The following is a 133,406-nucleotide window of genomic DNA, read 5'->3' as shown; positions in this document are numbered from 1 at the left end:
GAGTCTTATAGAGAGTATGTGACCAATGACTCTACTACAAAATAATAAAACAAGCTAGTCCCATTAATGATATAAATAAGCCCTGTAAGTGAGTAATTGATTATGCTGAGTCCATAATTATTTATTTATCTAACATTCTTCCACTTGGACTGCATAAACATTATCATATATAATCCAAACTCATTTACTATAGAATCTCCCGAACCATAATACCATTTCATCTAAATATATAGCATGCCGACAGGACATAACAATATACTAGACTAGGCAGTAGGGATTCTCTTAGTAAATCTCCCAAAATATGATACCGTTTCAACTAAGTACTTTGCATGCAATAAACTCAGTTTAGGTAGTAGAGATTTGCTTAACCATGTGCAATCCCTGCAACACACAATTCCATTTCATCTGAGCACATTGTGTATTGACAGGATACAACAATATACCCAAACTAGATAGTAGGGACTCATCATGGCATTTGTGGATCAACATACACATATACATAGACTAAAAGTCTCAACAGGCCTGTAAATATAAAGAGCAATAATATGTGTAATAAATCATCTGATAAATAAATAATGATCCACATACATCAATGTATCAAAATACTCAAAGAAATAAATAATATTTAACATGGATATTACCGCAAAAAATATAACAAACTCCCACTAACCCACAACAGTTTCAACCGCCTAACAATCCCATACGGGATACATGCTCCTCAAATATGTATATTGGTAACGCCTTGGTCAGTGGATCTATCACCATGCTGTAAGTAAGCGTGTGAACAACAGTAATGAGACCTTCTTCAACTTTCTACTTAACCATAAAATACTTTACATCAATGTACCTTACACCCGGGGTACCTTTTAAATTATTGGAGAAAAACATCACTGCAGTATTGTCACAATACATCATAATAGGCCTCTTAATGAAGTCAACTACTCCCAAATCACGAATAGAGTTCTGAAACCAAACTGCATGACGAGTAGCCTCATAACACATCACATACTCTGCCTCCATAGTTGAGGATGCTGTCACTGACTGCTTGGCACTCCTCCAAGACACAGCACCATATACTCAATGGTATATTTCTTATCATCCACACAGCCTTTATAATCTGCATCACTATATCCAACTACATCAAGGGAGTTGGTACGTCGATATGTCAACATATGATCTTTAGTGCCCTGTAGATACCTAAAAAATCTTATTAACTGCTTAGTAATGAATAGGACCAGGATTGCTCATAAATCTAACAAGCACACCCCACAGCAAAAGCTATATCAGGCCATGCACAAACTTGAACATACATTAAACTACCCACTGTTGAAGAATAGCGAGCATTTTTTATTGCCATCCTCTCTCTATCATTCTTGGGACATTGATCCTTAGAAAACCTTTTACCTTTCGTGACCGGTACACTTCTAAGAGAACAATTATGCATATCAAGCCTCTTAAGTATTCTATCAATATAGGCTGTCTGAGACAACTACAACACATAATTAGTTCTATCTCGAACAATCTTGATCCCCAAAACAAAAGAAGCTTCATCAAGATCTTTCATATCAAAATGGTTGCACAAAATCTGTTTTGTCTTAGCTAATAGGTCAGTGTCATTGGTAGCCAAGAGTATGTTATCAACATACAATACCAGAAATATAAAACTGCTTCCACTAACCTTCATATATATGCACCTATCAACAACATTCTCCTTAATGCCATTTTTTATGATAACCTCATCAAACTTAAAATACCAATGTCTCGAAGCCTGTTTAAGACCATAAATAGACTTCTTAAGCTTACAAATCAAATTATCATTCCTTTTTTGCTGGAAGCCAACTAATTGAACCATATATACATCCTCATACAAATCACCATTCAGAAACAGTTCTGACATCCATCTGGTGTAACTCCAGGTCATAATGGATTCTAAAAGAATCTTTTGTGTATAATTAATTTCTTCCTTCTGGCTAAACCCTTTAGCTACAAGTCTAACCTTATACCTTTCAACTTGACCAGTGAAGTCCTTTTTAGTCTTAAAGATCCATTTGCACCCTATAGGCTTTCTACCTTTTGGTAACTCAACCAAATTCCAAACTCCATTTGATGCCATGGATTTCATTTCATCTTCCATTGCATCCAACCAAAAATTTGAGTGTGAACTACTTATGGCTTCCTCATAAGTGACTGGATCTGAATTATCACTTATGTCAAAATCATGCTCCTGCAAGTAAACCTCATAGTGTCAGGACCCGTCCAAAATTTCTCACCGGAATCCTAGACCATTATACAAATAAATATGAAATTAATACAATGACCGACAAAGAAGTAATACAGGATGGAGAGGAAAAAGGAAAGGAGATGCTCCTTGGACTTTCGGCAATGAACTGAGACGTTGGGCTCGCCCCGGACGATCAACGTCTCCCAACCTAGACCTAGGGGAACGGAATTTAAAAACGTGAGATGCTAATCATCTTAGTCAGTGACCCTATCTACTATATAATTATAATACCATGATAATTAAGTAGATAAATAATAATTAATTGGAAATAATATTTTCTCTCAAAACCCTTATGATTCTCTCGGTTGGAAAAGTTCCCCTTTTAAAACATTTTCACAAAACCCTTTATTCATAATCCCCAAAAACCAAGGAATCAATTTATTCAACTAAATATCAAATAAAATATAATAAATCAAGCATTCCAAATTTATAATTAAAAAGAAATTAATTTATTGAATAATTAAGTAAAGGGAAAATTAAATCAATTTAAAATCTCCATTCAAATAAATACCAAAAATAGTATTAATTATATTCTCAATTCCAATACAATTTCAAAATATTTATTTTTAAATTTCAGTTCTGAAAATCACTTGATGCACCCCTTATATACCAGTGGCGCCAACATTACCCAGCGTCCCAAGGTACCGCCAGACAGGAGGTTATAGAGAGAAACCGGCATACGATCGCGTGGCGTCCCACTGCGCCGCTGCAAACAGGCCTCCCGGCCATGGAGGGGCGGCCTACCCTCATCCGATGGCAAACACAGGACAACCCCATAAATCACCTGCGCGCTACTCACACCCACCCGCGCGCTAATCACATCCGTGTGCACACTAACCATATCACATATAAACAGAACACCAGTACGTGTATTGTCAGGACCCGTCTAGAATTCCTTCCCCGGAACCCTAGACAGCCTTGATCTCAGGGAAACCCTATCGAACTCTCCAACGGAAAATCCGGCAGAGCCTCCCCTAAGGGATTTACTTACCACAAATTACCTGCACTGAAAACACACTTCTACAAACATCCCCTTATTCCTCCCACAAACTACAAATTGATTCCACAAATTTCAGCACTTCAAAATAAAACAACAGTAATCCAGTGCAAAATAAATACAACAAGAGTGAAGAAATATTACAACTACAATAAAAGAATAAACGGGTACTGCCGAACTAAAACAGCGAGGAAGATCAAATCCGCTCCGAATGAACACCGACATCCTGGTACCTAGAGGAACGAAATTTAAGAGTGTGAGATGCTAATCATCTCAGTGAGTGACCCTACTACTATACAATATAATACTACGGTAGTAGGTATATAAATAATAATTATTTGGAAATAATATTTTCTCTCAAAACCCTTACAATTCTCTCAGTTGGAAAGGTTCCCCTTTTAAAACATTTTCACAAAACCCTTTATTCATATTCCCCGAAAACCAAAACATCAAATCAATATCAGAAATAGTAATAAATAATTTTTAATTCCCATACAGTTTTAAAACATTTTATTTTGAAAACACAGTTCCAAAAATCAGTTGATGCACCCACTATATACCAGTGGCGCCAACAGTACCCAGCATCCCAAGGTACCGCCAGACAGGAGGTTATAGAGAGAAACCGGCATAAGGTCGCGTAGCGTCCCACTGCGCCGCTGCAAACAGGCGTCCCGGCCATGGAGGGGTGGCCTACCCTCATCCGATGGCAACCACAGGACAACCTTATAATATCAACCGCGCGCTACTCACACCCACCTGCGCGCTAATCACATCACCTGCGCGCTAATCACACCCACCTGCGAGCTAATCACAACCGTGTGCACACTAACCATATCACATATAAATAGAACACCAGTACGTGCACGGTGCATCCAAAAATTCATAAAATCCACATGTTTAAATTATATAACAAATTTCACATTTTTCATAACATAGCGGGCATAGTCCATCCGCTTGAACCCGGAAATTCTCCGTAATTTCTTTATAATCAACACCATAAATTCCATGATTTTCAAATCCACCAACTACTAAAATCCACCAATTCAAATATCCACATTTTCTCAATAGCATAAATAATTCTCGAAATATAATAATCAAATCTCATAATATTCCATGGGCATATTTTATAAAAATTGAAATCACCAACATAACCAAATATTTTCTCTGAAATATTTGAAAGTCAAATCGTGCCCAATTTACCATTAAAACCACACCAATTTCAAAATCCTCAAAACCATAAAATAATTTCACATGGCATAAATTGGTGAAATGCACATTTCTTAAATCCGATAAATTCACAATTAATTCCACAATAAATCAAATAAATATTTGGCACATAGAAATTAAATTCCAAATATTTAAATCACACATAATATATTCACCAATTAAATTCCCAAAATTAAATTGAAGGTGGGTCACTCACCTGGAGCACGCAATTAACCCATGATCCAGTACGGGATCAATTCTACGACTCACCGGTGCTCCTAGAACAAAATTCACAGACAGTCAAATAAATTAATATTTTATTCGGGTAAATAATACCCGGTACCCGGGGGGTCAAAACACAAACGATACCTAGAATTTACGAGTTATATACCGAATCGAAGCTCGAGTGATGCTGATCACAGATTCGGTCTCAATTTCCAAGGATCGTACCCGACAGGGTCGGAATTTCGTCGGGAAGCTTTTCGGGTTTCGACTCCGCAATTCTCCCAAACCGTCGCGAATTGGCGGAAACGGAAGCCGGATTCGGGTTCAGGAGGTCGAACACAGTGGACTGGAGCTGGCTGGAAAACTGGGTACTCGCCGGAACAGTATTTTCAGGCGAGCCGCCGCGGTCATCGGCAACCGTCTCCGACGGCGGCGCGTGCGGTGGCCGTTGGTCGTGAAATTTTTCAGACTTGTAGATCTCGAGGAGAGCAACCCAACGGGACCGGCGGTGAGCAAAACGGAGGTCGGACGGCGGAGAAATCACCGATTGAAGATTTCCGGCCCCTCGCCGGAAAACGCTCCGATCCCGGCGCGTCGGTAGTCCGATGGCCGTGATTTTTGGTGGGTCGGCCGGACTTGAGGAGAGGATGAAGGATAGCTGGCACGTGTGGCCAAAAAATGGCCGGAAAAGGGTCGATTTGCGGTGGCCGGTGGTGGAGGGGAAAAACTCGCAGCCGAACTTCGGAGCTCCGATCCGGGCGCATCCGGTGGCCGTTCGCCGTGAAATTTGGAGGTTTTGCCGGAAATGAGGAGGGCAACGATGCTGGCCGGTGTGTGTACAGTAACTCGGCCTGAACAGTGCAAAAATTCCGGTGGCCGGCGGGTCCTCTCTCTCTCTCTTTCTCTCTCTTCCCTGAGACTTTTAACAAATAAAAACCCCTGTGTGATACTGTTCATGCCACGTGGACCAATCAGAAGCTGACACGTGGTGTTTCACTGTTCACCGACCCAAAAACATTAAAATAATACGGTATCCGGTAAACTTCAAACGTCCATAACTTTTTAACCGGATGTCCGTTTTGAGCGTGCCGCTAGTCTGTGAACTCGTATCGACGAGCACTTTACAACCATACAAGAGTCAACACAAAATTATATCTCAAGAAAAAGTCAACTCCTGGCACCTTTTGGACAGTTTGAACCTCAACTTGTTTTGCCCATAACTTTCAAACCGTAGCTCCGTTTTCGACGTGCTACCAGTCTACGAACTCGGGGCATCGTGAGCTTCGCCATGGTACCCTGGTCAACTCGAAATTCCCCCCGAGTCAAAAAGTCAATTTTGACCCCCTTTGGGTCAACGGTCAACCTCGGTCAACGTGCACGGATTCCGGTGCGATTCGGGACGGGGTGTTACATGTATGGTGCATCTAAAAACCATAAATCAATACATCTCAAAATTTTATTCCATCCAATTAAACCCGTAAATTCTCCACAATTTCCTTATAATCAACGTCATAAATTCCATGATTTTCAAATCCACCAACTCCCAAATCCACCAATTTAAATATTCAAATTTTTCCAATAGCATAAATATTTTTGAAATATAATAAACCAATTATTGAAGGGCAGGATATTCCAGTTATTGCAGATATTGATATGCCTTTGAGAAGGTCACAAAGGACTAGGAGGTCAACTATTCCTGATGACTATGTGTAACACCCCGTCCCGAAGTATAATTGAATTCCACAATTCTCAATACCATAAAATAATTTTCACATGGCATAAATTTATATAATGCATATTTTCTTTAATCAAAATAAATCCACCAATAATTTCCACAATAAATCAATTAATATCAAAATCACAATGCCTTTATATATATCAAATTTCCATAAAAATCCAAATTTTCATAATTTTTCAAAAATCAAAATATGATTTAATTTACTCAAATATGGGCATCAAAATTTCCACATATAAATCCACTAAATATTTGACACATAGAATATAAATTTCAAATATTCAATTCACACAACATATTCACAAATTTAATTCCCGAAATTAATTTGAAGGTGGGTCACTCACCTGGAGCACGCAATTAACCTAAGATCCTCCATGGGATCAATTCCATGACTCACCTGTGCTCCTATAACACAATTCACACACAGTCAAATAAATTAATATTTTATTTGGATAAATAATATCCGATACCCGAGGGGTCCAATACAAACGTTAACCAAAATATGCAAATTATATGTCTATGGAAAGCTTACGAGATGAGGAACGTGAAATCAACCTTCGTCGGACCCATATTGACCGGCGGTGGCCGGAATTTGGTCGGAAAGATTCGGCAGAGATTAAACTTGAGGAATCTCTCAAACGGTGGGGATTTTGGGCAATCTAACCCCGGAAATGGACTCAGAAGGGTCGAAAATGGTGGAATAGAGGTATGGATCGAGCTGGGTTGGCCGGAAACGGTGAGAATCGCCTGAAAAATTCAACCCGCCGCCGCCGACTTCACCGGTCCGATTTGGGAGCGTCGTCGGCTGGCCGGCAGCCAAATTTGGCTGGTGAGCTCGTCGGCGTGTGGTCTTGGACGGTGGCCGGCGCGTGTAGCAAGGTGGTGGCCGGTGAGAACAAAAACGGTGAGGCCGAGAGGGAGAAAGTAAAGGAAAGGAAGAAGGAGAAGGAAGAAGAAGAAGAAGAAGAAAGAAAAGAGAAATTTCCCCCCGTGTCCCCACCCCTTTTTCCCCACGTGGGGAGAAGAAAAGAAAAAGAAAAAGAAAAAAAATAATTAAATAAAATTAAATAATTAAATAATATTAAAAATAATATTATTATATAAAATAACAATAATAAAATAATATGGTATTAAGCATGGTTGACATGTGGCATCTCAACATGGTGACACATGGTCACATTTATTAAGTCACACGTGACACATCGTTACACGTTTTAAAAATAATATTAAAATAATACAGTATTTGAAAAACTCTATAGGTCCATAACTTTCAAACTACATGTCCAAATCGGACGTGCCACTAGTCTACGGACTCGTATCGATGAGTACTTCACAACCATGCATGAGTCAAAGCTCAACTTTGCATGAATAAAAAGTCAACTTTGGCACCCTTGGACAATTTGGATCCCAACTTGTTTTGCTCATATCTTTCAAACCGTAGCTCCGTTTTCGACGTGCTACTAGTCTACGAACTCGTGCCAACGTGTACTTCGTAATAGTACCTCAGTCAACCTAGAATTCCATCCGAGTCAAAAAGTCAATTTTTGACCCCTTGGTCAACGGTCAAAGTCAACGGTCAACCTCGGTCAAAGTTGGAAAATTTCCGTTGTACTTTGGGACGGGGTGTTACAATCTTCCCCCCTTACAAAAATTTCATCCTCAAAATTTCTTACGTCGCTGAAACGCATAGGAATATTGATTGCGGATTTGTGCCTCGAGCTTCCACGTCGCTTTCTCGACTAGATTAATTCATCACGAGACTTTTGATCTGAGAAAATAGTCTTATTGACTCATATGCATTCTTCATGACTTAAAATCTGCACTGTCACTCCTTACATGATAGGTCTTCGATGTCCTTTCGTAGCAACAGTACGTGAATTACACTACATACCCATGACTGCTTTCCCGAAAATACTAACTTGCATACCACAAAACCAATTCTTCCAATAACCCTGTAGAACTGATGTAACAAGAACTTGGCTTTCTCTATCAACCAAAGCGTACGACTCTCTTCTACCGAGATAATCTCAAAAACTTAATCTCGGACTTTGAACTCAACATCTTTTCCATGCGCGTCGGCTTAACTCATTTGTCGATTCTTGAACGGTCTTCAACTCTCTTGGATGACCTTCACCTTATTCATAGTCACCCGTAGGTGTTTGCATCCAATTCACGTTGGTCATCGTATGGTGCTTCTCCTCACCCACTTCACTCCAATACTGCGGAGTTCGGCGCTGCCTTCCATATAGGATCTCATTTTTGAACTCAACGATATCCTACTTTGGATTCTCAATTGGCGATACTTAACCTTTAAGTCGTTCTTGGAAAAACCATAACATAAAACAAATAATAAAATATATTTTTCAAATATACCACTAACATAAAATATACACAATTTATCAACCCAAATTAAATTTCCAAACTTTTTCAAAAATCAAAATATAATTTACGAAATTTACTAATTAAATCAATGAAATAATAATAATACAAAAATTAGTTTAAAATACCTTAACTTGCATAGGCAGTTGTTAAAACTCCACATTGGAACAATAATAAAAACATGAATAAATGCATCAAATCATATCTTAAAATCCATAGCATAAAATGAAATGTGCACGCTTGTAATAGAGGTACGTACGACACCTTCTAACATGCTACGTGATCCATGATTCCAGTTGTCGCCGACACTCTGCTACCAATACAAACCAGGGTGGTTTTTGTTCTCACCGGCCACCATCTTGCTACACGCGCCGGCCACCATCCAAGACCACACGCCGGCGAGCTCACCAGCCAAATTTGGCTGCCGGCCGGCCGGCGACTCGCCCAGATCGGGCCGGTGAAGTCGGCGGCGGCGGGTTGAATTTTTCCGGCGATTCTCGCCGTTTTCGGCCAACCCAGCTCGATCCATACCTCTATTCCACCATTTTCGACCCTTCTGAGTCCATTTCCAGGGTTAGATTGCCCAAAATCCCCACCGTTTGAGAGATTCCTCAAGTTTAATCTCGGCCGAATCTTTCCGACCAAATTCTGGCCACCGCCGGTCAAAATGGGTCCGACGAAGGTTGGTTTCACGTTTCTTAACTCGTAAGCTTTCCATAGATATATGATTTGCGTATTTTGGTTAATGTTTGTATTGGACCCCCCGGGTACCGAGTATTATTTACCTGAATAAAATATTAATTTATTTGACTGTGTGTGAATTGTGTTCTAGGAGCACGGGTGAGTCATGGAATTGATCCCATGGAGGATCTTAGGTTAATTGCGTGCTCCAGGTGAGTGACCCACCTTCAAATTAATTTCGGGAATTAAATTTGTGAATATGTTGTGTGAATTGAATATTTGAAATTTATATTCTATGTGTCAAATATTTAGTGGATTTATATGTGGAAATTTTGATGCCCATATTTAAGTAAATTAAATCATATTTTGATTTTTGACAAATTATGGAAATTTGGATTTTTATGGAAATTTGATATATATAAAGGCATTGTGATTTTGATATTAATTGATTTATTGTGGAAATTATTGGTGGATTTATTTTGATTAAAGAAAATATGCATTATATAAATTTATGCCATGTGAAAATTATTTTATGGTATTGAGAATTGTGGAATTCAATTATACTTCGGGACGGGGTGTTACACATAGTCATCAGGAATAGTTGACCTCCTAGTCCTTTGTGACCTTCTCAAAGGCATATCAATATCTGCAATAACTGGAATATCCTGCCCTTCAATAATTGGTTTATCCTGACCAACTACTGGTTCACCAACTACTAGATTAATAATATCTCTATCAGGAACAACAACACTGGGAATAAATACATGTTATTTTTTAAATTGAGACTCCCTTGGACCATTACTATCATCAAAGCTAAAATTATCTTCAAAATAAACAGTCCTGTCTGATTCCACAATTCTGGTGGTGTGAGATGGATGAAAGAATCTTAAACCCCTAGATCCAATACAATGACTAACAAAATATCCACTGATAGTTTTAGAATCCAACTTCTTAATTTGGGGATTATAAATCTTTACGTCAACTTTGCAACTCCATACTCGAAAATGGTGCAAATTAGGCTTTCTTCCTAACCACAACTCAAAAGGAGTTTTAGGAACTGATTTACTTGGAACTTGATTTAAAATAAACGGATAAGCTCAACATGTTCATAATGAGAAAAATTATCAATGAAGGTAATAAAATACCTATAACCACCCAAAGCAATTGGTGTGAAAGGTCTACATATATCAGTATGGATTAACTCCAAAACATCGCCACACCTTACTATCTTATCTTTTCTAACCTTGGAAGTTAACTTCCCTTTCACACATTCAACACAAGTCGACAGATCGGAGAAATTAATATTAGGAAGTATTCCATCCTTCACTAACCTTTCCATCCTATACCTAGAAATATGTCCCAAACGCTTATGCCACAATATTGAGGAATTATCATTAACTCTTGAACATTTAAAAAGCAATAATAGAATTAACAGAGTATTGAGACCATTATTAAATAAATCAAATCTATATAAATTGCCACATAGAGATTCAAAACCAACAACTTTACCATTCTTATACATATCAACTTTGTTATTACAAAACAAAAACTAAAAGCTTGATTATCCAAAAGTGAAATAGATATAAGTTCCTCCTAATTAAGAGTACATAGGAAACTTTTGGTAATTCTAAAACATATCTAGTGGCAAGCTTCAACTTGATTGTTCGCATGATATCCACCTTCACTTTTGAGCTATCTCCCATATAAACATACTATTTAAGATTGGTTGGCCCTCTTTAACTTATTATCCCTTTCAATGAATTAGTAACATGAATTGTTGATTCAGTATCTAACATACACCAAGAATTCATAGGCATATCAATAATATCGGTCTTAATAATTAAAATATTATCTTTTTTCTCTTACTTTCCCTTTAAATTCCAACACTCTATCTTTTAGTGTCCAACTTTATTGTAGTAACCACACCTTTGATTGAAATACTCTTTCCTTTCTCCTATCTGATAAGCACCATCATACTTAGTATTCTTCAAAATGTCCAAATAATGATGCTTCTCATTCATATCAAACTTAATAAATTTCTTTCCTATCTTTTCAAGAAGTTACTTTGCAGTGTCAACCTTAGGAATGATACTATATATAGCTTCATTCTTGTAATTCTCCATCATCATCATGAAGCACTTATTAGAATGCCTCAAATTCTCATAAAGTTTCCTAATTGCTACACTACTCTTATCAGTTGGAATTTTAGGTGGATCTATTTCCAAAACCAAATCCAATTTCATAAAGGTCAAATTCATAATTAAAATCTTTTTCCACTTCTGATAAATTGTCCCATCTAATTTCATCATGGCAGTCATATGCAGATCATTTAGGATGCTACTAACTGTGAAAATAGTAAACACAACAAAGCATTTAATATATATAAAACAATAACTATTTTCCAGCCCCTCGTCATAAAACATAAAATCAATATTGCTAGAGTTTTTGTAGCACTAAAGTTACCCTTTCGTGGGTCAGGGACAGTCAACCAAATAACCACTATCAAATGCATTAAACTAAATCACCGACAGGGTAAATTAGAACCTGCGATTCATGGTATTTAATCAACTTTCACTGCAATTTCAGGAGTCAAACAAAACAACTAAAATTACCGACAAGGTAGCCTAGTTATCCGTATAGACCCTGGTTAATAAGTGGAAGAAAATCAATATATTGGCAATTTTATGAAATAGGCAAATATAAAACATCTTATTCACTATGCCAACATATATTATATTGGTATACAAAATACATACAAAATAAGTCTCATGTGAGTACATAAAATTCCACACTACTATATCAACTAGTCACAAGCCTCTTTAGGGCAAGCTAACACAATCCAAATTTTCAAACATAGATATTTAAATTTAATTCAAAAAATTTGGAATGAAATAAATAAACAAATAAATAAATAACAATGTTTATTTATTATTATTATTATTATTATTATTTTTAATAATAATGTACAATAGATAAATAAATAAAGAAATAAACAAAAAAAAATTTCTTTTTTATATTTCGGCTGCTGACGTCAGCAAGGGGTGCTGACGTCAGCGTCTTCTTGCCTCAGCCGGGTCGGGGATGACCCGGTTTTTTGTTACGGGTCGAACGACCCGCTTGACAAACCCGGCTGGAAAACCGGCCTTCCGGCCACCAAAAACAGTGATTCTGGCGGCGTTTGAGTCCTCTTTTCTGTGGTAACGATATCCACAAATCGATTTCAATTTTTTCTTAACAAAAATCAATGCCCAAGAAGCTTGTTTTTTCGGCCATGCAAGTTTCATAAATAATCAATTTTACAAGATTTTGTACCAAATTAGTTGGTCTAAACCACTCTATTCAAACCGAAGAACACAATAAAACATAGCCCAGGTCTCAATATCATCAATAACAAAAAAATTGCATTATTCGGATTTAAGGTTTTATTTATTTATTTATTTCAGGTCTCAATATCATCAATAACAAAAAAATTGCATTATTCGGATTTAATGTTTTATTTATTTATTTATTTATTTTTAAGATCCAATTTCGAAGGGTTTCACTCCAAATTAACTCAAAACATTTATTCCATTCTATCCAGAAAAGAAATACTACAAAACCCAGGTCATCAAATCGTGCAAAACATAATTTTCCCAGAACTTTGCAAACCAATTTACAGTATGAACGGAGCCGATACTTCACAATTTTTTTATTTATTTAATTTATTCGAAATAGCAATTGAGCATGTATACGTTTCTCTATCAATAAGATTATAGCTTCACATATCAAGATTATATATTCACAGATCCATGCACGAAGGAAGGAAAAATATATATATATATATATATATATCTGAATCATACAGAAAATAAATACGTATACAGTAATATTTCAAACATAGTCAACAGACAAATCACACCCAAATTTATTATGCATATTAACCGATGTTTTGATACCAGTTATTAGATTTTACGGATCTAAATATATATAATAAATTTTATTAAAATATAAATTATTAACCTCTTAATGTAGCAATTGATAAATTAAATATTTAATTCTACAAAATAGAAAACAATGTAAAATGGTACCTATGGACATACTATTCTCAAACAACTCTCAACTCTCATATATCTGAAAACCTTAATATCAAAAATACTATATGATATATATTTATTTGATTGTCCTAGATCTTTTATAATCTCTACAAATCAGACTTATCCATTAATTTTAACACACACTAAAATAATAATAATTTAATAATATAATAATAATAGAAAAAATATGGATAAGTCAATGTACTTATAAAGAGTTGGTTCTCCAGTATAATGGACTAACTGGAGTCTTATAGAGAGTATATGACTAAGGATCCTATTATAAAATAATAAAACAAATCAGTTTTATTAATGATATAAATAGATCCTGTAAATGAGTAATTGATTATGATAAATCCATAATTATTTATTTATCTAACATATAGATGGCTAACGATGGTAAATTTGAACAACACAACTACTGCGGAAGGAAAATGTATTCATATATATTGACCGGTCCATTTCAATGTATGATTTAATCATTATAGAAACAAGGCTTGGCTTTTAGCGACTAATGAAGTTGCAGAACCTATATATATGTGTGAATAATATAAAACCGAGTGCCAAAATTGTCGTATAGTATTATTCCCTAGGCAAGGAAATCAATTTTCAACCGAGATAATAACTACAACAGAGATGCCACTCGAGACAATGGAAATCACTAATTTGCACTGAAAAATGATTTTACATTTTCGATTCTCCACATAACGTTGTTTTATTTCTAGGTAGTTGGGCATAAGATCCTTTGTCACATTTGCAGGAGACAACCACCACAGTTCAAATCAATTAATATTAGTATCAGCCCTCCCACCATGTTGTTAAATTATTCTCCTCAACAATAATTACATATCTTGGCAATGGGTGTTGTTGTCACCTCTTTTCTTGGAATGTTAGTTTCAATATACGTATTCAGATTCACAGGCATAAAATTGAAGATATGGATCAGAGAGAGAAAGATTACTGTTTCGTTATATTATCCTTTCTTACAATAACATTTCAACGAATCACCAAATGTCGCATCATCAAGTTATATGTATATATATTTAAAAATTATAAATAAATAAAAACAGAAGATGACTGTCTTAACAGACTCGAAACTCTGTTTTACATAAACAGAAGAACCTAAAATTTACATAACAGAGGAACACCTGAACAGTTATGCAATATACATATATATATATATATATATTATATGTGGAAAAAGAAAGAAACAATCATCTATCGTCTGTATCCATATGTTTAGCGTAAATTTTCATGCTGTTTTAAATTTTATTAAACAATAAATATGTACAAAGATTTTTAGTTTACAGAATATTGATGATCACATACTGATTCATAGTATAAAATCTAAGAACTCATAATTCTCACCATTTTGTTAGCTTCTTTCTATCTCCGCACTCATTAATCAATAAGCCCAGAAATTTCATAGACCTGAGAGACAATATTACATGTGACACACTAAACTAAACTTAGGACATGTTCAATCATCTTAACCCTCCTTGGGACATTGAAGGCTCAGACAAAATCTTAATTTAAGGATTGTTTACCTTTCTTCTTGCCAGTAATTAAGGGATTAAAAATGAGATCAGAATCCAAAACCTGACTCGTAAATTATTATTCTTTTATTCAAAGTGCTCTTCACGAAAGTCAATTATTAGTTTTATAGGCATCGACACAGTTGCATCTTGCTTATATGCATAATTCATATACGTACGTTATGGCCTATTGAAAATTAATACAGACGGCTGCAAATGTATGGAATATTAGGAGGATAAAGAAGATTAGAAGGAAGATAAATAACGTATAAATATATATATATATATATATATGATGTTTTTATCTTACGGATCTTCACAAAAACAACAGTTTTTTAAAAAACTGTCATTAATACTATCACACAAACATGATTATTGATGACGATTTTTTTTTTAAATTATCATTTTGGCAGACGTCTTCATAATAAAAACATACGGACGTCCGTACCATAGAATATTTATATATATATATATATATATATATAGAGAGAGAGAGAGAGAGAGAGAGAGAGTTCTTGTTTTATGATGGAATCCTAAATTTTCTTGTCAAATACATAGAAAGGGAGGAGAGTTTCTATTTGCATTGTAAAACAGACTGGATACAGTTTCATTATAAATTTATGCTTTTATCATTTTCAAATAATGCACTTTATACATTTTAATTTTTGTATCAAATCTCTTTAACTCATGTTCTACAATAAATTAGGATTGTATACAAAATGGTTATACAAATCATAAGAGCTTAAAAACTTAAGAGTAAAATGCAACTCTTGACATTTTTCTTTTTACGATGATTGTTTTGTTTTGTAATTTTTACTTTTTTTCATTTTACGATGATTGTTTTGTTTTGTAATTTTTACTTTTATTTTTATATTTATTTATTTATCTTTTTTTTTTATCGTTTATTAAAGAACATGTGACTAGAATAACATTTTTCTTGGTTACTAACCTTCGTGTTTTGCTGGATCATGTTTTATTGAACTTCACTTCTATTATTGGTTCAAAATGAGACACTTCGCAATTGTTTAAAGATATATAACCAAACATTTTTAAGTTTGTCCAAAAATTTACGACTGAACAAACCAAATATTAATTTTTAAGAAACATTTGTAAATATAGGACTGAACAAATTTAAATATATTCAAAAGTACATAACTAAATAATTCAAAGATTTTCAAAATCTCATAACCGAACAATTTGGAGGAGTTCTTATAACTATTTGTTCTGCCCAAAAATGCTCTAATTGGAAAGAAAATTCCATGGAGTTCCATTACAGTTTCACCTAAAACCTTTCTAATTCATTGTCTAAACGTGGTTATCAATTTATATCAAGTGATATTTGAGTTGTGAAGAATTTATGAAAAAAAATGATTGGTTGGAAAGTGTATGAATCTAAGATATTTTTGGTATTAAGAATATTGTATAAAATAATTTTATATTTTTTACTTATTTAATGATGGTTAATAAAAACTGAAAATGTATAAAGTTCTTTCAGAATTATAAAAAAAACTTCTTTATAAAAAAAAAAAGTCTTCGTCCTATCACGAAATTTTAATATAATTAAATCCAAAAATACTTATTTAGTAAATATTTAGTGGTTGATTGCATTATGGATTATTTTATTTGAATTTAAATCTACAAATCTAATAGGATACCTTCAACACTTGCCACATGGTATCCTACAACATACAATGCCCATGAATGGTTGGAGGCGATTTTAACGCAATTTCAAAGGTGTTCGAAGAACTTGGTGGCAGATCTTTCCAAAGTTCTTATATACTATATATATATATATAGAGATGCCAAATTCCGATCCTATGAGTGCAGTTGCAATGAAAATGCCATTAGTACTTACAGTATTCCCATCTAATAAGAGCCTGCCCCGCAGTAAGTACTAGTTAAGCTCTTTCTGGCTTTTTTTTTTTTTTTTTGGGGGGGGGGGGGGGGGGGGGGGGGTTGATTCAATAAGAAGATTAATGAAAATGAATGTATACTGTATATTAAATTTGAAGACAAACACGTCAAAAACCAAATAAATAAACTGAATGAAAATAAAAACAGCAAAAAAAAGGTTTTTTTATATGTCAGGGCCACCAGGAGACGAAAATAGAAACGATGTCGTATCAATTAGAGGGAACCGAGTCAACTCAGCGAGGTCAATGGTGGAGAGAAAAATCTTAACCGAACGTAACAAAAGGAGGGAAACCAACAACGGCTTATCTTGTTGGTTTGGTTGGGGGTGGCAAGCTGAAGACAGAGAGACAGACTCTCGGCTCTCCAACTGGGGAATGGAAATCGGAAAGCAAGGCCTCAGAAAACTGATTCTCAGGAAAGGAACAAACTACTACCACTACTCATGCCAATCTCCTTCGCAAGGAGACGAGGTCCAACTCCAAGGTATTATTATTATTATTAACTACATCAAAACCCAATATTGCAATTGATATTGTAATTGCAACGACTTTCTTCTTTAATCTCTCTATCTCGCTCTCTCTCTCTCTCTATATATATATATATATATATGGATATAGATATTAATACAATTAATGTTTCAGTACATTTCAGAGGGTGGGTTAAAGGAGGGGCTACTCTTGAATATGAATCCAGTACTCATCATCAGAACATTAGAAATATTACAAATTGGACTACGAGTAGTACAACTACTCCACTATGCTTCAAACTAGGCCAATGTAAGCACCACCACCACTACTACTACTGTAACTTAGTGAATAATATCTGTCTTAATCTTATTATTACTAATCAAGAATTCATCATTTATTTACTACTTAATTGAAGAAATGTATTTATTATTATTTTTCTAATTTGATCAGGTGAAGTAATCAAGGGATTGGATGAAGGGGTTGCCACAATGCAGAAAGGCGAGAGAGCAGTCTTCAGCATACCCCCCAACCTGGCATATGGTGAACTTGGTTCTCCACCCTTCATCCCACCCTCCTCTACTCTCTTTTTTGATATTGAACTGCTCTCCTGGACCACCATTAGGGACCTCACTGGCGATGGAGGACTTTTCAAGAAGATAACCAGGGATGGTCACGGCTGGGCTACTCCTAGGGATGCTGATCAGGTTTTAGGTACTTAAAATTTCCTACTCCCATCCTTCGCTTTTTGTAATTTTACTTTATAACTTTCCCATAGATATTTGTAAGTTAAAGTTAATATGTTGTTCAGGCAATACTGCAAGCCAAAATCTTACTTAATTGCTAATTGTGTGTACATGGGTAAAACTTTATAGCTAGGTTCTATCAAATTTTTGCTTCTTCTGTGGGAACACTAATACACTGACAACCGTATCTGTCATAGAACAACAACTTCTTTTTCAATTTTTTCAGTTAATTACGAGGCAAGGCTTGAGAATGGAACGCTCGTCACCAAATCTGAGGGTGCGGAGTTCCATATCGGTGATGGTAAGTAAAACTACTTGCTCTGCTCTCTAATCACTCTGATTTACTTTGGAACAATATCATAAACTTGCATGTCAACTTAAGGATAGTTAATATTATATTTCCTTTTAATGAGGACAGCTTGTATATGCCCGGCAATAAGCATAGCGGTGAAAACAATGAGAAGAGGGGAGGTAGCAGAACTTGCTGTGAAGTTCTTATGTAAGCTTTTTAGAGCTGTAAGAAAAACATGTCTTAATTACCTCTCTTCTCCACGCCTCCTACTGAGATTGTGAAGCACTTGTGTTGCACGTTTTCAGATGGCTTCAAAGAAGATGTCAACGGAACTACCAACACTGAAAGTTGCATTTCATCTGCATCGAATATGGCCATCCAACTTGAACTTATATCCTGGAAGAGTGTGATTGATATAACAGGAGATAGGAAGGTGGTTAAAAAGATCATAAAAGCCGGTGAAGGATTTGATTGTCCTAATGAAGGCTCCTTGGTAAAAGGTAGCTTCTCGTGTATATCCAGCTTCTATATTATTATCTAATTAACTTCTTAAGTTTTCTCACAGTGCAGAACCTGATCCTGTACTCTTTTTTAGTGATATATATTGGTAAACTTGATGATGGATCGGTAATGGAGAGGAAGGGATCTGAAGAAGAACCTTTTGTGTTTGTAAGTCTACAAGGTATTTGATTGTCATGGGGCCCTTGAGAATCCACCACAAGGATATGATTTTCTCGTTATACCTAACTTTGACTGCTTTATTCTAACCTTCACAGAACAAATAAATGAGGGTTTAGAAAGAGCAATCATAACAATGAAGAAAGGTGAGCAAGCCCTTGTGACTGTCGATGCAGAATATTTAGGTAGCTACGGTGCTTCAGGATTGGTTTCTGCATCTTCAGCACTACATTATGAAGTCCAATTGATCGACTTCACAAAGGTCAATATGCTCCGGAATCTTATAGCGTGTAACTTCTATATGCGATATCTTTGTTAACATAACTTTTCACATTGCATTCAAATGCAGGTACTTCTTGCACATGTTATGTCAAGATTCATAAATTTCTTTTTTCAGATTATGTTGCTTTAGGTCTGAAGATACATTGACTATTAAGCTTTGCTCACCAATAGATTGTTCCCGAATATCACGCTTACTTCCAGTTTGTATTGCCTAGTCATGCACTCATAATCTTACGTAGAAAGGAAAATGCTATGCAGGAGAAGAAACTAACATAAGTAGTTGAAATATTGCTTTTTTCTGTTGACCTAATATTTGTTAATTTCTTGTGTACAGGAGAAGCCATACTGGAAGATGGACACACATGAGAAAATGGAAGCTTGTGAGAGAAAGAAGCACAATGGAAATTTGCTATTTAAGGCTGGAAAATATTGGCGTGCTTCTAAAAAATATGAAAAAGAAAGTCATCTAATATGCATCTGAAGTTTGGATTGAGGTTCATAAATGTTCCAATTAGTATTACATTATATGAAAGATGAAATATGTGCTTAACTCCTGTTTGCAGGCTGCAAATTATGTGGACTTTGACCACTCTTTCACCAAAGATGAGAAGCGTGCAGCAGATTCGTTGCGTCTATCGTGCAATTTAAACAATGCGGCTTGTAAACTTAAACTGGGGGAGTATCATGAAGCTTCAAGGTTGTGTACAAAGGTTTTTTGCTTTCTGAACCTCTCTCCCTTTTGGACATAATAGTGCTGGCATTTTTCTTGCATCAAAAATGGAAAATCATAATGGTGCCTACACCTACAAGCCCTTTTCCACTCAAACTTTGCCCACCCATCATCCATGGGTTTGATCTGGAAGCCTCCTCCACTTGATAAAAGGAGAGAGATTTGCACAATTGGTTAGGAGGGTTGCTGATAACCGTGCTGCATGTTGAAGTATGGCTTTTTAAGTAAGCCATTGCCGCCTCATGCATACTTGTTCATAAACTTATCAAAAGAGCAATGACTGGTAATAGATGATTTGCTTGTCAAATAGATATTCTTTCGGGCTGTGATCTGTGGAGTAAGCTATGATGGAGGCGGCATATAGCTACATTGTCATATTCATACCAGTCCCCAGGCCAGGCAACTTTAGGATACACAATCTTACTGATATGTTAGTCTGGCTCGTGATAATCCTCTGTTCCGGAAATACATAATGCAGTTGCATCTTCTTTATTATGAATGCTATATCCGAAATGAGATGAACGGTTGGGATTGATGAGGGTTCTCTGATTATTCAATGGCGGTCAATTCCAATGGAATTTCAGTGTCATTTTAGAACTTACGTCCTTCCTCTTCATCCTTCCCTGTACCCACCAATACTGTGCTTCAAATCCTCTGATATGATATTAACATGAACCGGTTTAAATTTCTTTAATTTTTCTCCAGGAACTATTTCCATGAGTCCAAATATGTATAATTGACATTTCACATGAATTTACATATAGGCATACTGTATGACATACAAATACTTTTGCATCCGTGGCAGGTCTTAGAAATCGATCCATTCAATGTCAAAGCTCTGTACAGGAGATCACAAGCATATAAACAAGTTTCTGAATTTGAAAAGGCCGAGGCAGATATCAAGACCGCATTAACTATTGCTCCAAACAACAGGTAACCAATCAAGAAGAAGAAGAAAAACAAATGAGAAATCAGGCTGCGTTCTTCCTTTTTCGCTCGCATCTAGTTAATCTTTTTGAGTAGGTTTATAACTTGTAATATTCGGTGGAGGCTTCTTACATGCATGCAAGTTACCTAAAGGTTAAAATTTTTATTATTGTTATTTTGAATTATCAGAGATGTGAAGCTTGAGCACAAGGAGTTAAAAGATAAGCAAAGAGAATATACCCGATATCAATCGGAGATTTTCAGCACCATGTTTGCAAGGATATATGGGTAAGTAGCAAAAAACACTGTGAACGAGCAGTACCTGCCAATTAAGCTCTGTGGTGATCCTGCAGGTTATCAACTGTCAAATGATTGGTGTGATTCAGGCAGCTAGATGCACTGCACTGCTCTTACTACAATGCCGACCAACAAGTAGTCCGAGCAATTTGCCCTTTTTTATGTTTTTTTTGGGGGTAACTTGTAGGTAGATAGAATGTTTTTAGCCCAAGTGGTTTTGTGTGCAATCTGCATGGGCTTTTCCAATCTACTTTGTTACTGCAAAATGATATATATATACATACACACACATATAATAGGTATGGAGGAAGTCTAGTCTACCATTTGATAAATTGTGAGGTTGGGGATTGCTTTACACAAAACCTCAAGATTGGTCTCAAAGATATGCTTCTTCTACTGCAGCCAGAAAAAACTCAATGAAAACGCCACAAATAAATAAATAAAGAAAAATTTTGTGTTAGGTAGATGGTTCAGCTCGTAAATTTGCTCTTACATGTATTATACCAGGAACGAACTATTATCAGTACTCTTGCCCTCACCGTGCTCTTGGGGCTTGTCGGGTAGGAGGCGCCTCTAAGAAACAAACACGTTTTACTTTCTTTTCTTCTTCTTCATATTTTTTTTTTTTTTTGGGTTGTTTTTTTTTCAGTCTGATTATTTCACGGGTAGAAGAAGTATTATATAGTATGTGACTTGTGACAAACTATTGAATTACAACTGTCGCTTATTAATTTGGAAATCGAATAGTGAAGTAATTTGTTGACCTACATATGCATAAACATATATATATATATATATATATGTTCAACTCGCATATCATATTTAATAAAATGATGGTGTATTGAAACCGTGGGCAACCTTATCCAAAATTTTATGATGTCGGTTAGCATATTACTTGTGCTACACCTACTACACCAAAGAAAATAAAGATAGCGTTTCACCAAAAATAAAAAAATAATGATAGTGATGACCTCTGTATTGTTCACTTTAATATATTTTTGGTCATGCATTCGTCATGATGAATATAATATTATTATAAAATATTGATTAAAATTAAAATTTAATGGGTGTGTGTTTTAGGTCACCGGAGGCTTAAGGTTTACGATTCACTTTTTTTGTTCAATCTATTTTAACCATCTTTTTCAGTCAGAAATATTATAGAGTTGCCATAAACATATGCAATACATTTCCCTATCTCACCAACCCACCACCAACTCCAAATGGGTCCCTTGCGCCACTAACTTTTGTACTCAGTTAGATCCACCAAAAACCAATCCAGCCAAATTCACCCAATCCAACCCAACCCACCGCAACTTCTTTGAAGATTCAAGACCCCCACTTTCATCAACTAATAAAAACTTATATTTTTCTGTTTCTCTTGTTCTGGTATATAATTGTTAATTAGAAAAAGAAAAGAGTTTCAGTAGACCGTACTTAATTTTACACATATTAAGGAGGGTCCCAACTGACCTCGCCACCAATTACCTTAATAATTACAAATCATCTTAAAATCAATTAATGTTTCATATATTAATGAAATCTAATCCTTTTTATATATAGATGTGTATGTAGCGATACTTGACTGATTTGTCAATATCTATCTTCTTTGCATTTGTTTCATTTCCCTTCTAGGGAAAATGTAAAACAAAAGCTTATTAACTTCCTTTGCTGAAAATATTAGCTAGCTTGATAGGGAAGGGAACTTTCATTTTCCTAATTATATAGACGAGAAGATAGTACCAGTTTCTCTAGGTGGAGCGATTTTTCTTTCGCTGATGTTTATTGTCTAAATTACAAAAGATAGTAAGGTTTTTTCTTTTCTTTTTTTTTTTTTTTGTTTAATAATAATTATAGCGATAAGTTTTAATTTAAAAGGAGAAGCATATCTTAAACCCACAATTTTATAATTTTAAAGGTGTGGATGGAAAAGGTAGAACACCTCACTATGTGATCGTAAGATGATAAGTTAAAGTGATTAAAAACTAAAGTTACAAATTTACCATGAAAGTTGCAAATTTACCATATTCAAGGAGATTTAAAAAAAGAAAGGAACAAAAGTGCACGTTGGACTGTCCTGATTCCTCAATCGTGAGAGTGATCAGAGATTAGTCTTCTAGTTGTAATTCCTTCACCAACCTTTGATTCCTCAATGCAACTGGCTATCTCTAGTATCGGCTGCTTATTGAAAATAGAAGTCTTCTCCTCCCAATTCCAACCTCACCAACCACCAAACCACAGAACTTTTCAAACCCCGTGTGCTCCAGCCCAGCGTCTGAGACACGCGCTTCCATGATTGGTTTGCTCTCGCGTAAAAACTAAAAACAACGTCCTTATTTTGATATTTGGATGGTGGGTTGGAAGTTGGAATTGGATGCACCTTTTTCACTCTTTCACACACACATATATAAGTCCAAAAGAAATCGAATTGATCTGCAACTTTATTAGTTTATTTATTTAGTAGTTTTATTTAAACAACTAATAAATTAAAATACTGAATTACATACAGATCAACAGCATCCATCACCAACTCCCTCTCCATATATTATATATATGAACCTACCATATCCATATATATATATATATATATATATAAATCCCCCAAAAACAAAAACAAAAACAAAAAAAAAACAAAAAAAGAGAAAAACCCTCCTCCGTGGCCTGAATCGTAATCGATCTCCTCGGAATTAATTTAATTGATTGATTATTCTTCTATGGCTCTTCTTGATCTTCTACCCGTAATAACGACAATAATCTCAATCCCAGCTGGAATCATCATAGTAGTGATCCTTGCATACAGTGTGTACTGGCGGCTGAGATTCAAGCTCCCTCCAGGGCCCCGTCCATGGCCTATCGTGGGTAACCTCTACGACATAAAGCCAGTGAGGTTCCGATGCTTTGCGGAATGGGCTCAGGCCTACGGGCCCATCATTTCGGTATGGTTCGGATCGACGCTGAACGTCATCGTTTCCAACTCGGAGTTGGCAAAGGAAGTGCTCAAGGAACATGACCAGCAGCTTGCTGATAGGCATAGGAGTAGATCCGCCGCTAAGTTTAGCAGAGATGGGAAGGACCTCATTTGGGCTGACTATGGACCCCACTATGTTAAGGTCAGGAAGGTATGCACCCTCGAGCTTTTCACTCCTAAGAGGCTTGAGGCTCTTCGTCCCATTCGAGAAGATGAGGTTACCGCCATGGTTGAATCCATTTTCAACGACTGCACCAATCCTGGTACCTCCTATTACCCTCCCCCTCCCCATACCTACCCTGGCTCCACCTTCTATTTTTCTTTCATTTTCATTAATTACTTCTTTATTTTTTTGTTTTTCGTAATTTCCTTGATCATTCTTTTTTTTTTTTTTTTTTAATTTTATTTCTTTTCGTTTCCCCCTCTTTCTATATATAGTACAGTATCTTAAAACACACATGATTATCTATATATCATATATATCCTACACTTTAATGTTGACAGTTATATATGAGATGCTGCCAATGCCACATCAATTTATTAATCAAATGAATAAAAAGATGTAGTAGATCCAAAGTCGAAATGAGTCCGATGGATGTGATATTAAATGTATGATACTGTTGATTCGATTAGAAAATGGGGTGTATTTAATTTAAAATTTTAAAAATTTTAAAATTTTTTAAAAGTTTAGAGATATTCTATTTAGATTTTAAAAAAATTTATATAAATTTAATAATATTTAATTGAAATTTTAATAGATTTTATAAAAGTTTATTGAAATTTAGGTGTATTCAATTAGAATTTTGTAGAATTTTTTTAAAATCTGATAGTATTTAAAAGATCATTAATTTAAAAAAATTTTAAATTTTATTGGATTTGAAAAAATTTTAACAGTAAAATTGTGAAAAAAAATTTATCAATATAAAATCTAATTTTAAATCTAAAAATTTCATTGGATTATTATAAAATTTTTATAAAATCTATAAAATGAAGTTTTTGTATAAACACACAATCATGTTCGTAGAAAGAAATCATTAAAGAAATAATAAATAGCCGTGTAAGTTGGTAACTGGGGCCCACATAATGTGATGCGTAGAGCGGGGGTGGTGGGGGGATTAAATAACCAATTTAGGCGGGGGCGGGTGCACAGTGATTTTTTTTTTTTTTTTAAATAATGTTCTAGTGATGCTCAAAGGTCAGGCTTGCTGGCGTCGTTTTGGCAGGCATTAGGCAATGCCACCTGTGTGGTGTTGTTGTTGATGTTGTTGTTATACATACTAATAAAAAATAATTTGTAAAAAAGTACTACGTTAGAAGATGTTTAAAAAAATATAATAATAATAATAAGAGCGAGTGATGAGAGTGATTGAATGAATGAAAATTATACCAATTGATTGGATTGGATTGAATGCTCAGAAAACAGTGGAAAGAGCTTGGTGGTGAAGAAGTACTTAGGAGCAGTGGCATTCAACAACATAACACGACTGGCATTTGGGAAGAGGTTTGTGAATTCGGAGGGGATAATGGACGAGCAAGGAGTGGAATTCAAGGCAATTGTGGCCAATGGACTCAAGCTGGGGGCCTCCCTGGCCATGGCAGAGCACATCCCCTGGCTGCGCTGGATGTTCCCGCTCGAGGAAGAAGCTTTCGCCAAGCACGGTGCCAGAAGGGACCGTCTCACCAGGGCCATCATGGACGAGCACACTCGGGCCCGCAATGCCTCTGGTGGCGCCGCCAAGCACCACTTCGTCGACGCTTTGCTCACTCTCCAGGCCAAGTATGACCTCAGCGACGACACCATCATAGGCCTCCTCTGGGACATGATCACCGCCGGCATGGACACCACCGCCATCTCCGTCGAATGGGCCATGGCCGAGCTCATCAAGAACCCCAGGGTCCAACTCAAGGCCCAGGAGGAGCTCGACCGAGTCATCGGCTTCCAACGGCTCCTCACCGAGCCCGACTTCTCCAGCCTTCCCTACCTCCAGTGCGTTGCCAAGGAAGCCCTGCGCTTGCACCCACCCACCCCCCTCATGCTTCCCCACAAAGCCAACTCCAACGTCAAGGTCGGCGGCTACGACATCCCAAAGGGCTCCAACGTCCACGTTAACGTCTGGGCCGTTGCTCGTGACCCTGCTCTTTGGAAAGACCCGCTTCAGTTCCGACCCGAACGCTTCCTCGAGGAGGACGTTGACATGAAGGGTCATGATTTCAGGCTGCTCCCCTTTGGGGCCGGTCGTCGGGTGTGTCCCGGCGCCCAGCTCGGTATCAATCTCGTCACCTCCATGTTGGGCCATCTGCTCCACCATTTCTCTTGGAGCCCACCTAATGAGGTTAAGCCCGAGGAGATGGACATGTCCGAAAGCCCAGGACTCGTCACTTACATGAGGACCCCACTCCAGGCTGTCCCCACCCCGAGGCTCCCGTCGTCTCACTTGTACAAACGTTTGCCCTACCATGATATGTAATGTAATTTTTCTTTTCTTTTCTTCTCTTTCTCTTTTCGTTATAGACACAAAAATTCCATATCTGCCTTAGATTGTATGGGGCCGAGTTCTCTATGTTGATGTTTTGGGAAAACAAACATTAATAATAATAATATAAAAAACCAAAGCATTAATAGTGCATCACAACATCGACTAGTGTATATGTGTACGACTGTAAAGAAGCGTAAACTTTCTGTTATTCTTCATCAGACATAAGAAAGATCATCCATCGACAGTTATATCTACAGCACCGCCGACCGAATGAAGTTTCAAACCAATGGAAACTTTCCAGTCACCGATACTTCGCTTACCCAGCAAAAATCAACATCAACAAAACATTGTCAGAAATCAGCTCCGTTTTTGTTTTTAATCATCTATGACTATGATATTGAGTCTGCTATGGCATAAATGTAACATGATATGTAACACCAACTGGTATAATCAGTTGGGTGGATAGTATAATATCATTTACTATTATCAATCCAATGTTTTGATACAAGGAAATACTGGATTCCTACGACTACCATTAAAGATGAGAACCATACACAACAGACAGCCAGGGCAGGGAAGGGAAGAAGATCTACAACCCAAATCCATTTCAACCAAAGTTACTAACCGTTATATTTCACAAATATACACATAATTGGCTAATGACTTGCCAAAAGCAGTCTACTTTCTATTAGAGAGCACCATCGATCCACACTACATCTTATTAACATAAAAAAGTGATTACTCAGTTTAGGAGCTATCCTGTTCCATCTGACTCAAATAGAACTTTCCTTCTATGTTCTTATTTACTTCAACTCTGAACTTCTCTTCCTTGATACCCCTCTTCACTTTCAGCAGCAACTCAAACTTCACATAATCTTCAATCACCTGTAATCCACAAAAGCAATTTCCCTCAGTAATAAGTCAAGCTTCTGATAGGACCATTACAGAGGCTAACATGCTAAAGAGGCTTTGGGGTGGTGGGTGGAGGCACAGGAGAGAGTGAAAATAGAAACAGAACCGAATAAGTGAAAGAAACAACCTTGGCCTTAGCGAAAAGGATCTCTAAAAGCTTGTACGATGACAAAGAATTTGACTTCTGCTGGAGAGTCATAACAACATGATGCGCTGCATCTTGGACATCAGTACCATGAATTGGCACTGCTTGCCATCCTGTTCCATGGCCCAGTTAATCACTATTAGTCTATTAATGTGCTATCTCATAACAAATAAACCAAAAACAAACATAATTTGGTATATTTCCCAGGAGCAAGGCTTCCAAATGCTATTTCTAAACAAGCCACACCTAATTCAATGCATGGCATTGCAATTAGAGAAAATTTTTTTTTTTCTTTCTTTTTTTTTTTTTCTTTTTTTTTCAAGTAAGGTGCAAAGTGAGTACAGTATACGCTTTGTTCCCAGGAAAAAGGAATATGGGTTCGGATTTTAGAGACTTAGAAACTTTCACATAGCAGATGAAGCCAAAACTTCATGTTTCCGAATTTTGAAAAGAAACTGATTTGGCCACACATACAACATAAATTGATAGCAGTACACAGCAATGAGAATTAGCAGGTAAATGTATTTTCAGGATGCTACATCCATTACTATCAAAAGCAAATATAATGAATACACTAAAATTAAGAAGATAAGCATAAAATAAATGTTCGTAAGCATACTTCAACAAAAACATTTAAAAGGCATTCCTAATTATCATGCAATGCTGCAGAACAGGAATGGCCACTTCATAAATCATCAAAACAAATAATGTACAGTTGACGAACCCTGTACAGCCAAAGGCAAATTATGAAGAGCCTAATCCGTTGTATTCACCCTTTCAAGTTGACAGGAAAATATCTGCCTGAGTCATGAAGAAAAGTAGTTACTAATTGAAAAAAAGAAAGATTTCCTCAGTCCTCAAACATCCCTACACACTTAAAGGAGAAAAGACGAAAGGGAAGGGAGGTATAAGAAGAAGGAAAATAAATTCATAGATTATTCACAAACAAGATTTAGGCAAATTAGTTTAGTTAACTTGATAATAACCGGCCAAATATTGGGCCAAAGCTTACTAAATATGAGGGGGACAGTTAAAATTTTATAATCTATTAAGATTGAAAGGTTTTCCAAATTATATAAATTCCAAAATAAACATTCTAGTTTCAGTGCGGAAGTTTTTCTTCACCCAAACAAAGATACAAATTTTATACCAAAATAAATTCACAAGGTCAATTTACATGGGTGAGCTGCAGACCGATTAGTCTTCACAACACCATATGATCTCCCACATTGTTCAGGTTATGGATTTCATTCTATTTATACACAAACTTTCCACACAATATCCAAAGGGGGATACGTTGCTGAACACACAAACTTAGGAGAAAATAACATAGACACAGTTAGGACGAAAAAGGCAAAAAAAAAGAAGAAAAAAACAGAAAAAAAAAAAAAAAAAAGATGCAACTTAAACAACCCTTTTTTGTTATTTTAATAGTCGTCCAAATAAACTATCAATTGTGAAACAATGAAAAAGAAATACTTACACTAACAATACCATCTTAAGCAAACCAACTGACAGCATCTTTTTTGAAAACAAGCAAATGAATAAAAGAAAACAAGCGCTACTTCAAAATTTATCTTCCAAGCTCATGCATTCTTCTTCGTGGCATTCTACAAAGCCACAAAAAGTGAAACACTTTCATACAATTCAAAGAGGCAAATGGGCAAGGATTACCTTGCTTAAGGCCGGGGTCCGAAGGGGTAAAAGAAGAGACGTCATGGACATATTTGAACTCCTGCAACTGCTTGAAGCTCATCCAGGGCTTTACCCAAACTTTAGCTTCATATAGCTTCTTCTGACCGGCATCCATGGCTTCGAGAGTAAGATCGTAAATCTTCCCAGCAACAACCTGTTCTCTAGCCTTCACCACCCTCGCAAACTCAAGAAGGGCATTCTACACGTGATACCAAAATTGACAAAATAAATTTCCACAAAAGAAAATTGTATAAAAATTGAACCAATATTACTGAAAAGTAGGCACACAACAAAACCAATTCATATTTCATACACACATAATTAAATAGCAGGCAACAGCAGTTTAATAATCCATTTATGTATTTGAAATCCGCTTTTGGTGTTTATACTTACCTTAAAAAATAAATAAAGATCAAGTACGAACTATATGCGATAATGCTAAAGAGGAAAATGAGATTAAGGATAGATTTTTGATGAAATTTGAATATTAATAAAAAGGTATTTAATTGTATATATAAATATAAGAATAAAAAAAAAGGGAAAAGCTTAACCTTTTGGCTGTTGTGCTGTTGGACGGCGAAGCGAGCGAGGGCTTGGATTTCGGCGGTGTTGTGAGAACCCCTGCAGTCATGGATTCCACCGAGTTTCATCCTTATGGATGGATCTTCTCTACAAACACCTGAATCGTAGAGCCAGCAAACCACAATCGCGACGCTCAATAACATACGTTCTACCTTCATGCTTTCCCCACTTCTCCCTAATTCCCCCCTTATGCTTTTTTCCTTCTTGGTTTTGATCGCAGACAACAAATCACCAAACAAATCTCAACTTTCTTCTACAATTTTGATTTGAATGGTAGTTGCGGAATCATAGACTTTCACGCTACCCTTTTTCTGCTATGAATTTACATGTACAAAATTCTCTTTTTTATTTGTAATTTTTAATATACATAATGTCGAATTATTTTTCCTTTTTCCTTTTTTTTTTTTTTTAAATTATTATTTTTTAGCTGAACTACTTTCTAAACTTTATCTATAATTTCACTTTACTCCTTCAATATTTTTTTGTTTACTATTTTGGTTTCTAAACTTTAAATGCATTTTAACCTTTAAATTATTTTTTAGTCTATTTTCAACAGTTTCAAGTTGTATGTTAGTGCTTTTTTTTTTTCTTTTTTTTCTTTTTTTACTTTTGCTGAGTAAGTTGTATGGTGCACTTGACATTACAGAGAAGAGAACCTTACGGAGTTGTGTTTTATTTTATAATTTCATTATTTTCTTGTTTTAGTTCATCCATTACATGTCTAAAACTACTAAAAATTATATTACAAAATAGCTTTAAAGACCAAAACGTAAAAGGGAAATTTATATTTAAAAGCAAAGTGCAACTCAAGTACTAACATAATTAATAACCTTTTTTTATAATATTGACGATAAAACAATTTTTATCTTACCTTAATTCTACATTCATAAATTTTAACATATAATTTATCAGATATATATATATATATATATATATATATATATAAAAGTGTCCTTCCTCAATCGAACTATGTTTCCTCCAAAAAAAAAAAAAAAAAATCCAAACTGTGTTAAAAATAATGTGATAATCTATAATTAATATATATATATATATACACATAATGTTATAATAGATGTCATATTTGAGTTTTTTTTTTTTCCCGCAAAAAGAAATTGAGATGGAGTATACAAATGTGCAAGTACTTAAAAAAATAGATAAATAAATAAATAAAACATGTACGGTTGGGAATTAGAAAACGTGGCCAGAAACATGCGGTCGATCGAATCAGACGGAGCGAAACTTCCATACACCTCACCTGGATGTCGTACAAAGCCATGGAAAGCACCTGCTTTTTGTATTTTGTTTTTCTTCTTCTTTTTATTTCTCTAAAAATAAAGCTTTAAACTGTGTCTGTCTGCCTGGGTGCCAAGTTGGTATATTTTTCCAATCAAAAATCAAAGTTTCCATTTTTGTAATAAAATAAATCCTCACTTCCTTCCTGGGATGGGGATGGGCATGGAAATTGAGGAGCCAAACACGTGCATAAGGGGGTGTTGTAGAAGCAATTCAATTCCTCTTCATCTTCCTCCTTCCTCTTACACTCTTCTCTCCCCTGTTGCTCGTGGTGCGGAGAGTGTTGTCTATGAAGCCATCTTGGATGGGAAAAAAGTGGCTGTCAAGAAACCCATCTTGTCTACTTCTCAAGACCTTGATAAGTTTCACAAGCAGCTGCAATTGCTATGGTATGCTCTATGCTTCTCTTTCTCTCTCTCTCTTTCTATACATTATATGTTTCATATATTTATGCTTGTATTGTTGTATTCTTAATTCTACACTCCCCAAATTACTTTGAATGATTAATATTATATGTACATCTTAATGTAATTGAGCATTAATTTGTAAAATGGTTTTGTTCTGTTTTTCTTTTAATGTAATTGAGCACTAATTTGTAAAATGGTTTTGTTCTGTTTTTCTTTTAATGTAATTGAGCACTAATTTGTAAAATGGTTTTGTTCTGTTTATCTTTTCTTTGATGATATTGAAGTAATCTAGATCATCCTGGACTAGCGAAACTGGTTGCAGCCCATGCAAAGCCACCCAACTACATGTATTTCTTTGAATTCTACGATTCTCCAAATCTTTCCGAGAAATTACACGTGCAAGAATGGAGCCCTGGTATCGACCAGGTTCTCGCTATAGCTTTCCATTTGGGTATGTATGTAAGTATGTATGTATGTATGTATACATCTTATCTTTCTTTTCTTGCTAACACTTACCTTCATAGATTTGTATCACATTGAAATTCATTCTGCTTGCCTAATATACGCTCTCTTAAGTTAGTTACCATTTTTTCCTTGCGGTATGTTGATGCTGTGGCAAAAAAATTATGCATGGGAAATTAAGGAGAAAATATAATAATTTTGATGGTACATGAATAAGTTATATAACTGGTTCAATGGGATTGTATAATCAGCTTGTTTTGTGTTAATTTGTTTCCTTTTTTCCAGCCAAGGCTTTGCAGTATCTGCATAATCTTGGGATTTTGCACAGGGATGTGAAGCCAGCCAACATTCTTGTACATGTCTATCATAAGTATTCTGATCTCTTAATGACGTTTGAAGTTCCCTGATTAAATTGGTTTGAATTTCCTTTCGACCTTTCGATCTTCATTTGTAACTAAAGCAATCAATTTGCTCTGTTATGCAGCTTGACAAAGATCTTCATCCGCACCTAACAGACTTTGGTCTGGCAGAACACAAGGAAGACATCAGAAAAGTTTCTATTGAAACCTGGAGGTCATCTGGAAAGCCTACTGGTGGTTTTCATAAAAAAAATATGGTTGGCACGTTGATTTACATGGCTCCTGAAATACTAAAGAAGGAAGTGCATACAGAAAAGTCAGATGTCTACAGTTTTGGTGTATCAATCAAGTGAGAACTTAAGATCGTGCTAAACACATATGCTGTTTAAATATGCAAATAATGCAGACAGAATTAAAGAAATGGCTGTTTCTACTTTGATATCTATCATTAACATAGTTGGTTAAACCTGCTTTTTATACCAACTGATACTAGATTCTGTAATTTTAGGATCTGTTTTATGTAAATAGATGCTCATAAAATTTGAGTTTATGGAAGTTATGGCCTACATTTCCAAACATTAGTATCAAATACATGGTTTAAAATTTCAACAAAAGAAATATCTTACTTATCTAGATGCCTTAGATTATGTCAAAATAGATATTTTTATAAAGTTTGACTTTATGTTTTATTTATTTATTTATTTTTATTATTATTTTTGTTTTTTTGGTATTAGCAATGTCTAGCTCTACATGTAGTCTGATATATTACTTGGGTTTTTCTCAATGTCTGATGTTTCAGAGCTTATTTTATGTTTTATTGTAGGGCAAAATTATTGGATACATAATGGGCTACATTGGATGCATAACATGCTTGAGATATGCCATGTATGGATGTCTCCTAAGAGAAGAACCTAGAAGAACCTATCTTTAGAATTTAGATCTCTTTGCACTTGGCATAGCATAAACTCTTTCATAAAATCACTTAATCAGATGTTGTAATTTCTTGATGTTGGTGCATCAGTTTAAAAGTCTGTCAATTAATATACATTTCATTTACTTTAAAGAATTAAGTTAGAGATGCCATACATTTTTAGCTGAGGGGACACATCTCAAATTTATTGTTTTCAAAATTGCAAATTATATTGTTCATTTATTTTCTATTTTATTCTATAAACATAAACAGAATGATCCTCTTGCAGTGAGGTTCTTACCGGTGTTGTTCCATATACCGATCTTCGTGCTGAAGCCCAGGTTAACTATATTTGTCATTGTAAAACCCATCAGTTTATTGATATATATATATATATATATATATTATCCATCTATATCTTGCTGTTAGGCCCACACTGTGCTAGAGATGAGCTATACTGAGCAGCAACTTACAGCAGCTGTGGTGTCTGATGGATTGCGACCAGCCCTTGCTGATCCTAAGTCAGATGTGCCATCAACATTGTTGTCTCTGATACAAAGATGTTGGGATGCAACTTCTCAAAATAGACCCTCGTTCAGTGATATAATTGTGGAGCTTGGTTTGATTTTGGAACACAGAAAGAGGATGAAGGTCCCAAATTTGGGCATTCGTGAACCTTCTACTTCTCTTTGTGACCAGCCTACAGATGTCAACAACTTCCAAGCTTTTCAAGCGGGTATTAACTGGTATACTCAAGGAGAATGCTTCTCCAAGGAAGCCTCTCGTGAAGTCAAATCTAGTTTGACAAGTTGGCTTGAGTCATCTAATGATACATTGGCATACCAACCAGTATTATCTTGGGGATCCTTTGCTACATGCGGGAGAAGGGAGACCATGGAGGATACTCATTTTCTAATTCCCCATGTTTGCAATGAAAGAGATGTCCATGTTTTTGCTATATTTGATGGCCATAGAGGTACTTAATGATCATGTACTTTCAATAATAATAGGACTATGTTAATATGATCCTAATTTGCTGTGTATGGTAGTTAATTGCGGTGAAATTAATATGAAAAAGGTAGAGAGTTGATACTCATGTATGACTGATTAAGTTGCAAAATCATTCTTTTACCATATAAAACTGTTATAGTTGACGCATTTCCTTGCATTATAAATGCCTTGGGTCATTCCAGTTTATAATCTCTATCCAAGTTAGGAAGAAGTTTACAACTCTAGGTATCTAGGAAGAAGTTTACAACTCTAGGTATTTAGAATATAAGTTTTTAAAGGCTCCTAGAAGAGTCAGCATGCTTTCTTCCTTCTGTAGTTTCCTAAATAGTCCAGTCCTATTTCTTCAGTCTAGCAATAATAATCAATAATTGTGGCTTTAAACATGCAGGTGCAGCAGCTGCTGAGTTTTCAGCCCGTGCTTTGCCAGGATTTCTGCAAGCTTTAGGTTCTTTGACCAGGTTCCTTCTGGAAATTTCTTTTCAACCTCTTATTATCTTGTATTAATATTTGTATCATTCAATAAATTTGAATATAATTATTCATGTGAATGCAGTCCTGCTGATGCATTATCTAAAGCATTCATCAAGACTGATATTGCATTTAGAACTGAGCTAGAATCTTATCGTAAATCCAAGAGAGTGATGCAGAAAGATTGGCATCCTGGTTGCACTGCAGTTGCTTCTCTTATAGTTAGGAATAAGCTTTTTGTTGCTAATGCTGGTGATTGCAGAACAATCTTATGTAGGGCTGGTGACCCTGTTGTTCTAAGCAAGGTGAGCTGGAACTTCGTTAAATTAACTGTTCGACCTTTTGTGTTCTCTCCCCATTTTCCATAATACTCTATTTCCCTCAAAATAATTAACTTTGACATATTAGGATCATGTTGCCAGCTGTCTTGAGGAGAGAGAGCGGATTCTTAGTGCAGGGGGTCAAGTGAAATGGCAGGTTGATACATGGCGTGTCGGCGCTGCTGCTCTCCAGGTTTCTCTTAAGCTTTCTGCTCAGTTTGCTATGTTTTCATACAAAACATTATAACATTCTCCTGTCTTTCTGATATTGCATCTCGTAAGAACTGAGAATGAATAGCCACTGGTAATTTATTTACTAAAATTCTGTACCCATGCAGTTTTCCCTTCATGGGTAAAAGAATTAAATGAATTCTTTTTCAGGTGACTCGTTCTATTGGTGATGATGATCTTAAGCCTGCTGTAACAGCGGAACCTGAGATAACGGAAACTATTTTATCTGCAGAGGATGAATTTTTGGTAAGGAGCAAGGATCACTACCTCGGTGAATAGCAGTTACATGTAGCTATTAAATTGTAATGAATATGAGATTGCAGAGTAGATCTTCTCTCTTCTTTTTCTTTTTTACTTTTTTTTCTTGCTTTTTTTGGACAACGGCTTTTTATAATTTCCATCAACATAAAGTTGGGCAGGAAGAGCACTGTTCAATGGGCATTCCGTGAACTTACTTCTGAAAACTGCTAAAAAATATGATCTCGAAAGCAATCCACTCTCAATTTGTCTTTGCTATCCTTTCTTGAAATGTAATATCTCTTGTTTTTTGACAGGTAATGGCCAGTGATGGGTTATGGGATGTCATTAGCAATGCAGAGGTTGTAAACATAATCAGGGACACTGTCAAAGAGCCTGTGATGTGCTCCAAGAGACTGGCTACAGAAGCTGCAGAGCGTGGCAGCAAAGACAACATCACCGTAATTGTTATCTTCCTTCGTCCTGTATCTACGGCAGAGAGAATCTATTAGGCTAATTCCAGTTTTCTACCTCGGAGTGCAATTTGTCGGGTAGGAAATCAATGGTAGTGGTAGCAAGTAAACTGGAACTTTTTTCCTTAGTTTTGTTTTGTTATCTTAATTGCTTGTTAGATGCATTTTTTGTGCGTCTACTCTCTGTTGAATGATATGTGAGCAAAGCAAGGAACGTACTTGCTGTATTTCAGTTGAAACATTCTGTTTTTGTAGATGCTGTAAAACCTTGGCTTTATAGACCATCTGGCTCCAACCCCAATCAAATTTGGTCTTGCCAATATGAAATAACATATTTTTGCTATTTTTCCCCACGTATGAAGGAACATCTTACGCTTATTGTGACCTTGTCTGGGAAAAGGAAACAACTGATAATAAAGAATTCAAGGTGATGAATTGGTGATGTAATTAGCAAATTAAGGGCATCTTAACCGTGAAAACGGTGTCGCTAATCCCTCGGCTTATTGTAAGATTGAATCATGAGAGAGAAAACCTTAAATTTATTGCTTTAGTTTTCCATATTATAGAAAGCTTATTTGCAACTAGTGAGGTTATATCTGGAGTGGGTTATAGTAAGTAGGACAGGGGTAAACACAGTTGGAACTGTCAAGTTTAGAAACAAATTTCCAACTTGCATATAGAGATAGATATACTCCAATTTCCAGGTCACGGTGTTTGATACTTGCCATTACGTTCGTTAGAATTTCATAAAATAATGACTGCTTCATGGTGCCACTTACCATGTATAACACAGAAAGTGACAATATCAAGTCATTATTTCACAAAATAATCACTGCTCTGTAGCCAGTATGGACAGCACAAAAATGTATACCTCACCTTATATTTATATGTGTGTATATATATATATATATATAAATATATTCGTCCAGCGTTCCTCTTTAAACTCAGAGTTTGGCATGGAAGAAGAAAAGGCTACTGTTTTTTGTTTCCCTGTCAAACAGGTTCCATACAGTAGTGATCATGTTAAACTCAAAGAGAAGGGTAGACTGAGTTTGGAGTCTTCCAAAGTTGGTGTGAATAAGGCAACGAGGAGGCACTACTTATGCAAATATTGCAACAAAAAGTTTTCAAGCTTTCAAGCCTTAGGTGGGCATCAAAATGGCCACAAATATGAGAAAGCGCCGGCTAGACAAAGAAGAAGATCAACACTGGTGACGATGGGCATGTCGACTCGTACCAGTTTCTTAGAAGACAATATTATTGCTGATAGAAGGCGATCGCGCTTGTATCCAGCCATGGCCCTTGCTGATGGACCAACAGGGTCTGCAGGATCCAAAGCCACAGCCAAAGGCAAGGGCAAAGGCTGGTTAATGAAACCAGAGACTGCATTGCCTCTTCCCGTGCCTCAACTCAAAATAGGGGATCATCATACAATTCAAAGGGCTGGAAATGGGAGGTTTCAACGGCTAGTTGAAAAATCAGAGCCAGCAAGCTTCGTTTATAATGGTGCAAGTGGAAGTACTATAACTAGCATCCCAATCCCTAACGCATATAATAATTATTATGTCCCTCCTCGTGATGAAGCAAAAAACGGCAGCGGTCATATTCTTGGAAACCTAGACCTTGATTTATCTCTTAAGCTTTAATTGTTCAAAACTTAATAAATCTATTTGCATTAATTTGTTGTTTTCATCATCTTTGTCTTCGTTGTTGTTATTATATTTGATTTGAAGTTGTTCCATAAATTTTTGTGTTGATGAATTACTTTCTACTGTGATTACAAATACAATTTTTACATGCATCTAGTAGTAACATTCTATTTTAACTCTAGGTTCTATTCAATTATAATATGAAAAATCTAAATCACTTGTTCTCCTCCCATTAACTTTTAGAAATAAAAGGAATTAATTGAGAATTAGGTTTTTTTATGTAATACCATCTATCTTTTCTTGGTGAATTTTGTATACCATCTAGCATAACCAACGTAAATGAAAAAGAATTGTTGAAGGCTGCCCTAACTTAAGTCTACCGTGGTGTTAAAGAAGCCCTGTTCAACTTTTTGCAAATCTCTAATCTACAGTGAACTTAATATTATATTAAAATTATTATCACTATGCATTTCCAAACTATAGAGAAATTTACAAAATGAGTCCTAAAATCTTTTTTTTTTTTTCCTTTTCTTTTTCAAAATTTCATCTCCAAACTCTTAATTTTTTTTCAACACCGTTCATCCTTTTGTTCATTTCCTTGAATTTTATCCCGTCAAACACAGGTGTATTGTACATGAACCCATATTGAAGAGCATTTACACACATGTGTATTGTACATGAACCCATTTTGAAGAGCATTTGAAGTCTTTTCACATAACCATTCTTCTCAATAACTTGATCCACTCTTCGAAGAAAAACCAAAGAACCTTTCAAGCCAATACCCAAGAGTTTAAGGTTCATCTCTTTCATCTTCATCTCTTTTGGGTTCATTTCATCCAAAGAAATACTACAAACAATTGAACAACATCACAGTGCAAACTGGAAAATAAATACTACAAAAGAATACAAAACCAGCACCAAAACCCAACCAAATTAAAACTCGATCTTTAAACTGAATCTTTCTCTTCCTCCTCTCTAATAGGAACATCACTATCCCCACCCCACATCACACCCCAACAAAAAAAAAAAAAAAAAAAAAAAAAAAAAAAAAAAGAAAGAAAAAAAGCAGCTAGGTTCTAATAGAACTAATCCCTCCAAATACTATATAAAATTCAAAATAAAAACCAAACTAGATAAACAGTTTCTAACATGGAAATTGTGTTTGGGATTTAAAGATTCGTAATGGAATTTTGTAATCCAACAAATTTGGAAATAAGCTAATTAAACGGTAAATAGTCCTTCGTATAAAATTTTGGGTGAGTAATTTAGCTTCTCACAGCTGGCAAAGAAGAAATCGCAGATAAATTTGGAGTTGAATTCTTATCAGAAGCTGGTCTGATTATATCCCTCATTCCATCTTTCGGAGAAGAAGATGGTTTGCTGAAAGCTCCCAAAAGACTAGGAAATGTCCAACCCCAGCTTCGGCTTGACCTTGCACCAGTTAACCTCCGGCTTTGGCGGCGGTCTTTCGTTGAAGATGAAACGAAGAAGATGATGAAGAAGAAGACGAAGAGGTCACTATATAAACCCATCGAAAATCCCACCGCATTTGACATTCTCTTTCAAGCAATCTCCGGCGCCGACACGGTGAGCTAAAGAAGAGGAAGACGAGACTTTCGGCTCTGCCTTCCCCTTGAGATTCAACCGGGCGAAGAGTACAATCTCCGAATACGATCGAGATCCGGCTGCCACAGCCGACAGATCTAAATCTCGAAACTTTGTGTTCGAACGAAGAAGCTGAAGCGGTGGCTTGGCTATTTGGACTATTCTCAGCGTACGTCTTCAACAATTTATGGGTATTGGCTTGGAAGAGGCCTCTGGTTCTCCTTCAAAGAGTGGTTGAAGGTATTGAGAATGATGGTTTTGTGAGGACACCTTAAAATACCTCAAATGCGATGCATATGCACACGTACATTTAACAAGGAATAATGAAATGAAATTATTTTAGGAGCCGTTTGTAAATCTTAGTTTAAGGACCACCATACATGATAATAATAATCCTGTATATTATATTTATATGTTTCTCAATCCCCTATCATCAAAACCGGCATAAAACACTACTTGCCAAGTGCTGTGCTGGTGATCTTGTAGCCAGCGTCTGGTTTCTGCACATAAATCCTTCCTCTCACTCACTGTTGGTTTTTCTCTCTCTAAAATTGCATACATCGGTTAGAGTTTAGACGTCAAAGGCACATGAACTAAACATCCGTGCACTCTTTCGTATCAGTTTGCTTAAATTGAAATCAAAAGTAAAATTAAGGCACTTCATTGAGACTATTAAAATAGAAGGTACCATTTTGAAATTGGTAACAAAGCAGAGGATTCAACAGTAATGTCATTCCTCTATATATTTAAAGAGTAACTTCCTTATCAAAAGTCTCTGATTTAATTAATATTCTTGTATTTAAAACTAATCATTAAGATTCAGCACATAGGACATATTTTAAACATGTTTATGTCTCCTTTAATATATCGTTGAACACACATACAAATTCAAGCACGCGTTTATTTTTCCGAGAAAGCATGTTAATTTGATTACTAATGAAATATATTATTTTAATGTTGAATACTTAATTGAAATCTAAAGTAATTTATTCATCTTCTTCTTTTTCTTGTCTCTCTTTTCTCTCTTTTTTTTTTTTTTTTTTTTTGGGGGGGGGGGAATCTCTTTCTTTTTCTTTGAATCCGTATATATTAATTAAAATATATAACTAAAAATTGGAAACAAATTAATTGTATAGTATTTGTGGCATATTAGTCAAACATTTACCGAGCAGTAATAATTATTTGGTGGCAGTGCCTTAATTATCTTGGTTTCCTTTTCTTCGGTAATTTAATTTATATTGATAAGAGAAGAACAATATCATTCTATTTTTTTTCTCTTTTTCTTTTTTTTTTTTTGGGTCGAGAAACAATATCTTCCTAATTAACCAATATTTTTTTTTTTGGATAAACTAATTATTGAAAGCAATAAAATAATTAAGTAAATTGGTAGTTGTGTAGAAAAAAATATAAAAAAAGATATACAACTAAATTCATATTAGGTTCATCATGTTTTTAGCTTCAAATCTTTATTTATTAATTATTAATCACATCCACGTTAAAATTTAAAAATACATTTATAGTTCATCGCAAATTTATTTTTTTGGAATAAAATTTTAATATGTAACTAAACTTATATTGATTAAATTATTTATTTATTTTTAAAACTTAACATTTGAAATAGTCGAAAGAATTAATAGAATATAATGCTAAAATTATCAAGTTAACAACAAAATAATATAAATGCCTATATATATATATATATAAAATATATATATATATATATATATATGTAGGAGGAGGTTATGGTACGGTTCGTCCACATATGAACCTGCATCAAAATGGATGCTTTTAAAAAAATATCAACATACACAACAAAATCGATATTTATTTTTTAAAAAGTATTGATTTTGATGCGGATCCACATGCGAACAGAACGTACCGTAACATTTCTTTATATATATATATAAGAATTCTTTGGTTAGAATTCCCTAATTTTATAAGTAAAAAATAATTATGTAGTTAATCCTAAAAGCTACAACATTTCCTCTAAAGTTTTAGAATTGAATTTAAATATTAATTATCATTTTAACCATTGTTAAACCATTTTTAGCATATTTTCTAATCAAAGAATTTTTAATAAAATACTTACCCCGCATAAAAAAAGTTAACTCATAACTGCTTATATGAACATGAAGTGGGATAGCTTTTGTGGTTAAACACCCACATCTATACTCACCATAGGTTCTAATCATGGGTTAAATGGGGTTTCAAATAGATTTGTTTAGGTAATCAGACGAAAAGAAAAAAAAAAGAATACTTACATGGTAAAAATTTAATTGTTAAATAAAATGATAATTAATATTTAAATTCAAATTCTACCAAATATTCATTCTTTTTTTTTTTTTAATTAGAAAATCCTTAAAGAATTGTTAAACAATATATATATATATATATCATCTGGGGGGCCAATTACATTTGGCAGTCTTATTCTGCGTATGGAAGGGTATCTCAGATTTTTGCATCCTACATTATTAACATATATATATGCATGAAACATCAATCTAATATTTTAATAGCCTTCTATATATACATATATATGATTCACGTCAAAGTAAACAAAACCTTTCAGTTGCAGATATTTTGCATACGGTCGAGTTCTTTGCGGTTAGGGTTGCCTTAAATCCGTTTTTAGGAATGTAGTGATTTGAGTAGGTACACACTATTTCTTCATCACCAGTGCAGTGATAAGTATTTGGCTATTTATAGAACTACTGTCTCCTGGTTTATATATCCGTGCTGATGTTGCAACTATTATAAAAATCTATAATTATGTTAATTGTTTAATGACAACCATTGAATTTGCTTTGACTGATCTACTTTTAAAATTTTTCTAAGGATTTTAATTAGTACATAATACTGTCAGGCCTCCAAATTCATGCATCCAAAACTCTTGGGTGGGTTCCTATTTGTACCGATATAGACTAATGGATTTTGAAGGAAGTATATTTATAGCAAGTCAATCGCCTTTAATATGTACTCAGGCTGCAGGAACGTACTAACTCATAATTATATTCATCAACCACCACGGGATCACAATTAACTGGACATCATCATATTCATGACTATTTGACTACTAATTATTTTTGCATGCCCAACACCGATACCATCCTTTCTAATAACCAAATTATTAACCATCAACAAAATCCATATGATTATCATCAAAGTCTGGGGCTTCATTTGTCCCTTTAACTTCTACTTATTTGTCATTATATAAAGAATTCTACCCCCAATTAACACTATTCATATTGAACTCTATGTGTGTGTATATATATATATATGTATGTATATATGTAGCCTTGTGTTAAGATTAATGAGACTCGACAAAAAGCAAACGGAAATGGAATGTAAATATGTCTATTTAACCTCTGAATAACTCAGAGCTAATTTTACTTAATAATCTGGAAACAAATTAATTAATAAGCGGAGGGAATGAAGGGATTTATGGAATTTAGCAACAGAATAGTCAAGTTGCTGCATGGTGTTTTACGTATAATATACGTACTTATAGTAATTAAAAATAAAATGAAGTATCAAGGAAAGGTATCCATTGAATTGGGTCAATTAGCAAGTAAGTGGCTATAAATATTTGATATTTATCTTGGCAAGTCGAGAAAAATAATGAATTTAATATTTGCGGGATATCCTTCCATATGCAGAATATTACTTAGCATCCCTCCCCTCCACTCTTCACTCTCTCTCTCTCTCTCTCTCTATATATATATATATATATATCTAATCTTATATTATACTGATAAGATTGGAGAACCAAGTTGAAATGATTAACCCAACCCAGAGTCAGAAAAGACCTATGGATGAATTATCTGAATCCAATCAGTGGCTGGATCTGAAGCTGTCCAATGGCAATGAAACCAACCTCAACGTCAACCTGGAACTGCAACTCAGTTTAATGACCAATAAAAACAGCAAGATTAAGATGATGAAAAAGATGAAAACGAGAGGGTATAATTGCAAGCATTGCAACAAGAAGTTTCCAAACTCCCAAGCGCTGGGCGGCCATCAAAACGCCCACAAGCGGGAGAGAGCCATCCTCAAGATGGAAAAGGAATGGAACGATCTCAAGGAGGCAGCAGCAGCTTTTGGCTTTGGATACAATAACAATATTAACAACACATCATCCATCTTTTCCGATATACAACATGACTACTTATATCGGTCTGCATATCCATACCCTCATCATCATCCCACCATGATCAGTACCTGTACCAGCATGCATATGGCCGCATTGGTAGCCTCAGCCTCACCAAGGACTATCCCTAGTTATGACATCAATGGACAAGTCTCTTTGCAATATCCTCAACATTCTACTCCTTCTGCATCCACCAACACCAACCATTCTCACCATGTTCACTTAGCACTCTGACTCTCGTGTCGCATCCACATCCTCATTATTTCGTTTTCGCCAACCCACAAATAATGCTCCGGAAGTTTTGTGAATATTTTACTTCACTATTTATTTACTTGTAATTAAACGAACTTCGTCTTCATGTATTTACCAGCTTTTCTGTGCAGTAATTAATGCACGGATCGAATATATAAACCATCCTTTCTTAATATGTATGTCAAATACAAGATCAACATATTAACAATTTAATTTTCTTAATTGAATTTGCTTTTAAAAATTTTTTTAATTGTTATTATTATTAAATGTTTGTTTCCAAAATTTAATATTATTAAAAGAAAAGGGGAGTAGTTTGTTAATGGACCGAGTAAAAATTATTTAAGATCTATTTCAAAAGTATCAAAATTTGTGAAAATTTGAACTGATTTAGAAGAATAAAATTTTCTTATATAGTTTTTAAAAGAAGAAAACTGTAATTTTTTAAGAAAACATCATAATGTGGAAAAACATGATCAAAATAAATCCTCCAAAATTTAAAATTCCATCCAAACTATTTATGTATTTGATTAAAAAATAATTTTATTCCCAAATTTTTAAAATACAAATTAAATAATTATTTGTAAGTTCTAATATATTATAATATAAAACATATACTCTAAGAAAATTAATTTTTAGAAAAGTACTAATTTCCGAAAAACTAATCTTCAATTTCGAGTCTTTTCAAATAGGCCAGCGTCAGTAAAAATGGTCCTTAAATGGCTTTTTATTGAATAAAATTCGAAATTAGAATCCCCTCTGAATCCTTGTTGTCGGAGTGAGAAGGAAATTATAAAAAATGGAAATCAACCAATTAACCTCAGCTGGACAAGTAAGGTAAGGTATACAAATGCATTAAAATCCAAGCAACATAATAGAATTGTAACTAATCCTGATATATATTAGGATCAATCCAAAGCATTCAACATTAGCAGATAACAAAAAGAAGATACAAAATGGACCATCAAAAGAAAAGCATGCAACAAAACCCGACTGTGACTGTGACTGCCTATATGAAAGAGCAAGTAAAAGTAGTCCCTTACTAAGGGTTTAGCCGCCAAAACTAGCAGCACTAGCAGAATTGTTGGTTGATTTCCATTTTTTATAAAGGAATTTACAACCAGGGGATTTAATTTTTAATTTTTTTTAATTTAATTTATTTTAATAGAGTTATTTAATATTAATAATAGAAAGAAGCAGCATTCAAGCACCTGCCACTCTCGAAAGAGAAGAAAGCATCAAGGCATGCGTACTGTACCTGTTGATAAGAAAGGCGCTGTATGTCCCAACAGTCACGGTAACATCGCTGAGCTTGTCAATCCCAAATCCAGCCAATGCTCTTCCTTTTGAGTCCAGCATTCCTCTTCTCCATATTCATTCGCAGCCGGATATATATGCTACATCAATGACACTACCCCAACTTTCAAATTATAGTCCACCACCAGCTTTTCCACACCTTTATGAATCCCTAATACCATAAACGTGTAACTCTCGTTTTCCAAAACTTCGAGTATGGGATGCACTCCGCCGCTTGATCTGGAATATCAAGTGCCTATTGTCACGTTCCGCATAAAAATGGAAGAATCCTTGAGAATTCATGATAATTCAAAAGAAATCTATAGAGGGGTCCGGAAGATTCTAAAAGCTTGTAGGTAAGAGAATTCTAGAAAGTTATAGATGATTTAAGAGAAATCTAGAATGTTCTAGATGACTTAAAAAATCTCTGGAAGATTCTAGAACTCTATAGAACAATCTAAAACTTATATACCTTTCTAGAACATTTTAAGATTATATAATAAGATAGTTTTCTAGAATAGCCCATAGAAATGTATAGGAGAATTATCTAGAATCTTATGTAGGATAGTGCCATGTGTACAATATCTAGAATATTGTATTCTCGTACTACATGCCAAGTCCTCTATATAAAAGAAGTGAACTTTTATTTGTAAATAAAACCAAGAATCTATACATTCACTTGTAAATCTCTCTTCTAAGCAATATATTTTCATTTTTCCAAATTCTCTTCTGTGCTCTAGTCTTCTTTGTTTAGTTTTCACTTTTTGTGAGCAAAAGGCTTATTTAGTTGCAATAAACGGTTGGAATAGCAAGTAAGGTCGCAAGGTTTAAAGGGTAAACAAACAAGTTCGTGACACTATACCCACCCATAGCTGTAAGGTGCATAGCTATAAGGTTTTGATGTTGGGTTTCAGCTTAAAGGGTAAACAAACAAGTCCGTGATACTATGCCCACCCATAGAGGTGCATAGCTGTAAGGTTGTGCTGTTGGGTTTCTACCCATAGAGGTGCATAGCTGTAAGGTTGTGCTGTTGGGTTTCTCTGGGGTTGTCCAACCCCACTATCAGCCGCTGCATTCTACACTGGTGGATACGGGTGATCTCTATGATCCACGACCCCACCATCGATGCCATGTGAGTCCCCATTGTAAGTATCGAGGCCACGTTTGTCACCGGCATAACGATCGAGTGCTTGTTCACGTTGTAATATGCATACGATGCAACCTCGTAATCTTCAAACAGCTCAAAATGGAGAGAGGTGGCTTGGCTTTTTCGGTTGGTCAAATGTGATTGTTAGTTCTGACACACACGGTTTTGTTAACTTTTTTGAATTTTGAATTTTACTTTTTATTTATTGTTTAGGGATGTAAATCTTTTCAGATCTTTTGCCTACTTTAATTAATTTTCTAATATTTCCTTAAGTAAAAGATAATTTTAAGCCTTTTATTTACCCCAAAAAAAAAGCCAGCATTAATCTCTGACATATAATATTTTTTAACGGTATATATTTCTTTTCCTTCTCTTTTAATAGAAATTCAAGATGTGTAACTAATTAAATTTAAAACTAACTGAATTTATTTTAAAGGAGTGATCAGAAAATAAAATTGTTATGTAACATTATACATCTAACAAATTCAAAGGCTACTAATTGTTCAAATTAATTAAAACAAAAGTGTTCTGGCTGTTTAAAAAACATAGTATTTATATGAGCGACTATATTTCTCAACCCTCACATATACAATACCACCATTGTCATATAACACTATGTGACAGACAAGCTTCAGACCGAAATAATTCAATTTATGAACGAGGTTTTTATGTACCTCAAAACTTCCCCAATCTCTAACAAATATAAAAAATTAGAGGCAACAGAACCCTGTTATGTATGTGGATCTATATGTAGACAGCTGGGAAAAATCTCTACAACGCTTTAAATATATATATATATATATATATATTAGAATACGTAAACGGAATCAAGCAAATGGTTTTCTTTTAGCAAGAGATCATCGTAATTAAAGATTATTTACTTATTTATAATCTTAATCGGGGTTCGTATTTATAATCTCTATCTAATAAGCTTTCTATAGTTTCTGTGAAAGGTAGGTTAAAGAATGTCAAAGAAAAGGGTGCTTAATTTTCTGATCAGAACTTGCATGAAGTTCCCAACCTATGCTTCTGGCTTAAGCATTTTATGCTTTCAAAAACCTCTGGCAAAAACTTCTCAAAACTCTTTAAGAACAATTCCCAATCACCTTGGCTCATGTCTGCAAAAGTGATGACCCCAGCTTCTTCTTCATAACTATGATTATGTTGCACTTGAAAACTCATACTCCTGGTAAAAGCCCCACCCCCACCACAACCGCCATCCATCTTATTACAATCCTTATCACCATCATCATCTCCCTGGTCATTTTCCTCACACAATGGAGACCTTACTTGTGTATCGGGCAACAATCTTGTACTGCCTGCTCCTGCACTACATGCAAACCTTGACGTTTTGGGTGGCTTAGCCATCCCAGGAAGGCTCTGTAATAGCTGTGGAAGATCCAAACCCTCATTACAAGCTTCTTGATCACTTCCACTGTCGAATTGAAAGACCTCATTTTGTTCTTCAGTAGATTTTTTACTTTCATTACCACCATCATCATTACATCCACCATCATTATCCTCTTGAAAAATACTAATACTATTACCATTACCATTACTAGGCAAGGAAGCCTTAGCTTGGGCACATACATTCTCTAATGCACTCAAATTTTCTTCTCCGCCACAAAACTCCCGAGACATCATTTCACCAATTTCAGCAAGACAAAGCCCAGCAGCAGCAGCTTGCTTTAGGAAAATAGTGCAGAGCACAAGCATGCGGATGCTGGCCTCCCTTAAAGAAGGAAGCTCTGTTCTTAGCAGCTCTGCATCTTTAAAAGGATCGAGGTTGGATATGTAGTCAACTTCAGACTCAGAAAATGGAACCGAGGCTTGAGGCCAATGCAGCCATTCAAAATATGGGTCGTCAAGCCACTCAGGTAGGCAAAGCCCATGGTCAATTGGCACGAGCTCAGCCACTCCAACGGTATAATTGCTGTTGAGATCATGATGATGATGATCATCATCATCACGTTGTTGTTTCTTCACAAGCATATTTCCTGCATGCCGATCAAGATTTAGAAGTCTCACATCGAAAATCCCGATTCGATGAACAGAAGCAACGGAGAAGCCAGAAGGACCAAGTTCTCCTGCATCATAGTCATGATCTACGAAATGCTGGAGAGAAGCAATCTTATAGGGATAGTGTGTGGTAGTAGATGACGAAACCGAGGCTTCATTATTGTTGAGGTGGAATCCAACATTAGAGATTTTGACTAAAGCTGTGGGGGGAACACCAGCAAAACCACCGTGGTCAAGGAGGTAAGCAGCCAATTCTCGAGAGCCCGTCTCGCCTATCCGAACTGAGCGTTTTATACCGGGTTGCCCCAGCATCCTACCCCCGAAACCTTTTGGATTGTTCAAGGCTAAAGGTTCTTCATCTACGGGCTTTGCCACCGCAATAATATTATCACCATTTATGCTACGTAAAAAATAGGCACCACCTAGCCCACTTGCCACCGGCATTGGGTCCACACCAGAAGCAATGGCAATGGCAACTTCAACCACAAGAGCACGTACTCCGGGGGCCTTGTAGCCACCAACAATCTCAATCTTTGGATTGACCTCAAACTCTTCTTCTTCTTCTTCATTCACTGCACTACTACTGGTCAGGGATATGCATGGAGTTGAGAAGCTTCGGTGAAAACTATTAGCAACTTCAAATGCTTGTTTCAAAGAGCTGACAAATTTAGTTTGGTCGAGGTGAGTATAGGATTGGAGTCTGCATCTCTGGGTTCGGCAGAACGGCTTGAACCCATTATGTTGGTCAACTGCTACAGCCATTTTATAAATTCTCATGCAGGTGAGAATCGTAGCAGTACATGCCAAAGGCAAAATTAATATTCGCAGTGGGTCGCCTCAAAATTTATCTTCCCAGGGAGACTGTGGGCACAATTCATGAAATATTTTATTAGCAATCAACTTCAACTTGAAGAAAGACCTTGATAATATGACGTACAGTCCAAAAATATAGAATTGGTAGCTTAGCTAGGCTACTTCTTACTTGGACCTGCTCATCACATATATATATATATATATAGAGAGAGAGAGAGAGAGAGAGAGAGAGAGAAAGAGACAAACTGGCTGAAAATATTTTTAGATGCCATTTGAAGTAACTTGCTGTTATCTAGCCATTAGGATGCACATTTTCAAGTTCATTAATTAACAAAGCAGCAGCCATCTTCCTCTTACGAGGAAGCAAAAGAACCCAACAATACCGCTTGCTTATAAAAGGTTTTGCAAATAAATTAATGAATTTCATTAATCATCAGAAACAAGACAAGTGCTTGTGTAAAGAAAAACTACTAACAGATTTCAAAATTCATTATTTAAATGATGGAATAAGTGTTACAGGCTTACATCTGGTTTAGGACGCTTTTCCCCTCTCCATTTCAATAAAATCCCGTTGTCATCTCAACAGAGGGTTTTGACATTTACTTCATATATAGATATATATATATATATATCCACGTTTTGCATGCATAGGAATTTTTAGAGTTTATAATGGGACTTGAAATGGCAAATTGGCAATTGTACGTTTCTGCATTTCTGTATACAGACCAATATCTAAAATGGTTTAAAACCAGGCTTGGACTTGGACTGAATAGAACAGTTGCTTCACATGACAACATGCGAAGACTGGGAATTACAATCTTGGCAAAGAGCAATGAAATTTTTATACAGCATAATAAACCACCGATACCATGAACTTCAACCTTGCATATATATGTTTGGAAAATGACTCTGGCACTCTGCCTTCTATCTAGGATATATAGTGTAACTTGTATCCAAAAGTTTAAACTAACTAGCTAGACAAGAATTTTCCTATGATGGGGTCCTAAGCTAGGCATCTAATACAGATAATATAAAAAATATATATATATATATATATATATATATGTATATGTGCATAGGCACCAATATATGTTGAGCAGCATCACCAGCCAATCCATAGCTGGACAACAAATACATATATTAAAGCTTAAATAGGGCCCAATCCAGTAAGAATAAAATAAGATATCAAATTAATTACTTGAATGTAATAATTAAGCAGTCGGCTTTTATAAGGTTAATTAAATAATAAGACGATTCAAAAGAAATTGACAAGTAAAGATTTTGTCTCACCCGATTATGGCATAGAGGTGGCGCAAGTCATATGCTGGACTAATCTGATCATTAATTTGTGATCGACCTGCACCATTATTAATATATTGATAGGAAGAGAAAATAAAATGAAAACGAATTGGAAAAAGAATCAATCAAAAAAATTTAAAAAAAGATCAAACAATTAAGAAGATAATATACTAATTAATTAATCCCTCGCTCCTCCGTACACAAATCGTCGCGATTTTCTGAAACATTGAAAAAGAAAAAAAAAAATGTATTATTGAACAGAATGTATCAATTGATCATGAAAAGCAACAAAACCACAGAATGTGTCCCAAATTTGAATTGGCAAATGAAAGAAGCAATTAAGAAGACATTTTTGAGCATCAATCAAGAAACACATATCTAATTAAAATTGAAAATTAAATTTATTTTTTTTTTTTTAAAAAAAAAGGAAAAGAGAAGGGAAAGCAGAGAGACCCACCCTGAACACTGGTTAAGGCATTCAGGGAGACGAACAGCAAGGGAAGCGCGAGAGAGACCACTCAATTAATAATATTGATATAATTCCAGCCCAGTTTTAATATTTAAATAAAATAATAACAATAATTAAATATTAATATACCACCCCCGACCACCCAACAACCACCACCTTCTCCTCCTCCCTATTCCCCGGACCCGGAGAGACAAAGACAAAACCCCTCCCCCCCTTTTCCCCTCTCTCTCTCTCTCTCTTTCTCTCTCTCTCTCTGTGGGAAAAGAGTGGCAGTTAGTTAGTTGTCCCCTTGGATTGGACCCACTCCTCCAACTCCCGATTTTCACTTTTTTCCCGTTGCCAATTTTTACTATTTTCGCACATGTTAGAAACTCCAATTGGTAGCCGCTATTAGCCAACCGGAAAATATCCTTGAAATGTGTTAATGAAATCTATCCACCTTGATTGAATTTTTTTTGTTTTACCCTTTCATTTTCATATATTCTCAAATTATCCTTTTTAAATATCAAAAAGGAAAAATTAAGCCCTAAACAGAGCATGACAAAGAAGAAGAGGAAGAGAAAGTGAGAAAGAATGGCAAAACAGCTTGGGATGACCAAAGAGTTCTTCAGGAGGAGGGACGGAAGTCAATAATCATGGTTTAGATGGTTTCTTCCTTGTCAAATCTAAGATGAAAGTGCAGGAATTAAAGCGTGGAACTTAAAGCCTATCTAAGAATTTATAGGTGATGTATGCTTTGTCACTGGACAAGTCAAATTTGGCTGTTTCAAAATATCAAGCTGAGTGCATGGATGCTAAAGGATTAGTAGAACCAAACCATCAAACTCAAGAGGTAACTTGCTGTGAAATATGTTTATATAACTTATATTCTTAATTTTATTTTATTTTTCTAAAAATAATTAATTTCATATCAAGATTCAACATTTTGGAACTTCTAAATTACTCCTTCATTCATAGTTTGTCACAATTAGACAAAAGATAATGACAGTATCTGGTTTTTGCTTGAATTATTCACTTCCTTATTTGGTAGGCCGATAATTTCCAAGATAAATACTTTATAAAGGAATATGACTTTGTAAACTGTAATGTCTTTTTTTTTTCTTTTTTTTTTTTTTTTTGGAAGCTATTTGGGACATGTTGAGAGAAGTATTTTTTAATTCAAACTTGTCCCAAAAAAAAAAAATCCCAAGTTTTGTTATCCTAGATTTTTAAAAAAAAAATTTCCTTCTTATATTTTCCATGCACCAAATACTAAAGAATTTTCAAAATCAATTTCTGGAAAATGATTCCTCATTGAAATAATGTAATAAACATTTTAGTGTGTTATTCATACTAGTAAAACATTTTCCTTAAGATTTCTTATTGGACTACTAAAAAAAAAAAAATTCTAATGGAGTGAATTATTTATCATTCATGTGTTGTAAATTAAAGTGCTTAGAGTTTGAATGTTTATCTCTAGGCAATATATTTTCTATTTGAATTTCTTATGGATTATTTGAATAGACTGGCTTCAACTATTTGAAGGTTTCTAAATTGGAAATGGAAAGTTAAAAGGACATTTCTTTTTCCTTGACCCATAATTTCTATGGCTCTAAACGTTTCTTGACAAGATCATGGAAGACAGCTAAATGTTAATGTGGACCATGTTGTGATTATATACCTCAAATTAATAATAAATAAAAAGTTATAATGCTGATAATGATTTATATTAAGTTTTACACAGCTTTCTAGACAAAATGCTTGCTAGTTTGTTTTCATAATTTATAATGATAAAAACTAGGGCCTGAGGTTTTGTTTATTTGCCATAAATGTTTGGCATGTTCATCTTATAGTTCATACAACAAAGAAAAGTATGAAAACATTACCATCAATGGGTCCTAATATGTTGCTGGATGTTACCTTGCCGAAAGATGCCCAGCTTCAAATATTATGCAAACTTAATGAACCTAAAATATCCTAGCCTTTAGAGGATTTAGTCTCTCAAACAATAATTTAAAGTTAAATACAAATTCTCTATTATTGTAATAAAAGCATTAAAACAATCTTTGGTTGTTTTCTTCTATACATGGAAATTAAATTTACAACCAATGGAGTACCCAAAAAAATAAAAAATGATAATGAATGTAAATGACCATAATTTTCTTGCTCCCTATCTATTTGAGAAGATTTTAACAAGAAAAACTTGCATGTGTTTGAAGTCATGAACTGTCTCTGATAATTACTGAAAACTAAACAGACAATTTATGTTGGTGTTGCTTGTCTTGGGACAATTTTGTTTGGTTACCATCTCCAATACGACTTACTCTAGCAATAAGATAGCATGCTCTGTTTTGCTTTGAGCTTTTTTAATTTAATTTCAATATTAAAGTAAGAGGTAGTACTGCATAATATTTATTACAGGATACATGATACAATTACAAATCTCAAGTCCTTGTTACTTTTTTCTTCAGATGCAACCTTCCAAGCCTTTTAATATATACTTATTCCGTGCATGAGGTTTACCATAGTGTTCTTGTTTATTTGCTGTAGGGTTGTCAACGTCTCTCTTGAGTACCCTTTCAAGGATCTTGGGATTGCTGAAAACATTATATTACAAGGCTTGAGCAATAATTCTTACCTTTGTTTTTTGTATTTGGTTTTTTCCTTTTCTAGCTGTTTTGTTTTTTTAATCACAATTTTCCTTTTGTTATTAGAAGTTAGAACAGCTTATATATCATATTAGATGAAGTAAAGTGCAAGAAACATTTATCATTTTACATTTCTAGTTGAAATTCAAGATATATCTATTCTAATTTTGATATACTTTTCTTCCATTTGATGTTCTTACCTACCAGAAGGATCACAATGATAACTAGTGTACCTGCTAGAAGTGGCAAACTGAACTATGGAGTGAGTGACTTCAAGGAAAAATGCTGTAGAAGATCTTCATGGATCACCAGCATGACTTTTAGCATGTGCATACAGAAAGAAATTTCATGATATTTTAAGGATCTTAGTACTAAAAACAGTTTACATGTACTAAATCTTACTAGCTGGGGGTATGTTATAGCTTAAATCCTAAGCTGGATGTGTATTTAGTTTATCCACTTAATCATGCTATATAACAACTATGCAATGTTCTATACATGTTATTAGTAGTCCTATTGGTGACGGTGTGCTTTTATATTTTGCTTATGCTATCTTAGTAGTCCGTTGGAAAAAATATTAACATAGATGCATTGAAGAAATGTATTAGTACAAAACAATGGTCTCGTATATATTATGAAATAATTGCAATAACAATTATGGATAGGATTGCCTAAAGGTGATATATAAACCTATTCTTTCATCTTGTATTTTAATTGGTAAAAAAGTAAATTTATGCCCCTGTTTTTTATTTCTTTCATGCACAGACTATATGTATATATATATAAATATATCTATTACATGCATCGGTAACAATGGGTTATAATATTTTTTCAAAGGATAACTCATGGGCTTGGTTTATCTTAGGATTGCATTTTTCATCTTGCCATGACATAATAAGTTACTGTGGAGATTGGTGGCTCAAAAAGAAGGTATAATATTAAACCAAAAGTATATTTCAATGAACTTTACGCAACTTTATTATCAATTAAAGACATAAATATTTTAAATATATTTCTATTTCATTCACATTTACATACTTTTTAGTCATGATTCTTTCAAGAAAAAATGTATATAAAAAAGATATATATTAAATCATAATTTTAGTTTTTGGGTTGCTGCAAATACATATTGATGGCAGAATATGATGATCACATATTTGAAAATTTTAAGGTCTATTTCATTTTTCTACATTAAGCCCACTTAAACTATCCCACTGGCAAATTTTGATGATCCAATTGGAAATTTCTCCAATAATCATCAAGAAGATTATATATTTTGGAGTTAGTATTCTTTGCCTTATGGTATTGGATAAGAGTCAGACATTATATTCCATTTGTTGCTCAAATTAATATTCATATGTTTTGTACATTGAAAAACATTTAATATTTTAGTGGTTAGGTTGAGATACTATTTTTGTACATTTGAAATTTGACTCCTAACAAATTCTGCAAAATGCCTGCACCTCAGTTGAAGAATTTTGAAGGTCTTTTATCGACTGCAGTAAACTCTTGTGAGTGGATTATTTAAATTCTGCATAGAGCAGGTAATTCACCAGAAGAATTCTGATAGCAGCTATATTTCTTGGTGATAATATACCTAAAACAAATTTGGAAAAGGAAGGTGTATTTGCTATATGATAATAATAATTCCGATACATAGCTGCATTAGCCATTCCTTACGATAGTTACTTGGTTACATGGATGACTTTCTTTGTTTGTTTTTCCTTTTATAAACAAAGAATCTAACGATAGTTGCTCTCTTTCTTTGTTTGACAGGTTCAACTTAAAGAAGCTCACACATGAAGAAAGGAAGAACCAGTTAATTGAAGGATTGACTAAATTTGAGCAGTGGCATAAATTTTCAAAGGTACATAGCCTAAATTTTTCTCCCTAATTTTGTCTTTATTTTTGATGAAGTATGGAAGACTGTGAATTTTTTATGCTAAGGAATGTGGATTTTGTATGCTGGAAGAATTATATGTTGTGTTTTTTTTTTGTATGCTAGAAGTATGCAGATTGAAGACTGAATTGTGGAGAATAGAAATTGAAGTTTTGGAAGAATTCTATGTTTTGTTTGGTTTTTTAATTGTATATTCTATTTAACTTGAAGTTTTATCTTGTTTATTTGCATTACAAGGTCATATGAATGGCAACATTGACATATTCTCCATCAACTAGCTAAAGCAAAATTCTAAGTGAATTAGCTCATAATGTATATCACGTGTGCAATATCTTTGTCCCCAAAATTCATATTTATGTAGACTCACATATATTTATGTAGACTCACATATATGTTGTTTACTTTTTTTTTTCAAAAAAAAAAAATTTTAAGCATTTTATCCTCCTAATGCAGCTCTTTTATGTTAACTATGATTTGGAGGAAATGGATTTTATTATGTCCATGAGAGAAAATAACTTGATGACCTTTTGCTTTATTTTTTTTATATGACATTCTCTAAATTATTACCATGTAGTTTTGTATGTTATCGGTGTTTGATTTGTTTACCTAAAGAGCTTTTCTTTTATGTTGTCTAACCATATACTATGAACTTTTCTTTGGGAACATGGATACAACCTTTTTTTCTTTGGGGACATATTTACAACATTTCTTTATCATAGTGTTGGGAATGAGGAGTGTACTTGATTAGGCTGGTAAAATTTCTATCTGAAAGTCTTTGCACACTTTTCAATTTATTAGAGTTGATTTTCTCTAGATTGCATCATTCATTTCATAAGCACCCTTATTTGGTAGTCACTGAAGCATATTATTCATTTAAATTTGACAGATAATGCACATGCCGTATAGAGAAACCTGGCTTTCCTTGTGTCCATGCAATTGCAGCATGTAAGCATCAACATATTTCTCCATATATCATTTGCTCGGCACATTACTCAGTTGACTCACTCCGTGACGCATATTCGTAAACCATATATCCACTTGGAGATAAATGTCAGTGACATGCTCTAGATGATGTCATAAACCAGCTTGTACTTCCACCTAAGATTGGAAAATAGTCAGGAAGACCAAGAAAGAAGAGGATTCAATCTCAAGGAGAGGAGCGTCATCAATATAGATGCGAGAGGTGCAAACAGATTGGTCATAGCAGCCGATCATGCTCAGCCACCATACCTCTTGATAGCACTGCCAACCAACAGCACCATTCAACTGAAGGACCATAAATCGCTCTACGCTATATTAAGACAATGGGGGCATGTTATGTAGTATGCATGTGTTATGCAATGTAGTAAGGAATGCAATTAGTAGCTCAACCGCATAACGTGTGTTTTGGCATAATAGACATTGGTTTTATGTGTTGTTTTGTTGGAAAAGTTATCCGTCGTATTGTATTGATAAAATATCAATGATCCTAAACAGAAAAAAACTCCAAAAGTTCGAAAAAGTTCTTAAATTGGCAAAAATATTTGGTTACGGTAGGTTTCATCGGTAATTACCGACACCCCTGTGGTAATCACATTTTTCCAATTTTTTGGCCCCCACAAGTTCCCTAATGTGTGTTAACTGCAAAAACTTGTAAAATATACATTCTTCAATGATCCTAAAGAGAAAAAACCCCAAAAGTTCTGAAAAAGTTCTCAAATTGGCATAAAAATTTGATTACCATAGGACCTTCGATAATTACCGATGAAACCTACGGTAATCAATTTATACGTACTGGAAAAATTACAGTATAAATCATCGATAATTACCGAAACCCCTATTGTAATCACATTCGACAACTTTTTTGGCCCCCACAAGTCTCCTAATGTGTGTTAAATGCAACAACATGCAAAATATACATTCTTCAATGATCCTAAGGAGAAAAAACTCCAAAAGTTCTGAAAAAGTTCTCAAATTGGCACAAAAATTTGATTATCATAGAGCCTTTGGTAATTAATGATGAAACTTACGGTAATCAATTTATATTTTCTGGAAAAATTACCATAGAAATCATCGATAATTACCGAAACCCCTATGGTAATCACATTCGACAACTTTTTGTGCCCCCACAAGTCCCCTAATGTGTGTTAAATGCAATAACATGCAAAATATACATTCTTCAATGATCCTAAGGAGAAAAAACCCCAAAAGTTCTAAAAAGGTTTTCAAATTGGCACAAAAATTTGATTACCTTAGGACCTTCGGTAATTACCGATGAAATTTACGGTAATCAATTTATACTTGCTGGAAAAATTATCAAAGGTTTCATCGGTAATTACCGAAACCCCTTTGGTAATCATATTTGACCAATTTTTTGGCCCCCACAAGTCCCTTAATGTGTGTTAAATGCAAAAACATACAAAATATACATTCTTTAATAATCCTAAGGAGAAAAAACCACAAAATTTTTGAAAAAATTTTCAAATTGGCAAAAAAATTTGGTTTAATATTATACCTCCTTTTTGAGCCACCAATCTCCACAGTAACTTATTATGTCATGGCAAGATGAAAAATGCAATCCTAAGATAAACCAAGCCCATGAGTTATCCTTTGAAAAAATATTATAATCCATTGTTACCAATGCATGTAATATATATATATATTTATATATATATACATATAGTCTGTGCATGAAAGAAATAAAAAACAGGGGCATAAATTTACTTTTTTACCAATTAAAATACAAGATGAAAGAATAGGTTTATATATCACCTTTAGGCAATCCCATCCATAATTGTTATTGCAATTATTTCATAATATATATGAGACCATTGTATTGTACTAATACATTTCTTCAATGCATCTATGTTAATATTTTTTCCAACGGACTACTAAGATAGCATAAGCAAAATATAAAAGCACACCATCACCAATAGGACTACTAATAACATGTATAGAACGTTGCATAGTTGTTATATAGCATGATTAAGTGGATAAACTAAATACACATCCAGCTTAAGATTTAAGCTATAACATACCCCCAGCTAGTAAGATTTAGTACATGTAAACTGTTTTTAGTACTAAGATCCTTAGAATATCATGAAATTTCTTTCTGTATGCACATGCTAAAAGTCATGCTGGTGATCCATGAAGATCTTCTACAGCATTTTTCCTTGAAGTCACTCACTCCATAGTTCAGTTTGCCACTTCCAGCAGGTACACTAGTTATCATTGTGATCCTTCTGGTAGGTAAGAACATCAAATGGAAGAAAAGTATATCAAAATTAGAATAGATATATCTTGAATTTCAGCTAGAAATGTAAAATGATAAATGTTTCTTGCACTTTACTTCATCTAATATGATATATAAGCTGTTCTAACTTCTAATAACAAAAGGAAAATTGTGATTAAAAAAACAAAACAGCTAGAAAAGGAAAAAACCAAATACAAAAAACGAAGGTAAGAATTATTGCTCAAGCCTTGAAATATAATGTTTTCAGCAATCCTAAGATCCTTGAAAGGGTACTCAAGAGAAACGTTGACAACCCTACAGCAAATAAACAAGAACACTATGGTAAACCTCATGCACGGAATAAGTTTATATTAAAAGGCTTGGAAGGTTGCGTCTGAAGAAAAAAGTAACAAGGACTTGAGATTTGTAATTATATCATGTATCCTGTAATAAATATTATGCAGTACTACCTCTTACTTTAATATTGAAATTAAATTAAAAAAGCTCAAAGCAAAACAAAGCATGCTATCTTATTGCTAGAGTAAGTCGTATTCGAGATGGTAACCAAACAAAATTGTCCCAAGACAAGCAACACCAACATAAATTGTCTGTTTAGTTTTCAGTAATTATCAGATGCAGTTCATGACTTCAAACACATGCAAGTTTTTCTTGTTAAAATCTTCTCAAATAGATAGGGAGCAAGAAAATTTATGGTCATTTACATTCATTATCATTTTTTATTTTTTTTGGGTACTCCATTGGTTGTAAATTTAATTTCCATGTATAGAAGAAAACAACCAAAGATTGTTTTAATGCTTTTATTACAATAATAGAGAATTTGTATTTAACTTTAAATTATTGTTTGAGAGACTAAATCCTCTAAAGGCTAGGATATTTTAGGTTCATTAAGTTTGCATAATATTTGAAGCTGGGCATCTTTCGGCATGGTAACATCCAGCAACATATTAGGACCCATTGATGGTAATGTTTTCATACTTTTCTTTGTTGTATGAACTATAAGATGAACATGCCAAACATTTATGGCAAATAAACAAAACCTCAGGCCCTAGTTTTTATCATTATAAATTCTGAAAACAAACTAGCAAGCATTTTGTCTAGAAAGCTGTGTAAAACTTAATATAAATCATTATCAGCATTATAACTTTTTATTTATTATTAATTTGAGGTATATAATCACAACATGGTCCACATTAACATTTAGCTGTCTTCCATGATCTAGTCAAGAAACTTTTAGAGCCATAGAAATTATGGGTCAAGGAAAAAGAAATGTCCTTTTAACTTTCCATTTCCAATTTAGAAACCTTCAAATAGTTGAAGCCAGTCTATTCAAATAATCCATAAGAAATTCAAATAGAAGATATATTGCCTAGAGATAAACATTCAAACTCTAAGCACTTTAATTTACAACACAAGAATGATAAATAATTCACTCCTTTAGAATTTTTTTTTTTTAGTAGTCCAATAAGAAATTTTAAGGAAAATGTTTTACTTGTATGAATAACACACTAAAATGTTTATTACATTATTTCAATGAGGAATCATTTTCCAGAAATTGATTTTGAAAATTCTTTAGTATTTGGTGCATGGAAAATATAAGAAGGAACAAATTTTTTAAAATCTATGATAACGTAACTTGGGATTTTTTTTTTTTTTTTTTTTTGGGGACAAGTTTGAATTAAAAGATACTTGTCTCAACATGTCCCAAATAGCTTCCCAAAAAAAAAAAAAAGACATTACAGTTTACAAAGTCATATTCCTTTATAAAGTATTTTTTTTGGGAATTATCGGCCTACCAAATAAGGAATTGAATAATTCAAGGAAAAACTAGATACTGTCATTATCTTTTGTCTAATTGTGACAAACTATGAATGAAGGAGTAATTTAGAGGTTCCAAATTGTTGAATCTTGATGTGAAATTAATTATTTTTAGAAAAATAAAATAAAATTAAGAATATAAGTTATATAAACATATTTCACAGCAACTTACCTCTCGAGTTTGATGGTTTGGTTCTACTAATCCTTTAGCATCCATGCACTCAGCCTGATATTTTGAAACAGCCAGATTTGACTTGTCCAGCGACAAAGCATACATCACCTGCAAATTCCTAGATAGACTTTTAGTTCCACGCTTTAATTCCTGCACTTTCATCTTAGATTCGACAAAGAAGAAACCATCTAAACCATGATTATTGACTTCCGTCCCTCCTCCTGAAGAACTCTTTGGTCATCCCAAGCTGTTTTGCCATTCTTTCTCACTTTCTCTTCCTCTTCTTCTTCATCATGCTCTGTTTAGGGTTTGATTTTTCCTTTTTGATATTTGAAAAGGATAATTTGGGAATATATGAAAATGAAAAGGTAAAACAAAACAAATTCAATCAAGGTGGATAGATTTCATCAACACGTTTCAAATAAGAATATTGGACTAAATTCCCCTAATACTGCCTCATTACCCAATTCTCACGAGGCGAGGCATTAATTTATATATATATATATATATATAATTCTGGAAATGTAGGATTTCATCATCTGGCCTTGAACTCAAGACCTTGTTATTATCACCAGTTGTCATTGTCCCAAAGCAACAAGGTCAGAAGGCAATAATAGCTTTGCACGTCTTGAACAAATTTTATATGATGATGTTTGCTCGAGAAGAAACACAAAAGGAGGTGCTGAATAAAATGTAGTTAAGATTTTATTAATGGTTGGTGGCGCATATATTTATTTATATCTATATATATATATATATATTGGTATTGAAAAAGAAAACGATAATATGAAACTTTACAATCCATCCTGCCTCTGCGTGCCTGCGTTTATTTAATGTTATATAAAGTGAATAGACAAAGAGGAAGTGAATGAATGCGATTTTAAAACCAAAAAACATATACTTCAAATTTCATAAGGCTTGGATTGACTTGGTTGGTTGGGATTTAGCGAACGGCAAGAGGGTCTACATTGAAGTTTGTTCCAACTCCATTGGCATTGGCAACCTGATGTATCAGTTGCTGCTGCTGTTGCTGCGTTTCATTTTCAGAATGTAAGCGTCCACTCCCACGCACAACATCTTTGATGATACCAATCAGTTCCTTGTCTTTGATCAATGACTCCATTGTCACATGAACTCCTGCATGTATGTTTGTTTATTATGCATGTATGTCCAAAAATGCAGGTTATTGGCTTCAAAGTTCAAATCAACAGTTAAACTCAATTTTTTGACGTGTAAATTTAGAATAAATCCAGTTACTCTTATACATACGGTATCTCCAGTAGTGCTTCGGATTTGTTGGGTCATTGATAGTCTCCTCTGTTGCAGGGCGTGTTGTGTATTCATCTTTCAATGCCAACAAATCCTAATCATTTCCAAAAGAGAAAAACAACATTATATATATATATATATATATATATATGCCTATTAGCCTCTTTATAGATAACTATATAATTTGATATATGAAACTGATATCCAAATTGGTGTTACATAAAGTATTTTTAAACAATAACAAAATTACCTGAAGAGGGAAAATCGCCCACATAGACGGAGCCTCAACATGTTGCTTTATGATGAAATAGGCAATATCTGGGAGACACTGTCTGGGCGGCAACGTGTCAGATCCAACCATTGTCTTGAAATATCGTTTCCTTCTTTCTTCATCTTCTTCCCACCAAGCACGCAGGGTTGAGCAGTCATGGCAAGACGGAGCACACACCTGAGATACCAGCTCCCTCCCAATTCAGTACCATTCCAATTATAATACCTTTAAAGCTTAAACTAAATGCTTTCTGAGCAATTGACAGAAATGCAGTCTTGAAAATGCCATTAGCGTTTACAAGGAAAATACCAAAGGAATGTTGAAAAGTCATTCTGTCACTGCACTACCAACGGTACTACTATAAATGTTGAAATTATCTAACCCCAAAATGAATCCAAAAAGAATTATTAATGCTTAATAATATTGGATTCAAATAGAAACAAACATGGCAAAACTCATGATTCTTGTCAGAGTAACAGGTAAAGCAGATGCAAAATAGATGAAATACCAGTAAGGAGGCAATGGTAAAAAGTCCAAAGCTTTTTCAATCATGTATATCAAAGGAATACTTAAATAAGAATAAGGTCTTTAGCTCATAAAACATATACAATCCAATCAAATCGTTTCGCTTATGTTTTCGTGTAGCAGTGGAAATTAGCATAGTTTTAATGGACATTTATATAAAAGAATAAAAAACTTTGGATATACAAGATAAAAGTCTTGTAACTTGAACAGAAGGATTAATTTTCCTCCTATAGAGCTACTGTTACAGTGAAGGTTCATATACTGTACTATCATTATTTCAATAATAATTATAATAATGATGTTTCAGTAACAATAATTATAATGACAATGAAAAGCAATAATCATAAGAATAATGACAATGATGTTGCCAACGAAGACAATACTAATAGCTTTTATATAGAGAAACAATTACACTCTCTAAAGACCCACATGCAGATATAAAATTTCCAGATGATAAACAATGTTAAGATCTTTACCGTCATATAGTTGTACTGAGAAGGAATACCAAACTCCAAACCAGGTTCACTGGGCATACGTTGGATGCGTAAACCTATCAACCCTAATTCTTGCATAACCTGCATCAAGACTAACCAATCACAGAAGCACAACCTTCATGAAATATGCATATAAAGCTAGAAATATAAGCAGAAAAAGAGCCTGCACTGGTGACAAGCAAGAAGCTGGTTAAGTGGTTATCAAGGTTGAAAGAAGATACAGGATGAACACAAGAAGGAATGAGGCCAAGATCTTCCCCACAGGCAAGCATATCTGACGAGTTCAGGAGAACAGGCAGCGTCTTCAGAGCATTTTGCCGCCAGAGATTCTCTTGCCGATGGAAATAGTAGTCATAATAAAATTTTTTCAGAATATTTTTGCTGTATCAAATGATGACAAAAAAAATTATAATATAAACAATAAAAAAGCATGCCAAAAGAAAAGCAGGAAAAGCAACTCATAAAAAAATTAAAATACATATTCAATGCAGCAAAAGTTTTATAATTTTTGCTAGCTATTGGGTTCATGGTAACCTCATATAATACCATAGTATAGTCATTTATCTGGCAATGTGTTCAAATTGGGGTAACCACTTTTTGATAGTTTAAACGCTTTAGATTCATGGTAGCTTAACAATTAATGTACAATTGGATGGATATAAATAGGAAGGGAAGTGCAATGATGTAGCTAGGTCCATTTTCCAATAGTTTAAACTTTTTGAGATTAATGGTATTTTGATAATTAAAGTACCTGTGGTCATCCAAATCATGAAAACTTGAACTATCTTCAAGATTGAAGCGGGGATGGAATTTCCTTGCATCCTCTGGATCTCTAATAAGAACTATATTCTGCAGGAGCAATTGAGTATCAAAAGTTCAAAACTATTACTGCAATAGCAATGGAACATGAACTCAAACCTTGGGCACTCCAAAAAGAAGTTTCCAGGATAAACTTCTCAAGGAACGATTGCAAGTTTTGCTACCAGACAATTAAATATTATAAATCTCTTGAAAATTGTATTGCACCTGTAGAAGATCAAAGAGATCACGCCGTATTTTGTCTTCACTCTCCAATAAAGACCTTCCTGAAATTGTCTTCAGCTTGGATGCAATTTTTTTCTCTGTGTTACAGTCCTCCTTAAACTAAGAAAATATTAAAGGAAAAAGAAAATTTTTTCAGATTTAATAACAATGCCTACTGCTGCAGAAAAATGTTAAAACCAGCATAACACATAAGACTGAAGCAGATACATCACTCAGATTCTCTCGCACTCACATGAAAATGGAACTTCCATTTTCAACAGAGGGAACATGTACTTAAATAGCAAACATCTAATGTTTCCAAAGTTACCCTAGAGCTCCTAAACCCACCAAATTATTCTAAACGAAGTTCTACACATGATAGACTGCCTATAATTAGAAACCAGTATTCTTAGATTGATTATGGTGGAAATCAAAATGCAAGCCAAGGGAACAAGAGAGATCTAATAATTATTTCACAATCAATAACCAGAAAGTAAGAATTTGGTGGTATAGTGACATTCTAGAAGATAATAAGCAAGAAATCTCAATCAAAATATCATATTCAAAGGTGAAAGGACCTTGAACATCAAATTCTATAAGACATGCTTCGCATGCTTTGTTCATGCAAATTTTTTTAATTGAGGATGGTAGTTTGATGATGAGCAGATGCGACGAGGGTGGTAGGTTCATCCACAAATAAATAATGTTTACTAAAATTAAGCAGCATTGGCTTCCTCTACTAATTTTTTAACACAAAGACTTTTGATAAATGGCTATAGAATCTCCAAAATTCATCCATATTTCTACTTTTAAATATATTGACATGACCAGCAATATTTCAGAATACGCTATAAGCACCTAAAAAGATTAATTACATGTAATATGAGACAAAAATATAATTATACGTTTAAAAACTAAACTATAATTATCACCTCATAGCAGTTCTTTTCATATTCATTTAGAAAATTTGAAGCAATAGAAGTCCAATATGCTCCAAACTTGTCCTGAAATTTATCCAAAATTGAAATACAATATTAATAAATGAATCGAAAAGGCATACATCAGTAAGTAAATACAACAGATAGCCTAGCAAAAAAGACAAAAGCCAATGATCATTTTGCAATATGCCAACATTAATAATTGAAAAACCAGACCACAGAAAACTAAGAAAATCAGTAACCTGCAAGAATTTCTGCCGAATATATGGTTGGCTCAAGCGATTAAAGTCCCATATGCCTTCATTCTCTAGTTCTTCCTGAAACCAAAGCCATTCTTGCATTTAATTGACTAGAAGAACATAAAGCGAGCACTTCTCAAATGGCTAAAATTGCCCATCCTCATCTATTATCTAGCATGCCAAACTTTTATTTCGACAAGAACAACAATACCTGACTTAGAGGTATGGAAGGTCTGAACTTCCCAACTAGTCCAGTCATGGCATGTTCAGGAAGCTCCCAGATTCGGAAGAATCCCAATATATGATCAATCCTGTACGCTGTAAAGTATTTTGCCATCTGTCAAGGAAACACAGAAGACTTAATTTGTCTTATAAAACAAATTCAGTTGAGAAGGATGAAAAAAAAACAAAAAATAAAATAAAAATAGGATTCTGGTAAATTAATCATGCCAACCTGAGTTAGACGAGCACGCCACCAACCAAAATTGTCTTTTGACATTTCCTCCCAATTATAAGTAGGAAATCCCCAGTTCTGCCCATTTTTATCAAAATAATCTGGGGGAGCTCCAGTAGATGTGTTCATGCGGAACAAATTTGGGTATACCCAGGTATCTACACTATTTCTGTCAACACCAATAGGGAGATCACCTTTCAATACTACTCCTTTACTTCTAGCATAATCCGCAGCTTCTGACAACTGGCAGTACCCAACATTACCAAACAGTAAAATGGACAACTCATCTTTGGTTTACAACATTACCAAGCAATACAAATTACGAAATGATGCACAAAATATGGAAAGAGCACCACTTACTTGTAAGTGCAGATGAAATTGGATATAATAATGGAAGCAGATAACATCATACTGCAAGGTGTCTCTTGAGACAAGTTTCTCAAGCTGTAAGAAAAAGGAAAATTTTGTCAGCAATTTGATACCCATATATATGAACCTCATTTCTTGTCAATTAGATGCATAATGAAAAGACCCTACTACCAATTGTGTGTTTGTGTCTGTATAACCCTCAGTTTAGGTTAGAAGAAATCAAAGAAACAATTACCTTATCTTTTGAATAATAAGAAAATCGACCCCATTGGCTGTGATCAGATGTTTCAAAGAAGTCACGCAAAAAACAGAAGGCTGCATATGGTTTTAACCAATCCTATAATCAATTATAACATGAGTATAAGTAACAATTGAACCTCAACCGAGATTCTAATATATTTAATGAAGTGAAAATAAAAAATAAAAATTTTTTAAAAAAAAAAGAAAAGAAATGTTTATGGATCATTTTGTCAATTATCATATCATCACAATAAAGGAATGAAACAAAAGACCTCGTTTTCAGAAAAAAATTTCTGAAACAACTGGGAGTTAAGTATTATATCCTTCTCTTGTGAAAAAACTTTCTTGGCAATTGAAAGTTTAGAACTCATCACGGCCTCATAGCCAACATCCTGCATAGATTCACATCAAAACATATTAGTTTGAATGAACTCACATGTGGACGGATGTATATGTTCTCATCATGACCATAACTTTTCCCATGAAACATGAAAGTTTAAAACAGGCGGTCATAAGCCAGAATAATAAACAGGAGAAGAAGGACATCAGAGAATAAGAAAAATAAGCCAAGTCCCACAGAACTTGCAAGATGTTACATGTCAACAGCAAATCACCAAACTCTTTGACGTCCTCCATCATGCAATAACTAAAGAACTAAAAAAATAATTTTAAAAAAAATGGAATTACCTTTCCATCCAGCTTTTCTTTTGCCTCCTGAATCTCTAGCTGTAAGGAGAACAAAAAACAAATGCCAAGAAAACAAAGGAACAGGTATGAGTTGAAAATTAATGGGCAAATTACAACAAGATTCAACATTCTAACTAATGCTGAAATCATTTTAATGCCTAAGCGTTTAAAATTTCACTTACATGTCTTAGTCAGAAATACTTTTTACAACATGAGGATGAATTTATTATTAGCAAAATACAACTGGACTGTTTTACTCCAAAGTCAACTTTCGAAAATATGACAATAGTATTATTTCCTAAAAAAGTATTGAAAATTGAAGCACTGTTTAAAAAATAAAAAATTAACATCTGTGATCCAGTTTAACTTTCCCAGAAATGAATAACATTTAAGGTTCTTTGAGTAGCCAATGCATAATTGGCACGATTTACTGAAGAGCATTCATTTAACATTTTGTTTTTCCCCAAAAAATGAAAAAGCGATGAAAACCACCTTGACATCCTCAGGTATATTTTCTGAAAGTGCTTGTACCCTCAAGTATAATGGATGTAATGCAAATACAGAAAGTGAGCTGCACAACAAAGAAATGTATCTCAGAAAGTTAATATATAAAAAAGTTCAAATACTAAGAACCCTATGAATCTTGAATCACGGATATTTAATAGCGAATGAGAAAGGCGTAGAGTGATGTAAAGATAACAGATAGGTTTTCAAGGAAACATGTGACGCTCAACAAATTAGAGGATAGAACAAACAAAAAACAAAAATTTCATATGAGGATCATATAGCAAGAGGAATTTGACTAGTGGCATAACCAAATCAGAGGAAATATATGGAGCTTGAAATCGCACAAGCTTGGAAATCAAAAGTGGCAAATAACAGAAAATTTGGGTATTCAGTAATTTCAAGGAAGTTCCAAACATGCTGTTTTCCTTGATATTAGCTAACAGCAGAAAGGAAGACAAGTAGCTTGCAGTAGTCTGTTACTGAACCATACCTGTAGGGATAGGAATCCCACCACATCCCATGTACTGATGTATCATTCATTGGTAAAAGCTGAACCAGATGGAATCCAGACTCGACAGCCCAATCAACTAGTAGCTTTAGGTCAATAAACTCTCCAACTCCAAGATCATCTTCTGATCTAACAGAGAACATGGGGATTGCTACGCCAGCACCTCGCCAAGGCATTTCCTAAAAACAAGTCAAAGATTATGGCAATCATGTGGAAGTTAATGCAAGGCTTGGAGGTTTAATGAGGGGTTTCATACAAAACCACTTTTATTAATTATTAATTCTCAATGGATGCTTAAGGGCTTACCCGCAACATTCCATCTGACACGACAATGCATCTTGGTTGAGCCTTTGAGGATTCAAGAGAGAGGTCTCGATTAGGACCAGTTTCCACAGTAAAGTTTTCTCCGCTGCTGTATTTACAGTACTTGTATGTGGAGCAGCCGTCAAGGAAGAGAAAGACTGCCCTTACCCAAAACACAGATAAAAAACTAATATAAAAGACACCACCAAATTATTGGAGACTTAAATTGCCATAAGGATATTTAATTGGGAAGTCACCCTTTTGCAACACACAGTCTGCATGCCAAACCGATTCACCAGAATAGCTTAGTTTGAGCCCATTTTGAACCTTCCACTGCCCCAAATTAGAGGAGCTACCGATAACATAAATCTGCTGATATGAAACTTCATAAATGGTAGAAAGCACCAATAGGCAATAAGTTGGCTAAAATATATATGTAGAAGTATGACCATTCCCGATGAGGATTAAAAAGATATACCGATGTGTTTTCTTCAATGTAAGGACAGCAGATTTTGAAGTGGACAAGAATTGAACCTGTTTATCAACAAAAGGCAAGAAAACAATTCTCAAATAACATAACAATGATAGATTAATTAGAAAGATCAAGTCGAGTAAAACTACCTTCTTGGTCAAACTTATTTTCAATGACTTCTAGAGGCCTCTCTACAGTCAAACTCCAACTTTTCCGAAAGATGACATCTTTAAAGGCACTTCGGGAAGAAAGCGCATCAGCACCAGTCTGAATTTGATAACAACAGAACCTTTAGATGAAATTTTAACTGACTCCTTGAAATTAATATACTTTATTACGAGTGTATTCTAACAACCACACCAATCGACCATTTGAAAGATAAATATTGATGCTTGCTCGATTCTGAGTGTCATGTTGTACTAAGTTCCGTTTATTACCTTGCTAGCTTAAGAGGAGACGGGAAAAACAATGTGTTAAATAAATATTCCTACTCCAAATTATTAGAAGACAGAAAAGGAAGAAACAGAAATCTACAACTTGAGGTGGATTGTTGGAAACAAATTTCTTTCACTTATTGAGCAACTAAATTACAATATTCCAATATCTCATAACATAACAAAAGCTTTGCCAAAAAAAATAAAATAAAAATAAAAAATTTGATAAATCAGCACCTGCCAAAGATCATGTAGCTCTACCACCTCCGGATGTCGAATTCCCCGAGGCAGCGACAGTGGACGCTTCTTTCCCATCTCCCATCTCAGAATATTTTTATCATCATCCACCACATAATAACTGTACTCGCATCTGAAGCCTTTAGGAACCGCAATGGTACCATACCAGACAAGCTCATCACCTTGATGAACAGGGCTCAGTAACAGACCCTTCTTCACATTCCAGGAACCAAGCAAGGCTTCAGAACCGCATACCAGCAGGCTTTGACCCCATTGCGTGTAATATGGTAATCTGAACGTCACATTCACCGATTCTAAAGGCTCGGTTCCACGAAACAATCCCACGTTGGCCATTTTCTTCAATGCAAGAGCAAATTTCCGAATATCTACCAAAGCCAACCTAATTTTGTCAATCAAAATATATAAGCATCAAAATATATATATATATATATATATATATATATTATTTTTAGAACAACCGAACTGTAAAAATAAAAATAAAAATAAAAACTGAAAACTATAATATGGAAGACAAAACTAGTGCTACAAATTATAAATTAGCTTAAGCAGAAGTCTTTAACGATTCAAAATCAGAATAAAGAACTTAATAAACGTCGATACTTGTTTTATTTTACTCCGTTTCCAGCAAACAATATGAGCGGTGAGAAATTGATGAGCAATAGCTAATAACTGAAATTGAATGCAGAGTTCCCTGAAACAAAACCCAAACCCACCCCACCCAGATGGAAAACCTTGCAATTACATACAAAACAAAAGTAAACACTTTTACGTAAAAGAACCAGAAGCAGCTACCTGTTGTTATGTTCCTACGTTTTCCGTGAGGCAGGAAAAATGAATTTATTAGACAAGGATGAAGGAAGGAACTGAACTACGATATCACTTTCTGTGCAGATTTTTTCTTTTCTTTTCTTTTTCTGGAAAAGTCATTACACATGTATGAACGAGATGAGATTAGATTATGTGTTTGTTTGTTTGTAGGGTTGGAATTGGATGAATATCGGTCTCTGATATTTTTCAACTCACAAAGATAAAATAAAAATAAAATATAAAAATAAATAAAATTATCTTTTTTTTATTATTAGAATGCTTGCAGCTTGCTTCCTTCCACGGGGCAGTGACAGCTTTGGACAGTGGAGCTCAGTTCGCTTGAAGTTTGTGTCTGGTTTTTATTTATTTACTTCTTCTTTTTTTCTTTTTTTTCTTTTTTTTGGTAAATTCGATTTTCTATATTAACTTGCAAACAAAAAAAAAAATATATATATATATATATGGCTTATTTTATTCTTCTTATTATTACTTATTACTTCAAAAATCTATATAAAAAAAAATAATTTGTCATTTTAAATTATTTAATATCTAATTTAATAAATAATTTTAACCTACCGTCTACTTAAATGTGATTGGTATACTAAATAAATTAACTTTATTTAAAACTAAAATTGATAAAATAATAATTACATTATTATTGGCTAACAAAAAAGTATTTCCTCTCATTCGACTTCTTATATATCTATATGTAAAATTCATATAATCCTAGCCAAAGAAAATGATAATGTCAAAAAAAAAAAAAACACATAAAGTTTGTATGACTTTAAATGATTGAATTAAAAATGCTTAAAACTTATAACTTTCAAAAAATTGCCTACAACAAATATAAAAATTAAAGATCAATAAATTTATCAAAAACTATAGAAATATAAACTTAAAATTTTTGCATGACAGAAATTAAGGGTTGTAGTCTAGTAGACGAAATTGGAAACGGTTAGGATAATATTTTTCAATTTTGAAAGACATATAACAACTATAATGTTAATATATCCTCGAACATATCATCAAACAATTATATTGATTATAAAAGTATATATTAATCTTTATTTGTTCGACAACTATATAGATTATAAAAACTATATAGATAATGATTGTTTCATCCAAAACAATTTTTTTCCAATAATACATGATGGAATGCATAATTTAGTAAAAACACGTCCCACAAAATTCTCATATTTATGAAAATAACTTTGAGCCTTTTTTTAAAAAAAAAAAAGCTAAAAACTATTTTCAAAAATATGAGAATTTTATTAGTACATATATAGTCCTTTTGGATTATATTAGTTCACACGTGCACCATTCAAAAGCACTCCATATGTGATAGTTTTCCTATATACATACATACATACATATATATATATATATATATATAATTATTCGCTTAATGAGAAATCCCGAATGAAATTCATCTCCAACAGATGAGAAAAAAATCACATATATATATATATATATATATATATAGTTCTAGTCACACCAAAATAAACCTAGTTTATATAGGGCAAATCAATCAAGAAAAATTGATCCCCTTAACATATGTACTCCAAGGCATCTCGAAATGAATTCATCTAGATTTATCTGACAAGGCTATATATATATATATATATATATATATCCACAGGTATGATCAGATCATGAGATACCGATCTTGTACAATGCACCATTTACACTTTATCTTGATGTATTTACACTAATATTCTAACATGATTATTATTATTATTATTATTATACGACAGTGCAAAGCAGATTGCTTGGAAGGATATTGAAAAAAAAATATTGATGTGATACATTTGCTGTTTTTTTTTTTTTTTTTTTCCTCTTAAAATTTCTTCCGCAGAAGAGAATAATACACAAAACGGCAGCTATGCATGTAAGCAAAGGCCTGCCACCTCCGTGACTTTGACCCAGATATGCTTTTGCAATTTGCATTAGCAGCCCGTTTGAACTTTAATCACTATTTACACGCTTAAAAAACAACAACACATATATCCACTCGATCATACTCAGATGCCAAGCACGCCCTTTGCGTAGCTTACCATTACACAACTCCTCAAGGTTTTCTGGTTATAAATGTATTACAAGAGCTAGGGACAATGAAAATGCCAAATGAGCACTAGCAAGAAGAAGACCACCTGCAGAAGCTGCAATAACAATGTTCTTAGACAATGTCACAAATATGCAACATCCATATCTTAGGAAGGAAGAACTTAAATACTGTGTTCTACGTTTCAATGGCACTGGACCACAAGCAACACACAGAAAAGTAAAACCAAAAAAGAAGAAAAAAAAAAAGAACCAAAGAGGACATTAACAGGTTTTATCAAATCGATAGACAAATTATTACTTCAATCGGGTCATTAATATATCATTATTAGTTCATACTCACATGTAGATGGGGTAGGAGCAACCAACTGATTCATGTCTGATTTGCTCTTTGACGGGGGCTGAACATGAGTAAAAACTACACTTGGCAAAGGACTGGACGTTGGAACCGAATGGAAGATGGGTTTTGAAGTGTGTACTTGCTTTGGTGGTGAGGCAGCAACATAGTGAGGAGAGATATTAGGTGCAGCTGTAGGAGCTAAACGAGGCTGATTTCTCTCCTTCCCTGTTGACCTTCTATTTCTGAATCGGCAGCCAGGAGCGTTTGCTTCATAACTTTTTTGATGTGGAGGCAAGCTTTTCCCTGGAGCAGGTGTTTCTTCCTTTGGAGGAGGAGCACTGTTCTTAGTTGCAGGTGGACCTCTCTCAGCTTCAGGTGTAGGTGAAATGGCTGGAGCAAGATGAGCACTATGGTGGTGGTGGTGGTGATGGTGGTGGTGGTGGCGGTGGTGGTGGGGATGAGGAAGAGGAGCAGGAGAAGGTGACCATGCAGTGGAACCACCATCACCACCGTGGAGAGAGTGTTGTAAGATGGTTGAAAGACGAACTTGCTTAACCCTACCAAATACAGTATTATTCAGGCCAAGGTTTCTTGAATGGGAACCAGTGATGGTTTGAGCCAGTTGCTTTAACCTTTGCATTGAAGGAGTATTCCCAACAGCCAGCAGAACAGATGATTGAACAGTAGTTGGAGCAGCCACTGTTGAACCTTTTGAATTTGATAAACTAACATATATGTTCTGTATTCCACAAAACAAAACCAGTTAAGATGTGCAAAATGCACCCAAGGCCATCAAATCATGAGACTTTTACAAGGATACATAAAGTTAATTGGGTGACTCAGAGACTGGTGTTGTGCCAACATTTTGCCTGGCCTAAGGTAAAGAAATGTACATGAACATACACATTGAAGAAAGAGCTTGCCTAACCTCATAGGGTGCTAGATGTAATCCCGATTTCAGCTGGCTTGTCAATTCATTGAAATTTACTTGAATTTGATAAATGGAGAAGTTCAAAGTAAAGTTGAAAAGGATTTGCACTTTCTGTAGAAGAAAAACACTCTGAGGAGGAATAATAGTAATTCCTCCAGGAAATTTCAGCACCTCAAAAAAATATGCATCTCCGAACAAGGATGCCGTTAAGTGGAGATATGTTTGTCGAACAACCAGATACTTAAATGATGCTCTGATCAGACTTTCAGCTGGTTCAGATAAATTTGAATCTTTAGGATCAGGATCGACACCAAACACAACTTTTGTAACATTTGGCCTATTCAAAGGTTCTAGAGACAAGATAACCACCTGATTCAGATCATTAATTAGATCAGAATAATAAATAAATAAATAAATAAAAACAGAGAATGTGAAAAACTAAGGAAGTGCAGATACTCTGGTTGAGGGTAAGCCTATCTCATCGAAAATGTCGTCTGCAAGCTGTGAGATATTGTCTTCAAGCAAAGAAACTGGCTTCAGAACATTGAAACTTGCTACTATACTATGATCTGGATATTATTTGGGGAGAGAGAGAGAGAGAGAGAGAGAGAGAGAGAGAGGGAGGGAGGGAGGGAAAAACATATATATATATAATTTAAAAAAAAAAAAAAAAAAAAGAACTGTAAGTTTCATAAACAGTTTCATAGTATCAAATCTCCATCAAAAAGAATTTCAAATGTTCACACAACTTTTAAGAAACAACTAATAATTTAGTGGCTGCCTAGAAATCAAATTTCACAATCAGCCTACGAGTTGATTTTATGGATCGTCAGACTAGATAAAACAAACAAGCAGGATAGCGGAAGCAGATGACTCTAACAAGGCAATAGATTCCCTTTTACTCTTTATTCTGAATCCCTAGCATTTATGAATTACATAATATTCAAGCATGCATAACACCGTGCAAAATATGGTAAAATATGTTTTCTGACATCAATACAATCACCCAAGCAAGTTCATATTGATCTTGGACACCCAAGCGATATATTGTTACAGTGAAACCACCTTATATTCAAAAATTGGCCCCAACTAGACCTATCTGGTTACCAATTTTTCACAGAGGGCATAAAATTAGTCAACTATAATATCAAGTTTCATACAAGAATCATGAAAATGCAGTTTGAAGATCTAAGTTTTCTTTTCCATTTAGGACACTAATATTTCATTCAATGGAAGATATAAATATCAACGATCATTGTGGACTTGAGCGAGTCAGCTTTTTTTGGCATTGTAATGTCACATATACTCGGCCTTTGTTACTTTTATCCAATTCTTGGAGATTACAATTACATGTCCTACTTGAATTTAGAAAGGACTCTGTCAGCTGCCTAAAATTATAGCCAAATGTATAATTTCAAGGACTTCATTACATGCAACAAATAGTTATACTTTACCATAACAATTCTATTTAAGAATTGATAAACATACTTTGATTATATGAATATTTATATAACAAAACTCATATTAAAGTAGCATTTTGCTAACCACTGTGTACTTAAGAGAAGGTCTTTGATTCAGGTACTCATATTATAGTCTGCTTTCCTTATTATCATCTGAGTCATGGAAAGATAAATTACATGTTAATTAAGAGAAGGTCTTTGATTCAGGTACTCATATTATAGTCTGCTTTCCTTATTATCATCTGAGTCATGGAAAGATAAATTACATGTCCTATTTAAACAGAATTTTGACAGGACTCCTTCAGCTTCCTAAAATTATAGCCAAATGTAAAATTTTAAGGACTTCATTGCATGCAATAAATACTTATACTCTTCTAAGTAACAATTCCATTTAATAATTGATAAGCATACCTTGATTGAAAACATTTATTATTACAAAAACTACATTAAGGTAACATTTTGCTAATCGTTAAGTATAACCAAAACAATATCTTTGGTTCAAGTACTAATCCAGCAAATAGAAAAAGTGATGATTTTAAAAAATGTTTGCATTCATGTGAAACATGAGTTAAAAAGGTCCATACTAATTAACACTTGCTTCTTTTCAGTTGAATGGAAGTATTCATATTTTTAATATTGCTATCTATCCCATCCTACTTTCCATGCTGGAAAAAATTATCAATCTTTCAAGCGCAAGAAAAAATATGGACATAATCAGAATGCATATACTAGCATGTGTTCAGGATCCAAGATCAAACACAATGGATCTATCTAGAATTTGACTCATCTGAACATGTTAACCAAAGTATCACTATTAAATAAATTCTTATAATGAGTGTCCAAATAAAAAGAGCAGGGCAATAATAGGTCGACAGCCATCCTTTTAGACACAAAATTAGTTGGGACTTAGGAGTAAGGATTTCAGTTGAGCTCCCTCAATTGAGTCTTCCCAAGGACTTGTTACCAATCATTCTGCTTCCGATATAAAGCTTAAGCCAGGTAAATGAAACATTTAAAACATTTCCCTTCTCCAACAACATAGACAATTTTTCACGCCTGCATAGGTATATATCTTCAAGGAAGGATTGGCATGTTCTACATATTGTGCAATTTAGTGACAACATATCTAATTACAGGGGAATATTCTGTTAAAACCGTACCACACAGTGGCAGTGTTTAAAGTAAACTTCTTGTTTCATTAGAGATGGAGGAGAAGGGAATAAAAAATAAATAAATAAATAACCAAAAAAAAAAAAAAAGGATACAAGACAACCTTCAGTAAGCCTATTACAGATTATCAAATGCTTTTTTTCCTTTTTTCCTATTTCCCTTTGGTTAGATGGCTTCAAGAAGGGAAAGCAACCCAATAACTGTACTAACAAAGGTTCTAGAATAGATATAAGCTCTTAACTATTAAGAATGTTCCCCACCACGAACTAAAACTATATAATTAATATGCACCTCAGACAAATTTCTTCTATGTCCTGACCTAAACCTCACCTCTCTGATAAACCCCACTGAAAAATGAACATGTGGCATTCATAATCAATTCAGATAGCCCAAAGGTTCACTGGCAAGTTTTTCTTTCCAATAACTTCCCACAAGAATCAGCCTCATGAAGATCCATCTAAAATATTAATAGCATAAGCTCCCATTTGCGCAGCTTAGGACAGTAGTGATGCTGCGAGATAATGTAATGCAGTCAAACTAATAACTATTACGGAGTACCTAACAATGGAACCCATAGATGTAAATACAATTTGAGGACACAAGACTGCCAGATGGTTGTTGGCTTCAAAGCCAAAAGACAAGGGATCAACAGGAGCAGAACTGACTTTTTAGCTAAGACTATATCCAAGCTTAAAGACATTGATCAGAATTTGATTTTTTGTATAGCAGCCTTTCGCATATGGAATTTAGAAGTCCAGCTACTGATCTGAGAGCCGTTGTCAGTATTGAAAACAAAGATTATAACAGAGAACTGTAAAGCAACTTCGCACTGCCTAGTAAACAAAGCTTAGTGTTATCGTCTGGTGAAAGGCACAGTATACGGGTTTACAGGTTTAAAAAGATGACCTTTACTGCTTGTATTCTACCTCTTTGAGTTTGTAGTCCATTCCTTTTAGTTTTTTATTTCCGATACATCTATTTTCTCAGCAAAAATGAAACACCAAAGACAAGATATGGCAATTTACATTTCTCCTACACTGAAACACAAATATATGTATATATATATATATATACATATATGCATATACATATTTAATAAAATAACATATATGTAGAATCTGTTCATCAATTGTTTGTATACCTAGGAAGCATAGCTTGGAGAAAAAATTAACTACATATGAAAATGCACAGTACCCCAAAAGCCCTAAGACATCTTTCACCATAAGGATAGTTGTTTGTAACCATTCAAACAAGCAACAAGCACAGATGGACACAAAGTGGCACAGTTTTAGATCGTAGCGTCATAAAATAAAAAAATGAAGTCAGCAGTACTAAAATTGGCAGTATAATCTTCACATATTCAAACATGAGACAATCATTTAAAGAATCTCTCAATCCCAAATATATACCATTGACTCGGAAAATCTTACGATGAAGGAAACAAGTGTACAGTACAAAAGTATCAAATCAGAATTGAAAAAAGAAACACATATTTCGGATTTAAAAATTCCATATATAGCATTTAAAACAAGCTCCCAAAAATTAGGTCGTTATCCGTAAAAACTAGGATATTTAGCTTAAAATAGAAATGCAAGAGATTATTGTAATAAGAAAGAAATATACAACGCAACCCAAAAAAATGAGCGAAGTTTTACTCATTAAATTCTTCCCTGTCCTCCGGTCAGTTTCCCAAAAAGGCAGAAGGAGAGAAAAACGGGTAAATAGGCAGTGGCAGCCTAAACTTAGTTATATTTATCTATCGTTTGAAAAACCAGGGCAAAAAAATTTCTCACTAAGTTTGCAATTTTCTCATTTTTTTCAATACATTTTTGTGAGTAATTACTCATGAAGCAACAAACCGACACACACTAAAAACCCCCAAAAAAAAAAATTAATAAATAAATAAATAAATAAAAAACCGAAACCTTTAAACTCCAAAAATATATCTGTATATATATATATATATGTATATTAAAAATAAAAAACAACTTAACTTGGTAAATTTCATCTTATATTCTTTGCCTAAATTCGCTCAACCATCAAAACCAACATTGAAAACCCCCAAATTATCGAATTGCTACATCTTTTAAGGAAAAATAGAGCGAAAAGTAAAAATATAGTCTGGGAAAGATGTAGATCCACGGCTTGTAATACAATGTTGATAGCCAGAAAGCAGAGGGGGGGGAAAAAAAAAGCAGATGAAATTTGAGGGAAAACCGACCTTTGAACTTTGAATCGAGATCCAGATCGCGGTGATCCGCGAACTGAAGAAACGGAGGCAACCAGAAGACAGCAGAGAGGAAGAGAGCAGCGGAGAGGAGGAGGACGAAGATGCATCTGAGGCCAATGAGTCTTTGAATCCGACATCCACATGGACAAGGAGTGTCTGCATTCTGGTGGGAAGTGTGGGAGACCAGAGTGGAAGGCAGAGACCGTTGTTCTTCGGCCTTTCCCATTGGGACCAATGCAGTGGGTGGAGTAGGTCAGGCTCCATTTCCTGTCTCCTCAACTGGGTCTTGGTTGGCTGCACTCATTCTGGCTTCTAGAGTGAGAAACTCGAACAACCAGATGACGATGCGAAACTTAACTTGGAGAGGGAGAGAGAGAGAGAGACAGAGAGAAACAGAGACAGAGACTCTGTATGTTTTATTTCTCTTTTCTTTTTTCTGCTTCGTTTTTCTTTTTTTTTTTTTAGTATTATTATTTTTATTCTATGGAAATATAAAATAATTTAGGGTTTGGAGTTTGACGGAAGAGTAAAGCAGCTTGTGCTGCAAATTACAGGTAGATTTTTTTTTTTTTTTTTTTTTTTTTTTTTTTTTTTTTTTTTTTTGGTTTTGGTGTTAAGAGAATTAGATGACGATGCGGGTTTATCTGTTTCTTTTCTTTTTTCTCTTTGTTAAAAAAAAAAAAAAATGGTGAAGGAGAAAGCAGTGGCCACTGGCCAGTGGGTGGATGTGAATGTGAAGGTGGAGGGGACAGATTTATTAAAATGCGCACTAGGAGTAAAAATAGCCCTCTGCTCTGGTCTACTGTAATAATTATGTAATGCCAAAAATAAAAATGAAAATGAAAAATAATTTGAGATTTTCACTACTAGTAGCTTTTTCTTTCTTTTTTAGTGAAATATCACTAGTACCAATTATTGTAATTTTAGAGTTAGTCAAATACTGGATATCAGTTTATCTTATTGGGTTTCATTTTTGTTGATTTAGATTATATCATATTAATTTGGGAAGAATTTATTCATTTTTGAAAGATTTGGTGAAAAATTATTCGAAACCTTTCAAGGTTGGATAATTGTACTCACACTATAAAATTTGACGACATATTATATTCTACACATATTCACATTAAAACTTATTTATATTAATAAATTATATCTATTTTTCCTTCGATGAATGAAAATAAACCTAAATATACTATATGTTTCCCTTCATCATTTTATAATCCAGTTACCATCCCCAACCACATTTCCGATGTTTCCAATACTATCATGCTTTTTAGCTTAGCCACCACCATTTGCATTAGAAAAATATAATCCGGCAATCTTTTTTCACTAGAGTCTTTGTTACATACCATTCGAACTTTCTTAACTTTGGGTTATTTTGTCATTTTCTGCATCTCTGGTTCGCACCATTCTGGGTGTCTCACCGCCACCTGTATTTGACTGAGGCCATCGAATATCCTCCATTGTTCATCTCCTACAATCTATTATCAATTTATGTTTTTATCTATCTTTAATAGTGCAGTATTCATAAATTGAACGATATTAATTTGCCTAATATATGTATATCAAATAAGATATACTCGCTTGGATACAATCTAAATTAGTAATTTTTTCATCCATCTTTAGTAATATGGAATATGTTATTGGATAATATTAATCCATTCGATTTACTGAAAAAAAAAAAAGAAAAAATTGTCCAATTGATACATGTTAAGTTAATATTTTTATTAATCTGTGATATAGCAGTATACATCACTTGAATAATATTAGTCCACTCGATAATATTTATCGAAGAAAATACAATATTTCAATTTATGCAACCCCCATAGCCACACTTCTTTCTATTTGCCTTGACGCAAAGCCATCACCTAAGAGTGAAATCCATGATCAGAGAAACCTAGTGGAGTTGGCTTAAGGAAGCACCATGGTTGCATAGGTCCGCATCCCCAGAAGCTCTTAGCATGGGAGGTGTAGCTTCACTCACAGTCAATGGTGACACTGGATATATGATCTTTCGGATGTTGCATTCGACAGCATGAGTTGGAATCGAGTTATGATGCTGCTTCCTTCACTCGTAGGCACCTTATGTTTTCATTTGTCCATCATAGCCCAATTACATAAATTCAACTATATTAGTTAGCCTGGTATATTTTTATCAAAGAAAATACATTCATTTGGATATAATCTAGGTTAATGATTTCTTCATACGTCTTTAATAATGTGGTATATATTACTAGACAATATTAGTCTGTTCGGTTTACCAAAGAAAAAATATCTGTCCAATTTATACATTTTGAGTTAATGTTTTCATTAGCTTTTGATATAGCAATATACATAACTTGAACAATATTAATGCACTCAGTAATATTTATCGAAGAAAATATAATAATTCAATTTATGCAACCCCCATAACCACTCTTCATTCTACTTGCCCTGACGAAAAGCCACCACCAAAAAGTGAAATCCATGATCAGAGAAACCTAATGGAGTTGGCTTAAGGAAGCACCATGGTTGCATAGGTCCACATCCCCCGAAACTGTTGGTATGGGAGGTGCAGCTTCACTCGCAGGCAACGGTGACACTGGATATGTGTTATGTTGGATGTCGCATTCAACGACATGAGTTGGAGTCCAATTGCGAAGCTGCATATCCTTCTAGTAAATTGGCTATGGCTGGTGTGTTTAGGACTGATATTGTTGAGCCACTTGCTTGCAATCATGGTTGGTTTTGTTTGGAATTTTTTCAATGACTTATAATTGTAGTGTGTTTAACATTCTTTTCTTCTTTTTTTTTTTTTTGGTGCTTAAAGTTATTTCAGACATCTTATCAATGAGTATTGTTAGAATATTAAAAAAATCAATAAAATTATAATTTATCTAATAAGTTTTATAGTGTACATAAAATTGCCCTTATATCTTGCCATCTTTGGAATTGATTTTTAACTAAATTGATTTATAAAAAGTTTATTTTACCCCTCTATATCAAGATAATAATTAAATAACTATTTTTCTCATTTACTTTATAAGAATATATATTTAAAAATATCATCTACTAAAATTTGTATTCATATAGTGATTAACAATTAAAGACAAATAAGTTATATAGTTTTAATATATTGTTCAACAAACATGATAAAATAAAATTTTGATGTTTGTTTTAAAATAGAAAGGTAAAATATATTTTTCATAAATCAATCAAGTTAAAAATTCCAAAAAAATAAAGTTAAGTCAAATTTAATAGGTTAAATAATGATTTTTTAAACTTTGAAAGTTTTTTATTTATTTTTTCTTCTCTTCTTTAGAAATGAAAGGTGTTTTTCTTTTTTCTTTTTTCTTTTTTTAATAAATAAGAAAATGTGTTGTTGAATGTTCATATTAGTTGCTCTTTTTATACGAATTGTTCATTTTCCTTGAAAAAAAACAAAAAAAAAAAGAAGAAGAAGAAAAAGGAGAGTAACATACTATCACAATTTAAATGCACATTAATCATAAATGTATTTATATGCATAGTCTTCAACAACCAATACAACTTTACTGAATCCCCACCAAACTAGAAGTTGGCCGTTGTTCTAAATCATAGGCAGGTGCGAAACGCAGAACAAGTTGGTTATAGTGATGCTGACCTGGGTAGACGGAATCAATCTCGCTGGGTTCGGCTAGCCTGAAAAACAAATAAACGTAGAATAATACCGATTTGTTTATTAACTTATGTTGAATTTTATTTATTCATTCAATAATTCACTGATCGATTATTTAATTTATATTAATTTTTCAAGAGTTAATATTAATTTACCCTTAAATATAACACTGTTTACACCTTATCCTCTAAAATATAAAAATTTTCACTGTCCCACAAACTATTTTTTTTTTTTCTTATCATATTAGTTTAGTTATGCTTTTAAAGGATAAATAAAATTCGAAATATACAATTTATTTAAGTTCGTCTATAAAGGGCTCCCCAAAAAAAAAAAAAAACAAAAGTTTGTCTATAAACAAAGTTATTTTGTTTTATATTACATTTGGGCTGTCTATTAGAGGAAAAAATTGTACAATTATACTAAGTAAAGAAAACAATTGTTCAGGTAAAAGATTCTTCAGAACACACAAATGGTATGTCGGACCCATAACAGAGCAGAAGAGGTTAGATGATGCCGTTTGTGTTTGGGCCTCGTACTTGCAGGTCTAGCTGCTTCTGTTACCGATGTTTGATTAGAATCATACTTGCAAAAGGAAACAAAGTACCAGAAGGATTACAAAAAAGATAAAAAGAAAATAAATTTACATTCCTTGAGTGAGCTTTCACGACAAGCTCAAAACAACCACCATGACCCACATCGCCATCAAAAAATTACAAAATACTAAAATAACGTTCACACGAAACGCAGAAGAAAAACACAAAATCCAATGCCATTCATTCGCCTTGAAACAGCAGAGTAGCACACTACAGGGTCTCAAAACCATGTGAGCAACAAGCAATTTCTTTGCCTATGGGTATCAGAAGGTAAAATAAAGCAACTAATGCTCTTGAACAATATCTTAGTAAAATGGTCATCCCATGAATCCCATCTGGTGGTTATTCTCATGCACAGTTTGTGAGCTACTTCCAGCTGTTCTGTTATGGTTAGAGCTGGAACTAGATGAGTGGAATGGCCACAAATAAGAAAATCGATTCCGTCTTCCATGATTCTCCCTGCTGCTAGTCTCCCTTCCACTGATATTACTACCAAAACTGTTGCTTCTAATTCGAGTGTTTGGGGTACGGCCATTAACCAATCTTTGTGATGGCAGTTCTTGGCGGCAAACTGGGCAGGAATTGTGCTGGACCAACCATGGTACTATACAATCTTTGTGATATATATGGTTACATGGCATTTGCCTTGCTTCAGACCCCAGCTCAAATTTTTCTTTGCAAACAGGGCAGTGTGAATCAGAACGGAGATGCCTATGTGAGATTTTTAGAGTGGGCATTGCATCAATTGAAGATCTCGATGCTGGGGGAGGGCCTTGCCTGTCATTGGTTGAAAGCTGTTCAAACAGTTCTTCCAGCCCAGGACCAATAAAATAATCATCAGTATTTCCCCGTGTCAGACCAATTCCCGGAGTCCCATTGAAGAGAGCTTCAATGCCACCATTTCCAGACATTCTAAAAGGAATTTGGCCACCAAAGATTAACAAAGGACCAATCCCAGGGTTATGATGAGGAATGGAATCAGATCTCCCCCTGATATCAAGTCTGTTGCTTCTGTCAGCCATCCGTTGCCTCATAAAAGTTGAGATAGCTTCCATAACTCCAAATCCACGATTACGATCTTCACCATTGTCCCATCCAAAATAATCTAGCGGACTGATGTGAATTATATCATCAAGTTCCTGAACAAATCCTCGATTACAGCCAGGGCAAACTGCATCTCGCCCAAGCAGGCAAACAGGCCGCCTGCACCTATAACACCAATGGGTATTTCGGCCACTCGACATCCTCTCTCTCTCTCTCTCCCCCTCTAACAAAAAATGCCAAACCGTCTTTTTTTTTTTTTTTTTTTTCCTTTTCCTTCCTAGAGCCCAATCCTGTAATGTTATCTGCACATTTTTTTTTTTTTTTAACTAACAATTGGCAATTGAAATTAATACCTCAGATTTATAAACTAAAGCAATATGAACATCAAAACATTCAAATTCACATTCAAGTATGAATAACAATTGTGCCTAATGTTCTAATATAATAATTACAACCTTTCAAAAATATGCAGAATTCTTTGTGTTGAATGCTTTAGTTCAGTTTTTAACTGTCAACAGAGAAAAACGTCTTAACACTTTTACATCATATACGAGAAGAAACCATTTCACCAAAAAACGAAGGATGTTCAGCTTCTTATTGAAATTGGATTATTTAGTATGTTTTACCTTAAAGCAAGCATTATGGGTCCATGAGTCCTACTTCACTTCAGCCAAATCTGAATAATCCCATAATCTAATATATACCAAGGCTGACATCAAGGAGAGAAATTTTTTTATATTATATGGCCTAAAGCAAACGACTTTCCGCTAAACATTGCTTAAGTAAAAATTTTAATAATGTGTCAGAAATATTATGTACTTCAACCAATTTATTCAGCATTCAACCAACATAACGAAATTCTACAGCGACCATTCCGTTTGCTTCTCAGTACAAATGCTCCGAACATAGAAGATGTTTGAATTTAAAATTAATGTGTAAAACTTAGAATCTAAAAAAATGAAAATCTCATTCCCAAAAAATTTTAAAAAAGAAAAAATCGAATACATTAGAAATAAAATGTGAAATTGGACAGAAGTTTCGATTTTGGAAATTATTAAAAACAAGTTCAACCAAAACAATAGAGACGGAACGCACCTTTGACAGATCGAAAGAGGAACGGGTGGATTCCACGCATACGCTAATTTACAGACCTGGGAGAGAGATTTGATGAAACCCTAGGCTGAGGCTGACTCTGAGAAGTGGAATTTGGGATTTCATTTTGGTCTACTTATTTGTATCTATTTCTTTTCCTTTTTGTATATATTTCTTTTCCTTTTTACGTTTATTTATATTTTTAGATCGAGGGATAAAAAGACACCCTTTTTTTTTCATTTTTATTATTATTATTATGCTTCTTTTTTCCCTGAAACTTTATATGCTTAGGGTTAAACTTCAAAATTCGAAATTTCTTGCTTAAGAAAGGCCTATTCGTACTCAAAAAGCTCATTAAAATACAAAAGTCTACAAATTTAAACGTTTATTATTATTTAATTTTTATTCCAATACTAAATTATTAACTTATTTCATTTATTCTGCTAATTCTTTGACAAAATTAAACATAAAACAAATATTATCTAATATTTAATAAATAATTTTATATAGATTTACATAAATAACAAATTCAACATACACTCTTAGATTGACCATCCAAGCAAAAACTAAACTGATTTAAAGCGATCACATGCCTATATGCAGCTCTGATCGAATGCAATGTGCCAACTTGTTTGGACCACCCTTTTTCTCCATACTAATAATAATAATAATTGTAATATAGGTGATATTTGCATATCAGAGCATCACCACACAATGATAAAACTGAACATCAGGTATTTCTATTATTATAAATTTTTTTCCCAACAAATACAGAAGGAGAGCACTGGGCCAGTTACAAATGAGAGACCTAAGAACACTACAAAGTCGAGAAGAGTTTGGTTTTGCAGTAAATTCACCTATCCCCTATGGGGGCTTTACCATCCACTACAAATATTGGATTTTGCTGTAAATTCACCAACCACGACTCCCTGACCAACCATTCCCGGTAGAACTTCTTTTGGGGTCAGCATTACCAACACCAGCACCCCCACCCCAACCTCCAACGTTACCACCACTACCACTACCACTACCACTACCACTAGCATTACCCCAGCCATTACTGTCGGTAGTACCACCGCCGCCCCAACTGTTGCCACCACTGCCACTTCCACTTCCACCCCAACCACCAGGAAAAGCCTCCCTCCCAGGAGAATTTTGGACCTTGGCACCTGGGAAATTGCTCCAACCCTCATTTCCATCCTTGCTGACTGAATCCCATCTGGGGGCATCAAAACCAGAATCCTGCCTCTCATTACCAGTGCTACTAACTTTACTGCTATTATATGAGCCTCTTCCACGGCCATGTCCACCATATGGTCTAGGCAGCCCACTGGCACGTCCACCTCGACTGCCACTGTTTCTATAATCATTTCGACCTGTAAATTCAAACAGAAAAGGGATAGTCACGAAGCTAATACAAAGCAAAGAACCAAGAAGTTTAATACAAATTAAGGGCAGTCCTATCACATGGGATATCTTACAATCAAGAGAATAAAAACAAAAACAGTTACAACAGCATATAAGTATCCTAGGAGGAGTTGAAGAAAGAGAATATCTACAAAATCATAGCCAAAATATTTCAACCACATAAGAGCAAGGCAGCTGAATTTTTAAATGAAATGTGTAATCCAGAAAAACAAAAGGTAATTAATGAAATAACTTCCGATATGTCTAAACTCGAAACATGTATTAAACTATAAGTGAACACAAAACAGTTGCCAGTGTTGCTGAGAAATTTTTTGGCTGATTTTACCTGCTCTTGAACCTGGTGTACCTGAGCGATCTCGATCCAAAGACTGACCTCTCCAACCACCCTCATTTGTTGAACCACCCCAGCCACTGCCTCCTGATGCCCCTGAAGAGCCCCCAGCTGCAGGGCTTCGCATTGGAACCATAGCAGCAACTGATCTGATGGACGGCGCTGAATCATGTTGGGGATCATCAATATGCCGCTGAAAATATGCCACAAGCCGATCAATGTCCTCAAACATCCTTTTCCTAAACTTGAACCCTTTTGGATAAAGACCAATATACTCATGATGCGGGTTTGTACTGCGTATGTAAGTCAGAATGAAAGTTCCAGGATGTTCATGAGAAATGCCAAAAGAGTAAACTATCCTCATAGGAAACTCTGCTTTCTCAATTCTTAAGACTTCATCGACTTCTGCTTTTGTACCCTTCCTGAACTTGCGATAACTTAGCATCGCTTTTAAGTGACCCACCAGGGGATCAACATATCGATCCATCACCTATTTTAAAGCAGTAAAAATAAGCAGGTCAGATTCAATGCTGCAAGATCATATTCTTGCCTAAATGCAGGAAAAACAAATATTACAGTCCCCACTCATAATTGTCTGAAGTACAACAAGAAGCTGATGATAAATATTTTGCTTCATTATCAAATGACATTTCTATGTCCGACAAGTCAATATAGTTACAGCAAATCACCAACACTCCATAAGATGCACCCCATATCTAGAAGGAAATAAAACTAGCAAAACTAATTTGTTCTTTATTGTCAAATATTGATAAATCATTTTGTCTACTTTTGTTATTATTTCTATCATCCAAGGAATTTAAACATTCAAAAATTAAATAGGCCCAAATCATTATTCATCAGGTCTAGCACACTTGTAACTTTAACAAACTGTCAACTACTCACCTCATCCAAATCTTCAAAAGTGTCCTCACCAATTTTCAATGTCTTTCCAATTCGAAGTAAGCTTGTAATGTCCTTGTGTTCCTTTCCACCTTCAACAATGTCTTTATGAGCATAAACCCCATCATAAACCTTGAGAGTTAAAGTCAAAAATGAAGGCCCACGAGAACTTGGACGTATGATACTTTCGCCAGGATCCTTATCGGACAAGAACTGTCATATAGAGGATATGTCATATGCTTTCATTTTAAAAAATATAAAATTATTACCATACTATACAACAAAAGATAAAAGATAGGAATAACTAGACAAGCATTCCAAGATTGTCTTCCAAAGTAATTTTAAATTCATATGACTAAACAGAAATGAAAACCCCAATGTACCTTATTCTTATCAAAATCTGTAGAGCCAGCAAACTTGCTACAAATTCTAACCCTAAACAAATGCACTATTAAAATAGTGTAGAAGGAAATAAGATTGGGTAAAACTTTTAGGGACTATCTAACTAGAAGAATGAATACTCAAGATCAATAAGCTGAGGGGACAGCTTAAACTCAGTTTAACATACTCCCAGTACTAAACCCTACACATCTAGAGACCCATCGAGAACTACAACCATAACCCTACGACGATAAAAACAGCAGGTTATCAAAAAACTCACATATGATTAAAAAATTGTTCCTTTTGAAAATTTAAAAATTTAAAACTATGATAATGCCAAGGTAAATACAGGATATTAAGAATATCATAATTGAAAACACACCTCCATTGCTTCATCTGCAGTTATATTCTGGAAGCGGGGATGAACAATCATCCTTGGCTTGAAATGCTTCTTTGCCAGTTCCTTTTCTTTGCGAGATTTTTCCTGCTCACTTTGTACACTACTCCGGTCTTCCTGGTAGTACGGATCAAGATTTCGAAAATTCTGGTATCGATTGTTTCTCATTTCACTCTCCCTACAAACTAGAAACACCTGATACCTGTTCTTTTGAATAGATTTAATCTTGCAGGTGAGAATGTCACCCTCATTCACCCTGTCAGCTAACTCAGAAATATCCCTCCAATCATCTGAATAGTCTTCTTTCATAAGCATCCCTGTCAATCCAGAATCCAGAACACAGATTGCCTTCTGAGCCTGAACTCTGCGGACTGTGGCTTGCACAATTTTCCCTTCAGCAAGGGTATCTTCAGTTTCACCTGAAATCATATAGAATTCTTCATCCTGACTAGGTTCTTCATATTGTCTACGCCAATCCTGAAAGCCCTGCATTAATTCCCTCTTTATATCATAAAATGTTTCCATCTTATTTTCACGATTCTTGCTTTTAGCATATTCGTCAACAGCAAGAGTTTTCAAAACACTAGGCCGATCTCTAACATGCTCTATAGCCATCTCCAGTGCATCCTCATCATCATTGGCAGCATCTTCGTCATAAACATCTTTAGCCAGCTCCTGTGCAAGACCATACGATTCTGGATGTATTCTTGTATCATCCAACAAATCAATAAACTGGCTGCTGCTAGCAGCCAACCCACTCCGTCGAACACGCAAAAAACCAACTGAATTGAAAAACACCTTTTTACCAAGATCATGTGCAGTAACAAATTCCTTTCTCGTAAATATTGCTCCAGCTCTTACCAAAGACCTCTGCAGGGATGCTGCCTTCCTGGGTCCAAGCCCAGAAATAAATTGCAAAGGAGCAAATAACCATTCATGACTGATAGCCAGATTTATGTCAAGGCCAACCTGGTTTGTAACATCTACCAAGACCTGTTCAACCATCCCATATTTTTCATCTGGGGTCAGAAAGTTCTCTAAAGGATCGAGTTTCCAAGATAAGATCTCTCTTCCTGGTCCACAAAGTGTAGCAACCATTGCCAAAGGATTTTGAAGATAGCGCCCAACAGCTACAGCTCGCTTAACAATGCCTGACAACATTGACGAGAACAAAATCAATCATAAGCATTTACGATGCACGACTTATAAGGGAAGCCACAGAAATACCTGACTGGCCAGGCAGCTGATCAGCAGAAATCCGAGAATTTTCATAAAGACGAGGCAAAGATTCATCCCCATATACAATGCTAAGGCCATCCATATCATGACCAACATCTCTAGGATTCTCCTCCACCATCTTAAAAATTATCTGATAATTGCAAGTGTGAACCAAATAAGAATCACATGTCATACAAACAAATCATAGATGTGCACCAAACAAATCCAAACTAACCAACACAATACACATAGAAAGAGGATATACATAGACATGAAGCTGAAATACAAATACATAATCCACATATAGATATATATATATATATATAGAGAGAGAGAGAGAGAGGAAATAAAATAACAATTGAAATAGAAAAGAGTGGAATATACATATACATATATATATATATATATTGTTAACAGCAAATCGGAATTGATCGATATATTTCTCAAAACAAACGAAAAGGAAACGAAAGACGAAACATAAATCATGGATCAACTAACCCCTGATTGAAGTTAATCAAGTAAAGGCACATATGTCTCAGATCTCTTTACCACGGATCACCAACTAGTTACTTGTCATATGCCTTGTCAAAGAAGTAAAGAAAAAAGAACGAAAGAGAGAAAGAAAGGAAAAAAAACAAAAACAAAAGTTGTCTTTCATTTGCTACTTTCTAGATTTTCTACTTTTTAGAACTTAGTTTTGGCAGGCATATTTGGGCATGTACTAACATTATAGTTGCATCCTATAGCTTCTTTGTGCAATTTTTTTTTTTTTTTTTTCAGAAGAAAACGTCATGCATAAGAAGCAATGTCAAATCCCATAATATATCAAGATATGTAACCTCAAATAGAATTTTAAGACCACCGAGTATGGCTGCTCGCAGCTTACCTCATAGATATCCTCTTTTAAACGGGTACAGGCCAAATTAACAGCTCCTAAGACAACAACATGCGGTTGATGGTCAGTCATAAATTTCAAGACCCGCTCTTGATCATTTTTCTTACGCTGCTGATCAGTAACATTTTGTGATCTTAAAGTAAGAGACCCAGTGTACAGCACATCTAGCACCTCACCAGATGAATCCAGCATCACAAAAGTAGTTGCTGGCTTTCCTGGACCCCAACAACAAGCCATAACCCTAGGTGCAGCTTCCTCATCAGAGTTAATATCATTCTCCTTCCTCTGATATGGTCCCACAGAAACTTTATTCCACAAAACTTTCCCATATTCCATCAGTAACCAGTTTTTTGCTCTACTAGTCAAAAAGGATCTTGCTTCTTTCTCCATTGAAGGCAGAAGAAAACCAAAGAGCGCATCCTGCAATATTAACTTCCGCTGCTCATTCCACAGTTGAGCAGACTTACTGACACCATCACTAAGATAGTACTCATTGAAGTCACTTATTAACTTATTTAGTTTTTCTTCTGGCAGCTTAATAGTAACTTGAATAAGCTTCTCCTCTTCAGCTTTCTGGATAAGAAGCCACTGTGCATCCTCAAATCTAGTCAATGGCTTTTCACGCAACCACTTTACCCCTGCAAACTGATGAAAAGAATCAATTGCAACATTCCCATCAGGTGTTGGGCTCGTTGATACAACAACATTATCCAAATAGTTGCTTCTCACATATTTCCTGACACATGGTTCACAGCTTATCTCAACTGCTGCCTAGAAAAAGCCACAATAAATTGTCAGAAATTGCAACATGATAATAAAGAAGCATCAAAAGCTTCGCATGGAATTTGTCTAATGCCTGAGGGACAAGAACCTTATCAAATACATACCATGTGTCTGGCTCCCTTGAGCACAGCTTGAGGTGTCTCAAACATAGCACATGTAAAGTTTGAAGCCATCTCCTCTGGCGTTTCCTTAGCATCTTCTAGCTCATCCATTCTCTACAATAAAAATGATGCAGAAACCTTTATGTATATCTTTTAGCACAATAGCAACTGCAAGTCAAGAAAACTTACCATTTTTTCTAACGATAACTGCAAACCAAATTGCTCAGAGCTGTACCCAAATTTGCTTGCAACTTCCCACAGGCCAGCCTTACTACAGATGCTATAAAGTGATTTTCTCTTGGGCCTCTTATATTGTCCTTCATCTACACCAGCTTCACCAGGCGGAAAATGCAAGTTAAATTTGGAGTCAACATCATCAACTTCTCTCTCTGATTCTGCAGCCTTGAGTGATTTTATAATTGATTCAAAAAGTTGTTGGTTTAAAGTAAGTCTTGTCTCATCATAAATACGTCGAGATTCCTCCTCAAATCGCTTATTGTAGTACGATTGTAGAGCAATTTTTCGTTTCTGAAGGAGCAGCCATTTTCTGTCCAAGTCTTGGATTGCCCACAGCACCTAAACAGAGGCACAAAAGCAATCACTCAAAGTTCGTAATAAAAAAAACCTTTGCTACATGCAATATTATGCAGTTGCTACATACTGCTTATGGGAGGATTCGACAATTGACAACCCTAGAAAAGTCATCACAAGTCTAAAGTCGCCTACTTGCAGGGTTATATTCAGCAGTGCATAGCATGCCTTTCTTTCAAGCCTCTTAGGGTTCCAAAGCAGTCTCCAAATTTAAAAGAACGGCTCCACTTTGGGCTTCAGAAGGAAAGATATATGACTCTAGATGCATAAAAATGTTATTCCACTTTGAGAAACCAAACTCTAACCTTCTTGTATTCTTGGAACACAGAGAATTATATTTTGTCAGCAGAGTCCACTATTATCTTTTATTGAAACCTTAGGACTTATCTGTATAGCCCTTTGGGGATTTTAACTAATTTCTCCTCCATCTAGATTTTCTTTTATGAATAAGACCTTTCTAAGTCACTTATAAACAAACCAAAATATATATACCTTGTGCCACTTTAAAGTAGGTGTTGTCTCAGGCTTATCCTGATTGCCATCCACTTCATATTTTTCTGGATCCTTCAACAAGCTTAGGCACTCCTCTTTCCGATACATGGCAATAAATGGAATCTGAAAACAAAAATAGAATTCCAAATTATTTTAAGTATAATTATTCCTAAATACACAAGAATACATATCATATATTCATATCCACATAAGCAGAAAAGAATACCAACATTAATATGATACTAACATCTAACTTCTGCACATGATGAAGGTCCAAGAATCTGATGATGTCATCCCTGTTTACCAACAAATCCTGCCCTTCTTTAGGATTCCCCAAACCTCTCTTGCCAAACAAAGGTATCGAACCACATGCAAGCTGATTATAGATCCAGGTGCTCTCATCTTCTACACTAATTTCATCCAGTGGAGGAGAACCAGTACTTTCCTCTGCTATCTAAAAAGGAGACAACAACTACGGCTTATACTCACATGAAGTCACCTAGGAAACACATAGAAGACACTACATTAACATAATGTAATATTTGGTACCTGCATTCTTTCTGGGACATCTAGCTCTCGAATCTGGTCATCTTTCTCTGTCATATACTTCTCTGAAAGAACAATTGGTTCAAATTCATCTTCAAGTCTTCTTTCCCTCCATTCACTAGAATCCAATCCTTGTTTTCTGAGCTGTAACAATTCATCAACATCACCAAATATCTCATGAGCTTCCTGCAATGCAGATGACGAAACTCCTGGTGCCTGCCTAGATTTCTTTCTCTTCAACTTCCTCTGTCTGGACAAGGAGATTAAATAAAAACACCATCAATTATCCAAACTCAAAAAAAAATAATAATAATAATAATAACAAATTCATAAACATGGCATGTTGATAGGCACATAAATGACACACTAGATAAGCACCTAACAGGAGCTCCATTTTCATCAATTTCTTCATCCACTATAAAATCTGCCATTTCATCCTCTTCACCAATTTCTCCATCGTCTTCCTCTTCTGCCTGCTCCTCCTCTTCAGCAATATCCTCAAGCAAAGCTCCTATAAAAATATAGTGTATAACCAAGTAAGAATAAGTTGAACTTGAATAATAAAATTCGAAAAGAGAAATTCAAATGCTACCTTCATCATCACCGAATAAGCTGTGTTTAAGCTTCTCCTCCGCAGTTCGTCCACTTTTACCACTTCCAACAAACTCCTCCTCATCAGAAAAACCAGAGGGCTCCTCACCTGGATGCCGCTGAGCTTTCTTGAGCCTTTTGAACTTTTTGTCCTGAACGTGATGAAAGACAAAACCAAAATATGACTAATATGCATTTGAAACAAAAGCAAACATATTGAAATTCAATTTCTAAGGAAAATAAATAAATAAACATACAAATTCCAACTTGATCTCTTGGAACTATCTACCAATTTACAATGGGAGACACAGTGAGATGGTAAGTGCCATCCTTAACTAAGTTGTTAGTTTTAAATCATTAATTTTGAGGTGTCACCAATGGTGCTTCCCACTCACCATCTCCCATTATAATTTGGAAGATAGTTCCTAGTAAATCAGTTATGTACATATAATAATTATGAATGCATATGTGTATAAGCAACGTTGCCAACCTTCCTGCGGGTTATAACATTGTTGTCCTCCAAAAGTTCATAGTCATCTTCATCAAGTCGATATTCCTCTCTATAAAAGAATGAAGCAAAAGGCCATTACAAACAAGAACTTGTTACTCCTTGTTATAACATACACATACACATAAATATAAATAACAAGGATTCACATTTTTCAATACTTTCTAAATTTTGTCTAAAAAGAATGAAAAAGAACAATTGCTGAGCCTTATACTTGAATTTGGCAGATAAATAACTATCATAAATTCTAATGGTCTAACTTAATAAAAGCCAAAAAGGCAGTGTTAACGTCTTTTTCTTTCCTTTTTTTTTTTTTTTTTTTTTCCTGAAAAGTTTTAGCTTCAATTCCAATTTTTTTTTTTTTAAGGAAGCATCTGAAAGGATAGAATATTCACTTTTTCTTCCTTTTCTTCTTCTTCTGTCTCTCCTCATCACTGTCAACCCTCTCTTCCTCTTCGTCTGGTTCCTCTTCATCAATATCATCTACAATAAAACCATCCTTCTCATACTCATCCTGACCATCATCTGTAAAAAAGAAGATTTATTAAACATTCTACAGTATCATATGCACCAAGAATAGACAGTCAAGAATGTGCAACTGCAAATAAACGCAATCCAAAATAATTACAAAAATTGAGTTCATTACAATAGAAACATGCTTTCAAACTATGACTTCTCAAGGATATATCCATTACCAAAACAGATGCTTAACAAGATCAACATTCAAGCAATTGATAATGATAATAATAATAATAATAATAATAATAATAATAATAATAATAAAAGACAAATCATCAACGCCACTTCAAAATGTAATATTCAAATGGAGATAAACTTCATGATATATAAAGCTCGCAAGCCGTATATTATCCTATAAACAACATCCAAACTGAAAAATTAACTTGAGAAATAATAATTTGAACATTTCTTCGAAAATAATTTAAGTAATTTTTTTTTTTTTTTCCACAGAATTCACACTACCATCCACTCGCACAATCAAGTCAGACATCTCCCATTGTTTAGTAATTTAGAAAAATGTAATACACCATATGTATGAAGAATGCATGCTAGTTCTAAAAAACATATATATATATATATATATAACACATCAAAAAATAAAAATTGAATCATCCGCTCAGGCAAAGCACTATGCCCAACCTAAGCAACGGTTGACATGCGAAGTTTTTTGTTAAGTGACAGCGTCAGCCTAAAGTAAGACTAGATTCGTATAAAACCCAAGTTAATAGAAAGGTTTCTCTATGTTATTTCTTTTCGTGAAACCCCAGAACACAAGAAGCCAAGTCCCATTTCTCCCTTTCCATTTTCAACATGTTTTAACAGCATCTAAGCAGACCCATCCCATATTTCCAAAGTGCACTCCAAGAAACAGTAGAAGAATAGCAGTTGCTCACCAAAACCCTAACCGACCAATCGATAAACAAAGACCCACCGGAAGCAAAATACTGAAGAGAAAAATGTAACAGAACCAGAAAAAGAAGCGAGGAGGAAACCGAAGCCCATACCATCTTCCTCGTCCTCGTCCTCGTCCTCGTCCTCGACTTCGCGGTCATCGACTGGGTCGCCATCGACAGGTTCCCTCTCCTCATCTTCGAATCCAACCTCATCTGCACAGAATGAACAACAACAGAAGAAAGAAGAGAGAAATAGGATTAGTGTTAAAAAGATTAGGATTAGGGCTTTGTAAGAAAAAATATACTTATTGTAGGAGATTTTCGAAGGCCACCTTCTTCGTCCGAGACCACAGCTTTGCCCATGGTTTTGAGGAAACGAGACTAAGGGAACGTAGAGACTTCAGCCGAAAACTGGAAAAACACAAAATGTGTTTGTGGGAATGATTCAGAACGCACAACAAATGAAAATAAAATTCAATTCGCTTCGCTTCTCTATCTCAGCTTTCTCTTCTCGCTGCAAACGCCGAAACCTATACGCGGCAGGGGACACATGTATATGTATGCGCTTTTGCTTCACCGGGTAAAGGATACCCGAAACCGAATCCGAACCTCTTAATCAAAATTCAACAAAATTCTTACTTTCTAATACAAAATTTTGGAGGGGGAAATAAATATTTACATATATTTATATATACAAATTATTAAATGAAATATGAGTTTTCCTTTTTTCAAAAATTTTAAAGTTAAATTTCAACAAATTAAATAGTACATTAATGAAAAGATGTAATCGAAAATTTTAATTTTGAGGAAAAATGATTGTTTTCTTTCTATAATGTCGGTCAGCAGAGTAATGGAATTATTATAATTTTAAAATAATTAAATTAAATTGTGTTATAAATTAATAATAAATTTGTATTTTTAAAAAATTTCATAATTAATTTTTGAGAGGTTTTCAAAATAGAAATAGCTTTTTCGCTTTTATTTTTTTATTTTGAGAATCTGTTGCTTGGTACACAATTTTTTGTTTTCCACATAACTATCCAAATACAACTAATTGTATTCACCCAAAAAAAAAACAATACAACTAATTGTTATTTAAAAAATAAATAAATAAATTCCTATTAAATTTTATCATTTATAAAATGGGACTTAAACAAATTATGAGTTTTTCCTCTTTATTTAGTATGAAAATACTAATATATTGAAAAAACAATTTAATGAAAATATAAAGAAAAATAAGAGCATTTTCAATTGATTTTTTAGCAGTTTTTTTTTCTTCAAAATAAAAAACTATACTTCTAAAATTTATTTATTTTTACAAATTAAAATATAAGATGAGTTTAGAAGCTCATCATTTTAAGTTAAATTTTTAATGCTTTCATTTATTATATATTACTTCTTTATGCATCGCTATTAATTAAAACAATAAAAAATTAAAATTCTTACATTTTTTATACACCATTATTATATTTTACTTTTTTCCATATAAAATAAAAACAAGTTTAAAAAATATTATTGGAATGATTTTATAAATTTCACTTTATATTTTCAAATATTTTTTAAAATAAAATATACACTCTTCAAAATAAAGAGAGATTGTTTCTCCATGTGCTCACTCAATATATGTTATTATTTGCATTTATAGTCCCTAAAAACTCAGGGGTGTTCGTTTGGCATTTTGTCATAGGCCTTTTTTTTTTAAATGGCATTCGGCATTCTGCTATAGTTTTTGACTCGGGTTGTGCAAAGAAAACGGTTAACCCAAAAAACTGATCAATTAAACCTGAACTGACTGTAATTTTCGATGACCGACGATGATTGGTCAATTAACCACCGCCGATAAGATGTTGGTGGTTGGTCTCGGTTCCTAACTTACAAAACCTTCAGCCACCCAAATCGCCCATGTTATTTGTATTATTATTATTATTTTTTTTCCTCTTATGTTTTCTTATTCCATTCACTGATCACACACTCATAAACCTTAGGAGGCGATTAAAAAAATGAAGAGGAAGAAGAAAAGATAGCAGAAGAGAATTTTCTAAAATTCTTAGCCAAAGCAACGCCGTTCATTCACGTACTCGGCCAAAGCGACGCCCAAGAGAATTGACTTTAACTTAAAAAATAGAAGAAGATCAACGGGATGTAGGTCTTTGTAAGCAAACCCAACAAATGCGAGAAATAGAGTGGAAGCTACGGATGAATGTGGTATTGGGTGTTGTCTGTGTCGGGGAATATCTTCTTACGCTTTGCTAAAGTTTACTTACTAACTTTCTTTTTTTTTTTTTTTTTTTTTTTTTTTGAATAAGTTTACTTACTAACTTGACATCCAAAATTTGTGAAAACAAAACTAACTTGACCTGACATGCACATGCCCAAAGTTGAGACGTGTCATGTTGAACAATTACAAAGGGACAACAATATCAAATGCATAAAGTTACTTAACGGATTAAAAATGTGCAAAGAACCCTATTACAGTATGAATATATAAACATAATAGTTGCATGTACCGGAATATATTTATACTGTGAATTGTTTTTATACTTAACAACGCGATGACAAATCAAACCAATTGTTATGTCATGTAGAAACAACAAATTGATTAAAAATATTGATGTTCACAGTGCAGTGTGAACAATATAGTTTTACTTTTTATTTACCAAAATATATATATATATATATATATATGAAGTTTTACTTTTTAGTTAAAAGTATAAAAGTGTTAAAAAAAAAACAAAAAAAGAAAAAAGAAAAAATCAGAGGCAATCATCTCCTAAAGTTAAAGCAGCAAGGAGCAAATACGTGCGAAAAATATAAAGTCACACATATATTGTTGTTCATTATCTATTTGGAAAGAAAGAAAATACTTCTAAAATTTGAATTTCGTGTCCAAGCGGTAATTATGCCAACTTGTAGACAATCCAACCGAGCTCCTAGCATCTCAGCGGGTTGATGCATTGTATACATTACTGAACTACAAACAAACAACACTAATTAGTAATTACATACACGTTCCACCTCTCGTTTCCTTTAAAATGCGGTAGAACTACTAAAAAGGCATTACAACAATCAGTCAGCGTCACCGAGCCCATCACTGCCATCCCCTCTTTTAGATATAGGAGTAAAATGTGGGTTCGATCTCTTTGTTTGTGAAGCGATTTCCGCATTCTTTCTCAGAACAGCACCTGGTGACGGGTAAGGGCGCTGTTGGAAGAGGGGACCCTGAATTTGTCAAAGAAAAAAAGGAAATATATAACTTGAACTTCTAACCTCAAAGGATACCATAAAGCAATTTCATAAAGTTAAACCAACAAAAACAAATGATTGCACGTATCACTGTATGAACATGGAAATGAGTGTCATGGAGGATACTATCAGTCTATCAGATATCTACAAGGGTCATGTCCTAACTTTTGCTATTGCATGAAATTGACACTTTAAGATAAACTCCAGAATTAAGTGCATTTTCTCAATGTTCGCATAATTAGTGAGAGCAGTAAAGCTGTGGCTAACCAAAGTAATACCCATCCATTGTAAAATGTACTAAACATCAAGAACCATATCCATAAAACATAGCTGCATGGTAGTCCTTTTCCACCTTAAGAAATTCTTACTTTCAAAAGATTAGCCACAATTCATCATTGAGTCAAGCCATAATCTCATTGCCAAGTATCTGTTCATGAGCATTGAATACTATGGCAGAACACAATGGCTGGTTTGCAAAAAATTATAATGACCAACTGGCAAAAGAAAGCTGGCACTTTCTTTGGTTATGCACATCTAGATTGCTACCTATAACAGCCACCCAAAAGCATGAAATCACCAAGAGAGGAGCATTTCTTCTTCCTTGTATTCAAGAGAAATTATATTTCAATAGAACCATTTAGCAAAAAGCATGAGAGATCTAGCAAGACAACTAGCTTGTTAATTAGCAAAAGCTTTTACACTTGTCAGTTGAATGCCTTTCCCATGTAGTAAAGACTCTAGTCATATATAGACCAAATAATAGAAACAGATGTGCGTGTCAAACAGCATTCACCCAATCTTAAACAACTAAATGTGAGGGGTAAAGTCCCATCTTCGTTGCACAAAATTTTGTCATACACATGCAGTGTCTGTTTATATATCCATAAAAGTTCAGGTCAGACTCACCTGAAATAAACAAAGCCTTACCAGCAATTACAAGACACAAGTAAACCGAACCTACTTTGTTTCTTAACCATTTAGCTTTTAATCTAGAGAACTTAATATACTGAATAAAGATAAATGGGACAGATCCAATCAGTGTCAAAGTAATGAGCATACCGTGGCAGTGGTATCAGCTGCTCGAGGCTGCACCCCTTTCAGGCCTACAACCCTGCAAACTCATTATTGATAAATTTATCATTTCCATAGAGGTGCTACTCTTCAACTAGATAGGAAAAAAGCATCATAACAGAACACCTGAAATAAACATAGACATACCAGCCACCTCGAGGGGCGTCTGAATAAGAGCTTGGATCCATCGGATCCAATTCATCATCCTCAGAGTATGCACGCTTCCTGCTGTCTCTTCTACTTCCCTTTCCCATTGGAGGTTTCCAGTTGGACCTAAAAACCAAATTTGGATCATCTTCTCCTACGCCATGGTCAACCTTGACTCCTTCAACATTTTCATGATTTTTTAATTTATGAGGACTATCCTTTTTAAATTTTAAATCTCACCCCTAATGTAATCAATGCAGCAGAGATAGATCTCAGAGTACAGATTAAAACTCTTTTATAGTATTTTACCAGGGAAAAAATGAAAAGGTACAACATCAAAGCTAACAGCCAATCAATCAATCAAGACCATATGAAAATCATCACATGCAGCATGGAGAATCAATCAATCCTGATTATCCAAACCAAATATATGAATGCTAGAAGTACAGAATATTCTGCATAAAATCTAACTGACAGTGCTCAGAGTGCACACCTTGACAAGATTGTATTTATCATTCTTAAAAGGCTTTTGGAAGCCTTATCATATAGTTATTGGTGCTGTCCAAGTTAATTCCACAGTTTTTCAGCACATTAGAAAATGTAAGTATGTTATTCCTGATTTCTTCTTAATATCTGTTTTCTTTTTTTAGTTTTCATTGTCTTACCATTTAGAATTACATCAATAGCACAAACTGGATCATACATCAATCTCAATCTTTCAAACAGAACCTATGAAATTTTCTGAAGACTTTCTACTCCAAGAAGTTATATATAAGAGCAAAGATCAACACTCAACAATCAATGTATTAGAAATTAAGATAGGAACATGGAAAGAATCTCAGTAAAAAAATTTAGCTCCAAAGTCACCAGCAGAAACCAAAGACACTATTAGGAAAATTTTGTCATTTAATGCATAGATTTTTATGAAAAACTAAGAAGACAACAGAGACATTTTCCTTAATTTAGATTAGCTAAGACAACTTCCATAACATTGGAAGAAACTTCAAACGTTGCAAATTGCTTATTTAATTGAGTCCAAACTTAAAAGCCTATAAATGCTTAAAATATTAGGAAGTGCATCCAACCATGTATGTCCAGCTAACACACATAACCTGGAAATATGCAAATTTTCATTGGAAGAGGATACAGTTCAGGGAACCCAATATAACTTAATTGAAGTTAAACCATGAATCTAAGAAAAAGCCATGCTCCATTTAAACTGGGTACCTCTGCCTGGAGGCATCTTTATCAGAATCTCTTTTGTTATCTGCAGGGTTGCTGATCTGAGTTGTCTGACTGTAATAATTCGAACTGGTTTGCAAAAAATTGCTTTGTTGAAGATTGTGAGCTCTGCTTTTGTTTAAGTAATACAAACCAGTGTTAGCATACTTTGTTGGAACTCCTTCAGCTTATATAAGTCAATTGTGGATAAATCATGAAAATAAGAAGATAATTAAGAAAAACCTGCGGTTTAAACAAATATGTAGTTTGCATGAATCATTTAAGCTTGCTTTTGTGCTTCAAGAATTATTAGTAAATCTCATGAAGCACATAAAATAAATATCCATTAGCAAAGATCCTGTGATACTCATCAATAAATTTTCATGCATGCACAAATGGTTTCTCAAAAAAATAAACTATGGAAAAATCCAATGAAGTGAAACCAACTCCCTACCACAAATTTAGAAGGGATGTCACGCGTACACAATTTCCATAGATAGATTGCTAGTGGAAAAGGAATAGTTTTACCGTGTGCAATGATTGCAGTAGCCCCACTCCTGGATAAGGCCTACTCCCCACCCACCACATCCCATGCATCTCACTAATTCAGATGATTGATCTACTTGTTCTAGCATTTCAGAAGATTGAATACCCCAGCTCACATTATCCACGTTTTCAAAAATCATGCTTTTGACATGCTGATATGCAATTTGCTGAGATGACTGGGGGCACTCCCATTTTGATACATGTGTCTTAGTATTGTAATAATATTTATGACCTACATATGAAATTGAGGATGTTTGAAGAAAATAAAAGGTATCGCAAAAGTATGATAGCATCAAATAAATTTCTAAGAACAGTATAAAAAGCATAGGATGTAAACACCTGGGAAAAATAGTTTTAGAACCAAACACAATGTACAATTTGACCTCTACAAGTACAAAGTATCATCTACCTAAGCCCTGATGTGGCCATGAATTTCATTCATATATATATATATAACATAAACTCCTTACATGAAAGGGTGCTAGTGCCTTCTTGAAGATGCATTGCATCTCATCGGAACCAAACTGAAGATGTATTTAATGAAAAACTAGACTAGACTATCAATCAATACTGAACCATGCAAATTATTGTTATTACACATTATTGTCCAAAAGTTGCACCTCTTGAAGCAAATTGATGGATATGACACTAAGTACAATCTAACATAAACTACTATCTTGACAGCCAAATATACTATTTCTTGTTTAAATGCTTGATAGCATAACCAGTTAATTCATATACAATTTTGACAATTTAATTAGTGCATCAATGAGGTAAATTTGAACTCATTACATTTACATTATTGCTTTTTCTTACCCTTTTGAAATAAATAATGATGTCTTCACTATTTTATCAATGGCCAAAGAGAAACACTTTAAAAGCATCTATTTTACAGAAAACCTGTAATGTTTGTTAAAGTTAATGCAGTTAGGAAAGCAATACGATAAACAAGCACATTATATATATGGTGAACCTGTCGTTTCGTCTAATGCCTCCATCCAGTCTTCTGGAAGAGGTAAATGTGTTGAAGGTTTTGTAATAAAAGATGTATCAGCAGGCCTTTGCCATTGACTTTTCCCACTGCTTTCATTGTAATAATATGAAGCACCACTTGCGCAGTCTTTTGCTTCCACCTAAAGAGGAAGTTAATGACTAATAAAGTGCAAAAGAAAACTATAAAAATCTATCTCGATAAGACCACAATTGCACTACTTGGAAGAATAGAGAAAAGTACATTGAACTATCATGGTTTTTGTCAATGATCAACAAACCTCCCATAAACCAAAAACATTTACACAAACCTCCTCTCTTACTAATTAGCATTATTGTCCATTTCAAAATTGACCATTTACCCATACCCAAAAGAACATAAATAAAGTTACACAAATATAACAGATACACACCCATCCAGGAGGCAACTTCCCATTTTCCATGAGTTGAGATGAACAGGTCTCCAACTTCTGAAATTCAAGTAACATGTTACCATCCTTAACGAACTAAAAAGATAGGTTTAAAGAAAATCTAGGAGATCCAATGTCAGAAGTTTAGAAGAGCAAGTAGAAGTGAGACAAAAATTTGAGGAATAGCTGAATAGGTCAATGAGTTTCTGTTTATTTATTTTTTTTCTGTAGTTGATATTAAAATCATTGGAATTTTCTACAGCACATAGAAGAACTTCTTTAAAAAAAAAAAAAAAAAAATGGGAGAATGGATAGATGGATTAAGCATTTAAGGCTTTCATCGGATCTTACAGGATCAATTTTCCCTGACTCATCTTTAAGAATGCCCCTTGCTCTCAACTTCTGTTTAAGATACTCAGGCAATTCTTTAGTTGTGGGTTTGTGTTCTGATTCTCTATCAGCTGTAGGATTCTTCTCATCTGTTTCATTACTTCCAGCTACCAAATTTCCTATACATCAAATACCATGACCTAATAAACTACTTAAATACAAAATCAAACACAGAACATGCACACTCAATGATGTTAAATTTGTTTAACTAGATTTGGCAATTTTAGGATTTGAAGCATCACCATAAACTCCTCCACCTGGTAGACCATATCCATTACCAATTTCTACTTTACCTGAGATGAAAACAAGAGTTAGTGCATCTTGCATAAGAGCAGATAGGCACATTATATGATGGATGTCAAAAAAAAGGATTAGCTATTCATTTATGTCAATTGGAGAATCACTTTGCTAATTCTGATCCATAAAAATAGCAAATTGCAGCCTAAATTGTTGTAGTTATCCGTATTGAGTTCATTTCATTTGCAACTATCAATAAAAAGAAAAGCTTAGATTGCTATGAGAACTTTTTCTATTTGTTTTCGGTTATAATAACAAGTATATGTAACATTACATTAGCCTAATGATAAACCATATTATATTCAAATTGGCAAAACATGATTTTTTAAGTATAAATTATTTTAAAATTAAACATGGTGGAAAATCAGGTTCTCTTTCATAAACAATTAGAACCCAACTTTGTCAGCAATGTTCAACTTCAACTTCATGTCTTTAGTAATTTAACAAGATATTAAATAGAAAGAAGCAAGCGCTCCAAGAAGCAAATTTTTTTCTTTCGTAAAAAAAAATTGAAAACTTGTTCCCAAACCTTCTTCAGGAAGGGTAAACTTTCCACGTTTTAAGGCCATTTCAGCTCGATGTTCAGTGGTCAACTTCAACAGATGCTCCTGTAGCAGAACTCAAACAGAATATGCAAACTAATGATATTTTCAGAATAGGAGATGACCCAAGGAAAAGATGCTACTGCAAACATGAGAAAACAGGGGGGGGGGAAGTGATTTTCATACCTTTAGAGCATTGGGGTCATGACGCTCAGAGAATATGTCTGAATTATCCTGAGGAGATCCACCAAGACCTCTTGCCCCTCTGAAATAATGAACATATCAAATTCCCATGACATTATCAACTGATTTAAAACAGAAGAGAGAGAGAGAGAGAGTTTCAGTAAAAAAGAATTAAACAAACCTTTGGCTACGTATGATGGATTGGGTAGCAATTTCCTATTATGAGGAAAAAGAAAGAATAATCATTTGAGTCAAAAAATAACAAGATGGATCAAGTAAGAAAGCCTTATATATAAATATATATAAAAAGTTATGTACTTGTTCACGTAAGACTGCATCTTGCGCAGCATTTTCAATGTCACCATCCTTCTCCATATGTACTTTCGAGTAGCAGGTAGATGAATAAGGAGCATCAAGTGCACTGTTGTGCTCCATATTTTGAGCGTTAATATCAGATTCAGACAAAATTGATGAAGAAATGAAATTGATATTTTTCTGTTCTATTCCATAAACATGGTTTGTTTCTCGAGCACAATCCTTCTGGGGCGGTTCTTCACTTGTTGTATTTTGAATTTGTAATTGCTGCTCAACCAGGCCAGCACTACTCTGGATTAAACTTGATGAGTCATCTTGTGGAGCACTAAGTACTTGAAAATGATTAACAGATTTCCTAAAACTTTCTTGTCGAGGATGTTTATCTACTTGCCTAGGTATGCAGGCAGGAGATTTTGGCTTATCTAATGGAGGCAAAGGCTGAATTCCAGGAGGAAGTGGCTGGTGTTCTGGATTATCCATAAGTTGCACTTACTGAGCCAGATAACTCTAAAAAAACTAGAGATAGGTAAGGTATAAGAATAATAAATTCTGTAATGGAACCCACTTATTACCAACTGCAATCCTGTACACCTGCAACACAATTTGATTTGTAAGCTAGAAAAGAGATACATGTGGATGGTTATAATTGTGACCAGCATTAGTCAATATATGTATAGTAAAAAATTCTGAATATCAATCACACAACTAAGCGGAAATCTCCAATCATAGAATTGTGCAGAATTTGAAATCTCAAATATTCTTTCTCTTCAACAACTAAAAGAGATCATTTTCTTCGTCACAAAACTACGAAGCAGGAAGGTGATATTCAAGTCTCAATTATTATTATCATCAGTATTACATTACATTGTTGTTGATGTTTACATATCATACTGGCATGCACATCAAACCTATTTCAATTCTCTCAAATGATACAGATATTGATCATCACATATCAAACGTAATACGCGAACTTATAGCCCTCGGTTGAAAGCATAAGCTGCTGCTTTAATCAAGCATCTAAAAATCTTATGTTTTCTCGTATTACTTGTCCTTGGTTCCAGTTTCCCTTTTAGTCAGCGATTAAAAATTTATTACTCATATCTTCGTATTATATTTTGCTTATTCTCCATATCAAAAGAACAGAAATAAAAAATATTTACCCAAAAAACAAATATATATATATATATATATATAAAATATATATACATTCAGCTTCAACCAAAACGTTATAAGTTAACAACTGACTATGTGTTCAGAATCTAATAATTCTATTCGCTTCTAGAGGATTATAAGACAGGAGCAGGTTGACAGACCTGAAATACATAAACTTCGAGGATTCCAATCAATTTTCCGACTGAATAAGGGAAAGGTTTAGGGGCAAAGGTATAGGCATGCTGTGATTGACGATGCTACCACTCTTAGTTATCTGGAGCTCTCCGGGAATTTTTTCTTGTTGTGAATGAGTTCTTCGGGAATTCTCAGTTTCTTCGTCGGGCATCAGCCAACAATCGTACGGTAAAATGGACTTATCACATGTATACTCTGTGTATTGATGGCCCCTAAATGATATTGATTTTTGTCTGTTGGTTAGGGTTAGTTGGTGTTATTATTATTATTATTATTATTAGGGAAATTACATATAAACCATATGAAATTTAAATTAATTAATTTAAATTTTTTAATTTTAAAAGTTACATATGAGTATTATTAATTTAAATGGTGTAAATAGCACAACCATAAAAAAAAAAATATATATATATATATATATATAATTAAAACCCAAAAGAAAATTCGGATAATCAAGGTTGCCTGCCACTAAAGGTGACTGAAACAGAGGTGACTGACCATTTACATAGTCAAGGTTACCTGCCTCAAGAGGTGACTGAACTCGAATAAGCATGCGGCTCTATCTAAATGCTTTTTTTCTTCTTTCAATTTTGTTTTTTGGCCATACATTAAAACCCTAAACATTTTTTTTGGGACTTAATTAAACCCGTAATTGGTGGGATGGAATGTACATTGCTAGAAAAAGAAAATGGAATATTGTTATTCCACCACCTGTAACTTTTCAATTCTATGTGGGAGGGCAAAATGCAATAGGGAATATGTTAAGTCATATAATGAGGTTAATTATTTTAGAACTGTCTTTTTAATTAGAAAAAAAAAAAAGATTTAAAAATATTTATATTGGAAAAAGTGGGGGGAAAGAGTATTTTTCCATCATCATCATAATTATTATATTATTGAAAGGATAAAAGGAGATGGATTGCAAAAAAAGAAAAGAAAGATAAAGTAGAAATTTAGGCCTTCCTGCAGCCCTAAAAATTGAAAGCAAAGATGGCGGCAAACTGTTCATTACCAGTTGCACGTAAATCACCACTCTTATACCGTTTCGTGCGCCCTACTGTTTTGCATTCTGGTCAGTCGACTGGACTTTTGCTTCCTCCAATCCCAATTCAGACAAGGGAGTTAAGGAGGAGCTGTTCCCTGTGCCGTTCTTCCTCTAGTCTTCTCAACTATGGTCAGGGAACTGCGTACAAAGATTTTAATTGTCCAGGAATTGAATGGGGGCAACTTGTTCGTGGTCGTTTTCTACTTTCTGCTGCGGCTTCTGATGGTGGATCGGCCGGAGCTGCTGGTGGTGGTGGATATGGCGGTTCTGGTGATGGGGATAATGGTAGTGGAAGTGACGGTGGTGAAAACAACTGGTCTTTGCTTTCATGGTAACCTATCTCCATCTGATTTTCATGTTATTAACCTTTTCATTTGCCATTATAGTTAGCTTGCTTGTCAATTTAAGCGTTGGAGGTCCTAAAATGATTCCTTTTTGAGTTGAATATCTCGTATGGCTAGTTGAATTTTTGACTTCTCATTATGAATATATTTTTTGTTCTGGAAATTAGTGACTGTATTGTTGCTAACGCAGGTCGAAATAGTATACAAGTCCTCTAACTGGTTTTAGATTTAGGAACTTGTTGGTCCATTAAGAAGTTAGGTCTCCTTTCAAACCAGGATTGTGGTTGTTTGTAACATTGGGTAGCTTTTGTCTTCTTTTCTTTGTTTTTCTTCCGGCGTATATGCACCGTCTACTTGTAATTGCTCACTTTCACATTAAACACCATTAATTATCTTTAGTCTTTGGCTTGGTTGAATTATGTATCTGAACGAATTGGATTCGTTCAAGGCTACTTCTTTTTGGTTTGTTCCAATATGCAGTGGTTTTGATAATAAGCTAACAATGGAGTCAAAGGAGTCAGTAGATTTATTCTTTGGTTTTTGATTCATGTTTTAGACAACTGATATAAATTACACTAGGGAACTGAGCTATATCAACTCTAAATAATCATGTATAACTGGCCTTGGCTAATATATATCTTGCAGAGAGTTGAGATTTAACATTTGTTTGTGATCCCTGGGGAATGGGTGGGGGTGCATCCGTGGATGATGGAAGCATCATCCCCATAATTTGTCTAATTTAACAATATGCAGTGGCTTTCGGGGGCCAGCTTTGACAGGGTGGGATGTAAAGTTTGCATAGTGCTAACGTTGGGGTTAGCCTCCTAAACTTGGAAAATTAAAGGGGGATGAGGAAAAAAGTGTAAATATTTATTATTTATGAATCATTAGTTGTATTACCAAGTAAAACATATTTGACTTTTAATACTTCACTTTTTTGCATTAGGGTTTTATACACTTGCTTTTTACATTGGTCTGAGTAATGAATGTGATGAAGAGAGCTAATACTTTCATTTCTCCTCAATATATTTAAAATCAAAAGTAAGATTATCACTAGACTATGGTATAATTGTTATTGTCTTATCATAGGTACTTGGCTCTTCTAGCAAGGTATCCTGTGTCAATAAAAGCGCTGACATCTGCATTTCTTACATTAATAGGAGATCTAATTTGCCAGGTAAATTCTAGATTTTTCATTAATGTGAAGTATTAAAGTGGTGCGTCTCTCTTAATTTATTTTTTATTTGTTTTGATTTATTTTTGCTAAATTTCATGTTTCCTAACATATTTGGCATTGCTGTTTATTACTTCGTTTATCTTAATGGGATTCTACTGGTTCTTGCCATAACATATTTAATTAAAAGCAGCATTTTGTTGAATTCTAAATTATTTGCATCAGATTTGGATTGATCAAGCACCGTCACCAGACCTGAAAAGGACATTCCTTTTTACTTTGTTGGGGCTGATTTTGGTTGGTCCAACATTGCACTTCTGGTAAGACTTTAGAAGCCATGCAAAACAGCAATATTTTCAATGCAATTGCCTCAAGTTTTTTACCTAATTTACATCAGTTTAGATTTATGTAACTATAAATATTTGGTAAAGATTGTAATTATAATCTATAAATACTTGTTAAAATTTTCTTATAAGCATGCCTTTATTTTTACTTGCTTTTTGTTATATTTATTTTTGTTGATGACATGGTGTCAGTGGTAATGCCTGCATGCCAATCAGGATTTGCATGTGCAAAGATTTATTTAGAAGTCTATGGAACTCGTTCTTTCATCTTTTATGGTTATGATCTTGGGTTATCTAATTCTTAGGTATACTGGATATGTTTATGCCACCAGATGTACTGGACAAAACCATGATCATTTCACATTTGTAAAAATAAACAATCAGTTATCAGTTCATGCATATGCTTTATCCATGAGCTTTCATTTACACACTGTTTTTTAGGTATTTGTATCTAAGCAAATTGGTAAAATTGCCAGGAGCATCAGGTGCATTTTTGCGCCTTCTGCTTGATCAGGTAACCTTCTATTTTCTTCGTGTTTTAAATGAAATGACTGGAAGTCCATGAGGGTTTCATATGACAATCGCACTATTGGTACTTATTGTGCTAGTGCAATATTGCTGCAGTTTCTTTTTTCTCCCATATTTATCGGAGTTTTCTTATCTACATTGATGACACTAGAGGGAAGGGCTTCACAAATTGTACCAAAGCTTCAACAGGTGGTATTTAAGGTTTTTTTGATATCAGCTTAATGAGCAGTTCTTTTTCTTACCTTTTCTATTTACTTGTTCGCATTTTCCTTGTTTATGTGGAACTTCTGTTTTGAAGGAGTGGATTTCTTCTGTTCTTGTTAATTGGCAACTATGGATACCTTTCCAATTTATCAACTTCTGGTTTGTCCCACAGCAGTTCCAGGTATGACTTGTGAACAAACACCTATGAATTTCAATTTAGTCCCATAACTTTTCTTCTAAACAATTACCCCTTAAGCTATATCATAAAATGTCTAATTAACCCTTAATTTGAGTTAGATGATGAGAAAATTGAATTCTTCTTTTCTACATGCTAGTTATTGAATATTATTATAGATATATACACAACCTAAATAAAAAATTAGGAAACTAAAAGTTTCGTATTTACACAATTAAATCCTAATCAAACTAGTTGACAACAATTACAATATTTCCTCAACTCTACAAGTAAACTAAATATTGACATATAATTTCATACAAAAGTAAAGGAAGATCTCCACACTGTAATAAATAAAAGTGGGAGAAAAAAGAAGACGAAAAAGAAGAAGAAGAAGAAGAGTAAAGAGAGATGTGAAAACAAGAAAAAGATGGGAGAAGAAATGGAAGAGGAAGATGGTATTTCAACGCTGGTAAACTAATTTGTTGATGGTAGTATTTCTAAATGAAAAAATCTAATTTAATTATGAATCAAATCAAACTGAACCAAATCATATTTTAATTGATAAGAAACGAAATCTATATTATATATTTAAAAAGCACTTTAAAACTAGTCCACCTAACAAGTTAGAAATGAAAGTTGACATTATTGCCGATATGTTCTCAAATTAGACTGAATCTCTAATCATATTTATGTTTTTCCTGTTATTATTATAATCATGTTTCTATTATTAATTTATCCTGTTCCATTAATTTCCAACTTTTCATCTGTGCTATCAATTGCAGGTCCTTGCGGCTAATTTTGTTGCTTTGATATGGAACGTGATTCTCTCATTTAAAGCTCACAGAGAGGTTCTCCCATGATAGGTACCAGAAGGCACAAGGTGATAGGGTTATGTTAGTGAAAGATGTATTTCAATATTGTTGCTTTTAATGAAGTGTTAATCGGTTATATTGGTGGAGAACTCATTGAGTATTAATATTTACCGGACATAAGTCTTCATTCAAAAGCAAATTCTCTAGTACATTATGAGGGGGTTATATTGGTGCTTTGACAACTAAGCCTACTATGAACCTAACAGTCTTATTTAACTTGTTGGAGTTGGCATCACCTAGGTGTTTCACAATTATAGAATGTTAGATTTGAATCACCAAATTGTTTATTAGTAAAGAAATACTTTGGAATGCAATATGGAAAGGAAATTAATAAGCGCTCTACATACGATGTTAGGTCTTTAGAAATTAATAGAAATTCATGCAGTGAACGTTTGAAAAGATATTGGTGAATTTAGTATTCTAATTACTGAATCATCTGGAAATAACTAGTAACATTTACCTAGGATGTGATCTGGTTGGCATGTAGATGTATGATGGACATGTGTACTCTCATTTGCATAATCCGTGAAATGAAACGTTTCGTTTGAAGCTAATACGAGCAATTTGAGTCGTATGACCATATTCTATTCTAGTTTTAAACGATCCAGCAATCGGTCTTATTTTAGTTTATTTCATTTGGTTAAAGAAATATGTACTTGGTGCTTGTAGGTGGTTCCTAGTCTTTGGATTGACGACGTTTTGTTGCCCTACTTGGTCCGGGATTAATTATTTACATCTTACCAACAGCAAAAACAAAGGTTTATTTTTAATTATTTACATCTTATAAAATAAATAAATAAATAAAGGTTTATTTACGATGAATTTAATCATATCATGCTTCATCATGCTTTGGATTCTAATTAGTGAAGCCTTCGTGTTACCATTATGGGCCATGCCACGCAGGATTCAACTCATTATCCTTGGTGACAATGGTTACCACTCACTTTAGCAGTTACATACCACACTAATCCAAGACTCAATAGTGCCAACTCTCCGGAAAATTTGGTAGATTCTCATCTGTTTTCCTCAAGACCCCAAAATACACATGTAAAACCCTACAGAATATACCACAGCAATATCACATCAAAATCTCAACTCCACCTCAACTGCAACATAAAGTTCGACTCCACCAACCACAAACAAGTTCAACATACAAATAGTTTAAGGACCACTTCAAACCAAATTCGAAAATAAACAAAGTACAAGACTTGAATTAAATTAAATGACCAAGCAAACCCCAAACATAACTCCACGAAAGAGGACTGCTACCTAAGGCCAACTTCTTACGGTGCATTCGATGGAAAAAACAGTAGTTGGAACTCGAGTCGTCTCGAAGAAAAAAAAAAAATAAGGGGTGAGTATATAATACTCAGTGAGTAGAGTTTTAATACCCAATTTCTTAATAAATAGGCATTTTTATATTCATATACCTATATGTAAATTATACTTCGTAGAAGCAAATATAAATATGAGTGGTAAATGAATCAATATAATTTCAACTGACACAATTCTTGGAAATTTTTAAACCCAAACATATTGAAAAGAGTAAAACAGAAAATTTTCTTTACATATATGGCATCGTGACTTAATATCAAAGTACAAGCTACTATCATCGAAAATTCTTAACTTAAATATAAAAAAGAAAAAGAAAAAAAAAAAAAAAAGGTAAACCAAGAAAATTTATTTATATTTATGACATCATGATTTAATTCTGAAGTATATGCTACTAGCACATGTAAGTAGGGTTACATGCAGGGCACGTACAAGCTACTAGCACATCTAAAATACTCTTACATATGGGGCAGGTACAAAAGAATAGTCATCATCGTCAACATTTCAACTATTTAGCCCAGATATCTCCAGGCTCAAGTAGGAGGAATAACTGTAAAGCTGGCCACATCGCACGGGAAAAACAATATAGCATGCTCAATATCAATAATCATAAAATAATTGTCATTCACATGTCATTAGTAATCTCATCAATCATCATAACAATAACTCAAGCTCATCAACGTATAGGTATACATCTGGGAAGAGGGATAATAATAGGTGCCATAAAATTAAATTAAAATTTTATGAACGTGCTCATTGTACAAAATCTTCCAACAAAGAATTTCATGATAAGCAATTTATGCTACAAAATCTTCCAACAAAGAATTTCATGATAAGCAATTTATGCAATAGTAGTAGAATCATCTATAATATGTGAATTATAAATAAGATCAAAATTCTTAAATGTCCAAATATACGCTTTTTGTCATTGAAATAAAAGGATTTTTTCATAGCTCTCTTGAAGTATCTATCATAGACAAAATAAAGATAAATTCATATATTTTGCAAACTAATAGATCCTCATAGAATATCAAATCTCTAAGGTTTAATAAAACATAGAAAGGTTTAAGTTTCCATCATAGATGTCATATATGTCATGGTAGTCAAAACTTAGTTTTAAGGATACCATTTCCAAGCCAAAGTTCAAATATGATTCAACAAATATAGTGCATGCACATGCAAAGTAGACTTAAATATGGGGCATAAAATATATATGCATAAATATGTGTAAATAAAATAAAATAAAATAAATCTCATCCACAATGCTTGGGGCGCCTAAGCCGACTCCGCCTGGTTATTCCCCTGAGTGTCTCATCTAATCCTTCCTCCATCTAAAGAAACCAAAATAAATAAATAAATTAAAAAAAAAAAAAAACTTTCAAATACTATTTGAGAGAAATATTCTAAGCACGAAAATACAAAAATAAGTCAACTCCAAGATATTAAAACATTCACATCTTCCAACCCAACTTTTTCAAGAAATTCATAGCCAGCGTAATAGAGCAGCACGTATGCTGGCTTGACGTTCCCTATCAATGTATGAAGTCTTGTTGTAGGATAGCCCTGCTTGGTTGTGTTCTATACTGGATGCTTGTTTGTCATCTCTACTGGATGAAGAATGTTGTAATGGTTTTGTTTCTGCTTAATGCAATATCTTGATGTTTTCTTATAAAAAAAAATAATAATAATAATAAAAATACACAACCTAAAAGTCAAGACATGACCAAACCATTGTAAGCCCAATTTGACTGGGCCCAAGACTTTGAACCCTAAATGGACGTTGGTGGATTTAAAGAGGAGAGACAACCAAACCGTTCTTTTTTTAACTTTTTTTTTTTTGAAGAGGCAACCAAACCGTTCTTGTAAAGAGGTGAAAGCAACTGTTATATAAAACATGTCTCTTATCATTATTTTATTATTTTAAGTTTATTTTTGGGGCAGAAAACATGTCTAATATATGGATATAGCGTATTACCAAAACAAAAAAAAACAAAAAAATTATATGGATACAGGGTAAGAATCCATGGAGTCCGGAAACTAAGGAGGAGTTTTGGTGGTTTGTTTTATGTTTTACTTGGTTTATGTTTTATTTATCAATAATGTTACAGAGATTAAAAATTTATTAAAATTTTAAATTAAATAAGATATGATGGTCATTTATTATTAGATATAAATTAATAATATTCTATAATTATAAAAAATAAAAACTAATGAAATAATGACAGCAATCAGTGATTAAAATTTTCGTTAATAAATTTAATAAGTGTAAAATTACCCTTTATTTTTTTTTCTTTTTTTCTTAAAGATCTGTTTTCTTTGTTTCTTCCCTACCCTTCTTCCAAAATAATAATAATAATAATAATAATAATAATAATAATAATAATAGTAGTATTATTTATTTTAAGTTTTTATAATTAAAAAAAAAAAAAAAAACTGGAATTCTTTTATAGATAGTTACGTCCTCAAAAACTACCTAATCTTCATATATAGGAAATCACCCTCAGAATTAACGCCTGTGACATTGCCGTTCCAGATTCAAATAATCCAAATGAAAAAAAAAAAAAAAAATCCAAATGATTTCTTTAAACTTATTTTTGGAGGCACATGATTTCGTTAGCTGATTTTCTTGCACAATAGCAAATCAGAGAGGTAAGAAAATAAAAGCCCTCCTTTCTCCCAAAATTGCTCCCTGTGACAGCGTTGATAATGTTTAAATTTTATGAAAAATCCTAATTTAAATAATTCATAAGCGAAGTTGTATAAAGAAAATTACAGAATAACAAATTAAGACAGGAATGTTGGAATATAATATAAAGAATATCGTCTTTTTGGTCGACGTAATATAAAAGAGTTGTGAGCTGTGAAGGGCCTTACATTCTCTTTTTACGGAAAATAATAATAATAATAAACAAGAAGAAATATGAGGGGATGCAAACGTAAGGCTGAGGCAAAAGAGGACTGATACAAAGTCAGAACAGGTCACCTCGTGTGGTCCCCGCAGGTGCACCGAAAAGCCACCCGTTTTGGTCAACAACCTCACTGACGAACCGATCTCCCTCCCTCCCTCCTACTGACATAATTAATGAAGACGCGTGGCACAATCTGACGGAATATAGTCAAGATTATGCAAAATGTCAGCGTGGTAATGGGTGAGAAGGAGTGACGAGATAGAAGCAAGTCAAGTCAGTCAAGGCAGAAAAAGACAAGACAGTACAATCAAGTACAGCCACATTATTTGACTTTCCCCACCCAACTTAAGTCTGTTAATTTTAAAAGACCACCTCTGGTGATGTTCACGAAAAGAAGCAGATGGCCTGAACTGAAGCCTCGAATGGTAAATTACTGTGAAGAGTTTGGGAGCCGCTTCCGCTCTCCTAACACAATTTACACTTTTCAAATTTACATTAATTTTAATTTAATTTTTTAAATTATAATTGATATTTTTATAAATAAAATAATAAATAAATAAACAAAAGCTGACATTTGTAAAAATATCAATTATAATTTAAAATATTAAATTAAAATTAATGTAAATTTAAAAAGGATTTAGACAAAATATTCTTTTCGAAACGATTTATATATAAAAAAAAAACAATTTTAAAATGAATATTTTTTTAATTTTTAATTTAATTAATATTTAAAATTTAAAATTATATTTATTAATCGGTATAAAATTTTAATATCTCATAAATTTATATTTAATTATTTTTAAAAATTTTAAATTTAATATTTAATATGATCTAATAATTGTTATAAATAAATTTTATTTTATTAAAATAAATAAAATAAATTTTATTTTAATTTCATTATATATATATATGTATATATGTATTTGTTTTGTCTGATAATATAATATCTATATAAGATTATGATTTATATGCAACAAGGCCAAGAAGTATTATCAAATATTCTTTTTTAAAAAGTAGTACATGCTCTAAGGCTATATTTGGTATATAAAATAATTATTCCTTTGCTAATATAAATAGCTACTCATAGAAAAAACAATTGATAATTCTTATTTGTTTGTTTAATAAAAATGTTGATTTAAAATCAAGAATTAGCCTTTATAAATATTTTATTTTTTCAAACATTTTCAAATTTGATAAAAATTAATTAGAAATTAAAAATTATATTTATTTATATATTTTTAATATATGATAATCAATTTAAATCTAAATGTGATAAAGATATTTTAAAATTTATCCATATTAAAACATAAGAATATAAATTTTGATATTTTAAAAAGAAATTGATATTCCATTAAATGAAAGCATATTTATTGTCAAATTCAAAAACTTATCAAATATAAAAAATAAAATAAAATCTATGAAATAGAAATTCTATTGATATGTTTATTTTATATACCAAATAAGAATTCTATTCGGCTTATTTCATAAACCAAATATGTTTTTATGGATTTTTTTGATTTTGTTGTAATATTTAAGATATTGAAGATTTATGTGGTGTTAAAAATAAAAAAAGGAAATCACAGATGGCATGAAAGCTTCTTTTCAACGAAAAAAAAACATGGTTGTCTGAATTGATTTGCTACTGTAGGAATATTTAGTATTGTTGGCAGAGAAATTATTCTTTAAAATAAAAGTTGTCTCAGTATGTTGTGTTCATAAGTTAAAGGGTTTTTTTACACTGATAACCTTTAAATTTTCAAAGGATTTGCATTCTACCTCATACTCTACGCAATTTGAATTTAAAGGTTTTCTTTTACTAATGTCCTCCTCACCGACTTTGATAAAATGTTAGTAGATCATAAAATAATTTCACGGGTGAAAAAAAAAAAATGTTTTCCAGCAAAATTAAAAAAGAAAAGAAAAAAAGAGTGAAAAATAATGTTATTGTTATCTTACTCGGACATGCAACAAATTAGAAAACCAGAGATGCATGTGGAGTTTTGGACTGTACGACTACTAGTTGGTTCGATGTCAAACCGTGTAATTAGCCAAGTGGGAAGGAATTTACTTGGGAATTGACGAGATTCGCTGATAATCGCCAACGGACAATGTTTACAGGCATCTTGCATACTATAATAATAATAATAATAACAATAATAATTACCAAAAAAAAAAAATTAAAAAAGGGGTCTAACCTATCTACCAGGTCTGACATAATTTACTAATGTTTTCCCAAAATTGTATGTCCTTCAAACGTTTAAAAGTTGAAAAAGCCAGACGAAGGAGGCCAAGGATCTTGCTCTATTGGTTTCTCGCAACCAAACCGTAGACAATAATCTTGCATTGTTTTCGGATTATTGTTCTTTCTTTTTTTTATTTTTTTTTATTTTGGTTGATATTTTATGGAAACCCATCCTCATTTTTTTCCCCCTTAATTCTATCGGATTGTTCCAACTCCAAAATTCCCCAACGGCTTGGCCAACGCAAACCCCGAACATCGGCTGTAAGTCGCACCTCTACCGTGCGACTACTTAGAATATATATATTTTTTATATGCACTTTCACACTCATTTTCCCATTTGTCAGTGATATTTGGCTTGCTCGAGATAGTACTGAAGAAAGACTTGATTTATTTAATTAAAAATTGACCTGTCAATTTCGAGTCCTTGCCACATGACCCGAAGTTACATTTCATATTTTATTTATAATTTGTTAGATTTAAATATTGTCTTTTTTTTTTTTTTCTTCGAGGAGTGCCAAATGTCCCTACTGTTCTTACATCAGAACTTAAATGTCATTAATTTAATTCTGAAAAAGGAAAAAGAATAAAAGTAAAAACGCCTGCTACAAAGAATAAAAGCAAATGGTAAAATTTCTTTCTCGAATATGATCAACGAGCTAACTATATAATCTCAATAATTCATCTTGTGATCTTTTTCTCTTTCTTTTGGATGAACTCGCATAACCTTGTGATATTTGGTAATTCTTCTTTTTTTTAATCAAGGATATTTGGGATATTGGTAACTGACAGAGCCAATACGGATTCTAAGTCGCATTATATATATATATATATATATATTTTGCTATCCCTACGCTCTTTCCCATAACCATGTTATTCATTGATATGTCGAGTAATAGGACCAAGTAAATATTTGTGGGATATTATAGAAACAAATTAAGATAGAAAAATGGGGATGCAAAAACTTGTGCTCGTCGAAATTGCCAACAAAAACAATACCAAACACGGATCGTTTTGTTTGCCATTTACAGCAAGTGGAAGATAGCAAACTAGTTAAGTTGGTCCTGAATCTGATATTGATAGGCTCCCTCAGGTACTGCTTCTGCCGTGCTAACTAGTCAAGTACCCATCCCTTGCGAGGCTCCGCTCTGGGTGAGAATAGTGGACTATAATATGCTTGAACTGGGGGAAACGCTGATAACAACTTTTAATTATATCAGGCTAGAAGACTTGTGACCACTTGATCTACCAAGTGGCGTACAAATTAGTAAATTAATAATAATAATAACAATAATAAAAGCAGTTTCAAATTAAACAAATGAAAGCTTTCGAAAAGAGAAAAATTAAAAAGAATTAAAGGAGTTAGGCATGTATGAATCAATTCTTCTTACAGAGCCAGCAGGGAGGTAGATTAAGTAGTCAAATTCTGGAAATTTTCCTTTTCCTGAAAGCCAACATAAATGGAATCCCCAATAATTAGAGAGGCAACATACGGATTACGCCTGCTAGAGTTTCAACTTTCTCCTCTAGTAGCGATTTCCCTAATTATCAAAAAAGGAGTATCAGAATCCGGGCGCAGGTTTCTTCCTAGTACCCTATTGAGATAGTCTACAATCAATACACCCATTCGCTCTTTTATTCTTTTTTTTTTTTTTTTTTGAGCGAATTCACCCGTATCATAATTTTTTTTTTTTTTTTGAATGTTAGAAAACGTTTCCATTTAAGCAACTTCTAATCATTTGCAACATTAATCTGTCCACTTTAGTATCCCATGTTCAGAACAAATAGACAAGATTAAAATAACTAATAATTAACTGATACACTAATCATGAAAGAGTATATCGCATCAGCTCCATTACCATTTCAGTCAGTGGCACTGGCGTGGCAGCTGATAAAGTTAAAAAGAAAAAAGAAAAAAAAAAAAAAAGAAAGTAAAAAAGCAAAGCTAAAAATAAATGTCCATTAGAGAAGAAAAACTTACCAAATTAATCACTAATAATTCACAGCAACTCAGCCCCTAATTAATGTAAGAAATTAATTAGATATTAAAAAACAGCCGGACACAGACGGCGCGGCCAACATCCATTCCATTCCAGTCCCACTTACATATACATATATAAACAAGCATATCCACCGATCCTGATCCTAGACCCTCCACTCCTCCTCGGATGATGCTAATAATACAAATACAAGGAAAGGAAAGGTATGGATAATAAAGAAAAAGATAAAAACATAATAATCTTAAAAATTAAATTAGAAGGACGACAATTAACTAAAGATGGATGGATGGATGGATGGATCACATGACTTTCCACGACTCGAGAGTCGGAAAGCTAGGGAAAGTGTCAAAATCCAAAGCACCACCGTCGGGCACGCCGGATACATTCCCTCCAGCTGCTGCTCCAGTCACCGCTACCTGCTGCAAATGATGGTCAAGCAGGAACGCCGACGTATCGAGGGTCGGCAAGCACCCGCCTCCAGGCAACCGGTGACCAGGCCTTTGAGGCTCCGGTTTCAGTATCATCGGCGGCATCGGGACCTGCGTGTTACCGAACCTCACACCGGTTACCTGTTGCACCATCTGCCGGAAGTTGGCCGGGTCCGCCGTTATAAACGTCGTCTGAGACTTCTTCGATGCGCGAGACTTCCTTTTTGAAACCTTGCCCCCTGCAGTTGGGGGGATTGCGCTACGCTGTCGTTTATGGGCTGCCGTTTCGGGATCCGAGCCCGAGAGTCCAGAAACGGTTGGGGTCTGTACAGTTTCGGGCTTGATAAACGGAGAGATGGTATCGGAATGATCAAAGGCTTCGGTGTTGCTGTTGGAAAAGGACTTCTGCAGGGCTCTCGTGAGTGTCTCGGTGTCGCGAGCGAACGCTTCGGAGATCCAAGAGTCCGCCAAGGTCGTGGGTCTGAGGCTCCAGGGCTCGATGCCCGCCAGGTTTTCCGACGCCGCCATTCTAGCAAAGCTAATTCTTCCTATCTCCCTCCCTCCCTGGGATTTGCTGCTGCTGATAGCTGTTGTATATGTATATCTATATTGTATGTATGTATGGGTAGAAACAGAGAGAGACAGAGAGACTCCACTTCAAACCATTTTAGAAATCGAAATAGAAAATGAAAAAGGAATAGAAATTTCAAAAATTCAATTCTAGTTCACTCCTTTGGAATTTGGAAGTCTTGAAATAAGTATATCTGAAAGAAAGAAAGAAAGAAAGAAAGAAGCAGAAGCAGCTTCTTCGGGTTGTTGTTGACCTGGGGTTTTGAGTACAGTGGTTGGATTTGAAAATAGAAAACAGAAAACTGAGAGAGAGAGAGAGCTTTTAGAACTGAGGAGGAGACGAAGGAGTAAATGGGAAAGGCAAAGGTACACAATGTAAGGGATTAAATAGGGCGGTGGAGATTTATTTGATGAGACATTAATTTTGGGAGGAGAGGAAGAAACCGCGTTGCTCTCGGGAGTCGGGGGACACGCGTCAGCTCTTCGTACGGATGGATGGACTTTTAAAAGCATCTGATCTGATCTGAGTAAAGCTTTTTTATTAACCATGGTTGGTTTGTGCCTTTTTTTTTTTATTTGTTTGAGATTTTTGATATTAACTATAAGTGGTTACTGGTACCACCAAGTGTACGCTGCAGTGGCACTAGCAGTAGTAGGGTGCTGGGTCCAGTTTTTAGGTTGACGGTCAAGCCGCGTCCCCCTTAACCTTATCGTTTACGCGTTAATTTCATAAATAAAAACAAAACCCACTAAATAATACTTAAAATCAATAAATTTCCAGTCACCAACAAAAAAAAAATAAAATATATATATATATATATATAAATGAATCCTAATTTTAGAATGCATACCTCGTTGAAGATTCACGCTGTATTTTACTTTTTACTTTTTGATGAATGATATTAATATCTTCAAAATTCTAATTTTATTATTTAACTTGTAAAATACAACTTACACTTTAGTAAATTATTAAAAATTTATAATAAAAAATATATGAAATTTAAAAGTTAATGAGCCTCTGTTTCACATAAGTTCTGATTCTTCTCAAGCGCTTTTTTAAAAAATTATTTTTTTTATTGATTTTGATCATAAATGTAAGTATTTCTCAAAATTCGAAATCATCAAAATTATTAAAAACTATTTTTATTTTTTTAAATACTATGCCACATAGAGTTTAAATTAAAAAAATAAAAAAATCTTCTCCGCACACCTTTTTTTTTTTTTTTGGCTTAAATTCTCCGCACACATTACGAAGGAGTTTGATACCTCCCATCATAACTCATATTGTGAATGTTTGCCAAAAAAATAAAAATAAAATCTTATTTTGAATACCTTTTAATTCTTTCTTAAATAGATACATATTTGAATTGTTTGCTAGTTTGTTTTGCAGTCATTTGAAGGAGTGGATGACTATATGGCAAATGAGCTTGTAATGGTTCATACAATATTGATATATATAGAGTGAGATAATGATATGGACGGTTAGCATATGGATTAGTATAAAAATATTAATTTTAATATTTATCTGAATATAAATCATCAGTATTGTAGTTATAGGTTATATATATATATATACAGTATACATATCCTTTTTCTTTTTTGAAAAGAAGAAATGATAAAAATTGTTTTTATTTATGATGAAGAGCATTTATTAATTTTTTTGCTAAGGTACATCATAAAGCGGACCTTTTATTTGTAATATATTTTTTAGTTTACTACATTAGTTTAAAATAGTTTACTTCAAGGAACTCTCTTCAATAATTATCTGAAAGAGCTCTATCTATCATATTGGTGTGGAAGGACAAAAAACATAGTCTGTCAAAATGATCTTCTATTCATTAGCATCTATTAGACATGTACAATTTAACGTTTCTCTTCTCTCTTCCCATTCTTTTCCAAAGTACCTCAAATTAGTTTAAACGAATAAAAATAGAAGTTTTATGAGACCAGAATATGTCTCTTTCTAGTTATTTATTTTTTCTTTTTAAGTTTTCGTGGATTGGGAATTTAGCAATTTCAATCGGGAGACCTGGGCTTTCGACATTCAATTATATATATATTAACAATTTTTAGGTATTAAACCTAAAGATTGATCTTCAAAAATTCCCCTCCAAATACTCGTTAATCAATGATTTGCAAATTATTTATAATATATATATAAAGATTGATTTTAACATATATTTTTTAATAAGCAGTTAATAAATGTTTCTCGATTTAAGAGAATATTCAATAATAAATACGAATTGTTGTATATGTGTTATATATATTAATTTTGTTTAAATCGAGTGTTATAAATATATAGTTAATTTTAAAATTGAACTTTAATAATAGTGTTTATAAAAACTTTTATAGTTATTAATTAATTAAATATTTTATTAGTTATTTATTTTTTAAAAAAATTTGGTTTTGAAAAAAATTAAGGTGATGTATTCAATTTAATATTTAGATAATTTTAAATGTGTTTAAAAATTTAAAAATATTCGATTTAGATTTTAATGGACTTTATATAAGTTCAATGATGTTTAATTTATATTTCAATAAATTTTATAAAAGTCTATTAATATTTGGGTGTATTCAATTAGGACTTTGTAAAATTTTTTTAAAATCTATAAGTATTTAAAAAATCATTAATTTTAAAAAAATTTAAAAAATAATGAATTTTAATATATTTGAAAGGATTTTAAAAATAAAATTGTAAAAAAAAATTATTAATATGAAATCTAACATTGACCTCAAAAATTTTATTGGATTCTTATAAATTTTTTATGAAGTCTATTGAATTTCATAGTAATCTATTAAACTATTTAAAGTTTATAACTCATTTTAAATCTATTGAACTCATTAAATACACCCTATAAAAATAGATTCTTCAAATGCAAAACGTTATTTTGATAGTGTTTATTTTTATTATCATTATATCAAATTGACAAAGTATTTAAATAAATCTATTAAAATTTTTTTTTGAATGACTGTATATTTTTTATGATAAAAAAATCTAATAACAGATAAAATCATTGAATATGATTTAACAAACTTTCTACTCAGTATTCTTATTTACCCATGCATATTATATTGGAAATAAGATTTTGGATCGATCTATATTGATTGATTGCCTTCTGCTGTTGACAAATAACACTCTACAAATAGATTTTCATCTTGATAGTTTATATTTTTTGCATTAATTTAATAAAAGTTTTAACCAATCATTCCAAATTTGTGATACTTTAAGGAAAATTGTTTACAACCTTCCAGTAAATTCCATATGATCGTGTTCACTTTTATGAAATATAGTAAATTATTATTTTTAATTTACTTTTTTGGTAAGTTACGAAATTATACTTAAATGCAGAATTAAAAGGGTAGGAGATTAGAGAAAGTGGCAATAACGTCTTCGGCTATGGGCCCACTGACCCACAGGATAAGAAAGACAGAGCAAAGAAAGGGACATACGTCTTTTACGTTCTAGAAGCAAAATGGAATTTGAATATTTGAAGGTAAGAGCGGAGAAGGCGCCATGGCTGACCTAATCAGATGACTTGGCATGATGAATGGATGACGCGCTTAAGGATAAAAAATAGAGTTGCTATTTCCACGACTTAAATATCTATTCGCAGTGTATTTTATATTTAAATTACCAAAAAGTCACTTGACCATTTTTTACTTTGGCTTTTTTAACAAATTATCTATTCATTTCTCTAATGCTACGTTTCCGTTCCGGTTCGATTTCTCTCTATTTCTCTCTAAACGAGCAAAGAAAGTATGAGATGTAGTGAGGTAACAGCGTTGTTAGACAACCATCTAGTGTCGTTTTTCTTAACTTGACAGAGATTGTTTATTTCCATTAGAATTTTTTTTATATTTATCTTTTATTTAGAAATTAATATTTTTTTAAAACAAGCGGTTAAGCTATTCTCTTTATAAACTCGATATCTTAGTTTTACAGCAGGTATTGTAAAAGAAGCTCCTGAGATTGAATACAAATTTTTTGAAGACTTGAATTGACTGATTCATTCCCCTTTTGAAAAAAAAAAAAAAACTAGAGAAGAAAGGAATTTAAAATTTTAAAATATAAAAACAATAAAATAAAAAGGTTTTTAGTAATTTTACGTCAAATTGAAGTGGGAAGAGATATTTGGGTCGTGTAAATAGCAACCTCTTAAAATAATAGTAGTAGAACAGAGGACAATATGGGGCCCAGCCGCGAGGAAACAGATAAGAGATGGAAAATGACATTTTATTTTTTTAATTTTCAAATTTTCTTTTATCTAGCTTTAAATTTCAGTTGATTCATTTAAGTACTTGTTCGACGATTCCACCACGAACCAAAAAATAAATAAATAAAAATCCAAGCATTTATGCAAGGGAGAAGAAGAAACAAAGATAAACAAAAAGGGCGAAAAAAGGAAATTAAAAGTGGAGAAAAAACAAATTTAAAGGGAGAAAAGAGAAAAAATTAATTTAGAGGGGAAAAAAAAAACAGAAAAATAAATAAAGAAATAAGGAAAAAAAATGAAAGAAAGAAAATAAGATAAAATATAAGAGGGAAAAAAAAAAATCCTAACACTAAAAACTAATGAAAAAATAAAGTAAAAGGAAGATGAAAAGATTAGGGAAAAAAAAAAAATCCTAACACTAAAAACTAATGAGAAAATAAAAGTAAAATGAAGATAAAAAGATTACAATAAGTGTTAATATCATTTAAGCCTTAGAGGTTTGACCCTATTTTATATTATTCTGATGGGTTCAAGCAATTCAAAAACACCTGTTAGTAGATTTTGTTAAATTTAACTGTAAAAGGAAAAGATGATAATTTAACATTTTTAAAATTTAAAAAACTTAAACCTTGTGTTCTATATGTATTGAAAAGCACGAAATGAATTTTAACAATATTATATATATATATATATATTAATAGTGCTACAAGTACCAAAAAGTTCATCAAATACTTTACTAAATGATTTAACAAAAATGATATATCATTATCCTAATGATTAATAGGTATATATAACTTACATTTGAATGAGTAAACCTTTCAAAGGAGTGTAATTAAATACCTAAGCCAGTTAGATAATACCATACTATTTTTAATATATTATATTTTGCCAATAACAATTTTAGTTACATAAAAGAATTGCCACTTGGTTGCCACAATAGGATTGTTACTAAAGCTTGCCACAATAATTTTTGCCACTTAACTTTTTTTTTTTATTACTAGTGATAATGTTAATTTTGCAACTACAAAAATAATTAATGACAAATTTAGCCACTAAATATCTCATGTTGCCAGCATTAGTTAACGTAAATGCCAAATCTTCTATATAACCTCACCACTGTATAATTAAGTTGTGGCGAAAATTCAATGACGCCCCCATTGGAATAATCATGTAGTTGCAAATATAAGCTTGCCACTGGCTCACAAATTACACATCAATATCTGCTCCAGATGTCCTTTTTGTATCTCTCTTTTTTCTCTTCTTCCCTTTCCCTTTCCTTTCTCTTTCTTCCCTACTTTCCTTTCCCTTCTTCCCTATTTTCGTTTCCCTTTGTATCCCTCCTTTCCCCTAGCATCTCCTGTTTCCATTGCTAATTGTTATTACTCTTTTTATTTTATCCCTTTATCTCCTTTTAATTTTAAATGCCATTATATTTTTAAATTTATTTTTTATAGGAAATTTTGAAAACTTGATTTATAAAAAATGAGTACAGAATAAAAATAAAGTATTAAAAAATAAAAATAATAAAAATGAAAATTTATACACTCAAGGCATGCAAAACATATTTAACATCTAAACCTGTACTAAGTAGTTCCAATATTTATTAAATATTTAAAGTAGCAAAATGATAACATTATTGATAAATTTATCCAAGGTTCAACCTTCATTTTCGTATAAAAATGCAAAAGTACAAGAGTTATTTATCTTCTAATAATTGGTTGCAATATGCCAAAAAGGAAAGAAAAATAAAGGATTAAAGCTGCCAACTAAAATACTAAAAGGAATTGGCACAACCCATATGAATTTACATAAAGGATTAGGGTTTAGGGTTTCAGATTTGGAGATTAGAGTTTGGGGTTTGGGGTTTAGAGTTTCCATAAGGTTTTAAGGTTTCCGTAGGGTTTAGGATTCAAGCTTAGGGGTTAGGTTTTAGGGTTTAGATTTCAGAGTTTAGGGTTTGGAGTTAAGCCTCGGATGGGCCCAAGCATAAGGGCCATGCACCATGCTTGGGCCCGTGGTGTAGGACAGTGTATCCTTGTTTCTTAGTGAAAAAAAAAAAAAAAGGTTGGGGCGGGAGAACCCCATAATCGAGTGTGCCTTGAGATTGCCCAAACACATTGGTGTGTGTGAGTGTCTATGTGGAGTGCATATTTTGATGCGAACCTAGGACGACCTGCTCCTAAACCCGTATTATATTAGCCCGAATCTTAATTAAGTTCAAGTTCTAATGGAATGGACCTCAACCCCTAACCAATCTGTGGTTAGAAACCTTGGTATAATGTAGACGCCACAATAGGAGATGGAAAACCTATTGATAAGTCAAGCTAAAACAACCAATTCTCTAATGGTGTTTTAGGTGTTCTCAAAGAACAAAGAGATAATTAATCTCACAAGTATTTTTTCAATCAAATCAAAGTTGTATTCATCTTGAAAAATAAGCCTTTAAATAGGCTACAAAGCCACGAAATAAAACCCTAGAACATAAAGAAAACCAGCCACCACACATAAAGAAACCTAGTGGGCCGAAACTATACTTCCTTTCCTAATCTAAGTTTGATTAATTAATTCCTTTATATTAAATTAGGAATTAATTAATTTACAATGGAAAGAATAAAATAAAAACCTTCCTAAAGTTATTTTTCAAGAAAATAAATAAATAAAAGCCAAAAAGTAATGGTAGTTTCCTAAAACAAAAAGTAAAAACAAATTAGGAAACTAAAAATGCTAGCCTTTTTGATCAAGTTGACTTTGATCAATCTTTGACCTCTTTGAGCTTCAAATCAGCTTCTAGATGATTTTTAGGATGCCAAATAAGCTGAATATGAAGTCCCACACGTTGCCCATGCTTGGAAAAATAAGAAAAGGCTAATACAGTAAAATACAGTAAAATACAGTAAAGCCAGCAAGCAATACAGCAAATTCAGCCAAATTGTTGAGGCTGTCCGTACAAGCCCTTTTTGATTGCATTTGAGGCTGATTTAACTTGATTCCATGACCTATTAGGCATATGTATTGAACCCATAAAGCATTGGAACCATTTCATGCTTCCCGGACTCCAAAAATGTACCAAAACCGTCACCCGGGTCCGTATCGGCTTCCACCACTTGGATGCTTAGAATAGGCTTTGTATCTTCAAGTATGGACAAGCTCTGTTGAGATTGATTACCCCCTATATAAATACTCCCAGGTTTTCCTTAAATCTCTTAATTTGAGCTCTTGTGATTGGCGTAGTCTTCATTCGTGTCGAGTCAGCACCCCAGCGGGTTATCGGTTGAGCGGGCTCGGGCGGAATCACATCATATTTGATACTCTAGGTTATGTCAAAAGTGTGCTTGGTGGCACACAGAACCTTGTTAGTGGGTGCTAGTGTTCGTAAGATAGGCTAAGGTCGGTGCCTTAAGCCGTATGTGCATGAGTTCACATTGGTTCTGTAGTAGTGTGTGTGGTGTGTACATGAGAAAGGTTGACTAAAGTGAGAGCCTTAGGCCATACATAGGAAAAAAATTAAAGAGAAATTGTACTGCTGTGGCAGCTGGTGTCAAAGCCTTGTTGATACTAAATAGTAGGTATCATAACCAATCTGGATTGGTTGCACGAGTTTAGCTATGTTGATACCTCGTTGATACCACGAAGGTGGTATCTTCAAAGAGCTTGTTGGACATTTGCTGCATGGGTTGTGCAAGTTCACATTTGTTGCATTAGTGAACTATGGTGGGAGATGTTGCGATGGAAGCCCTATGTGGGCGAGTTACCCGTCTAGAGGAATTGATGGGTGCTGCTCCTTCCGACTTTACCATAAGTCTCTCAAATCGTATTAATGTTGCTGCAAACAATTTGGATGCTTTGGCGCATAACCTTGAGTCGTTTATTGCGGAGACAAATGATAAGTTTGTAAAGGTTATGGACGACTTGATGGCCTTTAGTGATAGTCTAAAGGTGAGAATGGAAGCCTTGGAGACCTAAGTGGCTGTCCTTAAGTCGACTACAAGTAGCCCTTCATCATTTGGTATTCATACTGGAAATCAGAATCAAACGAGCTTTTACCTTTTTGGTCCACATGAGATTTTTGTTCTCGTTGAGCTCATCTTAGGACACCTGCGTTATCTTTTAATAGATGTGCCGACCCAGCCAAACAACCCACCTGACAATGTCTTCCACCTGGATCAGCCCGCCGAGGCAGGCCTTGGGTCCAAAAAGAGGGGCAGTGCCCTACTTCCAATTCATGTAATAAGTAAAATAACGTTAAAAGTAGTGGTATTTCACTTTCACCGTTTCTAGTTCCCACTTATACTACACCTCTCAAGTCATTTCACAAAGTCGGACTAGAGTCAAGCTCAACAGGGTCTTCTTTCCCTGCTGATTCTACCAAGCCCATTCCCTTGGCTGTGGTTTTGTTGGATAGTAGACAGGGACAATGGGAATCTCGTAAATCCATTCATGTGCATCACTAATTAGATGACGAGGCATTTGGCTACCTTAAAAGAGTCATAGTTACTCCTGCCGTTTACCCGCGCTTGGTTGAATTTCTTCACTTTGACATTCAGAGCACTGGGTAGAAATCACATTGTGTGAGCATCCGCAGGGACAATCGTAATGTTTGTTTTAATTAAACAGTCGGATTCCCCTTGTCCATACTAGTTCTGAGTCAACTGTTCGACGCCCGGGGAAGGGGCCCCGAAGGGACCTTTTTCCAGTCCGTCTCTTGCTATGGGAGCAGCTCTAGCAGTCCACAGACAGTTGATGGGTTCAGGGCTGGGAACCTTGTGCCCAGCCCTCAGAGCCAATCCTTTTCCCGAGGTTACGGATCCATTTTGCCGATTTCCCTTGCCTACATTGTTCCATTGGCCAGAGGCTGTTCACCTTGGAGACTTGATGTGGTTATGAGTATGATTGGGGATGGGAGGCACTTGGTCCTTCGGATTTTCAAGGGTCACCGAGGGCACATCAGACACCATGCGATGTGCGGTGCTTTTCCAGCCGTTGGACCCTACCTCTGGCTGAGCCGTTTCTAGGGTGGGTAGGCTGTTAAACAAAAAAGATAACTCTTCGTGAGGCCCCCACCGATGTCTCTGGACTCCTTAACATTGCCCTCAGCGGCCATGTCCTGGTTTAGGAATTTTAACTCGATTCCTTTTGAATTCGTACTGGTCACGCTGTCAGACGGGCTTCCCCCATTTCTTAGGATCAACTAACCCATGTGCAAGTGTCATTCACATGGAACCTTTCCCCTCTTCAGCCTTCAAAGTTCCAGTTGAATATTTGCTACTACCACCAAGATCTGCACTGACGGCCGCTTCGTTCAGGCTTGCGCCCCAGGTTTTGCAGTGATTGCCGCACCCTCTTACTTATCGGGGCCTAGCTCTTGCTCCGATAGCTGGGTATAGGTCGTGCGCTTCAGCGCCATCTATTTTCAGGGCTAGTTGATTCGGTAGGTGAGTTGTTACACACTCCTTAGCGGATTTCAACTTCCATGACCACCGTCCTGCTGTCTTAATCGACCAGCACCTTTTGTGGGTTCTAGGTTAGCGCGCAGTTGGGCACCGTAACCCAGCTTCCGGTTCATCCTGCATCACCAGTTCTGCTTACCAAAAATGGCCCACTTGGAGCTCTCGATTTCGTGGCACGGCTCAATGGAGTAGCCACGCCGTCCTACCTATTTAAAGTTTGAGAATAGGTTGAGGGTGTTGCGCCCCTGATGCCTCTAATCATTGGCTTTACTCGATAGAACTCGTCTGCCGACTCCAGCTATCTTGAGAGAAACTTCGGAAGGAACTAGCTACTAGATGGTTCGATTAGTCTTTCGCCCCTATACCTAAGTTAGACGAACGATTTGCATGTCAGTATCGCTACAAGCCTCCACCAGAGTTTCCTCTGGCTTCATGATGCGACAGGATCTGGGCACGACCGGGCTCTCAACCTCTCTGGCGCCCCCTTCTAGGGGACTTGAGCCCGGTCCGCCGCTAAGGATGCTTCTTCAGACTACAATTCGAATGTCAAGGGTGCTTGATTCTCAACTTGGGCTGTTCCCAGTTCGCTCACTGTTACTAGGGGAATCCTTGTAAGTTTCTTTTCCTTCGCTTATTGATATGCTTAAACTTAGTGGGTAGCCCTGCCTGACCTGAGGTCGCGTTGGAGACGCTGCATTGGTAAAGCATTGGGGTCTCTATAGGGCTGCAACAGCGATCTGAACATGCAGTAGGGAGCCGAGGGTTGGACAACCATCGAATGCTGTGACACTCATCGCCGGGGACCTGCATTTTGGCCAGCCACTAACCGTGGCATACGGGAGGCTAGCATCCGCCCCCTCTTCTCCTCGAGGTCGAGGTTGAGGTTAGGGGGCAAATTTGTGTGATGCCTAAGCAGATGTGCCATCGGCCTAATGGCTTTAGGCGCAACTTGCATTCAAAAACTCGATGGTTCATGGGATTCTGTAATTCACACCAAGTATCGCATTTCGCTACGTTCTTCATCAATACGAGAGTTGAGATATCCATTACCGAGAGTCGTTTTGACATATAATAAGGAATATGACGCACACCCTGACCGCACACGATCTCTGGGGTAGGGGGTGAATGCCAATTCGTTAGGTGTTCCTTGGTGCGGTTTGCACCAGGGTTCGTTTGTGTGGCCGGGAAGGCTGCAACCGCACATCAATGGGTGAGGCATGAGATGCAGACCCCCGACCAAAGAATTAATATTGATTAGTGTATATACTCACTTAGGTATACTCAGTATAATAGTATAATTATTATATGAATTATAAGATATCTTCATAATAGGTTAAAAGATTAATATAACAATAAATAGCAGGTACAAATAAAATATTAAATCGAGGTATCCATTTTATGACAATTCTTAACACCTTACCCTTTATTTTTATGCCTTTAATGGGCTTGGTTTTTTGGGCGATTGCAATGGTTTCTTTATCTCTTCATGTTCAAAAAAATAAAATTTTTTAAATACGATGGGGCAAAATCTTATCTATTTTTTTTTCAAGACTTATGTGAATCATAACACAGATATGTATTTATTAGAATATGGTATAACATGTTGCTTCTTCCGAGCATAAGCTCGTATGAATGTGTAAACATGATATATGAGTAATTGAATTAGAGCTATTTTTAAATGGATCGATATCAGGATGAATTTCTGAAATGTAAATTCAATATATATATGTGGATATCTATGAGATATCATATGAAAGGGATGTCCATAATTTAGTTTAGATCTAGGCAATTTGACGAATTAATCCTAAAAGTTCACATCATAACAGTGTTAGTTGATGAGAGTTACTTCGGAAACAAAAAAATGAAAGTAATTTTTTTTTTGGTTACTCTCGAATTCCAATAAAATCCAACTAGATATAGTATAGTATCAGTTGGCAATCAGATCATATATGGATAGAACTTATAGCAGGATCTCGAAAAATGAGTAATTTTTGCTAGGCCTTTATCAATTTTTTAAGTTCATTAGGATTTTTATTGGTTGAAACTTCCAGTTATTTTGGTAGGAATTTTATATCTTTAGCTCCCTCTCAGTAAATAATTTTTTTTCCATAAGGGATCATGATGTCTTTCTAAGGAATCGCAGGTCTTTTTATTAGTTCCTATTTGTGGTGCACAATTTCGTGGAATGTAGTTAGTGGTTATGATCAATTCGATTTAAAAGAAGGAATAGTCTGTATTTTTCATTGGGGATTTCTTGGAAAAAATCATCTCATCTTCCTCCAATTCTTTATGAAAGACATTCAGTCCATAAGAATAGAAGTCAAAGAGGGTATTTACGCTCATCGTGCCCTTTATATTGAAATCAGAGGCCAGGGGTCCATTCCTTTGACTCGTACTGATGAGAATTTGACTCTATGAGAAATTGAGCAAAAAGCTGCCGAATTGGCCTATTTCTTGTGTGTACCAATTGAAGTATTTTGAAACAAGAAGTGAAGAATGAAAGCTTTCTTAGCAAGAGGGAAAAAATGAAAACTCAAGAATTCTCTTTTTTATATAGCACAACTTAACTGAAGTTTCTTCAGAATGCTCATTCGAGCTAAACGCAAACGAACAAGGAACAATCATAAAATGAAATTACCTTTTTTTTTTTTTTTTTGAATTTGAAGTGCACTCTTTCTTGTTGTATTTCGGTATTGTTTTTCTGTATTCTTTCTAAATTCAAGGACTAACCACTTCACTGAATCACAAATAAAAAATAGGAAATAGATTCATGGGCTCTATAACTTTTAATGTAATAGAGCCAATGCTCGATAGAAATAGAAATAGTAGTATTGAGTCAAAAAATGAGGCGAGTTCATTTAAAAATTCCCAGACGAAAAAATGGCAAAAAAGAAGCATTCATTTCTCTCTCTCATTTAATAAAAGTATGGAATCTTGGGTTACTAATTGGTGGCATACTAGACACTTTGAAATTTTTTGAATAATATTCAAGAAAAAAGTATTCTAAAGAAATTCATAGAATTAGAAGAACTCTCCCTCTTGGATGAAATGATAAAGGAATACCCAGAAACATGTTTACCAAAGCCTCACCACGGAATCTACAAAGAAACGATCTAATTGA

At 34.2% G+C, this 133,406-nt stretch overlaps 13 protein-coding genes, 1 long non-coding RNA gene, 1 other non-coding gene and 1 pseudogene across 33 annotated transcripts; 6 read left to right on the top strand and 10 right to left on the bottom strand.

The window, feature by feature from the left end:
• The first annotated feature begins 17,256 nt into the window (after window positions 1-17,256).
• On the top strand, window positions 17,257-21,771 carry LOC107431512 (70 kDa peptidyl-prolyl isomerase). The gene is made up of 12 exons (XM_060813068.1): window positions 17,257-17,506; window positions 17,665-17,799; window positions 17,941-18,201; window positions 18,460-18,534; window positions 18,652-18,732; window positions 18,831-19,025; window positions 19,121-19,207; window positions 19,302-19,465; window positions 19,820-19,943; window positions 20,050-20,195; window positions 21,021-21,148; window positions 21,332-21,771. Exons 1-12 carry the CDS (start codon window positions 17,269-17,271, stop codon window positions 21,432-21,434), a joined length of 1,737 nt encoding a protein of 578 aa, XP_060669051.1. The 5' UTR covers window positions 17,257-17,268; the 3' UTR covers window positions 21,435-21,771.
• On the bottom strand, window positions 21,155-22,133 carry LOC132800089 (uncharacterized). The gene is made up of 3 exons (XR_009635000.1): window positions 21,933-22,133; window positions 21,383-21,835; window positions 21,155-21,289 (listed from the first exon to the last, which is right to left on the bottom strand). It is a non-coding gene; the product is annotated as an uncharacterized LOC132800089 (long non-coding RNA).
• A 1,804-nt stretch (window positions 22,134-23,937) lies between these two features.
• On the top strand, window positions 23,938-27,039 carry LOC107431535 (cytochrome P450 98A2). Its single transcript, XM_016042479.4, has 2 exons — window positions 23,938-24,667; window positions 25,821-27,039. Exons 1-2 carry the CDS (start codon window positions 24,151-24,153, stop codon window positions 26,870-26,872), a joined length of 1,569 nt encoding a protein of 522 aa, XP_015897965.1. The 5' UTR covers window positions 23,938-24,150; the 3' UTR covers window positions 26,873-27,039.
• A 305-nt stretch (window positions 27,040-27,344) lies between these two features.
• On the bottom strand, window positions 27,345-30,561 carry LOC107431536 (cysteine proteinase inhibitor 12). Its single transcript, XM_016042480.3, has 4 exons — window positions 30,185-30,561; window positions 29,613-29,832; window positions 27,921-28,051; window positions 27,345-27,766 (listed from the first exon to the last, which is right to left on the bottom strand). Exons 1-4 carry the CDS (start codon window positions 30,371-30,373, stop codon window positions 27,629-27,631), a joined length of 678 nt encoding a protein of 225 aa, XP_015897966.1. The 5' UTR covers window positions 30,374-30,561; the 3' UTR covers window positions 27,345-27,628.
• Window positions 30,562-31,401: 840 nt separating this feature from the next.
• Window positions 31,402-36,640, top strand: LOC107431518 (protein kinase and PP2C-like domain-containing protein). 2 transcript variants are annotated; one of them, XM_016042457.4, is made up of 11 exons: window positions 31,406-31,897; window positions 32,200-32,366; window positions 32,663-32,730; window positions 32,862-33,085; window positions 33,936-33,987; window positions 34,076-34,622; window positions 35,046-35,115; window positions 35,211-35,430; window positions 35,534-35,638; window positions 35,827-35,922; window positions 36,231-36,640. In XM_016042457.4, the coding sequence occupies exons 1-11, from the start codon at window positions 31,659-31,661 to the stop codon at window positions 36,423-36,425; spliced, it is 1,983 nt and encodes a 660-aa protein (XP_015897943.3). In that variant the 5' UTR covers window positions 31,406-31,658; the 3' UTR covers window positions 36,426-36,640. The 2 variants fall into 2 exon arrangements, 1 of the variants encoding a protein (XP_015897943.3); XR_003053248.3 differs by lacking the exon at window positions 36,231-36,640 and having other exon boundaries at window positions 31,402-31,897; window positions 35,548-35,638; window positions 35,827-35,873.
• Window positions 36,641-43,415: 6,775 nt separating this feature from the next.
• Window positions 43,416-44,021, top strand: LOC107431516 (zinc finger protein 5). Its single transcript, XM_016042455.3, has one exon. It carries the CDS (start codon window positions 43,416-43,418, stop codon window positions 44,019-44,021), a length of 606 nt encoding a protein of 201 aa, XP_015897941.3.
• A 3,144-nt stretch (window positions 44,022-47,165) lies between these two features.
• On the bottom strand, window positions 47,166-51,229 carry LOC107431530 (phosphatidylinositol 4-kinase gamma 8). The gene is made up of 4 exons (XM_016042470.4): window positions 51,068-51,229; window positions 50,782-50,828; window positions 50,602-50,668; window positions 47,166-49,359 (listed from the first exon to the last, which is right to left on the bottom strand). The coding sequence occupies exon 4, from the start codon at window positions 49,273-49,275 to the stop codon at window positions 47,476-47,478; it is 1,800 nt and encodes a 599-aa protein (XP_015897956.3). The 5' UTR covers window positions 49,276-49,359; window positions 50,602-50,668; window positions 50,782-50,828; window positions 51,068-51,229; the 3' UTR covers window positions 47,166-47,475.
• A 10,383-nt stretch (window positions 51,230-61,612) lies between these two features.
• Window positions 61,613-70,928, bottom strand: LOC107431547 (4-alpha-glucanotransferase DPE2). Of its 7 annotated transcripts, none has more exons than XM_025066484.3 (24): window positions 70,609-70,928; window positions 70,417-70,507; window positions 69,796-70,195; window positions 69,274-69,391; window positions 69,131-69,186; window positions 68,910-69,024; window positions 68,656-68,810; window positions 68,332-68,528; window positions 67,827-67,905; window positions 67,335-67,373; window positions 66,920-67,039; window positions 66,643-66,744; window positions 66,399-66,482; window positions 66,039-66,281; window positions 65,796-65,921; window positions 65,588-65,662; window positions 65,340-65,411; window positions 64,411-64,527; window positions 64,136-64,233; window positions 63,606-63,765; window positions 63,367-63,465; window positions 62,345-62,542; window positions 62,095-62,188; window positions 61,613-61,962 (listed from the first exon to the last, which is right to left on the bottom strand). In XM_025066484.3, exons 3-24 carry the CDS (start codon window positions 70,147-70,149, stop codon window positions 61,769-61,771), a joined length of 2,895 nt encoding a protein of 964 aa, XP_024922252.3. In that variant the 5' UTR covers window positions 70,150-70,195; window positions 70,417-70,507; window positions 70,609-70,928; the 3' UTR covers window positions 61,613-61,768. The 7 variants fall into 7 exon arrangements, with proteins under 7 accessions (XP_024922252.3, XP_024922254.3, XP_024922251.3 ...); XM_025066486.3 differs by having other exon boundaries at window positions 69,796-70,181; XM_025066483.3 differs by lacking the exon at window positions 70,417-70,507.
• A 1,475-nt stretch (window positions 70,929-72,403) lies between these two features.
• On the bottom strand, window positions 72,404-79,556 carry LOC107431517 (uncharacterized). 2 transcript variants are annotated; one of them, XM_060812601.1, is made up of 5 exons: window positions 78,807-79,556; window positions 74,412-74,524; window positions 73,953-74,324; window positions 73,028-73,763; window positions 72,404-72,782 (listed from the first exon to the last, which is right to left on the bottom strand). In XM_060812601.1, the coding sequence occupies exons 1-5, from the start codon at window positions 79,039-79,041 to the stop codon at window positions 72,706-72,708; spliced, it is 1,533 nt and encodes a 510-aa protein (XP_060668584.1). In that variant the 5' UTR covers window positions 79,042-79,556; the 3' UTR covers window positions 72,404-72,705. The 2 variants fall into 2 exon arrangements, with proteins under 2 accessions (XP_060668584.1, XP_048321800.2); XM_048465843.2 differs by lacking the exon at window positions 78,807-79,556 and adding an exon at window positions 78,241-78,474.
• Window positions 79,557-83,076: 3,520 nt separating this feature from the next.
• LOC107431520 (probable E3 ubiquitin-protein ligase RHC1A) lies at window positions 83,077-85,324 on the bottom strand. Of its 2 annotated transcripts, none has more exons than XM_048465844.2 (2): window positions 85,185-85,324; window positions 83,077-84,391 (listed from the first exon to the last, which is right to left on the bottom strand). In XM_048465844.2, the coding sequence occupies exon 2, from the start codon at window positions 84,287-84,289 to the stop codon at window positions 83,363-83,365; it is 927 nt and encodes a 308-aa protein (XP_048321801.2). In that variant the 5' UTR covers window positions 84,290-84,391; window positions 85,185-85,324; the 3' UTR covers window positions 83,077-83,362. The 2 variants fall into 2 exon arrangements, with proteins under 2 accessions (XP_048321801.2, XP_048321802.2); XM_048465845.2 differs by having other exon boundaries at window positions 83,077-84,415; window positions 85,185-85,316.
• On the bottom strand, window positions 85,185-96,301 carry LOC107431534 (transcription elongation factor SPT6 homolog). The gene is made up of 17 exons (XM_016042478.4): window positions 96,088-96,301; window positions 95,867-95,968; window positions 94,739-94,868; window positions 94,326-94,395; window positions 93,837-93,987; window positions 93,623-93,755; window positions 93,248-93,494; window positions 92,946-93,152; window positions 92,699-92,821; window positions 91,805-92,191; window positions 91,619-91,729; window positions 90,723-91,502; window positions 89,846-89,987; window positions 88,604-89,769; window positions 87,844-88,053; window positions 86,935-87,430; window positions 85,185-86,557 (listed from the first exon to the last, which is right to left on the bottom strand). Exons 1-17 carry the CDS (start codon window positions 96,116-96,118, stop codon window positions 86,094-86,096), a joined length of 4,950 nt encoding a protein of 1,649 aa, XP_015897964.3. The 5' UTR covers window positions 96,119-96,301; the 3' UTR covers window positions 85,185-86,093.
• A 2,261-nt stretch (window positions 96,302-98,562) lies between these two features.
• LOC107431553 (uncharacterized) lies at window positions 98,563-106,719 on the bottom strand. 10 transcript variants are annotated; one of them, XM_048465836.2, is made up of 15 exons: window positions 106,424-106,716; window positions 105,114-105,701; window positions 104,977-105,011; window positions 104,799-104,877; window positions 104,600-104,678; window positions 103,983-104,066; window positions 103,735-103,892; window positions 103,387-103,443; window positions 102,957-103,116; window positions 101,966-102,215; window positions 101,444-101,566; window positions 100,217-100,342; window positions 100,058-100,109; window positions 98,817-98,974; window positions 98,563-98,726 (listed from the first exon to the last, which is right to left on the bottom strand). In XM_048465836.2, exons 2-14 carry the CDS (start codon window positions 105,588-105,590, stop codon window positions 98,822-98,824), a joined length of 1,833 nt encoding a protein of 610 aa, XP_048321793.2. In that variant the 5' UTR covers window positions 105,591-105,701; window positions 106,424-106,716; the 3' UTR covers window positions 98,563-98,726; window positions 98,817-98,821. The 10 variants fall into 10 exon arrangements, 9 of the variants coding, with proteins under 9 accessions (XP_048321793.2, XP_048321794.2, XP_048321792.2 ...); XM_048465837.2 differs by having other exon boundaries at window positions 98,563-98,721; XM_048465835.2 differs by having other exon boundaries at window positions 98,563-98,974; window positions 106,424-106,715.
• Window positions 106,720-107,318: 599 nt separating this feature from the next.
• LOC107431524 (protein sym-1) lies at window positions 107,319-111,462 on the top strand. Its single transcript, XM_016042465.4, has 7 exons — window positions 107,319-107,833; window positions 108,936-109,023; window positions 109,246-109,340; window positions 109,806-109,878; window positions 109,989-110,081; window positions 110,191-110,277; window positions 111,057-111,462. The coding sequence occupies exons 1-7, from the start codon at window positions 107,448-107,450 to the stop codon at window positions 111,132-111,134; spliced, it is 900 nt and encodes a 299-aa protein (XP_015897951.2). The 5' UTR covers window positions 107,319-107,447; the 3' UTR covers window positions 111,135-111,462.
• An 8,207-nt stretch (window positions 111,463-119,669) lies between these two features.
• LOC107431549 (calmodulin-binding protein 25) lies at window positions 119,670-120,994 on the bottom strand. The gene has a single exon (XM_016042497.4). The coding sequence runs from the start codon at window positions 120,580-120,582 to the stop codon at window positions 119,926-119,928; it is 657 nt and encodes a 218-aa protein (XP_015897983.2). The 5' UTR covers window positions 120,583-120,994; the 3' UTR covers window positions 119,670-119,925.
• Window positions 120,995-128,546: 7,552 nt separating this feature from the next.
• The window catches only part of LOC125419384 (cytochrome f-like), a 6,394-nt pseudogene continuing 1,534 nt past the window's right edge, over window positions 128,547-133,406 (top strand).
• Window positions 131,188-131,343, bottom strand: LOC112489021 (5.8S ribosomal RNA). Its single transcript, XR_003053347.2, has one exon. It is a non-coding gene; the product is annotated as a 5.8S ribosomal RNA (ribosomal RNA).

The sequence above is a fragment of the Ziziphus jujuba genome, chromosome 11 (genome assembly GCF_031755915.1).
Source record: "Ziziphus jujuba cultivar Dongzao chromosome 11, ASM3175591v1".
In the NCBI taxonomy this organism is placed as follows: domain Eukaryota; kingdom Viridiplantae; phylum Streptophyta; class Magnoliopsida; order Rosales; family Rhamnaceae; genus Ziziphus; species Ziziphus jujuba.
The sequence above is the reverse complement of the archived record's forward strand: the minus strand, read 5'-3'. Positions and strand labels throughout refer to the sequence as shown.

What these genes read in the sequence shown, in the direction of transcription:
- LOC107431535 (XM_016042479.4), top strand. Translation starts at nt 24,151, where the DNA reads ATGGCTCTTCTTGATCTTCTACCCGTAATAACGACAATAATCTCAATC. An exon ending in CAACGACTGCACCAATCCTG is followed by an intron (nt 24,668 to 25,820) that starts GTACCTCCTATT and finishes TTGAATGCTCAG; the next exon opens with AAAACAGTGGAAAGAGCTTG.
- LOC107431553 (XM_048465836.2), bottom strand. Translation starts at nt 105,590, where the DNA reads ATGGATAATCCAGAACACCAGCCACTTCCTCCTGGAATTCAGCCTTTG. An exon ending in TACTGCAATCATTGCACACG is followed by an intron (nt 101,567 to 101,965) that starts GTAAAACTATTC and finishes AAACAAAAGCAG; the next exon opens with AGCTCACAATCTTCAACAAA. An exon ending in GACGCCCCTCGAGGTGGCTG is followed by an intron (nt 100,110 to 100,216) that starts GTATGTCTATGT and finishes ATGAGTTTGCAG; the next exon opens with GGTTGTAGGCCTGAAAGGGG.
- LOC107431517 (XM_060812601.1), bottom strand. Translation starts at nt 79,041, where the DNA reads ATGGGAAAGGCCGAAGAACAACGGTCTCTGCCTTCCACTCTGGTCTCC. An exon ending in TCTCGATTCAAAGTTCAAAG is followed by an intron (nt 74,525 to 78,806) that starts GTCGGTTTTCCC and finishes AATAATATCCAG; the next exon opens with ATCATAGTATAGTAGCAAGT. An exon ending in TAGGCTTACCCTCAACCAGA is followed by an intron (nt 74,325 to 74,411) that starts GTATCTGCACTT and finishes GATCTGAATCAG; the next exon opens with GTGGTTATCTTGTCTCTAGA.
- LOC107431516 (XM_016042455.3), top strand. Translation starts at nt 43,416, where the DNA reads ATGATTAACCCAACCCAGAGTCAGAAAAGACCTATGGATGAATTATCT.
- LOC107431530 (XM_016042470.4), bottom strand. Translation starts at nt 49,275, where the DNA reads ATGAGAATTTATAAAATGGCTGTAGCAGTTGACCAACATAATGGGTTC.
- LOC107431547 (XM_025066484.3), bottom strand. Translation starts at nt 70,149, where the DNA reads ATGGCCAACGTGGGATTGTTTCGTGGAACCGAGCCTTTAGAATCGGTG. An exon ending in TGTCAGATGGAATGTTGCGG is followed by an intron (nt 68,529 to 68,655) that starts GTAAGCCCTTAA and finishes ACTTGTTTTTAG; the next exon opens with GAAATGCCTTGGCGAGGTGC. An exon ending in CTCAGTACAACTATATGACG is followed by an intron (nt 62,543 to 63,366) that starts GTAAAGATCTTA and finishes CTGGTATCTCAG; the next exon opens with GTGTGTGCTCCGTCTTGCCA.
- LOC107431520 (XM_048465844.2), bottom strand. Translation starts at nt 84,289, where the DNA reads ATGTCGAGTGGCCGAAATACCCATTGGTGTTATAGGTGCAGGCGGCCT.
- LOC107431518 (XM_016042457.4), top strand. Translation starts at nt 31,659, where the DNA reads ATGGGGATGGGCATGGAAATTGAGGAGCCAAACACGTGCATAAGGGGG. An exon ending in GCTTTAGGTTCTTTGACCAG is followed by an intron (nt 35,116 to 35,210) that starts GTTCCTTCTGGA and finishes ATGTGAATGCAG; the next exon opens with TCCTGCTGATGCATTATCTA. An exon ending in ACCCTGTTGTTCTAAGCAAG is followed by an intron (nt 35,431 to 35,533) that starts GTGAGCTGGAAC and finishes TTGACATATTAG; the next exon opens with GATCATGTTGCCAGCTGTCT.
- LOC107431534 (XM_016042478.4), bottom strand. Translation starts at nt 96,118, where the DNA reads ATGGGCAAAGCTGTGGTCTCGGACGAAGAAG. An exon ending in ATGTTATAACCCGCAGGAAG is followed by an intron (nt 93,988 to 94,325) that starts GTTGGCAACGTT and finishes CATCACGTTCAG; the next exon opens with GACAAAAAGTTCAAAAGGCT. An exon ending in AGTTATCGTTAGAAAAAATG is followed by an intron (nt 91,730 to 91,804) that starts GTAAGTTTTCTT and finishes TTTTTATTGTAG; the next exon opens with AGAATGGATGAGCTAGAAGA.
- LOC107431524 (XM_016042465.4), top strand. Translation starts at nt 107,448, where the DNA reads ATGGCGGCAAACTGTTCATTACCAGTTGCACGTAAATCACCACTCTTA. An exon ending in TAGGAGATCTAATTTGCCAG is followed by an intron (nt 109,024 to 109,245) that starts GTAAATTCTAGA and finishes TATTTGCATCAG; the next exon opens with ATTTGGATTGATCAAGCACC. An exon ending in TTGTACCAAAGCTTCAACAG is followed by an intron (nt 110,082 to 110,190) that starts GTGGTATTTAAG and finishes TCTGTTTTGAAG; the next exon opens with GAGTGGATTTCTTCTGTTCT.
- LOC107431536 (XM_016042480.3), bottom strand. Translation starts at nt 30,373, where the DNA reads ATGAAGGTAGAACGTATGTTATTGAGCGTCGCGATTGTGGTTTGCTGG. An exon ending in AACAGCACAACAGCCAAAAG is followed by an intron (nt 29,833 to 30,184) that starts GTTAAGCTTTTC and finishes TATCACGTGTAG; the next exon opens with AATGCCCTTCTTGAGTTTGC. An exon ending in TCCTTTTCGCTAAGGCCAAG is followed by an intron (nt 27,767 to 27,920) that starts GTTGTTTCTTTC and finishes TGTGGATTACAG; the next exon opens with GTGATTGAAGATTATGTGAA.
- LOC107431549 (XM_016042497.4), bottom strand. Translation starts at nt 120,582, where the DNA reads ATGGCGGCGTCGGAAAACCTGGCGGGCATCGAGCCCTGGAGCCTCAGA.
- LOC107431512 (XM_060813068.1), top strand. Translation starts at nt 17,269, where the DNA reads ATGGTGGAGAGAAAAATCTTAACCGAACGTAACAAAAGGAGGGAAACC. An exon ending in TGAAGGCTCCTTGGTAAAAG is followed by an intron (nt 19,026 to 19,120) that starts GTAGCTTCTCGT and finishes ACTCTTTTTTAG; the next exon opens with TGATATATATTGGTAAACTT. An exon ending in TTCTAAAAAATATGAAAAAG is followed by an intron (nt 19,944 to 20,049) that starts AAAGTCATCTAA and finishes CCTGTTTGCAGG; the next exon opens with CTGCAAATTATGTGGACTTT.